Raw genomic sequence first — 144,179 nt, 5'->3', positions numbered from 1 at the left:
TTCGTCTGGTAGCAGGGATGCGTGTTCCATTATATCCCCATATCTGTATATGATAGACCCCAGTACTCCATCACTACACATTTCCATAAGTGAGAATCATGAAACAAGATCAACAACCGGTGTGAGTTAGAACAGCCACAACAACAACAACAACTTACAGCACCATGGAAAAACGCGTCACTGAGTAACCAACACACGGGTGACAAAAAGGAAACACAAAAGTCTCTTGGGAAAAATGACGCCACGGTGTAATCTGTGAGTCAGTGATGAATCCAACAAGAGAAAAGCAATTATTTGAAATAAACAAAACTGAAATACAAACATGAAAACACATGGGATACAGCCGAAAAAGCAAACAAACAAAAAAGATGATATTTCATTGTTTTAATAGGCAGAGTGATAGAGAGAGAATCTTCATGCATTGATTGACTTCCCCAATGGCTGCCAACATCTAGGGCTGAGTGAAGTTGAAGCCAGGAGCCAGGAACTCTGTGTTGGTCTCCCACATGGGTGCAGGTCCCCTTGGTAGCCATCCCCGTGCTGCTTTCTCAGGTGTAAGCTGGGCCACTGGATCAAAAGTGGAGCAGCCAAGACAAACCTACCAACACTGCAGGCAGCGGGTTGGCATGCTACTCCAGTGCTCTGACCCCATAGCTCATACTAAAAAAAATGTAGGAAACATTTTCCTGACAGCTGATGTTTATTCCAGAACTACTTTTTCATTGAAATGTCAGCTATTTCACATAATACTTTTCCAGTTATTTTTGTCATGTTTCTTTCTCAGCCAACATGCTCTTTTGCAACACTCGAGTGACATTAATGATTGTCAGAAGTAGTTTTTTCTTAATTAGATTCTCATGTGGTATGGTTTTATGATTTTGTAGCTCTCTGTGTGGCAGTCAACCTCTGCTTAATGCTGTTAGGGCAGTGGAATTGAGTCCTCACGTCCACGGGTGGACTTCCCTTGGGGTGAAACCGTTCGGAACCCTCGGAGCCTGTCCTGGGGTGTGTCCTGCGGGCGGGGAAGGCTGGTCCAGTGCCTCACCACATGCACCTGCACTTGAACGTCAGTTCTGCCTGGTTTGGACTCGGGGTGTCCTCTCTCTGGACACATGGGGCTGTGTGGAAGCTTCGCAGGAGCCGAGCCCCTGCCTTGGGACACCCGGGGTACGGGGTGTGATACTGGTTAGCATACTACCATCCCCTTTTTCCCTTCCCTCCCCCCCCCCCCCCCCGCCCAAGTTCCACCGAGGCTCCAGGGCTCTAGCCTCCTTTCCGTTCTTGCACTAGCTACCTGCACCACATGCGTCCGGCCTCCCTCCACAGGTGAGTTTACGGCCAGGGATTTGTTTTCAAAAATTCTTCTGGGGCCTAGTTCTGTAGCCTAGTGGCTAAATCCTTGCCTTGTATGTGCCAGGGTCCTGTATGGGCACCAGTTCGTGTCCCAGCTGCCCCACTTCCCATCCAGCTCCCAGCTTGTGGCCTGGGAAGGCAGTTGAAGATGGTCCAAAGCTTTAGGACCCTGCACCCGAGGGGAAGACCTGGAAGAAGCTCCTGGCTCCTGGTTTCACATCGACTTAGCTCCAGCCATTACAGCCACTTTGGGAGTCAACCAGCGTTGAAGATCTTTCTGTTTCTCCTTCTCTGTTAATCTGCCTTTCCAATAAAAATAAAATCTTTTTAAAAAGGATTAAAAATTCCTTCTGACAGCATAACCACCCTTCGTGGGTCATTGCAGCGCATGACCCAAATGTCCTGACCCTGAGGCCCCAACCAACCCGTCAGTATCCGATGAGGGTAGGAGTCTAGCAGGTGCATGACTGGGAAGCCCTTTGAGCGGTCCAGGAGGACCGATTCCTACAGGAAACGCAGGCACACCTCAGCAAATCCCTTTAGGTCAGAAACCCAGTCGGAGGGGTCCAGCTCTCAGAGTGGTCCAGCCGCCTGCTCCCCACGCCTCTCCTTCAGAAGCTGCAGCGGTGCGGTCCTGCCCTGCACTCCCCAGGGGCGTGCCCCTTGGTGCGCTGCGTTCCGCCTCCTCTTTGGTTCTGGAGGGTGGGGGTGGGTAAGCAGGGGCCTGGATCTGATTAGCTCGGAGGGGAAAGCCTTGGAGGGACAGGAGGAACAGGAGCAGAAAGGAAGGCGCGGATCCAGCTGCCGCCTCCGACTCCAGGCTTCTGCCCGGTTCCAGCCAGGCGCGTTATGGGGTCCCCTTCCAGCCCCGGCTTTTACTTGAGCCGCGTGGTGGCCCTGCTGCTGGCCGGGCTGGTCGCGGCGCTCCTTCTAGCGCTGGCCGTGCTGGCTGCCCTGTTTGGGCACTGTGCGCGCACCGCGCTGTCGGAGCCCAAAGTGTTGGGCGTCCCCGGCTCTGCGTCCTCCCCTCCTAGCCGGCAAGAGGAAACCCGACCGACTCTGAAATACGGCTCTGCCCAGGAGAGGGTGGCGATGACCCCCTCGAACGAGTGGCGCCCCCCGGGCCCCTGGGATCAGTTGCGCCTGCCGTCCTGGGTCGTACCTCTGCACTACGACCTGGAGCTGTGGCCCCGGCTGCAGCCCGACGCGCTCCCTGAGCCGGGGCTGCGATTCAGCGGCTGCGTGAACATCACCGTGCGCTGCACGGCGGCCACCACGCGGCTGCTCTTGCACAGCCTCTTCCTGGACTATGACCTCGTTGAAGTGTTCGGTCCCCTGCCTCCAGGCACCAGGGGCACCTCCGTGGGCCGTGTGCAGGTGAACCACATGTGGTTCGCGCTGGACACGCAGTATATGGTGCTGGAGCTGGGAGAGGCGCTGCAGCCTGGATCCCGCTACGAGCTGCGGCCTGACTTCTCGGGCCCTGTGTTCGTGGACGCCAGAGAAGGGCTGTTCCTTAATGTCTACACCGACCAAGGCAAGCGCAGGTAAGGGCCGGAGCCCGCCGCTCAGCGGGTTGCAGTGGCGTACCTCCTGCCTCTCCCGCCCGGCTCAGGGCAAAGGTGTGGAGCTCAGATGCTTCTTATGGCCGGTTTCCGCCACGTCCCCGCTCCTCCAGGTTTTTCTATCGCTGTCCCTATTGAAGGTCTCTGCTGCAGCGGAACTGGGGGATCCTCCAGAAAGCCCCTTACGAAGTTTCTAGCTTGCAGTTTTTCAGTTCCCCTCCGGGGACAGAGTCCTTGCTACCTGAGGTTGGCCCCTGGCACTTGGGGACGGTCAGGCTGACCAGAAGGGTGGAGCCGCGGGGGGCTCCCTGCTCTACCTTTATCTAGGCGTCCTGGAACCGCGGCCCCTGCACGAAGCGCACCCACGCCGCAGTGTGGTTCACAAGGACCCCGGGCTTCGCCATTATTCATCCCGGCTTTGCGCCCAGGATCCGCACAGCCTCCTACGCCCACCCACTGCGGGCCAGAGCGAGGGCAACGAAGGGATTCTTTTGTAGAGGAGCCGGGAGGGCGACAGCAGGAGGCCTGCCCTGGGCGGGCACGCTGCGTGATGTGCACGCTGCGTGATGTGCACGCGTTCCTTCTCCCTTTCCACACTCCCCGGCTACCGACCTCAGGGCATGAGCAAGGTAACAGAAGGTTTTCTTTTTTGAAGCCCTGGCTGCAGCATCTGCAGTTTACACAACTGCACCTACTGTGCCCTTTATTATTAGAGAAAGTGTTCTCAGATGCGCCGCGAGGGCAGGAAGCCGCAGAGTTGCTCTAAACCTTAAGCCTCTGGGGAAGTTTCTCAACAGCCTAGTGTAGCAGTTCAGGGCAGATGCGCTTTGTCCCAGTGCCCCCAGGCTGGGTGAGTCCCAAGGTGCCCAACCCTGCGAGTGCAGCCTGGACCGGCCGCAGGCAGCAAGGAAAGTGCCCCGCTGTTGTGCTGCCTTTGCAAGGGCCAGGCTGTAGGGAAGTCGGAGGATAGCCCCTTGGGCGTGTGCGGCCCTGGGTTCCAGGGACTCTGGGCAGGTTTGTGTGGTCCCACAGGCCTCAATGTGATCCTCGCTGTGTGAGGTGAGTCTTTGCCCGGGGGTGGGGGGGTGTCAGACTACGCGGGTGGAGCTGAGCAGGGTGGTACACTGGTACACAGCCGGGATGAGCGGCTGCTGTCTGAGCCCTGACTGCTGTCCCCACTTAGAACAAGGGGAAGTCGGCAAGGAGCCCACAGGCAGGAAGGAGCCCTGCTCTAGGGCGCCTGGAGCTGCTCTGGCAGCGTGGGCTTGGGTACAGTTTTAGTTTGGGGAGATGGAAAGAGTTTGAAGTTGGTCACAGCAATGTGACTTACGCTAACATTGCTGAACCACACACTTAAAAACATGCAAACAGCAGATTTCATGTTACATGAATTTCACAATTAAAAATTCAGAAAGAAGGAACTGTTCTACGTCAGTGAACTTCGAATGGGGCTCAGAAATGTACATATCGCTTCGGCTAATTTAATATCCACAGTCAGTGCCTCCTATGTCATTCCAACTTCGGTTTTTAAGAGATTACAAAATCACTGGAAGTGAGAGCTTCTTAGACCCTCCACCCAATACCCCCAAATAGTTTTTAAGAAAGATTTATTTTATTTTTATGTGAAAGACAGAGTTAGTTACAGAGAAGAGAGATAGAGAGAGAGAGAGAGAGGTCTTCCATCTGCTGGTTCATTCTCCAAGTAGCTGCAGTGGCCGGAGCTGAGCTGATCCAAAGTCAGGAGATTCTTCAGGGTCTCCCACACAGGTACAGGGTCCCAAGGACTTGAGCCCTTCTCAGCTGCTCTCCAGGTCATAAGCAGGCAGTTGGGACAGGAAGCAGCACCCACATGGGATGCCGACACTGCAGGCAAAGGTTTAGCCAGTGGCATCGCATCTCCTCAACCCCCCTAGTAGCTTTATCTTCCATAGTGTAGTGCAGTGTGGACGGACGCAGGAAAGTGACGTGATTTCTTTGTGTGCTCTCAGTCTGGCTGCTTGTCGCGTGGGTACTTTATCACACTGTCCCCTGCCTTCACACTTCCATGTGCGCATACGTCCCCCCCCAGCACCCGAACCCCTGAACCGCTAACATGGTCTCCACCTGCCTCCAAGATTGCCTCCACCATTCCATGTGCGCATACGTCCCCCCCCACCGCCGGCACCCTAACCCCTGAACCACTCTCATTTGTCCACTCTGACAACATTGTGTATGTGGAATTATGCAGTATAGAAGCTTTCAGAATTGATGTGTGTCACTAGAATCTAGTTCGTTCTGTTTTCTGAAGCACTATTGCAATGTAATTTTATGAATCACTTTCATCATATTACCCCAGTTGTTTAAATACCCAAAGCGCTTGCTGCTGAATCTGAACACTTGATCCTGCCCCTCTGCCTGTCAGCTCCCATCTGTCCCTGTACACAGAGCAAGCCTTGCCTCCGGTGGCTTGGTGTGTGTCACAGCCATTTCCTCTGCCTCAACCCCGGGTGCGTCCTCTGCCTCTTCCCATCTTGGTCCATCGCATCCTTCATTGCTGTTTGCAAGGACCCTCCTCCATGGGGCCTTCCCACACTTTTCCATCTTCCTCCTGCCTTCTCACTGTTTTCCCTGCGCATGCTTTCCTGCTTTGCTGCTGTATTATGCTCATTGCCTTTTCCTGAGACTTTTCAGTAACAACCTCTCACGCGTGAGTCTCAGTCGCAGGCCAGAGCAGTTTTGTAGTTGGTGGTTGGTGTGCCCACCTCGCACTGTCAGAACATCAGACAGAATGATTGAATCATTCTTAGGTGGAAAGTGTGTTCCCGCAGGAAAGCATAGCAAATGCGTATCTTGCCTAGTAGTTAATCCAACATTTGGCCTATATTTCTTCTGTTGCCAAGTGTGTAGGCATTTGAATGTATGGAATTGAGATGAAGATTCTAGCACCGTTGCTGGGGCTCCATCTTTCCTTCAGTGGCACCTCTGCCAGCTTCCCGAGTTACACACATACCTGATGGAAGCCACATAGAGAAAGTATGCAAACCATTTAGCAATTGAAGATTTTTTGAGTGTGTGCTTTTTAAACCAAACAGAAACAATTATATTGGCATCGAAACGGCACTTGATTTAACCAAGTACCTTGCTGAAGAAGATGAAATCATAGTATGGCGTGCAGTCTTGGTAAACTTGGTAACCAGCGATCTTGTTTCTGATGCCAGCAACTATGATATGTACCCGTTATTAAAGGTAAGGTGATCCCATGCTTTGTTTCATAGCTTTTCAATGAATCTCCTCTTGCTGTCTTCGTGTTCTAGCCAACATTTGTGACAGGTCTTCCCAAAGTGGTAGTCTGTTAGGTGAATAGCAGTGGCTGATTGTTGTGTGGCCAGAGCAGCTGATTGCTTTTATTTATTTATTTTTTTTTAAGATTTATTTCTTTTTATTGGAAAGGCAGGTTTGCAGAGAGAAGGAGAGACAGAAAGATCCCTCACCCACTGGTTCACTCCCCAAGTGGCTGCAAGGGCTGGGAATGAGCCAATCCAAAGCCAGGAGCCAGGAACCTTCTCCGGGTCTCCCATGTGGGTGTAATGCCCCAAGGCCTTGGGTCATCTCCTATTGCCCTCCTGGGCCACAAGATGGATGTAAAGTGGAGCTGCTGGAACACAAACAGGAGCCCACATGGGATCCTGGCGCATGCAAGGCGAGGACCCCAGCCACTAGGCTCCTGCACTGGGCCAAGCCCATTACTTTTAGAAGAAAATTCATCAGTCACAGAACTGGACTGGGAGATGAGTGTGAATGAAATTTGGAAGAGGGTTTCATTCCTGGTGATGTGAGATGTGTCTCAGAAACCGAAGTGGATGAAGATGGAATTAAAAAAAAAGACGCATTTACTTATTTGAATGTCAGAGTTACAAAGAGAGAAAGAGAGAGATCTTCCACCTACTGGTTAACTCCCCAGATGACCACAGTGGCCAAGGCTGGGCCACGCTAAAGCCAGGAATGATGTATTTCTTCCAGGTCTCTCACATGGGTGCAGGGGCCCATTCACTTGAGCCATCTTCTACTGCTCTCCCAGGCACGTTAGCAAGAAACTGGATCAGAAATGGAGCAAGCTAAGACCAATGGCCAGGAGAGCGTGCGGTTCCTGGGGCATCCAGAGGGTGTGATCACAACCTCTCAGGGCCGCACCTCCTTCCTGTGTCCAAGGAACTGATGGGAGCCTTGTTAACTGGGGTGACGATCAGTAGGAACCCCTTAGAGATGTGTGGGGTTGAATTTGGTCGTTTGTCATGTCTAGTGTAAAGAAATGAAAAGGACTTGATTTTTAAATTTTCAGCAAGTGGACTCGTGTGTTCCTGGAGCTGTATTACCTGCTGGGAGCTCAGTTGCAGGAACTTTGTGTCAGGCTTGGTGTCCGGAGCACACACCAGTTCTCCCTCTGGCTTTGACAGTATACATACTTAGCATGAGAGTTCTAAAGTGGAGAGGTTAATTGTTTTTTGTGTTAGATTTCTCTGTTTTTCAGACAACTGGAAATGAGTGATATTAACTGGTAATAACAGCTGAAAGTTAGCACTTAGCTCTGCCAGGCAGGGTCCTTCCATGCACTGTCCTTTGTTTAACCCTCCTGATCACATTGCTGTTATTATACATGGTATTTTATATAGAAGATAACAACCTAAATGGGTTAAAAAACAGACTAGTTATACATTTGAATTAGACATTTACTAATACAAGCCTAACAAAAATAATCTATGAAGAACTGTTTTTGCCTTTCGTACTAATGTCTTTGTAAATAAGTACAGATGCAGTGAACATTCAGTGGTGAGGGAACTAACAATGTGTTTATATTGTTGTTTATAGAAGTATCTATTAAAGAGAATCAAGTCAATATGGACTGTTTACTCAACTATAATCCGTGAAAATGTGATGGTCTTACAAGATGATTATTTAGCTCTGTAAGTAATTTTTAAGCGTGATATTTGCATGAAATGATTCTCATTCACATTCAGGCTTTTGGATTCATAAAATAAAACCTTAATACCTAGCAATTCCTGAGAGGTGTCATATAGTGTTGGGGCATAGTGACTGGAATAGGTGGGCTGTGTGTATCCACATAGAAGGTAACACCCTGGGATCCTGCTTGACCTGCACAACACCACATGTACACATAGCCGTTAGCAGCCTGGATGTTCTCGCAGCATAGGCCGTTGGTGGGAACTGCAAGTGTGTCCTCCTTGGGGTGAAGAGCTGTGCTAGCCAGAGCTACCATAGATCAATGGATTGAAAAGCCATGGGAAGGCCAGGTGGGGAGACTCTCCAGGCACATTAGTGCTAACAGAAATCCTGCTGTGATGCAAAGAGAACAAGCTGGTTGACAGGGATGTGTGTCAGTCGCCTGCGTGTGAGCAGGAGGGGAGGGAGCACTGGAACAGATTTTCACATTTTTGGTGAGAGATGTTGTGTGGGGCTGGCCTCCTTGGGCCCACGTGTGTGTGTGTGTGTGTGTGTGTGTGTGTGTGTGTGTGTGTGTGTGTGTGTGTGCGCGCGCGCGCGCTTGGCTTCTACATGCAGAAAGGGAACCTGTCACCAACAAGTGGCAGGAATGTGTATGCAACCTGTGCAGGTCAATAGACCAGGAGAGAATACAGGTGTTCTATCAGATAGTGGCCTTCTGAGAGCATGTGACCAGAAGGACAAAGCTGAGAGAAGAGTGGATGGAAGCCGGGGGCTGAGGGTGCGGGAGAGGATACTGGCACAGAAAGGGAAGCCATGCTGTGTGAGTGAACAGGAAGACAGAGGCATGCTGCATGGGCAGCACACATGTTAACCAGATGGACAGCTGACTTTCCTAAGTTGCCCTGAAGTGGCTTCTACTTTGCAGCACTTGGACCAGTTCTTCTCTTGGGAGTTGCCTTAGGGAGTCAGACGGTGCTTCCACAGGACTTCATCTTTATGTATCCAGGATCAGGGGTGGATGCATGGGGAGAGGGAGTGAGCATGTGTGGAAACATGCAGACTGTCTCAGGAGGACCTCTGTCCTGAACATCCCACGTCTACTGATCAGGTCAAGCGGGAGGGTGGAGAAACAGAGGCACAGCTCCGGCACTTTCTAGCTGATGGACAGTTTGGGCTCCTTTATTCGGAGCCCAGACATGGAAAGAATTCAAGACATGCATGGCCAGGCATCACTTGCCAAGATGTCTTTTCTTCTTTATTGTATTCTTTTGTACTGAGTTTACTTTGAGCCGTAGTGTGAGCTCCTGTCCAGTCAAAAACCAAAGCAAACAGATGCCTTCATTCTTCCCTTAACAGGCAGTAAGAGGCAGGGACAACACCCCAGCGGGCAGTAAGAGGCAGGGACAGCGCCCCAGTGGGCAGTAAGGCAGGGACAGCGCCCCAGTGGGCAGTAGGGCAGGGACAACACCCCAGCAGGCAGTAAGAGGCAGGGACAGCGCCCCAGTGGGCAGTAAGAGGCAGGGACAGCGCCCCAGTGGGCAGTAAGGCAGGGACAGCGCCCCAGTGGGCAGTAGGGCAGGGACAACACCCCAGCAGGGAGCATGACCTCGCAAGGGGAGAATGAACCACCCCCTCCCCATTTCTCAGATGAAACATATTACATCAGGCACTCTGAAGTCATTTCTTTATCCATAGGCATTATTGTAAAAGAGAGAAAAAGTAACTCGACAGCAGATGTGTAGATTGCGCCTGTGTGTGAGTGAAAGAGGTGAAAGCTGAAAGTGATTTATGTCTCACTTAAAAATATAAAATGCTACCCAGAAGGGCTTTTTGTTTTTGGTGCTGGAGAGCTTTTCAGCAAATATTTCTCTGAGTATTAAACGTATTTGTCATCTACACAAGCTGCTCCCCCTAAGAAACCTGATGTTGTTGGAAGGGTGCTATCCATCGAAAGATGAAGGTGTGGTGAAATGACTTTCTCTTTGGCCTTTCCTTGAAGAATATCCCTGGAGAAACTCTTCGGAACTGCGTGCTGGTTGGGCCTTGAAGACTGTCTTGGGCTGTCACGAGAACTCTTCCGGAAGTGGATGACGCACCCACAGGATGAGTGAGCGTCAATTGGGGATCCCTCTCGGTTGCATCCCACTTGACACAAGGAAAGCCTCTACCTCTTGGCCTTGGGGGTGCTCTCCCTGGGGGGTGGCAGTTCTGCCTCCACTGAATCAATCTTTCCTGTCCATTCTTCTCAAATACTCCCCACCTTTTCAAACAGTTGACTGTTGTAGGTCTGCGTGTAGCAACAGATTTGAGTCTGTGTTCTCCCAGCCACTCTGGCAGGGGTGGGGCGTCCCGTCTGTATCTATCAGTGCATCGGAGTGTCTGCCTTGGGCTTGTAGAGCTCATCAGAGAAGAGCCTGTGCTGGTCTTTCTGGCTTCATCAGCACTACTCAGCACCTCTGGAGGATTTGTAGGGAATAGGATCATGAGGGACCAGACTACATCATCCACCCCCACCGTACGACCCTGAGTGGCCTTTCTCTGAAGGCTAAGTTTCTGAACTAATTCAATGATCTATTCTGAGAATATTAAGGCTAGTAACAGTTCACACCATTGCTTCTCTAGATCCCTGCTTTTGACTTCTGTGACTGAGATCTCAAATGTAGATGCAAACTTCTAAATATGGAGCAACCTGGGTAAGCAGTATCTTTACTGTGAGGAATAGGATTGCACGTCATATCTTACAGAATACCATGTCCAATTAAAACTGTGACTCTGTGTTATGGCATTGCCTTGGGAAGTGATGAAGAATGGGACTTCCTGTTCAGCGCCTATGTTAATAACACAGTGGAAGAAGAAAGGCTGCAGTTTGCTTATGCCTTGAGCTGCAGTAAAGACCCTTGGATACTTAACAGGTGATTGCGCTCAGCCTGCCATGGACCTGCCTGGGGAAGGAATTATTCGGTCAGTAAAGTGCAGGGAGAACGGAAGAGTGCTAAGGGACCGGCATGTGGTGCAGCATGTTAGCCACTGCCTGCAGAAGCTAGCATCCTGTAGCAGAGCCCTGGTTCACACCTTAGCTGCTCAGCTTCCCTTCCAGCTGTCTGCTAACGTAGCTGCAGAGACAGAGGGAGATGGCCCACGTGCCTGGGCCCCTGCTGCCCGCTTGGGGGCTCAAAGGGCAGTTCCAGGCTCCTGGCTTTGGCCTGGCTCAGCATGGCGCAGCCCTGGCCACTGTGGCCATTTGATGAGTGAAATAGGTGGTGGGAAGACCTCTGTCCTATTCTCCCTCCCACCTGCTCTTCCACTCTGCCTTTCAAATAAATAACCTTAAAAAAGAAAAGTGCTTATCTGAATATGAGAATTAAACATTGTTCTTTTGTGCATCACTGAGAATTGTGGGATTTTAATTCCGTTGAAGTTAACTCTTTATGTGGAATTTTCCTTTTAGTCACTCAGTTTTTGCAGTGTACTTTTGCAGGTATTTGGAATATGCCATCACTACATCTCCACTTGCTTTCAATGAAACGAATGTGATTGAAACTGTGGCTGCCTCCGAAGTTGGCCGGTACATCGCCAAGGACTTTTTAATCAACCACTGGCAGGCTGTGAGTGAAAGGTGAGACCTGAAGCTCAGCTGTGGCCCGAGTGCCTCCCAGGGGTCGTTTGACTTGAGCAGAATGTCACGGCTGCGCTGACGGTCATCACCAGCTAGCTGACCCCAGCCCTAGCTTGGTGTCTGCACATGGAGCTCGTGGGAGACTGCGCTACCCCCGTTTCTCCACTGCACTCACTCCTGCATTTGTCCTAGGAGTCACGGATTAGAGCAAGTTGTGTTTGCTGGACAGATCCTTTGTTTGTTCTGTGGAATCTGTTGTGTAGCTCTAGGAGCGATAGTCATTACTGCCTCAGAGTGGATGTTCTTTATTTGTCAGGGTCTCCTTACAAAGCTGGAGTCTGGATTCCTATAAGTTTTGTATTTTCCACCTTTTAAGATTAAATCTGCTCACTTCCTGTTCCTTCTTTCAGATAAAATACATACTAACAGTGTGACTAACATCAGATAACCAGAGAGCATGTCCTTGCTGGCTGGTCTTTGTAGTGCGCTGCTTAACCAAGGATTCTCGAAAACCCAGAATGAATGTGTCCTGCACCGCAATACCTAGTCCTCCTCACAAACTGCAGGTGGAGCAGGTGCCAAGTAGCCCGTTTAAGGCCTGAGCACCCGAAAGGCTTGAGAATGCCTAGATTGCTGAGGGTTTCCATAGGCCGGCTCATTCCTTTGCAATAGAAGGACATAAATGCCGATGCTCAGCCTTGTTCAGCCTGATTTGCCTCCTACTCCAGCTCCCGTGTTCACCAGTGGAAGCTGCCGTCCAGCAGGGGAGTTCCCCTAGTTCCCCTACCAGGCCTGCTTCCAGCCCCAGACCTTTGCTGGTTAGTACTTTAACCCAGCCTGGCATGACCTGGCCCCAGTCCCAGATGTGGCCAGCAGGTACTGCAGCCTATCCCAGTGTGGCCTGTTCCCAGCTCTCATGTGAGCCAGCAGGTGCAGCAGCCTAGCTTGGTTCAGCCCACACCCCATCCTGGCTCCACAAGCCAGTGAATGTTACAACCTTGTCTACCTTGGCCCACCCCCAAACCCAGCCCACATACCTGCCAGTGAGTCACAGTGGGAGCTGTGGCCCAGCAGGGGAGAACCTATGTTCCCCTGCCAGGCTTGCTCCCAGCCCCAGATCTCATGCATGATGCTGGGTGCTGCAGCCCAGCCCACCCCAGCCTGCCCAGCCCAACCCTGGACCTGGCTTTTGCTTGTGCCAGAAGGTACTACAGCCTGGCCCAGCCTAGTCTGCTCCTAACCAGGGCTGGATATGTTTTCTTGTAGAGAAAAAAAATGAAGTATCTTTCTTTCATGGTTACAAATTAATTGGATCCCTTTGCACTACCAAAAAGCATGTTTTTATGTGTGGAATGAAGGTATGTAGTATTCAGTTAAAACATAGATTTTTAAGAAAGATTTTATTTATATTCTTATTGGGAAAACAGATCAGATTTATGAAGAGACAGAGAGAGATCTTCCATCCATCTGATTCACTTCCCAAATGGCTGCAATAGCTGGAGCTGAGTCAGTCTGAAGCCAGGAGCCAGGAGCTTCTTTGAGGTCTCTCATGTGGGTACAGGGCCCTAAGGCCTTGGGCCATACTCTACTGCTTTCTCAAGCCATAAGCAGGGAGCTATATGGAAAGTGGAGCAGCTGGGACATGAACCTGCACCCACATGGGATCCTGGTACTTGTAAAGTGAGGATTTAGCCATTGAGCCATTGTATCACGTCCTAAAGTGTAAATTTTAATTTAAAATGTGGAGGGATCTGGAGCAGTAGCCTAGTGGCTAAAGTCTGGGATCCCTCAGTTTCCTCGTTTATAAAAGGCTTAGCATGATCTAACCATGTAATGAGTGCAGTGCTGGGGATGTGGTAAGTGCTTAATGCCCATTATTATTAATATTATCTTACTGTATTGGTACATGTGTTTATTATTCTCTACCTTAATCTGTTTTTTTCTCTCAGTATTTTTTTCACTTTCTAGTCTGTGACACTGATAATGTCCCTAGAAGTGTAGAAATGCTATGTTTAAAGTAAAATACATATGCCTAAAGGTTGATTCTTTAAAATAACAGTTTAGGGGCGAGTGATTGGTACAAGATTTAAGCTTGGCTAGGGACACTCAAAATCCCACATCCGAGTGCTTGGTTCCAATCAAAACTCTTTTTCTTGTTGCAGCTTGCTGCTAATGTGCACCCTGGGGGGTGGCAGGTGAGGGCTCAGTTGGGTTCTGCCATCCATGTGGGTGGTACACCCAGCTAAAGTTCTAGGAACCTGGCTTCAGCCTGGCCTAGCTTCAGCTGCTGCCGGGATCTGGGGTAGAAAATCTCTTTCTCTCTCTCTCAAGTAAAATGGAACAATGTGCTTGTATATATAACAATTACAATGACATGTGAAGTGATTATCTGTTAGTAAGGGCAAAGAACTTGCCCAGAGTCTGTGCCTAGGAACCGGAGAACTCTGGCTCGCTGGCTGTGAGCTCAGCTCTCTTCCTAGTTCCTGTGCCATAGTGCAGTGTTAACGTCTTAGTCACTGATTCTTGTGAGGACACCACTGAAGCTATGGAAGCCAGGAATATGTTCTTTGTTGACACTCCAAGTGTCTGTATTTTTGATAGCTTTCTATCTCTTAAATATTTGAATTGCCAAAAGTTAGAGTTTTGCCATTTGTCTTGTTTGGAAAGCTAATCATGTGATGTGATCTATTTATCTGAATTCTAGAAAAAAAAATTTTAATGCAGTTAAGTGAGCTTGCTTTTCAGTTGATTTTAAAAAGTTAATTTTAGAACAGTTTGAAGTTTATACCAGTTCATGGGATAAAGAGTTCCTGTGTACCCTCTGTCTGCTCTGACATAGCCTCTCCTGTTGTCAACATTTTGTGCCAGGTGAACCCACTGCAGCACATCGTTGCCACCCCAGGTCTGTGGTGTGGCTAGGCTTCTCTCTTGGTGTTACCCGTTCTGGGTCTGTTGCATGCATGTGTCTACTCCACCGTGCCCTGCAGAGAATCTTTCTACTACCCTAAGAATCCTGTCTGTTCTTCCCTTTTCCCCACCAGTCTGTAGCTTTTTTCTTTCTTTTTTTTAATGAAAATACTTGAATCATCTACCTGTTTCAGAAGGTTTTGATTCATTGTTTAAATGTGTTGAGCTTTGAGCTTTGGCTGGGGCTTGACTATGGGAATGGAACCGGGGTGAGCCTGGCCAAAGAGCCTCTGAAATACCCCATCAGGTGCTGTCTTGCTGGGACCTAGTCCTTGGGAAGATAGTTCCTTGGTTGTGGGTGAGGAACAGTCTGGCAGGGACAGAGGTAGCTCACCTAAATGTGAAAAGAAAAAAAAACTTACAAAGAAAGTCCACATCCTCTCCCATTCAGGTCTGGTCCTAGGTATGGTATGAACAACACAGCAGCTCTGAAGATACCCCTTACTGTGAGATCCCTGGTGGAGTTACTTCTCACAGTGACTCACACACGGACTTGGGGATGCCGTCCCATTCCAGGGTCCTGTGTGGAGCTGAGTATTCAGCCAGTGCATCTGAGGACCACTGCTTTCTCTACCAGGCCCCAAATCCTGCCTAGGAGGCCTAATCAGGGTTATGCTCTGTGGTGTTTAGTGGAGTAAAATCACTTTTGGCCTGGCTGTGCCTCTCATTCCCATGTGCTGGGCAGTGGTTGCTGTGACTTATTCCGTGTTGGCCAGAGATGATCTTCTGAATACTGGTACCATCGATGGAGGCTCTACTGGCCTTTTAGGAAGTGGACATGCTGCTGTAGATGGAGCCTGTGAGAGTACCAACAGGGAGAAGCAAGAGTATTTCTGTGGCCTTTTATAATATGTGGTAGGAATCGCTTCTTGGCCTTTTGGCTAAGATCAAGTGTAGTATAGTATGTGGTAGGAATTGTTTGTTTGTTTTATCAGCCTTGTTAAGTGGATTCATAGACTACAGGAAAACCCTAGTTTTATTTGAATATGGAATTCTAGGCATAATCCGTGACACCTGTTAGGACCGTATGGAGAGGAGTCACTGGGGGCTGTGTGCAGGTGGAGGATTAGCTTGCTACAGCACTTTGCCAACCTCTGTAGATTTTTGCTTTTAAGAGGAGCTGAGTTGAACTCTCAGAGCTACTTGAGCAGTGCCCTTGGAGCATGCCCCACGTGGGGACCCTGGGATGGGTGGGAGGCTGGGTAGGGCTTCTCCCTTTATCCACTCTCCTTCCCACCTTCCCCCAGATACAGAAAAAAAGAGAGAGAAAGAATGTGGAAATAATGGTCTTACCCACTTTCCTGTAGCCCTTGACCCTTTGTGCCCTAAGCAACTATGTAAAGATCATCAAAATTAAAAAATAATAATTTAAAAAATCCATTTTAAAAAAAATAATAATTTAAAAAATCCATTAAAAAATCCATTTGTTGAACTCAGTCAACAAATCTATAGTTGGCTAATTCTTACTCTAGAAGTAATTTTGGCTTTACAAATAGGAAACTAAAGATCATGGATTTAAATAACCAGTTTAAGGCTCTTGAATAAGTGATGAAACAAGTTAATACTGATCTACTAATAAATTTTAAACCAGGGAGGTTTTTTTTTTTTTAATTTTTACTTAGGATTGGATCTTCACATCAGGTGATAAAGAACTTTGTGGAAATGTACTAAAAATCTTGTGCATGCCCACATTTTAGAGAAAAGACTATATTATGCCATAAACGCAAGCACTACAGTAAGATTATTTTCAGTAGCTTACACCTGATAAGGAAAAGGGAAAGGTTCAAGTTGCTAGTGTGTAGTGATCATTCAGTGTTTTGTAGAGGTCCTTGTCAGTAGGGTTGTTAGCCTTCCCCAACAAGATGTCCACCTAGGGTCCAAGAGGTACACATCTGTTTCCCACTTCTATGGGTATCTGGGTGTGCACACCTACCTGAACAATTAATTACCAGCCAGGAGGCTGGTGATGGCCAACACACAGGTCACTCAGGGGGTCAAAGTAGATACAGAATGTAGCAACAGTGTCTCTCTCTTCCATTTTGCCTTCATCCCTAGGAGCAGGCCCTGAGATTGTTTTGCAGTATTAGCACGTAGCACAATTCCTGTCACACAGTGGGTGCTTATTTGAATGGAAGTTAATATAATGATGAAATTGATAACTATTTATTATATATCCATGAAATGGTTAATAAGGTTATTACATTTCTATTATTGCCTGAAATATTCTACTGACAGGTATTTGCCAGTTGATGGTGGTTTTTAGCTTATAAAATTTGTTGCTGGTAGTGATGTTCATTGGTATTATGTTGACACAGATAACCTGGATTCTTTTTTTGTGTGTGTAGGCTTGAGAGCATCCATGGAGATTACAGAACACCTTCAGAAAATCAGAACTTAGCAAATTTTGTAGGCACATCAGGGTGGGTTGGACTGTGGTCCATGAAATAAGCCCTTGATTTAACTGGCAAGTAGTGGAAGGAAATTGTAGGCTACAACAGTGCAGGAAGAAGTCACAAAGAGATACAAGAGCAAGACTTGACCCAATTAGACCCATGTTATTCTGAATGGGTTACTGTAACTGGGAACTATAAGTTTTTTGAGTAGAGTTAATGAATGTAAAAAATTTGGAGTAGGAATTAAGTTTTTCTTCCTTTTTGCAGTTGCAGGGTGTGTATGTGTAGGATTTCAAAAACAGATTAGCCTGATAATATACACACCTGCAGAGGAACCACAGGCTAGTAGCAACGGTAGTTGTCCTAGTACAAAGTGATAAGCAGCCTCTGAGAGGTGACAGTGAAACCAGAGAGACAACATTAGGTATTTCATTGTAAAGATAATTTGGAGGTTAAATGAAAGAGGCTTGGAAAATATAGAAATCAGAGATGACTTCTCTGAAATATCTGAGACAATGATATTGTAACAGTTTGTTGTGGTAATCATTTGTTGTTTATGGTTTAGAATTTACTTTCTTAAACCCCACTGGACTTACCAGTTTTGTCTGGATTTCTCACTTCTGTGACTGTAACTTTTCTCAACTACTAACATGGAGGCCAGCAAAGGCCAAAGAACAAAAACAACTTCTAGAACTCTCCTTTAAAAGCACACAAACTTTTTTAAAGCGAATGAACAGCATCTAATGAGAAATTTGAGACCCAGAAGAGTAAATGGCTTTGCTGCGACCCACTGAACTGGTGTATGTCAAAATACAGGATGAAATTAGACTTCATGTGTTTTCCCATCGCACAGATACCAATGCAAAGCCATCAGCTACACTAGCAGGTTTTGAATAGCAAAGAAAGTCCAGGCAATTAGAGAAAAGAGACTTCTTTCCATTCAAAGGGCTCCTATGTGATGAGACACAATTCTAGAATGATTCTGGACTTTAACTTAACAATTTCAGTGTATCCAAAAGTCATCTTGTTAAGAAAAAGAGTGAAATCACAAGAGTTTCCCTCACAAAATTACTCTTTCATATTTGTTTTCATGGACGCACATCCCTCTGACCAAGCGTCCACTCTCTAGTCCACCGGGAAAAGAAGTCCCACCAGAAACAGTACCTCAGATCAGCCAGTAATGTGCTTTTCACTGGAAATTTCCAAATTCTGGCTTCAGTTCCCTTTCACAAAGCCTTAGAAACTTATGACTCACAGTGTCCTCATGGCAAGTGCCAGAGGATGATAAAGAGTGATTGGTATGAGACTTTGGAGAAAGAATGTGGCATAAAGAGAGGGAGGGTGGTCTGCATTCTGGCCAAGAATTTCATCATTAAACAGTGGCATATGGGCCCCCATTTGGATGCTCTGGACATCAAGTCCTTACACTGATGATTACCATGCTAATTCAGGGGACCAAAGCTGGAATGAAATTACTAAAATGTCATCATCTGATTTAAACCAAGTTTTTGAAAATACACATAAGGTTTGTCCTTTCATTCAAGGCTTCAGGCCAATTAAAATTACCCTTTATCCAAGATACCAAGATATTTACACATATTTTAACCTGCCTTCTAATTTCAGAAAGAGCTTCTCTTCAAAGTTTGAAATTTGATGTTATTATTTCTACCTCCCATCTTCTTAGCAGAGTATGGTGTATCAATACAGAGAAATCTATGTTTGAATCCTGGCCCTGTTCATTATTACTTGATGGTCTTAAACCAGATCTTAAACTTAGTCTTTTTGATGCTTCATTTTATCTATTCATAAAATCAGATTTTATAAAATAATAGTAAAAATTATCAATTACCTGTCTGGTAGTTCTCTAGTTGCTACAATACACATAATTTTATTTAAATTATACAATATCATATGTTATATAATGTAAACATCCCTATTCTTACCAGTGAAGAAACTGCAACTCAGAGACATTAATTAACTTGCCCAAAGACACATACTGGTAAGCTGCGAAGTGAAGGATCCAGCCAGCCATTTCTTTAAGAAATAAAAGTCTGTGATCTGTAAAGCATCTGGGTAGCACTGACGCTCTGTAGACACCCAATGAAGTGACATCCCTGCACTCCTTCAGAAGGTGAAATGTGAATGCTGTGTGTCACACACTAACTGGAGATCAACACGTAAGACGACAGTGAGTGACAACTGGACTGTGATCCCTGCTACTTCCATTAAGTAAATCTTTCTTCCCTGATTCAACAGGCAAACTCTTCCTCATGCCCATCTTCCCCTGAATAGTTCACGCAGCTGCCCCTTCCCAGATGAGGTATCTGGCAGAGATGCTCACTGCCTGCTTGCTGCTTCCATGTGCCTCTGCTCTTGCATTCCCGCCAGCCTCTCCATATGACTCTACACACATGCTGCTTCTGAATTTCAAATGTCATAAAATTCAGAGTAATAATAGTAACAGCTACATTTGAGTTAGAACATATTCTACGCCTGAGACTGTGCAGCAGGATACACCTGCTTTAACCACTGAAAACCTCACTACAATGCTCAATTACCATCCCTCTGCAAAGAAAACAGGAATTTCAAGGAACTCACAGTCACATAAGCAGTAACATGCACATCTGAGATCTCAATATACGTTTATCTAATTCCAAAGTTCAATCACTTACCAAAGGAAGCTCGGCCAATTTAAGCTGGAAAATTGTGAAGCATAAAGGAGCAAAACTATAGTCAGGCATACAGTAAGGCTGTAAGGCTGCTAAGGGGAAAGCAGACAGTTGCTGGCAGCTTTTGAACATGTTCTCTAATATCTTCAACTGAGTCATTCTCAGTGTCTATTCCACATGCATGGCCTGGCTCACCCTTAACTCACTCCAGGCTACCTCACGAAATGCCATTATCAATGAAATAATGGTCAGTGTCCTCTAAACTCATACAATGTCAAGCAACTAACATAGCTTCTGCCTGATTCACCAGTATAGTCTATAAATACATGCCTTTAAGCTTAAGGTTTTTTTTTTTTTTTCGGTAGAAAGATAGCAACCAAAACAGAAAATAAACTTGCTATTCATAAATCAGAGGAGGAATGGTGTTTGAAATCTCTAATCCTTTTACTACTCACAAGAAATATGATGAACACCTTGATTTTATTCAAAAGCTGTCACAGAAAGATTTTCCCCCTTATCAGCAGGCTGCAGCCTTCACAGGGGTGGGAGTATCAAACAGCAGAACTGCAGCAAAATTTGAGGAGGTTGAATGAAATGGGATGGTGCAGTGTGGCTGTTTGAAACAATGAATTCTTCCAAACAAATAAATGCAATGAAGTTACTGGCAAGCTCCAGTGTGCAGAAACCTATACTGAGCCATAGGAAAAGGATAAGAAGTGGCAACTGTCTTCAAGAAGTTCAGAATCAGGCAAGGAAGCTCACATAGGGCAAGATGAATCAATCCCACTGAGAAACCTATCAAAATCTCATGGCAGAACAAATGAAGTGTTCAGGGATTGGAACATGTCAAAATCCTCATTCTGTCCCAGAGGCTGAAAAAGACTTAAAGCAGAAGATGGCACTGGAGATGCTTCACTAAGAGATGCTGGATGAAGTGTGCCCAATACAAAGAAAAACAGATTTGGAAGCCTGCAAGTAGACCACCGAGAGACACTGAGTGAAACTCATATGACTGTCTACGCACAAGGGAGGAGGGATAATCTGGAGTTAACATTTGCAAACACACTTAGAAAACCCACAGAGAACTTAGAATTGCTGAGCAATGGAGTCTTAGGGACTTTAGGGAAATGGTATGATCGGTGTTGTGTTTGAGAGCCTAAGGCCCCAGTCCAGATTAAACATGCCAACTGTAGAAGGATGAGGTGAAATAAATGGGGGAAAAAATCTACTAACTATATAACCTTTCTTTATGGTAAAATGAAGAGTTTCAATAGGAAACCACTTTCTGGTTGTCAAAGAACTATTTTTTGTTCCTTCCAATTAGGTGCTTTTTGGAGTTAGATAATGTAAAATCTGTTTAGAATTACCATACAAATTCATCTTTATTCATCTACAAACAGCCAACACTTCAAGAAGAAAGAAACAAGGAAAAGGGGAAAGTGTACAAATAAAATCCATCCTTTCAAGAACTGTCCCTGCGTAAAGCAAACAGGCCTTGGGTGGATCTAGTCCCTCATGAAATGATGCTGGGGGAGAAAGGTTGGGTTTGCATTTCCAGTTTCAGGTAATCCCAGCCTTCTTGGAAAAAATTCAGATTAACTTCTCTGAGGCTGAGAAAATGATACTTACCTTATAGGATTAAAAGAGGTAACATGTAAAATGCTTCCAACTGAGCCTGACACATCGTTACATAAATGGGTGAATGTTAGCCAATGCTGCTACTGAATCAGTACCAGTCTTGCCTCACATCTGATCCCATCTCCTACGACCTCTCCCCCAGATTCACTGAGCCTCAGTCACCATGTCAGGTGCTTCCAAGATGAGATCCCGTCAAGTAAAATGCACAAACAACTCTTCTGTTTTCATAGTCCTGGACACAAAAATTACCTCCTTTAGCCATCTCCAATGAACCAGCTAGCACTAGACAGCCATTGCTTATTTCAATCTTTTATATTCTTTACAGTATGTGTCAGCACTTCCCCCCCTTTTTTTTCTGCTTCCCAGAAAAAGAGAGGGCAAGAGACCTTGTCAGTACCCACAACTGCAGACCCAGGATATAGCACAAAATTTTAAAGTATCCATTTATTGGCATGCTGATGTGCTATTGCTAAAAGGAATTATTTTTTTCCCTGACTGGGTGAGTCTGGAGATGTGAAAATAGACAATTTGGAAAGAGAAAACAGATGATTCCTCAGAGTTGGATTATTCTGGAGACTGAGTCTGCAGGGATCTGGGGTCTGCTACTCGGCCTGAACACAACACAGGGAAGGCCCTGGTATCCTTTCTAGGAAGCACATGTCAGGAGATGGGGGTCTTTTCTGCATGCATGAATTGGTTTTGTGATAAGCAGGTGGTGTGTGTCAGAGGAAAGGGCTGTTACCTGAAACAACAGGTTTCAACAATATTATGAACAGTGCTCCAGAAAGATGTGTGTGTTTCAAGGGTGGGTATAGACCTAGACTCTCCCACTGACCTTCAGAGAAGATCCCTGGTCCAGCTGTTCAGGAATTTTCCCAAGAAATTTCCTTTTAGGGCATGAATTATAGCTAGTGGAGACTTTTCCAATTGTGCATGAGGCTTTTACACACTGGGATGCTAGAGAAGTTTGTGTATGAATAAAGAATTCTCATTTTAAAAGCCAATTATTGTCTGCCCCTTGTATTTTATATTGAGACGTTGCAGGATCTATATGTTAAACAGAAGAGCTGAGATCATTATCCTGTCAACTGATGGTGGCAGGGGCTTTCCCCTGCCCATGTTCAGAGGAGATGGGACCTCACTTTAACTGACATGTCATCTGGGTGTAAGGGTGCCCTCTAGGCTCCTGAGTGAGGGCTTGTTCCTGCAAGGAAGCACATGCTTCATAGCCTCTGTGTAGCATCCCACAGCATTGGCTGGCTTCTTGTTTCTTCCCTGAGGGTGGCTGTCCTCGATCCCCGCCCTGAGGTGGGAGGTCACTGCAGCAGAGACCAAGATGGTTCATAAGGCCTTGATGAAGGTGAGAGGCAGAGATCCTGCAGTTCTGGCTTATCACTGAGGAGATGCTGATCACTGACACAGAATATCCCTCGGCTTCAAACAACCATTGTTTCTCCGTGGTGCACTGGACTCTTGGAGTTACAGAACTAAGGCATGCTCCTTGATTTTGGTATTTTCTTGTCCACTCAAAATTTAGCTACTAGTTTTGGACTTATTATTTTCCTTTAATATACAGATTACATAAATGTGTACAGAATGCATTCATATAGTCATATGGGCCATTTGCCAATAAATAGAATTTATCAATAAAAAAGAGAGAAGTCCTCATGCATGTACTACAAGGATGGACTCGCAACAAAATGCCTGATAATCTCCTACACTGTTGGGAGACACCTCAGTGGCAGTATGATGGACTTGTGAAAATTCATGAAAGACATCCATTGTAAGAGTGGAGGGGAAGACAGAAGGGAGGGGAGGGAAATTGTGGAGGGGTAGGGAAACTCCAGTGCCTACTAAACTGTACCATAAAACAATAAAAAAATCTATATAGACTCCTGTTTTCCAAAGAAAACATTTCTGGGAACTGCATCATAAAGTAGATATCATAAAGGCAAAGGTACTTTCCATGGAAACAAAATTAGAATCAGATCTGTATCTCTTCAAGGTTTTAACATCAAAAATCATAGCTATAACTAACATTCTCAAAAAATAAAAAAACGAAGATTTAATCCATCTTTTGAAATGTTTTAATCCTTTGAAATTATAAAATTAAACTCCATGTTTGACCCAAAGGGCACACATTTTATATGTTGATTACACAAGAGGACTCGGAGCTCATAATATATAAATTGCCCCATTTGTAATACTTTATTTAAAAAGTAAACAAAACCAATATATTAGTGAAAATAGCATTAAATCACAATTAGCAATAATTTACACAGACTTTCAGATAAAGCAAAATCTCAAAAGTTAATGGTTTTAGTGTCTTTGCAGTCTCTTTGTGTAACATTCTTGTCAACTGGCCATTCAAATAGTTGTGAATTTTTTTCATGGAATTTAAGTAAACAAGGTGGGAATCATTTCTATGGACCAGGTACTTTTTACTCAAATATATTCTCTCATGACACACCGTTGTATTTATTTCATAAGGATTGATCTGCAATGCAAAGTTAGGTTATTCTTATCAAGACCAGACAGTAGTCCACATCTCTCCCCAACCACCATTTTACATTGAGAACAATAGAATCCTTTTAAATGACAGCATTTGTGATGCATTAATTTGGGTACTGGGTAACTGAAAGTGACCAAATGATCAGGGATCAATTTGGAAGCGCTCCATGATATTAATGTTCATCACCGAAAGCTCATTCTCTAAATTAGCTCACGTCTTAGTGAATATATTCTTAATCCTGAGAGCTCATGCTCATTCACAGTAATCCAAAATAGTCAAAGTAATTATAAACATAGGGAATAACATTTTATCCTTTATAGAATGTCTGAAGAAAAAAAAAACACATTTATCTCCACAACAACTCAGTGCAATAGTGAGGAGGCCAGAGGTGTTCACCTATTAGTTCAAGTCACGTAGTTGGTAATTGACTCAATGCACCTGCTGCATTCATACTGCACCTTCCCCTCACAAGGAGCTGGTGGAGGTGGTGGGAAAGGTGGACAGGTAGCTGGAGAAGATTGGTTTGATCTCATCACTGTTCCAGAGCTGTGAGTCTCAGAAGCTTGCTCTTCTCTTGTTTGAATTGCAAAAGTACCATCCTCATCACGGTAATTTCGTCCTAAGGGTGGTTGCTGACGGCAGGGGAACCGTGACTTGAAAACCAAAAAGGACTGGTACAATCACAGAGCGAGTCAGAATCTCAATAAACTTTCTCCATACTGGACAAGAACACAAATCCCCAGCTGAATCTACGCCACCAATCAGGGAGAGTCCGTCTGAACCAGTAACATTTCTGCCTCCAGAAGTATTTCTCATTAGTGTGCAGGAGTTCAGAGTAGTGTTTCTCTTCCAGAGCTTGTTTCCCTGTCCTCAGGCATGACTTTCTCCTGGAAAAAAATAAGTCTTCACAGCACACAGAATTATTTTTTCTTTTTACATTTGAATGGTTTGGGCAATCTTCTCTTCCTCATTCCAAAGTCTCTTCCCTGTTATGTTGGATTACAGAATAAAAGTAAACCGAAATGGAACTGATAACACTTATTCAGAGGCAATGAGAGAAAAATTTTGCTGAACAGTCCTGAGGTGCTTTTAGACCACAGCCAAGATCAGAGCTAAGACATCACACAGCCCTGGAAGTGCATTTACCGCCCCGGCACCTTTGCACTGAGGCAACTGTCAAGAGCTATGAGCTCTGCTACAAGTAAAAGACATCCAAGTTAGTCTGAAAACTAAAGCTGACATGGTCAGGGGTTCAGAAGCCCACACAAGGCAGGCGGTTCCTTTGAAGCTAAAAGGCTTTTGAGGTAGCAGATGGCTGTAGCAGCATCCTGTTGTCCTGGAGACATTAATAACCTTAGAGTCCTCTAGTCCAAACTTCAACTGACAGTTGTAGAGTCGGGTTCAGAGATGAGGAGGCACATTTCTCAGGATCTCATAGCAGATTAAAGGCAGACCTACAGTTAGAATCCAGGTCTTTGAACTTGAAGTCAAACATGGTTTTCTTACTTCCAGCACTGCAGGAGCCTGCCCTCCTCCTGCACCTGGGAGGCAGCAGAGAGTGATGTGTTCATGCAGTATGAGCTTTCAACAATTCTGTTCTTTGGAGGGAACAGACCAGATTCAAGGTTAGTGCCATGGTTAAACTAAACTCACTGTGAGTATCCAGAAAAGGTGGAGAAGTCTTTTAATAAATATTGCAATGCTGTCAGCCCTATGCAAGGCTGTCAAGGAGGAGATGTCCCATTTGAGCAGGACAGGGACAACAAGCATCCTGGAGTGAGACCACAACTCTGGAAAGAGCTGTTGTTGGTTCCCCTTGCATGGGGTTGCTATGGAAACCATCTCTTTTCTTCTCTGCCTCTGTGATCCCAAGGTAACTAAATGGAACAGGTCCTGGAGAAAAAGACTGACTGACAGCAGACTAAGAAAGACAAAATGGAAGTCCATTATCGATTGAGGAGGACGCTCAGTTGGACTCAGACACAGGGAGAAAAGTGCCTATGTGGCCCAGAACAAAGTGAGAAAGAGACATGCAACAGTTTTAAACATGGCTGTGGTTAACACAACTCAGCAAGAAATGCAGGATTCTGGAACACGATTCTGACCAAGACAGGCACAGGGAGCGTTTTTTTGACAATGTCTATGAGTAGACACAGCAAAGAAGGCCTGTTTGAAGACATTCACAACTGAGATTAGACACAGTGAGTGACCATGTTTGGAATATGACTGAGATGGACCAGACATTGCAAGGAAACATGTCAGGGACAACAGAGAATGCCAGTCAAGAGTGGAGAACACAGAAAGAGGGAGTGCTATCAGATGAGAAGTGAACAAAGAGGCCATTCTGTCCCATTTCTTGCACTCCACCTGCAGGAATCTCAGAGGAAAAGCCGATGTGCATGGGGTGCCTGCACCAGTGGATAAAAGAACCTCAGGTAAGAATACTGGGTACAATCCTACACAAGTCACAGCATAGGACCTGGTCCTCCCTCAGAGGCATGGGTGTCTTCTAGGTCATTGTCTCAGGGGCCTAAGTATCAGTGGTTTGAGAGGTCACCAAAGGAGAAGTTGCTGGAGGGTGGCACTGATTCTCCCATGGGCCTCCACATTCCACTGCATCCCTGGAAGGGGAGAAGATCAGAGAACCTCAGCATTGGAATGCACACCAGGGACCATCTCATGAAACAGCCCTTCCTCCCCCGGTCCAGGAACACTATGACACCATGCACACAAATGACAGAGGGCCTCCACTTAGGGATTTCTAGTGCTAGGACAACCATCATTATTTTAAAGCAGCTTTAGCTATTGGAAACAACCTGATACTGTTTAACCAGACTCTGCCCACATCTAACTCCTACCTAGTGGGAACCACATGTGTCTGCTAGACCCACTCACAAAATTCTACCCTCTGCTGGTTATACCATCCAAGCATTCTCCTTTCTGGGCTACACATCTCCATTTTATTTAACAGTTCTTATGTTACAGCTTTTGAATTATATCCATAATGAGCACAATCTTCTGAATGCAATTTATTTCATGATGATCTCTCTTGAAAGAGTACCAGGAAAGAACACACATATTCACAGTCAGCCTGGCTTGTATCATGTACTTATCATCATCAGTTTTACTTATACCAATGCAATCAAATTCAATTAATTTCCAACCATGCGGTGTTAAACTAGCAGATACTAACTTTGTTGCCAATTTTTATCTTTTTGGTACAACATTTACCCATGTCTATGAATCTTTTTTCTTACACGGATGTGTTTTATTATTTGTTTATTTAAATTTTTTATTGAGCCAAATAGAGGACATTCTGCTGTAACAATTAAACTTGATTTTAGTGGTTTGATATCATTTTAATTGATTTATATTATCCTAAATGATTGTAATTTAAACATTCAAGATGTGATTATTTAGCACCTATTCAAATTGAAGCTTATTTTTTTCAGATTTATTCTATTTTCATTACAAAGTCAGATACACAGAGAGGAGGAGAGACAGAGAGGAAGATCTTCCGTCCGATGATTTACTCCCCAAGTGAATCATTGGCCAGGGCTGCACCAATCCGAAGCCAGGAGCCAGGAACTTCTTCTAGGTCTCCCACAAGGGCACAGGGTCCCAAGGCCTTGGGCCCTCCTTGACTGCTTTCCCAGGCCACAAGCAGGGAGCTGGATGGGAAGTGGAACTGCCGGGATTAGAACCGGCACCCATATGGGATGCCGGTACATTCAATGTGAGGACTTTAGCCACTAGGCCATGGCGCCGGGCCCCAAATTGAACTTTAACGATTTTATAAACACACAGGAAGATCATTGTTCTACCTAGTATCATCTGCTTTTGGGTTTTTAATCAAGGTGTAAAAGGTTGAGCACAATAAGACTAAGAGAATTATGACTCAAACTTCCTTACTATCAAACACATAATATTTGATATGCCCCAGAAGGAACACAATCTTGGTAGATTTTTTTCCCAATGTCTTGCTGAAATATCTTTGCCAAACAGAAAATTTACCTTGTAGACAATAAAATTAGTTTGTTTTATTTTAATGCTACAATACTAATTTTTAATCACAAATATTTTGTGTAGTAAAGGGGAAATTTTGGTAAGGTCTATCTCAAGCTGTGAGTCTAAAGTTTCTGGAGTCTAATTTTAGGTTTTTTTTTTTTTTTTTTTTTTTTAAGAACTGGAGCAATATTTCTCCTGGCTTCTACCATTTCCCTAGTCCAAGTAAAGGAATACTCAGAGATGTTACCCATCAGTTCCTTTAATCCCTTGGAATATCACAGCCTTGGCTTAGAGAGAGTTAAATGCTTTCCATCAACCCTGGACAGCAATTTCCTCCCTATAATATTCTCTCTCCAGTTGGAAGTCTATTCTTATTGCAGCAAAATATGCAAGATTTTTTTTTCTCTAAATGCTGAGTTCTAACTATTTCTGGGTTTGCTACTTGCTCTGAACACAGCTTTTAATTCATCCTTGGTTATACATTTCTTCTTCCAAATTTTCCATCTGCCATTTTCAAGTGTCAGTTCTCTGGATAACTCAAGATGTGCCCCCATATCTTCACATGATTTGACTCTCCTACATTTTTGTCTTCTTCATTGAGTATATGTATTAAGGGAACACAGTATAAATAGAAGGAAGAAAGGGAGGGAGGGAGAAATGGAGGGGAGCGAGGGAGGAAGAAAAGAAGAAAAGAAGAAAGGAAGGATAGACAGCACAAAGGGGTAAGTAGAAAGATACATTTCACACTCTCACTGACTAAACTCCTTTTATATCATATGTATAATTCACATTATTAGTAAGAAGAAAAAATACCACCTATTAGGGAAGCACTCATTGACAAGGCATGAGGTTAAGCGCATTATATTAACTTATACATAAGCACATTTCTGCCCATCTAACAGAGAATGAAAATGAGTTTCACATTTTTTTTTTCTCAGCATGTATCAGATTCAGACTTTTAGGTAATTTTTATGCCAAGTTTTGTGCTTTTATTGTTCTGTGCTCTTGATTAAACTTTACATCCTGAGAGTGAGCAATGCCTAGGTTGACCACTAGCAGTTTCAGTTTACATTACTGTGATGATATCATTGTTAACAGATAAAACAGTTTGGTATTGCTGGCCTCTAATGTCTTTATTTTTTTTTAATGTATGGCTTTTTATGTTCTATCTTGAAAGACTTCCTTTCTGGTATTTCAGGTCACTCTCCAAACACATGGCTGTAACGTCAGCACCTACGTTCCTCTCCCAGCAACTAGGTTACCCTTCTACTTCAGCAAAGGAAACAGCAGAGTTTGGCAATGTGGAGAGTAAACCAAATTATGGAAAGTTGTGTTCTGATGACATTTTTTGCCTTTTGGCAACTGATTCTGGGGGACAAAGTCCATTTAATTTTGCCTCGTTTTCCCATCTGTTAAAGGAGGGGGAGGATAATCTATAAGATCCTTTGCAGCTCTGACATTCTGAGTGTATGAGTAGTAGAGATGGTGGGTGACAGACACAGGCTTTCTGATCGGGCACCAGCTGTGTGTGGGAATGTTCTCTAAAGCTGTGGGTAATTGCTTCAAATTTGGCTTTTAATATTCTATTGTTAGTATTCGACACTTTATATTCCATGTGGGGGAAAGCGGTTTCACTGGAAACCAAGGTGGGTAATTTTTGGATTGGTATTGAAGAATCCGCAAGACCTCAGTTTCTGAATCTGTGAAATTACACTGCAAAGCTGTTAAATGTATCCGGGTAGATGCATAGAGTTGTGCTTAGATGCCACCACTTAAAATGCAGTGAGATCACAACTGTCTCCCTGCAAACATATGCTTTATCAGAAACATTGGCAAAGCCACTCAAAGGCCCTGATGCAAAACATCATTTAAAACACATCCTCCCAATAGTCTAACAGCTGACTGTTTTCAAATGCAGTTTCTTGTTTTAATCATTTTGGTATTTATCATCTATAATTTTGACACATTTGCATATATTTCCACAATAATATATGTGAAGAAGGAAGGTGTAGAAAATGTAACGTATGAACATAGACTGATCAGCACTTCCCAAAACTGAAATTCTATGGGAAACAAGGAATTTAATTGTGTGGTGGAAAGTTTTGTGATCTAGTTTAATACTAACAGTTAGTGAAGTAGATTTATGATGAATTATTCCTGTTCCATAAGGAGAAGGGTGGAGAAAGTGAAGTACTAGCTAAGTCATCTCTCTTAAAGGCCTGGAAACCATTTGCTTGCAAATTGGGTTAGATGCATGTAATGAATACAGATTCCCAGGATCCACACAAGCCCTTTGATGGGGGGGTGAGAGATCAGAAGTCTTGATTGCTTTAAAACTGATATCAGCTGATTCATGTGCACAAAGGAATATGATATTTCGTGAGCAAACAAATATCCATTTATTCTACTCTTTCCTCAGAGAAAGCTCAGACAGAGAAACCAGAAAGGCATTCAAGACAAAGTACAGATGAGTTAGTTGCATGGCCCAGAGCTGGAAGTATGAGGCATTCAGTAATGCCCCAAAAGTGTCAAAATGGCAGCAATGAAATGAGGCACAAACAATCCATTTCAATAAAGTGGGGGGAAGTATATAAATTGTTTTTATGACACTGGAGATGAAGAGATAAGAAAAAACCTTGTGCTACATCATGCCAAGAAAACAAGACAATGTATAGAAATATGCACACAACAATAGTTTTTCAAGTGCTTTTGTGTGATGAAAACAGAATGCACTGGTACATTTGCTGATTAAAAAAAAAGCTGATCCATTTATAAATAGCGAACCTATAGATTAGTAATGCATTACTCACAATTTCACTTATTCCAAAGGCAATGCTTGATGTCAATGTCTCCATGTGATTTTTTTTTAAATGTATGTTTTGTTATTTGAAAGGAAAGAAGAGATGGATATAAGAAAGGTGAGAGACAGAGTGAGAGTGAGAGAGGCTTTCCTCTACTGGTTCACTCCCTAAAAGCAGCAACAGCAACCTTGGGCCTGGCTGGCTGAAGTCTGGAGCCTAAAATCAGGTGGCAAGGATGTGTTATCTATTGCCCCAACAAGGTGTGCACAGGCAGGAAGCCAGATGAGTCAGGACTCTAATACAGCCACTCCAAAGATATTGGCTGTGGCCATGATCAATTCTAACCCCAATACACTCCCCCTCTCCCCATATTTCTCAATATACATGTATAATTAAGAGATCAAACCAATCTCCTTGTTAAGATCTTTTTCCAGTCCATCATTGTTCTTCAACGGCAAATAAAAATTTGTGGGGCAGTCTGTCTTTTCCATTGAATCATTTCATTATGAGAAAGAACATTAAAATATCTAGAAGAAATACCTCAAAGGTACAGAATCATTATAAAACTAATTAATAAATAAATCATAAAAATGTAACTTATTATGTTCTGATTACCATGCTAACCAAACCATGAGATATTTTGTGTAATAATCACATGTCACAACAACTCTATCACATACATTTTTATTATTTTCAGGTTCTTGCTGAGTGGAATAAGACCTAGTAATTTGTCCCAGGTCAAACATGCAGAGTGGTATAGCTAGGATCAGAATTCAGAGTGTCACTGAACCAGCACTGAATGTGCACTTTCATCCTCAATCCCCAGACACTGCTTTCAAGTGATTGCCCAGGCGAGAGATGGTGCCAGATCCCTGAAGAATACCCATGATACAAGGATGAGATGAACTTCCAAGAGGAGTGGTAACAGAGTCCACAGGAGTGAGCAGTTAATCAATGTTTAGAGTTTGAGAGGGCCGGGGTTAGGAAAATTCAGAGAGCTCATGCTGGAACTGTTGTTAGAGTACAGAGTAGACTTATGTTGGGTGGAAAAGTAAAAGAAAGCATTGAAGGCTGCAGAAACAAATGATCCAGAGGCAGGAGAATTCACTTTTTACTTGGCAAATGCAGATCAATATTATAAGCTAATTGCGTGAAGAATTAAAAGGGAGAAGCAAGGCTTCAGGTGGGAGAATTGAGGAAACTGAGCAGGAGGCAACACTGAGTCATGCCAAGAAGAGTTTTTTACGTCCTTCATTGTCTACCCACGGCAGGTTGCAAGGCTATTACTCAGGGTTATTGTGTTACACTGGCATTTGCCATCTAAATCCCACAAGTCTGAATGCCCTTTCCAACTTCCCAAATCATACGCACAAAATTTCTTTCTCCATGGTTAGAACATACACACAGTACCAGAAGAAAATAAAGGCAGAAAATATGAAACACAATTCGAACCCTGCTACTGAAAGAGCTCCTTAACATTACCCAAGTATGTGAATTAAAAGCTCCCATTTTTGAAAAGTCATGGGAAAAAATGGACCTAATGTTGAAATTGTAGAGGATGATTTCTGTGTGTTAGCAGGGCAAGTTGAGGAGCAGGGAAGCTTGGACCATGACAGGGAAGTGGAAAGATGAAAGCTCAACTCTACACTTCTAAAGAGTACGGATCTCACCTGTTTACAGTTCTTCTATTTCCTCACTGCCTGGCACAATGCACAGTCCCTGTTAGGAATGTGCTAAAAAGGAAATGGTTGGATGGGTGAAATAATGATTAATTAAGAAGCTGGCTTAGGAGTTCAGAGAACAGGGCTGTGGTCTTTGCTCATTCTGATACAGCTACCCTCCTTTGTGCAAACACTCTAACTTCTCTGGGCCTCAGTTTCCTCATCTGTACAATATGAGGTATAACCATGTATTTCAGGTTAGTCATTAAAAAGATATGACAACTAATTGCATGGAGTGGCCATAGTGGGTGCCAGAGGGGTGAGGCAGTGGCTATGATTTTCATGTCAGCTGCTGCTTTCATTAAAGATTTCTACTGTCCACACTTGCAAATTAGATCCAATCTTAAAAAAAAACATTTCTACACCTGAGAAACAAAATGTTTGAAAACCACTGGACTGATGGGTTGGACTGTTAGCATTTTCACTGATAAAATTATAAAACTTTATTTTAAACTCCTGGTAAGTAAAAGTTCACCAAACTTTGTAACAATCACAGAGGTTCAACAGCAAAAATGCCTGCCTTTGATGACAACCCCATGGAGAGGAAAGACACACAGCTACCCAGAGCCAAATTATACAAGGGATCACTGTATTTCCTAGGTATTAGACCAGATTGCTTCTGAAGCACTTTCCATGTCCAAAAATCAGAGAGTTCTGCATTCTCATAGGAGTTCTGAGTTAACTAGCAAGACACATAGCCTGGCAATTGACTGCAAGGGCTTTGATGGTAAGATGGCCATGTGTTGAGCTTCTCTATCAGTAAAATGCAATGTTTGTTCTGTAAAGGAGATAAAGAACTCAATGAGATGAAATACATGCAATGTACTTAGCATTCAGTAAATGGTAACTCCTAAAATGATAAGGATGGTAATTTCTGGCCTGGGAGACCAAATTACTCTTAAAGCAATTAGGTAATATATAAGACCTACATAAAATACTTAACATATAATATAGTTTATGTGTGCTCTTGTAAACACACACAGAAACTCAAAGCAGGCAACACCAATATATAAGGCAAAAAAAAAATATGCCAGCCAGAAAAAAAAATGTGCTCATAAAAGGAACATCAACAGATAGCACATATATTTGTTTGTGAGGTTTATGAAAATATGGATCCACTCATTTCTTAGAGAATAAAAAAAAACTCTGCAAGAGCAGTTCTAACTGTGAAATATTTCTAAGAATCCTGTTAAAAATAATCTGAAAAGGCATGAAGGAAAAAAAAGCAATCCAGAAATCATTTTGTGAAAAGTAGGCTGCTGGCTCTTTTTCTGGATGTAAATGAGTAGACACTGGTTGTTTTTATAAGCAGAGGTGCTTCTTGCTGGTGGTACTGATGTCCCCACTGCATTTACAGCAGGACAGAAGCTAAACCTTGGCACCATTTCATTCCCACAGCTCACCTTTCCCTGCAGTTGAAATATTTCCTCTCCTCCTCCTAATCCCAATGCTCAGCAACTGTCCTGTTCCTCATCAACAGGATCTTACAAAGCATTTGTCACCAAACGCTTTCTCCTCAGATGCTATGCTGATAATGAGTCATTTCTAGAAAATGAGCACTATCCAACTAACCCAGGCTCCTGATTTGCTGCCTAATGACTCTGATAAACAAAAATACGATTTAGCAAATATTGTGTTTTCAGGTACTATAATGTGCATCTCTCCAGTAAGCCTTGTCACAGTCTTACAAGATCCACTTTCACTCCTGTTTTGTGCAGGAAGAAACTAAGGCACAAAGAGGTCAGTCATGTCAATCGCCCAGGGTCACGGGGCTTCAAAGTGACAGGTCCAGAAGTAGAGGCAGAGTCCATCAACTACTAACGCCTAGGCTTTTAGCCACTTACTTTCTACCAGATTGGGATTCTGCCTTGTTCTCTATAAAGGACAAATGCCTTTGGAGACCAGTGAAGCTGCTGCCTGTAAATCAGCATTCCATATGAGTTTTGGTGCAGGTTCCAAATGTTCCATTTCCAATCTAGTCCCCTACAATGTGCCCAGGAAAGTAAGAGAAGATGGTTCAAGGGCCTGGGCCCCTGAGACCCACATGGAAGCCTCAGTTGCAATTCCTATCTCCTGTGTTTGGGCTGGCATCATCTTGGCCATTGTAACCATTTGGAGAGGAAACAAGCAGACAGATCTCTGATCTTCTCTCTCTATGTCTCTCTATGTGTCTGTCTCTCTCCTGCCTTTCAAATAAATGGCATTAAAAAAAAACCTAAACATTGAGGATAAGTCTTCTTAATCCCAGCCCAGAGTCCCTTCTCTTTCTAAACTTTTATAGAGCAATTTCTTTTATACAAAAGCATCAAGCAACAGGAATTTACCTGATCTGTGGGTATGAGCAATATTTCCCTCCAATACAATGAACACAATGTCAGGCATCTAATCAGCTGTGAATTTCTTCTTAGAAATGACTACATTTTTCACTAAACATGTTTTGCCATTAGCAGCACTGAAGGAAAACAGAATGGTCCCTGTAACTGCTCACGTTGCCTGACACACCTCTTCTCACTGGCCACATCTGCAGTTCTTTGGCTTCAACCAAAGTGTTACACTGGGAGCACAGGGTTGGCTCTCTCCTGTGTTGAACTGCATGTGAGGAGGTGTCTGTGATGTTGTAACTCACAAAATCACTAACACATGGTTAAAATACTAGTCTCCTACTGTTTCTCAGAAATACTGATAGATGATCAGTCAGTGTTTCTAAAGACAGATAATCATTCAGCATTTTTCATTGTTATCCAATTTTCTTTTTCTTTATTGGAAACTCTCTGGTAGGGCAATTCATTTATTCTGTGCTGGCAAAAACAGTCTTAGAACCACAAATTCTCCTATGCTACATCTTCCTTTTGGAATCATGCAGAACAACTGAATTCCTTTTTCCTATAACAGACCCTTATATTTGTTAACAATAAGGCTATGTCCTGACCATTTTTTACACAAAAAAGAATCTCATTCTTATTTCTTTCCGCTGTTCACATTTCATGAATTCTACAGAGAAAGTTGTGGTATTTACTCTCTCCTGAACACATTCCTGGTTTTTGTCACAAGTATGAGAGCTATACCCTACAGGATGGATTAAATATGCATTTACATGGAAGTATGGTTTTCCAGTGGGTCTCTTCATGTGCTTTGGAGGCAATTCCTTCCTGAACAGCTGCTCTGACTAAATTGAGAGGGCTGTGTCCTTGCCAAGTACATGCTGTAAGAGAACATGTGCATAGATCCTGCCTTATGGGAAAGGGCTTATCTGCAAGGCTATTGCCAGCACTCCAATTACAGAAACTTAAGACCTCTTCTCACAGAAACAGTACCAATTGCCTTCTATAGCACTGCCCCACCACCTCCTCATCCAGACCCAAGAGTGGATATGGATTCAAACGAACCAAATGCTGCTGCAGGAGCTGCACCTCCTGGTCCCAAGGAAAGATTTTTTTTTTTCTGCTGTTCACTGGAAATGGTAAGGAGGTCCTCTGTTGTAAAGTCCATAGAATTAGCTTAAAGCAGCGTTTCTTGAGATCTGGAGCCAGATCTTTGCTTATTGAGGCAGCTGTCCTGTTCTACTGGAAGTGTAGCAGCACCCTAGCCTCTACCCACTAGATACAAGTCAATAGCGTTGTCCAGTTCTGATTACCATAAAAGTCCTCCAAGTATTATCAAATGTTTCATGGTAAGCAAAATATTTCTCAGTTGAGAACTAACTACTGGCTTGAATGCAATGTAAGCAGTCTAAGATATGGAGTTGCGTCTATGCTTAAAGCATCATCTAATTCAACTTCATTTCACTGATGCTGAGTGAGATGGCAGCTTATCTGTGACCAATAAGGTGTCAGAAGACAGATCTCTTGCTTTTTCCACTATACCAGCAGTTCTCAATCCGCTGCACATCAGAGCTCCCAAAATGTATGTTTCTCGTCTTCAAATAAGACTATTTAAAATAGAATCTTTGGAAAGAGATCCCAGGCTCTGCTGTTGTTAAAAATCCACCAGGAGGCTCTTGTGGGCAGTCCCAGTTGAGGGAGGGTCAGAGCCTTTATTCTTGACCTCAGGTAAACTACTCTGACCATCCCTGCAGCTTAGAGATGCTGGCGGCTTACCCTGCAGGTGACATGCACAGTGCCTCTTTCTTGTGGTCAATGATTTCAAAGGGCTGGGAAAACAGGTCCACACAAACAATGTACCAAACTTTCCTGACACGTTGAGGATGTTTTATGCATCGTCAAACAAATGTCTACAGGTAACTTACAAGCTTGAACACATATTCAACATAACAATCCCAGCTGTTCATCTCAGGGTATGATATACCCAGGAAACAAGGCTTGTTTCCTGTTACTAAACAATTATTTATACACAATCTGATTAATTTCCTTCTGGCTTTTCTTCCAGCATAGAAAGCTTTTTATTGAAGGAGCAATGACAATAACACAGAGATTTCTGGACTGTCTGTCTCTCCCTATTCAGTTCCAACAGCCAGGGCTGAAACAGGCTAAAGCCAAGGTCCAGGAACGTCTTTCTGTTCTCCTTGGGCCATCTTCCACTATGCCAGCCCATTTCTATTTAGTGATTGTTCATTGTTTAATGAGACTGTTTAATGAGACTTCTGCTTAGCTTTTTCTCTATCTTTATATTTTTCTCTACTATGGATTCCAGACATACAACTACATTCACTATGATTAGTTTATTTTTCACTGAGCAATAACTCATAACAGGGATTGATGAATATGACAGAAAATTACAATGACTGTTCCCAGAGACTCTCTAAAGCCATTTGAAAATATTTTATAACCATACAAATATTTCATTTCATTGCTGGACCCAGCAGCTACTCCCTACTTGTGATTAATGATTCTTGGCATGTGGTTAGTGTGAATGAAGAATGAAACTTCTAGTTTTATTTCATTTTAATTAATATATAAATAGCTACTTGTGGCTATCCTATTTAGATAACACAATGGGAAACCTGTTTGTCAAGAAAACTGAGAATGAATGACAGGGCCAGGATAGACATGCAATACATGCTTTGCAGAGTGTTTTCAGAAATGATGAGCCTTCCTAGGAACTGCATGAGTGTCCTAGATTTCAGTAAAATCTAAAATTTCCCAGGGAAGAGACCAAAATCTTATGGAAGAGCTCACTTCCAAAGCTAAACTTGGCACAAAATCTCTACTTACATTCTAATAATTATCTCTCCCATGCAAACAAAGCTTTGCAGTTAGAAAAGCAATTTCATATTCAAGCTCTTGCTTGAGTTTCACAGAGGGGCAATGAAATGGAAGGCAGAGTATGGGTTGTTTACAGAAGAAGCCAAATCCAGAAACCTTAGCAGATGACACAGAGAATTCTGTTAAAAGGTTAGAGTCAGCATGCCCCATCTGTACTCTTTGCTGGACTGTAAGAGCCAACAATCACTTAGACAGTTAAGAACAGGGTGGGCCTCTGGAGAAGGTGCAGGAATATTCTTTCATCCCCAAGGCTACTCCTACAGTGTTCCTGACAATCTATTAGGTTCTGAGGACAAAGCAATGCACAAGACTGGCAAAATCCTTGGTATTTATTCAATGGACAGAGAACCTCAGGATCAAGTCAATGCAGTTTGTTCCTAACCCTATTATCAACTTCCCGTGGTCACAATATTATGTGGCCATACTATGTCTCCCCAGTGAGAAGAGTCACACGGCTTACTAAACAAGCTGATGCATATTTCCTCAAAGAATTTTCCACTATGTCACACCAATTACTATCAGATAAACTACTCCCCTTTAAGAGTTATTGTAAGAAGTTAAGAATTTTTATTCACTTTATGTGAAGCCCTGGAAAAATGAATGCCAGAATATATTGGGTGATTCTGATCCATAAAAAGCTAGGACTTTGGTTCTTAAGTAAAATAAGCATGACATTCACCTTGGTAAAAATATCAGTTTAACAGTTTGGCCCTGATTCAATGAAAATGGCCCAGAAATCCATGTTTTTATTCAGTTGCTACTGATTCTAATGCAAGTGATCCTTGATCATCTTTTTTTGATGGATTCTTCTTTTTAAAATTTTTAAGTTGGCTCTCTGATGTAACAATGATTTTATTTATTTATTTATTTATTTATTTATTTATAAATTACTCTTAGAACCACAGTAAAATGTGTGGATATGGTAACTTGGCAAAGAACATTCATGTTATGGAGATGTATGGGCAGGGAGAAGTGTAGAACTAAGAATTCTGTTTTGATCACATTGAAATTCCCAAAATATGGCTGTCAAGGCAGCAAACTGGATCCTGTGCTCTGGGGCTTACAGAGAGCTATGACCTGGAGATAATAATCAAAGAGGGTTAACAGGGTCTGGCACGGTGACCTAGTAGTTGAAGTCCTCGCCTTGCATGCACCAGGATCCCATATGGGCACCAGTTTGTTGCTCCATTTTCCATCCAGCTCCCTGCCTGTGTCTTGGGAAAGCAGTAGAGGATGGCCCAGGCATCCTGTACCCATGTGGGAGACCTGGAAGAAGTTCCTGGCTCCTGGCTTCAGATCTTGGTTTCAGCCGTTGTGGCCACTTGGAGGCATTAACCAGCAGATGGGAGATCTTTCTGTTTGTCCTTCTCTTTGTAAATCTGACTTTCCAATAAAAATTAAAAATCTTTTTTTAAAGGGAGGGAGCAGTTAACAACATGAACATAGTAATTAAAGTTAGGGATGGTTAAAATCACATAAAATGAGGCTATAGTTTGAGTACCAAAACCTAGTCCCTAAAGAACCCCGATACTTGGAAGTCACACATAGAAAGAAGCATACAAGAGATGAGGAAAGAGTTGCTAGGGAGTTAACAGAAAAGCCAGGAGAGCATTGTGTTTAGAAAAATGAATATGGGAAGAAATCTCAACTTGAGAAGTAATCAGGGCCAATTATGTAAGGAGGGCAGTGAAATATATTGCTTTCAAAGATTAAACATTTCTAAAACAAAAATTAATAAAACTTTTGAAAAGCAAGCAGAATATAAGAAACTGTATTATCAAACTATATAACAAAGCATTAATATCCAGAATAGAGGAACCCAAAAATGAGTGAGAAAAATATTAAAGTTGGCACAAGCAGGGTCAAACAAATGAAGATGTAGTTCAGAGAAGGACAAACAATATCAATAACTAGTCTAAGAGGTTAACTTAACAAATCATCTGAGAATTGCAAATTAATTCATACCATTCTAAGTGATACAATAAAAGATTGATAATACTCAGTGTTGGTGAGGGGAAGGAGGAAAGAATTCCCAAACACCACTGATGAGAAGCAGAGTTGTTGCAGTCTAGTCGGAGGTCAATTTTGTGGTAAACATAACATTTTTAATGGCTCTTTCTTTTCAATAATGCAATTTCACTTTTGATAACTTTCTGAGAGAAATGCTGATATATATACCAAAAAGTGTGTATGAGGACATGAAAAACAATGCAATTTAATAGTGGCAAAACATCAGAAATGGCTATATGCTCACTATCAAGAAATAGTTAAATAAAGCTGAATGCTTGTTTTAGGTACAAATATTTATGAAATCACTAAAAAAAGTAAGATCTATGTAACTGCAGTGGAATGATATCCAAAATGTATTAAAGGATAAAAAAACAGGATATACAAAAGTACATATAAAACGATCCCATTTGTATGAAATAGCGGGAGAAAAAGCCATGCTTTGCATGTTTTTATAAAGGTTTGTAAACACATTGTGACAATCATCACAAGTTAAAGCAATCAATGTAAGTACAAATGACTTATCAATTCTATTCATCAGTTTAAGTTTCCACTGGCCATCAGGTGAAAGTGTTGGGCTTTGGTATAACAGTGAGCAAATGAGCAAAATCACTATCCTTGTAAAACTCATCCTCTAGTGGATTTGGATTCCAAATAATCATCTGCTTTCTGCTCAGGCTGTTCTTGGAAGATGTCTTACGAGCAACTTCCTGCAAGGTTCATGAACTCATGAAGAAACGTAAGGAACAAAGTATGGCAGGAACACCCATAAACCATTTCTAAAGCCTTATAGCAGATTATCAAATACAGTAGGGAAAAAATGGTACAACATTAATAAAATAAAATTGCCTAGGCTGCCCTAGAAACCACAAAATACTTTCTATGACAACTTCTGAAGGAAAAAGTCACTAACTTTCCAACTACTGAGTTAGCAAGTGAATGACTGGAACATACTCTCTTGGTACATTGTTGACAGCCTGCACTTAGGTAACTGCTGGCTTAAACAGGTCAAAAGGATCTGGGACCCATCCAGGTAGTTCGTGTAGACACACTTCATAGCTGAGTTACTTCTTTGATGCTAAGATATATCAATTAAAAGAGGATGCCAGCCTCTAGGAGTATCCTCTGAGGTCCTGCACCAGCTGAAACTCAGCATCATGCTAAACTCTAGCTACAAGTCTGCCACATTGGTAGCAGAAAATTGAATTCATGCTTCTGAGCAGCCTCTGAAGCATAATGTTTATATTTCATAGCAATTCCTATTTTCTCTTCACACATGCAAATGAAAACTTTCAAATTTTCAGCTGCCAGAACAGCTGAATACTGTCATCATCAGAAAAATTAACTGCTTGTCTCCAAGGAGTAACTATTCTTTAGAAATCTCCATGTGCCTCAGTGGGAAAGAAAACAATGTCAATAACAGTTTGTCTTTACTACAGGATGAACATATTTATCACACATAGCTTTTCACAGCTGAACAATTCTAGCCCAGGACAGCCCGAAAGATTTTAGGATTTGGATAAACACAAACCCATTAGACCATGAATATTTAACTCCAAAGTCATTCCCACCTCCATCAGCTTTAAAAAACAAGTAAATTATTTCAATCTTTGTTATTCTGTTTCTTCATTCATGGTTGTGCATCTGCCTGGAATCATTTCTCATTTCTCCCCCATGGTGCAAATTCTCTGATTCTCTTTAATCATATCAGCTTCATTTCTATTAATTTCTCAATCTAGATTGCCCATATTTCCATTGTATCATTTATTACAGAGTATTCTATTGTATATTTATTATTCTATTTAGTTTAGTTTATCATGTCCTTTTTATGGTGATTTTAAGTTATCAAGCAGTGTGCTATTATTAGTTTGACCAATATTTATGAAATTATTAGTTTTATGAATAATTACCCATGCATTAAGCCCAATAAATTTATTACCTCCAGTTATCAGGAAACCTTATGAATGTATCAAGTTTTACAGTTGATGAAAAGTAAATTCAGCAAGATTGTGCAGGTAGTTAGTAGCAATACTAAGAATCAAGATAAAATCTAGTGGATTCTAAAGCTGATAATCATTACTCTAAAAATACTACTTTTAAATACTAGTAGATAACATTTACTAAATGCTTACTAGATTTCAGACTTTATGCTATATGATCTATATACATTAGCTAATTTGGGTCTCACAAAAATCCTGTGATGTAGGTATCATTGATTATGATCTTATTGTGAAAAATGGAATTTAAAGTTCAGAATGGTTAAATGATTTAATCAAAATCAAGATCACAGAACTCGGGAGACTGAATCTGAATGTGGGTCAGTTTATTCCATGAGGAATGGCAGACTCTTGAAAATCTTTCCAAACATTCTACAGGTTCTCAGGAGTAAAATAGCATTTCTGGAAACCTGAGTTTTATCTCTTATGAATAATGTGAATCAACCAAATTGAAAAACTTTTTAAGTACTCACCTCAGGACATGTGTTGATCCATTAATAGTTGTGGTTGAACAGGGCACTGTCTGGCCCAGAATGGAAGGTCTTCGATAGCGTTCATCATCACAGCAAAGGATAATGAGGAAGGCACGTCTAAAAGACTTATTCAAGAAGGCGTAGAGAAAGGGGTTCAATCCGGAATTAATATAGCCAAGCCAGAGGAAGGCGGTCCATACCTTCTCCGGGACAGTGTAGTCTACAAAAGGATCCACAATGTTGGTGACAAAGAATGGAGCCCAGCAGAAGCAAAAACAGCCCATGATGATGCAGAGAGTCTTGGCTGCTTTGGTCTCTGTCCTCATGCGATGAGTGCTATGCTGGTCTGCTGGCTGAGGCCTGCTCTCTGCAGGAGCTCCTGCTCGTTCTAACATCTGGATCTGGTGGGCATGCTCCTTAGCTGTGACATAGATGCGATAATAGGCCAGCACCATGAGCAGAAATGGGATGTAGAAGGCCACCACAGAGCAGGTGATAGCATAGGGCTTGTTGACCATGAAGACACAATATGTAGAGTTAGAATTCTGGCTGAATTTTCTTTTTTCTATCTAAGAGTTGGAGAGAGAAAGGAAATGAGGAAGGAAGAGACAAAGGGAAGGAAAAAGTGAACATGCAGCAGAATAAAAATGAGAAAAATATAAGAAAATAAAAGAATTAACAAGAATAAGACAAAGGGGGATTGGAAGATAGAAGGGATGGGAGAGGGAAAAAGAGAAGGAAGAATAAAATAAAAAGGGAAGAGAAATATGATTTATCAGCAAAGCTTTGATTTTTTTTAAGGTTTGTTTTTAAACACACATACAGAACCTCATTATTTTTAACATATAGTTTACCCAATACTATGTCAATTAATTCCATAATGTTGTATAATGATACTGAGGCCTTGTTGGGGCTTTTAACTGACTGGATCTTTACTCTGTTAGACCTATCTTCAGACCATAGAAGGTCTCCCCAAGAGGCCACTGAACTTATCTGGACAATAAGACGCTGAACTTTATGCTAGGCATGTGTTTGCAAGCAATGAATCTCAACTGAACTTGAACTATGGTTATGCAACAAGGTGGAGGAATCCACCATGGGGGGAGGGGTATGGGAGGGGTGGGGGGGATCCCCAGCGCCTATAAAACTGTACTACATAATATAATGTAAGCAACAATAAAAAAAAATAATAATAAAAAAAAAGAAAAGTACAGGGCCACGTGTTTTAGAGATCTTTTAAACATATAGCTTTGCTATCCAATACTAGCTTAACACTTATTGCTATTATGGTTGGAATCATCTTTCTTCTCATGAAAACTGATGGGTGCCAGTATGTCTAATACATTTCAATATTAGAAAAAAAAAAAAAGAACCTCAATGGCAGAAAAATAACTTGATTATATTCCAGGGCTCAGAGAACTTGTCTGTACAAGAAGTGCTGAAGGCCCCAGGGAAGAACAGAAACAAAATAAGGACAGGAGCATTATTCACTGGTCCATCCAAACACTACCCCTCTAGTCTTCTTTTTATTTTATTAATTATGTTGCATTGTATGACAAGGTTTCATATGCTCTGGGATGAACATAACACTCCAGGGTCTCAAACAGGGTGTCTGTTGTTCAAATCACATCAGAAGCTTCCACAGCTTTTACATGTGGATTTGCAGATTCCTTGCTTCCCCTCCCCACCAGATCTACTGGATCTAAATCTCTGCATAGTGAGGCTCAGATATTCACACTTTTAACCAAGATTTTTTGGAATAGTGCTGAAACTTATTAACATTTGAGAAGCATGATTTTACTTTGACCTAAACCTTGTTGGCTGGCAGATGCTATGGGGTGTTTTCCTAGACTTATTTCTTTTCATATTGAAAACCCTGATGAAGGATTTTTTTCATGTAGATAATACATTCAAAGTATTAACTATAGAGTAGAAGCCAAGAAGGGACTCGGGGCTTGAAAAACAGAAAAGATAAATATTTTAGAATCACAGTGAACAGAATAAAATTAAATAGGACAAAATCATGAGGGATCCTGCAACCTAATGAAAGTTGGGCATTACCAGCATGTGGGCAATACTCACTTTCTCAACTTACACTTCTCTCAGTATCTCCTGAACTCATTCCAGTAAGGTGTTCATCCCAAATCACTCCATTGAAACTGCTTTGGTCAAGATATCAATGGCTTCATCATTGCCAAGTTCAGTTCTCATTTTGAATCATCTATCTGCTCCACTGACATACCTGAGCCATCTACCTATCTTCCTTCCTTTTGGAAGAACATTTTATTGAAGTGAAATATGTATAAAGTTCATAAATATTAAACGTATATGCAAATGGATGAATTATCACAAATTAGATACATGTGTGTAATCACTGTTCAAATTATAGAATATTATCAGCATTCAACAGCCTCCCGAATGACCCTGCTAATCATTATGCCCAAAGTAGCCACTAATCAGTATCACTACAGAATAATTTGTTTTCAACTTCATATCAGAATAAAAAGCATATACTATTTGAATACTCTTTAATTTCATATTCTATTGCTCATATTATTGCATGTACCAGTAATTTTTTTTTCATTTTAGTGAAACTATAGGAATAAACCACAATTATCATTCATTCTATCACCGGTAGATGTGTAAGTCAGTTTTGATATTTTGAATGAAACTTATGAATATAATATACAAGTTCATTACCAAATCTACTGTTAAAATCTATTACTAAAAATTATTTAAATTGCTGTGCCATTCAACTTAGCAGATAGAGTCAAATGGTTCATTCCCACCACCAGGGTAGGAGAATTAGCTACTCCATATCCTCACCAACAATTGGTACTGTCAGTGTTTAGGTGTTTCTCCAGTGTTGTGGTGCAGTGGGTTCAACTGCCCGCAGTAATGCATATCCATGCATATCCAAGTGCCAGGTCAGGTCCTGACTGTGGCTGGACCCAGCCATAGCATGATGACAGCCATCTGGGAAATAGACTAGGGAATGGAAGATCTTTCTCTTAGTGTCTGTGTCTCCCCCTCTCTTTCTGGCTCTTTCTATTTAGTTTTCAAATAAATATATTTTTTTTAAAAAACCATCTTGGGAAATAATACTTTGCCTTAAATTTTCTTTTATCATTTACAATAGGAGAACTTCACCAGCTTTCCTTTGATTATTAGTACAGACATCTCTTTTTCCCATGGTTTTAAAACTTTAAGTTATTTTGTATTTAGTGGGCCTCTCTTACAAGTAGTGTATATTTGCATTTTGTTTTGATTCAATCTGACAATCTCTGTCTTTTAGCATCTTGTCTATGGAGGATTATGTCATTTAATATTTTACTAGACTACAACAGATTGACATAAATTTACATTTACTATGTTACTATTTTCTAACTTTTTTGATTCTGTTTTTCCTCTTATTGCTTTTTTTTAGAATCAATTTTTATAATACTATTTCTTCCTCCATTAGCTTATTGGTTATACATTTTTATTAAAAAGATGCATTTATTTTCATTGGAAAGGCAGATCTACAGAGAGAAGGAGAGAAAGAAAGATCTTCCACCCACTGGTTCATTCACCAAGTGGCCACAATGACCAGAGCTGAGCCAGTTTGGAGACAGGAGCCTGGAGCCTCTTCCAGGTCTCCCATATGAATGCAGGATCTCAAGGCTTTGTGCTGTCCTTGACTGTTTTTCTAGGCCACAAGCAGGGAGCTGGATGGGAATTGGAGCAGCTGGAACAAAAATCTGTGCCCACAAGAGATTCTAGCACATGTAAGGTGAGGACTTTAGTCACTAGGCTACCACGTTGGGTTCTATTGGTTAAACATTTATTTTAGATGCCAGAAGTTGTTTCAGACTGTTATATAGTTAGTCATTATTTTGTTGGCAGTGCAAATATCTTAAATACCTAATCCTCATTTAACTACCACATTTGAGCTTTTTATGATATTGTTTTCATATATTCTAAATCTACACATATTGTAAAACCCACCAAATGTAACATATTGTTGGAACAGTCAGTATTTTGTTACATTGCCCATGTATTGATCAATTCCAGGTCTTTGTACCACCCTTAACTGCTGTGTGGTGTTTCCATCTGTGTTTGTTTTTTTTTTTCTGCCTGAAAATCCTGCATAAAGTAGTATTTCCGCAGCAGCAAATTTCCATTAGTTTTTATTTGGATAAAAGTATCTTAGTTTACCTTCACTCTCGAATATTTAGATTGCTTTAATTTCTGAAGAATACATTCACTAGATATTGAATTCTAAGTTGAAATGTTTCAATATTTAAAACTATAATTCCAGAGCTAACATGATGGCAGAGCAGTCTAATCCTCCATCTGCAGCACTGGCATCCCAATATGGTTGCTGGTTTGAGTCCCAGCTGCTCTACCTCCAACCCAACTCTCTGGTTATGGCCTGGGAAAGATGCAGAGGATAATCCAAGTCCTTGGGCTACTGCATCCATATGGGAAGTCAAGAAGACCTGCATGCTGTATTTTAGGTTCAGACTTAGTAGCTCAAGTCCCAAGTATATTTATATTTTCAAACTCCAAACTATTCTAGTTCAGAGAGACAGTTACAAGTCCAAGATTTGTTTTGTATTCAATTGCTCTATCCATGAGTCAAGGAATACTTCAAAAAAAAAAAAAAAAACTTCTTTTTGTGCTTAGAATCATGGTTACTATCCTGGTTATGTTCTAATATCTAACAGAATTTTACTTTATTTTCATATTTTTGTTTTATTTATACATTTTATTCAATTTTAATTGTCATGGATATGATCATTCCAATCATACCAAGAGCATAATTCCTTCCTTCTTTATAATATGTTGCCTCCAAAGCCATATTCTGCCTATGCTAGCCAGCCCTTCCTTCCAACCCTGTATTAAGGGCTCTTCAATTCTTACACCTCTTCTCCACTCCATCTACCTTTATTCTTCAGGGCATCTCATTTAGCCATACAACTTCTAACGGCAACTAACCTCTGAGAATATCCTATGTTTTACTTATTTGCAGGAGGATCACCCGTTATAATTTGACCACAAACTACTTATTTGACATCCCCACTTGCTTATCTAGTAGGTAACTCAAATTTGCATTGCCCAAATTAATCATTTGGTTCTTCCCATACTGTAAGTCCTATTCCACACAGAATTCTCCACACAAACTGATGAAAATTCTTTCCAACTTTTGAGATGTCCTAGCCAAAATCTTCAGTGATTACAAAATTATTTATAAAAAGGAATAAATTTCATGCATTTCATATATACAGTTTTAAGAACTTTACTCTCCCTTCTGCTTTTCTTATTTTTCTTTTAATTTTTTTCTATCATGCTCCTCTTTTAAGACTTCAGTAAATCCTACTGATTGATTCTTTAAAATGCATCCAGATTTTCAACCACTGTCTCCAATGCTATCATTGAGATTGGAGCACCACTGTATCTTAGCCCTCAGTCTACTTCAAAAGACTCCCTTATTATCTCCCTTTTATTAATAAAAGAGAGTACAAAGATATTTTCAAAATATATGTCCTATCACCCATTTACTCAATATCCTGCAATCTCTCCTTATCACTTAAAGTAAAACAAAACAAAACCAACAATGTCCTCATCTTTCTCCTTAATTTTTCTTAGTTCTTCTCCTACTTTTTGGCTTCTCCATTTATTCTGCAAAGGATACACTACTCCCCTTGACCTGTAAGCATATCCTGCTTTAGGATCCTGGCACTAAGTATTCCTTCTATCTGGTATATTCTTCTCCAAAGTATCTACAAGCCTCACTCCTCATCTTCTAAAAGCCTTTCCTCAAATGTCTTATTTTCATTAAAGTCTACTTTAATACTCTATTTCATATAGAATCTTCAAGGACATCATATTATTTTTGTCACACTATTTATTATATTCCTAATATCCGAAATATCTTCTCATTTTTATCACATCATATCCTCTGCCTTTGTCTCCTAAAATAGAACTTGTTTAAGGATATGGGTCACTGTTGTCTCGGCTTAATAATACATTTCAAACACTTGGAGTAGCTCTTGGAACATAGTTTTCACTTGGTTTTAAATATAGTAAGACTTAGAATTTCTTACAACCTTGATTTCTCAATGTACCTACAGAACATTAATGGGTATTCAATTAATATGTCTTTGGAATAAGGAAATGAATGAATAGGTCAGCTACTGTGAGTTTTGATTTTGAAACAGTAAGATTTCCTTCACAAAATGAATATTAAACATAGCGATACCATGTTGATTTGACGGAATTAAAACATGCGAAGAACTAGCACAGGTTAACCCACACTTGTGACTCTGGCATCCCACTTGGAGCTCCAATTTTGAGTTCCAGCTGTTCCATGTCCACTCCAGCTGCCTGTTAATGTACCTGAGAAGGCAGCAGATCATGGTTCAAATATTTGACTGCAGTTGCCATTTTAGGCATGAACTAGCAGGAGGATGATCTCTGTCTCTTCTTTCTAGCTCACTCTACCTTTCGAATAAATTAAACATATCTTTTATTTAAAAAATTGAACAGTTTAATATATTCTTTATAAAAATGACAATGGTGATTAAAATATCATTAACTAGAATCTAATGCTAGGGACACAGTTAAAAAATAGTATGTACACTATTATAAAACATTTGAATTCAAAATTTATAGGGGTTTCTTAAACATTATATTAATAACTGAAATTTTTTGGTGTGGCTTCTGCTCTGTTAAATGTGGGATGAAGGAGAGCATTTCCAGCAAGTTCAGCTTTAAGAACACACATGAGTCCACAAGGAAAGAACTTTCTTGGGTTCCAGTCCTGGACACCGTCTCTAATTGTATAATGTGCAGGTTTACATACATACAATGTATGTATGTACAGACTACAGAGTGGATTTTCAGTTTTCATGATTCTATCATTTGTGAATTCATCACTTTGCTCAATTTTTTGTAATTTCCTTAGCCTTAAGTATCAATATTTTTAGGAATTTCTACCATTTGGAGGCATACATGTTGTACATAAAACATCTCATATATGAGTTGATGAGTATATTCCTAGTTGAATTCAATTAAAGCAATGCTCTACCTTCTCATGCATTCTATATTTTCATTGGTTCTTTCACTGTTTAAAATAATGAGCCACCTAATCAAGGTGAAGCACACGGAGGATGCTTCTATCTTGTTAGTTTAGTAAACTAAAATTTCTAGGTTATCTCCCTTGGGAATTCTACATCAGAAGATAAGAATGCCGAGTCCTCATAGAAAGTTCCCAATGCATTAAAATAAAGAAGACCCCCTCCTTTAAAGAGTAAGTTTAGTACAAAAATTAAAAGCAAAACTCCAGGGTAGAGAAAATCTGGGCTCAGATTGATTCACCATTGCTTCCTGCCAATGATATCACCTCATAACCCCACTGATTTATAAAGTGAGGACAAGAACAGGACCGACTTCACAGAGTTGTGACGAAGCCTAAGTGCTGTTCATAGGGATATAAACTGACATGGGGTTGATACATTGTAGGCATACTGCATTTTACGTAAGCATTCAACAGTAAGAACTGTGGACTATGAACAATAACAATGTAAACAAATAATAATGGCCAATGATTATGACTTGACTTCCACTAAAAATAATCAAACTAATAGTCTGAATGTGGGATATGCATCAATATCCACAGAATCTCCATGTATAAGTTCCCTTCTACTTCACTCTTCTATCTGCAGCATTCTTTTACAAGTCCATGGAATTCTTGTTCTGACATATCACAAACAAATTTTTATCCAGCCAAGTTTGAATGTCTCCTTTGCTTCACAAGGGAAGCGGGAGGACTAAGGGTGAGGAAGTGGTAGAGAGAGGCCAGGATAGTGCTCTCTCCTTCTGCTTCTATTGGTCCAGAGCTCATTCTCAATCTCTCCTCCCCAATCTCCAGATGCATGTAAAAGGATCCTGAGACTAATTTTGAAGTGACTACCTGACAACTTTCTGTGAAAATAAGGGATCCAGATTTTATATATATACATATATGTATATATATATATACATGATTATATATATACATGATTATATATATACATATATATATATGCTATTTCATAACATTGGTTCATAAGAGCTAGAGGACTGTTGAAGATTGTCTAGGCAAGGATGAGACAATTATATGTCAACTAGACTAGGGCCAAAGGGTAATCAGTCATTTGACTGAAAATTATTATGGGTATGTCAGTGATGATATTTTTTTATGAAATTAACATTTAATCAAAGTAAAGCTTATTACCCTTCACAATACTATATTTTGAATACTCTTCTCATCCAGTCCATCAAAGGCTTGAATAGAAAAAGAAGGCTGAGTAGAAGAGAAAATTTTTGTTACTTTTCTGCCAGAATTTGGGACACTGATGTTTTCCTAGTTTATTCAAAGCATTGGCATCCATCTTGCAGATGGCAGATCTTGAGAACTGTCAACCTCCTTATAAATCCATATAAAAACCTTATAAAAATGTCTCTCTATTTTGTGAGTGCACACACATATACATACATTCTACTTGTTCTTTTTCAGGAAAGTCAATACATTGGAGTTGGTAAACCCTCCCACATCCATGGGAGACACTCCTCCCTGAGGACTAATGGAACTTGCTATTGCATCCTTTTAAAAATGCGGTAGACGGTGCTGGCCTCAGGAACTGGTTCTCCTAACTCCTGGCCCAGGAATTCCATCACATCTGGAAACCTCCATTCATACTTTTTCTGGGTCAATGCAGACTTTACAGACTCTCAGAGAGAAACAGAATGAAGATCTCTTGGGTTACATGACACATTCCAGGCCACAAGCATATTACTGCTAACCTTTGAATGCCAGCCTTGCTAGCTCTGTGTCACTGGTTAAGCTATTTAAAATTAGGAGGCTGGCTTTTCTCACAGGGAACAAGAAATAATTATAGAATTTCAAAAAGGATGCCATCAAGATCATATGTAAAGCATACAGCATGCTATGCAGTATACAATAATGTTACAGAAAAAAAAATTCATGACATTTGTCAAAGCAGTAAGGCAGATTTTATTTAAAACTCACAATTAGTTAATGAAATCACTGTATGGAGCTCTGCAGTGTTGGAGAAAGATTGGGCTCAGTTCTAAACATTGCACAGGCATGTGGGAATTTATGGCCAAGGAGCATAGAGAGTGGATGGGAAATAAATTATTACGAGGAAATGTCAGGGTAAAGAAGGATTCCGACTAAACCTGACTAATAGGGTTCTTACTGTAAACAGGCTGGAGGGATCAGATATCACCTAGGGGTGGTAGAAGAAGAGGAAAGCAACTTAGAAGGACCCATGGTATAACTGGACAATGCAGAGGTGGACATGAATGCCCCAAGTCTGTCTGTGAAGACAGCAGTGAAGGGAAAGCTCCCTGTCAGTAGGCATTAAACACTGTCACTCAGACCACTGCTGAGCTACTTCTGAACATACCTTCCCAAGTTAATACTGTCTGTTTACTTAGAACCAAGCGATGTGGATCACACAACAAACAAGTAGTGTCTGCCTGGATACTCACCAAATCAATTATGCCAATGTTATTCCAGCCTTGCATAATAGGGAGAAAAGAGATAAACATGGGGATGACCCAGCAGCCTCCCAACATCAACGCAATGCGCAGAGGGGTCATCTTGTTCCTATAGACCAAAGGCTGGCAGCAGATGGCATAATACCTGGAGAGAGAAGAGAGCAGGTGGGGCCGTGGCAAGCAGGAAGGGAAGGGAGAGAGAAGGGAGAAAGCAGGTGTGAGAGAGGGAGTAAGAGAGAGGAAAAATAAAGAAGCAGCAGAGGGGAAAGAACAGAATATACATGAAGAAGGAAATGCAGAATAATGACAAATAAAAAGGGAGATCATGAAGCAGCGAAAGGAAAGGAAGAGAAAAAGAACAGAGGAAAGAAAAAAAGCAATTACACAATAATTTGTTATACTGGCTAATGAGTATCTGTTAATACAAACATATACTTTGGAGCATGCTGAAAATCACTGCCTAAAGTCAGTGAATCCCACATCCCTCTTCACCTCTCAGAGCTCAACACACCAAAGGGTGTCCAGCAGCTTCTATCCTGCTTTTGGGCCTCCATGCCCAATCTCTGTATTTCCTTCCTTACTGCTGGATATCACTCAAGCATGTGCCTATACCTGAGATCCAACAATTTTGTCTCAGACCTGCTCCCTTCTGGATCCCTACTCCAGGCCCATGTTCCTTAACTGTGATCCAGAAATTTCGCTTCTTTCTGCATCTGACATTTCAAGGGTGTCCTGAGGAGTGTCCTGTGAGGAGTGCCCTGGAGACTGCATTTTGACCAGCAAGAATTATTATTGTTGTTTGCCAAACACTTCCCGTTTCCTCACTCCAGGCTTATGTATTTTCCGACCTCCTTAAGTTAAGTGGAGCCATGGGATTTTTGTGTCTGTGTGTCCATAGTCATGAACAGAATTGACATGTACACATCTAGCACAGACTAGTTAGTTTTGTCTCTAATGTCAAGAAAGTAAAATTTTAAGTATTTCTTGTTCCATCATTCCATGTCTACACCCCGTCCTCATTTACCAGGCTCTGATCCCCCTCACCAGGTACCGATCTCTTTCATGGCCATCACTAGTTACCCCTTCCTGAGTTCACACTCTGCCTGCAGCACCAGCTTTCCTCCTAACTCCCTACTGCAGATTTTTCTAGCTTTGGGGATCATTCTTCCACTCCCAGGCATGGCATGGAAAGAAGGTCTGTGAGCTATTTATCTTCGGGAAAAGCCTTAGGGCGAAGTCTGTTCTTTAAGATTTTATACTAAATGATAAGTCATTCCCTCATAGCCCTCATTTTATTCACTTTGTTAATTTTCCTATCTCTTTTCCTAATTCAAGTCATAAGCAATATAACAGCAGTTATACTCTTTTTGTTAAAGATTTATTTATTTTTATTGGAAAGTCAGATATACATTGAGGAGGAGAGACAGAGAGGAAGATCTTCCCTCTGCTGATTAACTAACTCCCCAAGCAGCAGAAACAGTCAGAGATTAGCTGATCTGAGTCTGGAGCCTTTTCCAGGTCTCCCATGCAGATGCAGGGTCCCAAGACTTTGGGCTGTCCTTGACTGCTTGTCCAGGCTACAAGTAAGGAGTCTGATTGGAACCAAGGCCACCAGGATATGAAACAGCACCCATAAGGGATTCTGGTCCATGCAAAGTAAAGACTTTAACCACTAGGCTATTGCACCAGGCCTACAACGGTTATACTCTTTAAAGAGAAGATGGGCTGGGTTGGCAAAGGGAGTAAAATGAGAAGGAGAACCCAGTGGTGGAATTTAAGAAGTGGGTACCTCAGAAGCTGGGAGGAGGATATGCTTCTCCCAAAGCATAAAGGAACATCCAATCACACTGTGCCAGTAAGCTTGGTGTGACTGTTGAGTCTTCCTTTACTCATTTTCTTTTAGAGGGTAAATTGTCCTGACCTGGGTCAGAGCGCAAGAAACAACAGACGAAGCGGGTGGGAGAGCACTTGCTCAGGAATTCACTTTCTCCGTCTACAAAACTGACATGGTGGCAAAGTGCTGCTGAAGATGGTTCAGTAATGGAAAGAATCACGATCAGCTGATATTTTCTCTTCTTGGTTTATAAGAAAATTACATCACATTGGCAAACTTCTCAGAATACCAATCAGCATGAGAGGTTTATTAACACAATGAATGGTGAATTTGAAGTGGATGAAAAGTCAGAAAATGGTCCTGACTTTTGATGATTCCACTTAGGTCATTTTCAATTTTGATGGCACAAAAGTAATAGGTAGCACCCAGAAAAGACCACACTTTGAATTCTGCATTTGGATCTTTTCCTTGGCTCGGGTTATGTGGTAGGAGAGTCCCCTGTGATGCTGGACGGCAGCAATAAGCCCTAGCTCCCAGTCAGCTCCTCAAGCACAAGGGCAAAAGACTGGTATTGTCAGTATATTGTGATGACCAGTAAAATAAATGCGCTAAATGAATTTTGAAATGCTATTTTTAGCTTAAACCAGAGAGTCCCTGTACATTTTTTTTTTTAAAAAAAGAAATCTGATCCTTTCCTCATTTTCTACTTAAAGGGTAGATTTTTTTTAAACCAATTTTAATCTTGTCTCATTTCCCTTAGTATAGCATCCCAACTCCTTTGGAAATAATGTCTTCTCTGTTGCCACAGAATTAATGGAAAAGTAAATGACAGGATTCTGACTCTCTGCCCAAGGCAGGACTCCATCAGATCCTCTCCTGGGACTCTGAACACCTGATAATAAAGGGCAGGAGGTCAGTGAAAGTCCCTTGACTCCAGCACTAGCCCCTGGACTACTGGAGTTCAACTCTCACTCCTTCACTCTTTGGGAGAGATGTTTTTACCTTTCACATCTTATCCTTCAGCCCTTTCTTCAATTAAATAACCCACCTCATATCTCTCCCATACATTCCCTGTTGCTTAAGCTGGCATTATAGGTTGAACTGTCATCCCACTCTTCCAAAGATTTGGAAGGAAATCTATACAGAAACATTTTACAGAAAATAATCAAATTAAAATAAGGTCTCCAGAAACAGGTACACAAGTGCACAGAGGAAACACGGCTATATGAAGACAGAGAACCGGGATTAGGCATCTATATCCAAACACCAAATACTGTCATCAAATCAGCAACTCAGGAAAAGGTAACAAAGAATTCTTTCCCTGAAGTATTCTGAGGAAGGATTTCTATGCTGACACCTTGGTTTCAATCTCCTAGTTCTAGAACTGTCAAATAACACATATCTGTTAACCCAGGCCAAGCATAACTTTATTATGACAGCTCTAAAATATTAATATGGTGAGCTGAATGCAGTACACTTATGTCCTTTAAAATCAGAATATGTAAAAGAAGATGGGGCTGGCACTGTGACATGGTAGGTTAAGCCTTGGCTTATAGTGCTGGAATTCCAAATGAGTGCCTGTTTGAGTCCTGGATGCTTCACTTCCAATCCAGCTCTCCCTTACAGCCTGGGAAAGTAGCAGATGCATCCATATAGGAGACATGGAAGAAGCTCCTGCCTCCTGGCTTCAGATCAGCTCAGCTACAGCAACGGCAGCCATTTGCAGTGTTAGCCAGCAGATGGAAGACCTGTTTCTCCTCTCTGTATTTCAAATAAAAATAAACCTTAAAAATATTTAAATCAGAAAAGTATTATTTTATTTTAATTTATATTAAGTTAGCAAATGGTGGTAGTAAGGCTATGACTCAAAAACTATCCTAGCTGTGTATATGCTTTACTTAAATATTGTCTCTACATAATCTTCAGTTTGAAACTCTTTCTTGGCATAATAATAACTTGACTGATTAATATTATTAACTCAACCAGTGTCCTTTGTCTGACCGCCAAAGAACTTGCAAATTTCCTTAGCAATTTTGCCTGTTAATATTTTACAGGCACTGAAAGGGCAGTTCATAATAAAACTATTGTTTCTGTCATTGTTGCTATTTTTTTCATTAAAAAATCTAAAAATATGAGTAATTATTGAAAAAATGAGGTAATTTATGACTGCTAAGAATCATGAACACAGAAAGTCAAATTGATATTGTGAATCTTACAGTCTCTACTCCATTCTGAATTACATGCCAATATCTATAATTTGTATTATATTACATAGTATTTGCAATTAATTTTGAGAAATGAATTCTATAAAGTCATCCATTTCACAAATGAAGAGAGAACCAAGAAGAGCTGGGGATTTGGCCAAGTTCTTACAAGTGGTTAGAGATGAGCTGGCATCAGGTCCTGACAGTGTTATTCAAAGATCAGGACACTCACTTTATCACTATCACTTCACACTGCTACTGCTTCCAAATCCCAAGGGATTTATTTTAATTCTCTAGAAGCTACTTTAGAAATAGTCAAAACACAAAAATACTGAGCCTTAGGACTTGCAGGGTGCTCAGAATTATGAAATCCCCAAATCCTCTCTAAAATGAAGTGCACACTCAGGCCTGCTTCAATTTGTCCAGGACTATGGATTCACTAAGTCCGATCACAATCCTACACTCACAAATATCCTGACTTTAAGTAAGTTTCCTCTAAACTAGATTTCTTTTTATAACTAAGTTTTACCCCCTAGTTTGATACAGAATTCCTGGCTTTTTGTTTTATTTATTTATTGTTTGTTTGTTTTGGTCATAACCAGGAGGCTGATGCTACTGGCATCAAGTGGTTAAGGGTGCCACTAAACTCTACATTGAATAAGGCAGCTCCACTCACTGAGGAATTATATGGTCTCCTAGGTTAACAGTGCTGAGACTGAGAACTGCTGGTTTATTTGATCTGATTTTTACTCATAGAAGAGCTCCATTTCCTCTGTATCTGCTATGATGTGTCATCACTTCTTGAGAAAAGAGTGCCACAATGGGAACACAGCATTATACTGAATCCTTCATGGATAAGAAGAAACAATTGCATTATTTTAGACACTGCCGACCATAACATAACACAACCTAAGAAATACTGAGAAGGAGAAAACATTTGTTCCCTCTCCAAGAGCATATGATCCAGGACAAAAGATGGGGGAAATCTACCTTTGACCATAAAATCCAAAAGAACAGTTGTTTAACTTGTTCACTGCCGTATCCCCTGTCCAGTCACAGTCATTGTATCTTTCTGTCTCTCAGATAGTTTTTTTTAAAAAAGCAAAATGAAATATAAAATGTACTACCAAGTTTTGGAGATGTGAAATATCTTGTGACCCTTTAAGGATGTTAATAGGCTTTCTCTAATAAATGTTGTTTAAGTTGGATTTCAGAGACTGCTAAGGATGGTAGAGACAGAGAAAGCTGTTAGACAGCATGAAGTCCCAGAGAAGAAAATTGCATATTTGAAACACATATCCACACTATATATCCACCCAGTCATAGAAACACAAAAGGATACAAAAGGTTCCATATTGTAGGGTGTTTGTGAGAAAGTACAAGAAGTAAGCCTGGAAAGACAGGCTAGGACAAGTCTAACATCAGTTTTCTCAAATCTTATTTTGTACCAGAATCACCTGGAGAATTTATTAAAATGCACCTGTTGTTAAGCCTGGAGTGGGCCTCAAAATTTTGTAATTCTGCTATGTTCCCAAGTGATGATGTTGCACTGAGGACCATACTTGGAGAACCACTGTCTTGGAAGTTTTTTGTTTGAAAAGATTTGTTTTTCGATCCTGTTATTGATACTGTCTCAACACATGTGTTTCGAAAAATTGAACTTGCATTATTTTTAACATATTGTTTACTCAATACTATGTCAATCAATTCCATAACACTATATATTGTTGCTGGCGTTTTGTTGGGGCTTTTAACTGTTCGGGATTTTACTCTGTTAGCTTTGCCTTCAGACCAGGGAAGGCCTCCCCAAGAAGCCGTTGAATGTTATCAGGACAATAAGATGCTGGACTCAATGCTGGGTGTGTGCTTGCAATGAAGGAATCTCAACTGAACTTGAACTGTGGTTATGCCCCATGGGGGGAGGGTTGTGGGAGGAGTGGGGGAAATCCAAGCACCTATAAAACTGTATCACATAATACAATGTTATTAACAATAAAAAAAAATTAAAAAAAAAAAACGAAAAAGAAAAGATTTGTTGTTTTGAAGGGCCCAGCACGGTAGCCTAGTGACTAAAGTCCTTGCCTTGTATGCACTGAGATCCCATATGAGTGTTGGTCCATATGCCAGCAGCTTTGCTTCCCATCCAGGTCTCTGCTTGCGGCCTGGAAAAACAGTCAAGGATAGTTCAAAGCCTTGGGGCCCTGCACCTGAGCAGGAGACCAGGAAGAGGTTCCAGGCTCCTGGCTTCAGATTGCTCAGCATCAGCCATTACAGCTGCTTGGGGAGTGACTCAACAGATGGAAGATCTTCCTCTCTGTCTCTCCTCCTCTCTGTCTATTTGCCATTCCAATAAAAATAAACAAAATCTTTAAAAAATTGTTTTGAAAGACAGAATTAGTGAGAAACAGTGAAACAGAGCAAGAGAGAGAGAAAGATCAATCAATCTTGCTTCTGTAGTTATGGCTGAGTCTGAGCCAGTACAAAGCTAGGAGCCAGGAGCTTCTTCTGGATCTCCCATGTGAGTGGCAGGGGCCTAAGCATTTGGGTCACTTTCTGCTGCTTTCCCAAGCACATTAGCAGGGAATTTGATCAAAAGTTGAAAAGGCACGGCATGAACCAGTACCCATATAGGATGCCGGAAATAGACAATTAAACAACCAATTTCATCACAGTGCAGATCCCTACCTTAAGAGGTTTTAATGCTAGGTCAGGAAGACTTACACAATCTTGTTAACTGAAAAATAACTAATGCAATTAAAACCGCTGTATGTTTTTCCAAAGGAGCTAAACTACAACAAACTTAAGAGACACAGTTGTTGATTTATACCCTGGATGGACTGTGTTCCAAAGATAAGGAATGCTGCCTCATCTCAGGCACAGATTAATGTGTAAAGTCTGTTCTCTCCCTCTCTAGAAATTTCCTATCTTTTTAACTGGAAAACTTTTACAAAGAGCTTAATTGAACATTTAAATGCCAAGTAAGGTTCCCAATATTCAGGACTGACTAAAATGTAGTAGGAATATTTACATATACATAATTTCACATGTAAAAATTTCAAAGTATCGCTCATAAAAGTCCACTAAAATTCCCACTGGCAGGCCAGCCACAGATCCTCCATGTGCAAATGTGTGATCAAATTACTTTTAATGTGGGGACACATTTTACTTTGACAACTCGTAGAAGATAGCGTGCATTTTAAGCTCCATGTAAATCCCTTCCTTGCTCCTCCTGCAATTAAGGAAAATAGTACCTCCCAACACCTTCTCAACTACAGGAAAGTAAAGCAGCAAAACAACTTGGAACTTCAGACTTTCAGAACCAATGGGGACTTTAGCAATCTGCTTTATGTCTCCATAACTGTATACAAACGCCCAACTATTTAAATCCCACATTAGCTCTGGAGTCAGTTACTTAACATCTTACTGATCTAGTGTATTAATTTGTGCGATTAGGATAATTAAGGATTTCTGATTCAGTGTGAGAATTGATAAAGCTGGTTTGTTAAAATGTATCAAGATACTGGAACATAAAACTACTCAACACAATGATGAGGATACATTTTAAGCACTGTATTATTAGGTGATTTCATCATTTTGCAAACAGCAAGTGTACCAAACTAACCTACACCTATGTGATGTAAATCAACTACTCAATATAGCCTTAGAGGCAGTCAAGACACACAATAAATATGAGACTGTTGTTAGTACAACACAACATACTCTTTCAGAGTAAAATTTTGTGTTTTTATATTTCAAAATAATAATAAAAAGTAAGATTTAGTGTAAGCACAAACCAGTAACCCAGTCACTTATTATCAAGGATTATATACATAATTTTTGTGCTATGTTTTTACAGGACTGGCATTAGAGTAGGTTTGTTTACACCAGCATTAATGTTTGAGTAACGTGTTGTAGTAGAGTTTCTGAGGTTACAATGTCACTACGTGATATGAACTTTTCAGCTTCATTATGATTAAAATTATTTCCATAGTCTATCATTGAAAACATTGTTAGGTATTACATGACTCTGTATGTGCGTATGCACATCTGCATGTTTTGTGCTTAATGTATAAATGAACTCAAATTCATTTAAGTTTGAATACCAAATGATCTAAAAATACAATAATGAAATCACTTGGTTCAGCAGCTCTCCTATCATTGATTCCAAGGAACAAACAAAACAAATGAATTGCTCTCCAAAGGGAATTGAAAGCATAGAAAGCATAATGTCTATGCACAATGGAATTGATTATTTGTAAGATGTAGTGATCACACACTGTGTTTGAGCCACCAGGTTTTAGGGCAGGTGTACTTTACGGTACTAAACCACAACAGGGGGAAGCGATCATCTGTCATCCAGAGAAGTGCAATGCACCAGTTCGGTAAAAGACCTTGCTGTAAAAGGTGGTTCCTGTTCTTCCCCTTTTAGGAGTACAGAAGAGTGAAAAGCACCAGTAGCTCCAACCTCTTTCCTGCAATTACCCAGGAAAATTAAGATGACAGAGACTTGGAGGACCAGAGAGTAAGAATCTGAAGGATTACTCAGAGACAGGAAGAAGAACTGAGAATGTAGTCACAGAACAAAACAGAATCTGGGTTCCAGGAAGAAGAAAATGCAGGGGCATGAGGACAGGAAAAGACTCCTTTCTGTCAGGTCTTGGAGTCAATAGCTCAAGCCTTGGCAGGTTTAATGTTTAATGTTTCATGTCTGCAGGTTTAATGTTTGTTATATAAATATTCTTCTGTATCTTTCTGATAAGAAAATATAAAGGAATGTTAGTAACACCTGGCTAGAAGAGGTCTTTCTGAATTATTATAGACTAATGGAAAGAGATAACCCACAAAAAATGTCATTGAAAACATCTTGGCAGGGGGCATCCTAAAAATACACAGAGGTTACCAAGATACATTTCACAATATGTACGAAGTAACCACCTGATACTTGTCTCACTGGTTCTTCCAGACTCAGTGTAAGGGCCTCATCCCCTGAAAGTTATCTCTGGCTCCTCAAAGCAGATTAGCCTCCATTTCTACCTTTTTCTTTTTTTAAAAAAGCTCTTCGTATAGTTCTGTGACATAGCATTTCTCTAATTGCACTGTAATGTCCACTTTACTACTATAATTGCTACTTTTCTAACACATGCACTACCCGTTTGTTAAGGGCACTCGTTATAGCAGGAAGCGATGCTTACGCATATCTAATTCCTGTAACAACTCAGCAAGGCAATTCTCAGCATCCTCACTGGAAATACAAACAAGCAGAGGTTCGGAGAGTTTAATCCTCTTGCTGGATTACATAACAGGGACATAGTAGAACTGTATTCTATACCCACAAATGCCAAAAATCCCTGCCCTGCAAATACTGGTAAGTGGGGCAAGGCCTCACAATGGCGAAATCATTAAAGAAGAGGAAGGAGAATAGGTAGCACTCTAGAAACTTTTTGAGTTGAGAATATACAGGAAAAAAAAGACATATTTAAAGTTGAACCTGGCATAGAAGATAACATTCAATAATACTTAAGATATTGTAATAATCCAGAAATGGAATGGAAATGGAATAAAAAGGAAGAAGATGTATTTTTCAGATATTTGTAAGTGCATGGCTGCAATTTAGCATCTAGTTGACAATAGCAGGTAAGTAAAAGGTGACCTCACAGAACCGCATTTAAATGACTAAGGGATGACTAATAGATGTGCCTTTAATGTACAAAGCGGAAGACGATAGTACTTCATGCTGGAAATTTCCACTTGGAGCACAGAAAGATGCTTATCACAATACACTGAGCAGGGAGGTAGAGATAGGACTCAGAGCCCAGCGCGGGGCAAGCTGAAGAAGCAGCAGAAGCAGACATGCAGGTAAAGCCGACGACGGGATGAGAATTCCAGAGGAAACACAGGAGATGTCCAGAGCTGTAAGGCTAAGGATGTAAACTTCAAGAGCACTCAGCTATGAGCAGTGCCTGGGAAGGTACTCAGAACAACCACTAGGAATTTGCATCTGCAAAGGAAAATAACCATGGAACAATGCTTGTAACTACATTAATGCAATGCTTGGAGCATGCCATGTGCCATTCTATGTACTGTACACAGACTCTGTGAGTTATTCATTGTATATCCCAAAGGGAAGTATTTTAGAAGCAAGGTGAAACACCTAAATTTGAAGCAACTTTCCAAAGAGCACACAATTGGTAACTAGTCAAGCTCAGATTGAATCCAGGCAGTCCAGCATCTAATACCTTATTCTTAACTGCTTTACATATTGAGATTCTTAAGAGAACAGAGAACTAACATCAAGGTCATTTCAAACAATCACAAATCACATCTAATGCTCAACCATACATGCAGCAGCTACCACATGCGACTCACCAGAACATAAGAACAGACAGGATAAAGCAAATTCTCAGGACATTTATAGTCTGTATGAGATAGATTAATATACCGGTTATTAAAATGAATAATAACTGAGATGCTTATATTCAAAACTCTGAGATCAGAGGGGAAAACCACAAGTACAATCGGTCACTAAAGGAAGTGACACATCTTGTATGAGTGTCGAAGAACACTGAGTACTTACCAAGAAAACAAAAGAGGAACTCCAGGCACCAGGGGCAACATGGGGTTAGGCAAAACATATCACATTCAGGGAAGAACAGATCACACATGGGTAGGAAAAACAGACTAGGGACATGAAGGGAAAAGCAAGGAAAGGCATGGCAAGAATTAAGCCTGTATTAATAAGGTGCCTCAGAAAACTCTGTGTTGATGCATTTTGTGGCACTGCGGCCTCATACCTCATCCCCTACTCATTCTGCTACACATCCCCACACCCTCAACTGATACATTTCAGCTCTACTTCTTCAGGATTCTTCCCTTCTTTAGAAACAAAATGCTTTTTCGACTTCTCTTCCTTACATTTCAATGGCCACTAGTTTTACTGTAACTACAAATTTACTCTCTGTGTTATCCATGAGACTAAAAGCTCTAATTCAGAGCTGTTCCATTTGTTTACCAATGTATTTCCAGTGCCTAGAATGCCTGACAGCAATTACTAAGCACTCCATAAATATTTGATGAAATGAATATAAAAATAGCAGTTCATGTCTTTCGAACCGGAATTTGACTCAATAAATGTTACTATTACGTATAGCCATGAATCTGGTCCCAAAGAGAATTTGAGAAGAGAAACCTTAACGATGCTTTCCTTGATAAAATACATTTCAATTCTATTGGGAAAACAAATGTAATTGTGTGACACAAGTTCACAGTGACAGACATTTTGCATTTATACATTATAAAATTGAGTTTAACTCCAGGGAAATCATTTAAGAAATGCAGACACATTTATCTCCAGCACAGGATAAAATATGCAGGCTTGGAGTTGAAATTATACATTTTACAAGTCAACATGTTTAAAAGAAAATCTGTGGTTAAGAAACTTTTGGGGGATTTTGCAAATAAACAGGTAAGGTTTCTGATCTGTTCAGAGGAAAGATGACAGACAATTCAGTCGGACATATCAAACAGGAAAATCCTGCAGTGCTATTGAGAATTGTATCCTCAATGAAGTGAAATACACTCTAAAAGGGAATTTCCACCTGATGACAAATATAGGACAAAGGACAGTATGTTCAGAGAAAGGACATCAGAATGACTGAAGGTGAAAAGCATGGGTACAGGAGACCAATAGAAGGATTTTGGAATAGGTGGCCTAACACAGATACTTGGAAATGATACATCTCTTTTCTTATTTTGGAGATACTAAGATAAGCCTTCCCTCTTCAGTCAATTGGGAAGAAGTTGGTACCTGCTCTTATCTTTCTCACACTCCTCTGTGCAAGGCAACTGCCATTCTTCCACATCACCTGCTACTGGTGACGTTGACAGTCATGATCTCACTTCCACCCTATATCCAAGATGTGTCATGCCTAACCCACAACATTCCTGTGGGATAAAGTATCACTGTTGAGAGTGGGAATACTTGAGAGGCAACTGGCAAGTTTCCCAGGCTAGTGTAAAAACAATGAAACAGGATCATCTGATTTAATCTTATTTACAGTAATGAGGTTTTTGATGTCTCCTATCAGAGAAAGCAACAGAACTGCTGACAGCTTGAGGACATGATGATTGTCCAATAATTGATTGCCTGATATCCAAATCTTCATTAATGCAGTCAATCACTGGTTAAACATCAATCTCCCCAGGAAAATGTAAGTTCTTTGAGGGAGGAGTTTTCCCTATTCAGAACTGTGAATTTTGTCCCCTTAAGGGAATGAGAGAAGTTTAGGAAGAAATTACAGAAATGATTTTAATCACAATTGCACTGAAAAGAAGAATAATTTTGATGGAACTGGAAAGGATTTCAGCAAGGGAAAAAGAGCTGAGGAAAAATTGAAAAGGCACACAGGTGAGAGGGGCAGAGGGTGGAGATGAAATCCTGAGATGGCTGGGCACAAGTAGCTGCAGAAAGAGAAATGCGGCTAGGGCCTAGAGATGAGCCTGGCAGAAGACACGAGAGAAACGGGGGCGAGGACAGGAGGAAAACAACGAAAAGAAATTTCATCATGCTCCTCAGTGCAATGCACAGCCATAGAGTGGTTTAAAACAAAGAGCGGTAAGAGCAGAACTTTCTGCTTAAAAGACAGCTATTTGAACTTAGGAGTGACAGGTGAATTACAGCAGTACAAAATAATTTGGTGAGAGCAATTAGAAGGCTGTTGCAGTGATTTATGCAAGAGATAATATGTTTAAGGTTTGAACTGGGATGACAGAGAGGTAAAATAATACAGCAACTTTTGAAGAAAGAAAAGGTGCAGGACTTGTCATTACTTAAATGTAGAGCATATGTAAACCACATTAAGAATTACAATGTGGGCCATTCACTGAGGAGGCCCAAGTTTGGTAAGAAAGATCATGAGTCACAAAGTTAATTATAAGAAACTAAAAATAACAACAGCTTTCACTTGTGTTTAGTGCCGGGCCAATGCGATGCCTTATGCAATTTATTCCTAACTGCAGTCCTATAGAATATATGCTATCTCCTCTATTTTTTTTTTTGTTGTTGTTGTTGTTGTTGAAGAAAACCGAGATTCAGAAAGGCTTAGTATCATTGCCATTAATAGAAGTAAAAAACGTAGAGCTCTTCTTTCTTTCTTCTTTCCTTCCCTCCTTCCTTCCTTTCTTTCTTAGATTTATTTATTTTTATTGGAAAGGCAGATTTGCAGAGAGAAGGAGAGTCAGAGAGAAAGATCTTCCCTGTGCTGTTTTACTCCCCAAGTGCCTGCAATGGCTGGAGATGAGCTGATCCGAACCACAGAGTCAGGAGTGTCTTTTGGGTCTCCCAGTGCATGCAGGGTCCCAAAGCTTAGGGCTGTCCTTGACTGCTTTCTCAGGCCACAAGCAGGTATCTAGATGGAAAGTGGAGCAGCCAGGACATGAGAGCCCAGCACATGCAAGGTGAGGACTTTGGCCACTAGGCTACCATACTGGGCCCAGCTCTTCAGTTCTAAAGCAGATGGTGCTGAATGACCGACCAATCCATACTGTGTCCTGACAATGCATGCCTACTCAGGCAAAAGTTGGAAATTTGGAACTGTGAGGTTTAGGCTTCTCAAGGAAGTTCCAGGCCTTCTCTTAGCACTTCCCATGGTAAGCTTTCTACACCAGGTGGGTGGCTCGACACTTTTGCTCATTTTTTATTCCCTACCTGGGGCATTTTCTTCCCCTAGATTTTGCTCAAACCTGAAGGGCACCTCCAGCTGCTCTAGATCCTCAACAGTGTCTTTTCCACACTTCCATAGCACTTTAAGTCTAATTTCTCTTTTCTGCAATGATCACACATGTTACCCTGCAGACTTTCAATATATTTTCTACTTCAATTCACTTTGTTCTCTAAAATATGAACTTTCATGTAATATATGTTGACTGTTTTAAAATGTCTTTAATTACTGAAATCATGTTGTTGCAAATAAACTTAAAAAAACCCTCAAATTTCAAACCGTGATGGGTAACAGTTCTGGCTTTTGGCCAATAGTTCTATTTTATATCATCCTTATAATCTCTAGTGATAGGATCATTATTTATATGCATGAAGCTTAAACACATTCAACCGTATGTTCTCGGCAGAGCAGTTTAAATAGAGCAGGTCATACATCTGCCATTCCAATTAATAAGTATGTGTATCACAAGATAAGACATCAATCTGGTGTTGCCTTAGCTGGTTTCAGTCACTAAGGTCCTCACCCATGTAAGCCTCTATGGAGACCATGACTTTAGTTCATAATGGTTAAAATTACACACACACACACAAACCATGATTTCTGACTCTAATCACCTATTTGTTCTAGTCCTCAATGACAAAAACAACGATTTATTTCAAGACTTGGGGAAAATTTGGGTCTGTTGGATTACTAAAGAGGCACTAAGAGAACGTCCCTGATAATTCTGATAATGTTCACCCCACACTTTCTTTTGTGAAACCACTCTTCATATGACTGTACTGACAGAAGCGTATGTTCTTATAGTCATTTGATTTTCAAATTACATTCAGCCTTTCTGATTGAATATAAATGATCAGAAATTGGAGAATGAGAAGTGTTGGTACAAAAGAAAAATATCCACCTCATATAAAAGAAGCAAAGATGCAAATCGCTAGGTCCTGAAGTCATACATGAACAGAAAGAAAAAAAAAATATGCAACAGGAAGGAAATGACAGACCTGGGTCCAATGACAATTATGGAAGATTTTACTATTGCTTTAACTTTCTGAGAGGCAATCTTCACTTTGGAAGCATGCATGTAATCATGCATTTTTAAAACTACGTAAGTGTAGTTTTTCAGGAAAAGCATGGTCAAACATGAAGGTACTACCATTGTGAGTCACCCCTGCGACCCACTGAGCAGATGTATTAATTCCTAGCACTCAGCTCCCTCAGAATTTTGCTCATACCATCACTAAATGACTGAGAGCACTGTATAAACAGGGTCACTGATAGCTATCACTAGCTAAACTATAAACTCCTTGCAGGCAGGTTCTGGATCTGACCAGTCTCTGTATCTGCTATGCCTTAGGGAGTACCTGACTACAAAGGGTCCCTCTGTGAAAGCTGGATACTGACTGAGCAACAGAATAACCCCAAATGCACTTCTCTGAGATTCATACTAGCTAATGAATTAAGGAAGAAAGACTTAGCCCAATATCTATCAGGTCACTGTCTCCAGCATGGAGTACCACACTATGCACATTATCTGTCCTTACCTATCCAGAGAAATGCAGCACAGATGAAAAATCGAGGCTGTTGTGAGCAGGACGTCTAAGGATGTCCGGACCAGACAGAACATTTCCCCATAAATCCAGATGTCTTGAACCAGCTCAATGGCACCAAAGGGCATCACCAGCACTGAAACCAGCAGATCCGCAAAGGCAAGAGATACAATGAAATAATTGGTTTTTATCTTCCTGTAAAGAAAAAAGCAAAAGGCAGGAGTCAGGAGAAGGGACAAGGAGAAAATGTCAGGGAGAAAAGAGACAATGGAGGAAAGGGGAAGTATTGAAAGAAGGAAAAATGGGAGAAAGGGAGCAGAAAAACCACATGGTGAGACTGCCTCCCCTTCTGTAACATGGCTGAGAAGACACTATATATCCAGTTTTTTCTGGCTTCTGAGCCCCACTTTCCACCAAACAGGAAGCCCTCCCTCTGGTAACCCTGACTGGATCTGAGGACCCTGTCTGAGGTGCTCTCTCCTTCAGATCTTACACAGCTGTTCTCTCCTCAAACTATTGGCTGCCCTCTTCCCACTCAGCCTCCTCATGACTGAGTCTTCTCCAAGAATTCTCCCAGGGTGACTCCCTCACAACTCACCTCAGATGTCACTTAACACATTTACACTGACAAAGGTGCCTAGTAATTGTGACAATGTCAGAATTGTATCTTCACATTTTATTTGCCTCATCACTGCATTAACACATGTCGTGCTTAGAAACTGCATCTTTTAAGCCTTTAATAGCCCAGTGGCTTTAAATCTAGGCTGTGTGCTACATCACCCAGTAGATTCTATTAAGCGTTGATATGCAGGCACCAGTCCAAATCAACTAGCTCAGGAACCCTGAATACTGAATCCTCCTACTATCTTTAACAACTGCCAGACAAAGTACAAGATGCCCAGTTAACTTTGAACTCCAACAATGAATACTTCTTTTGGTGTAACTACATCCATAGCGCATAAGACATGCTGATATCAGACAGTAGTACTTTGAAAATGTGTTCAGGTGATTCTAACTGCAGCCATGGTTGAGACTGATAAAACAAAAAGAAAAGACCCAGATATAATTCCTAGATTGGTCATTAGTCAACCATGCTTTCCGAGAATCACCGATAAACTACAGACATGACACAGGAAAAAAAAAAAAACCCACAGTATAGAAATACACTGAAAGACTTAAACACTGGTTGCCTCACAATTATAGTATTATGTGGGATTCCTTTTTCTCTTCTCTATTTGCTTTAAAAGCTGTCCCAGCTGTTCCTTTGTAATTATTATAGAAATGCTTACATCCATGTCTCCAGGGACAGTGCAAACTCCAGTCATGTTTGCCAGGGAGGTTGCCTCTTGCTGCTCACCTGAGCTGTCTGTCCCTGCACACAGCCACCATCACCAGCAGATTTCCCAGGATGGCCATCAGGATAACAGCTGAGAGAAATGTGAGCAGCACAACCTTCTCCACTGATCCGAAACCCTCCTTGGAACTGAAAGACATGAACACACAAATGCAAAGACTTGAAAAGATGTAGGACATATAGGAAAACTAGAATTCATCCTTTCCTTGCTGACCTTAGGAAGGTAATCACAATTAGCAGGTGCAACATATATTTATTGTGTACTAATGTACGTCAGGGAATGTGCCTACCACTTGGTATGCTATAGTGGTTAGCTGCAATATGAAGAGGACACTGAGGTTCAGGTAGGTAAGTTAACTTGGCTGAAGTTGCACAACTATTCTCTGAGAACTTGCGACCTTCCTTCCAACCCTTAACTCAGCTGGTACTCAGAAACGTGGTTGGTTGATCTCTGGTTTGCACACCTAACCTATTAGATAGATTGTAAGCTCAACAAGACATTGATCCCCACTGTTTTATTCACCAGTGTGTATTCAATGTGTCATTCATATTTATTGGGTGAAGAAGAGATAATGCTAAATAAAAAAAATGTAACTTGAACCAGTGTCTACATGAAAAGAAAAAAGGTTCATCCTATTTTCCTTACCCTATTTCAGGTCATGCAGGAGCTGATGTTCATATGTAGATTGCCTCAAGAGAGAGAAGTACATGGTGTCAAGGCTGTCACCATCAGTTCACCCAAACGATTTACTTTGATTCTGTGACAGTAGCTACCAACATGTTCAAGAAATCCTTTCACTGTTCCTAGCAACCTTCTCTTGGTGCCCAAACTATGTCTTCTTTTCACAGTATAACTTATATGTTTCTGTTAGTGTTGGCATCTGATTGGACTCTACAAACATCACCTTCTCAATGAAAACATTGCCTTGTATTTCACTCAAAGTGGGTGGCTCCTATCAATGAAAGCATGATCTCTGTAGCTTATTCAGAAGCTGGTTGGAAAGGTTTTTTTGGTTTTTTTAAGGGTACCAAAAAATGTCCACATTGATGAAGTTTCAAAGGATCCTAAAACTCCATACTGAAACCTCACATTTCAAAATGGAAAAAAAAAAATGGAGACTCAAAGGGTAACTGAGTTGTTGAAACATGTTTGTGGCTGGCCTCTAGAGCTGCTGCTTTTCCTGTGAGCCCTCAGTGTTTTTTGTTTGTTTGTTTTGTTTTTTAACTCCTCTGACAGAGAAACAAGAAAATGACTTAGGGCCAGTACTGTGGTACATCACACTAAGCAGCAGCCTGCAACACTAGCATTTTGTATTGGAACATTGGCTCATGTTCCTGCTTCACTGCTTTAGATCCTGCTCCCTACTTAACATGCCTGGATAGGCAGCAGAAAACTGCTCAACTACTTGTGCCATTGACACATATGTGGGAGACTTGGATGGAGTTCTTGGCTCCTGGCATTAGCTTGACCCAGACCTAGATGTTGTAGCCATTTGGAGAGTGAACCCACAGATCAAAGGTCTCAATTTCTCTCTCTTTCTTTTTCTTCTCTGTGTGTTTCTCCCCACTTCCCATCCCCTTTTTTAAAGATAATTTTATTTTCCCTGAAAGGTAGAATTGTAGGGGGGGAGGAGAGGCAGAGAGAGAGAGGTCCACTGTCCTCTGGTTCACTCCCCAAAGACCGACAAAGACCAGGACTGGACTAGGCCAAAGCCAGGAGCCTGCTGAGCCCTCCAGGACTCCTATATGGATATAGAGGCCTAAACACTTCAGCCATCCTCTGCTGCTTTCTCAGGTTCATTAGCAGGAGGCTGGATAGGAAGTAGAGTAGCCAGGACTCCAACTGGTGCCCATAGGGGAATGCCAGTATCCCAGGCAGTGGTTATACCTGCTAAGCCTCAGCAATAGCCCCAATAAATAAATCCTTGGCGGGGGGTGGGGGAGAAGTTAATACTGGTCCCAAATAGCAAGTCCTGGCTATTCAGCAGGGGTTTTGAAAGGGAATGCAATGATAAGTCTCCATGCCTAGTTGCATATAGCAATCACTTAAGCAACCTTAAAATGTTGATGCTAAGGTTCTACACTCAGAGATGTTTACTTAATCAATCTGAGTTGTAGCCTAAATGCTCAAAGTTTTAAAAGCCCCTAAGTGATTCCCATGTGAAATCAAGGTTGAGAAGTAGTGCTAGAACAATGCAAGATTTAATACTCAATAAATGCTCATAAGATATTACTCACTTCCTTTCCAGTGTCTGTTATACAAGGCATAGCAAAACGAAAAAGAGTGTCACAAATGTTAGTGAGAATATGGGGATATTGTGAAAGCTTTATAGTGCTGGTAGGATTGTAAAATGATGCAGTGAGAATAGTTTGGTGAATTCTCAAAACATTAAAAATAGAATGATCAAATAATAAGGCAATTCAATACTAAGTAAACACCCAAAAGAACAGAAAGCAAAGCTACAGATATTTCCATGCCAATACTGTTAAAAGCATTATTCATAATAACCCAAAAGCAGAAACAATAGGAATACCTATTATCAGATAAATAAATGCACAGAAGTTAGTATATGCAAACCATAAAATGTTATTGTGTCACAAAAAGTAAATTATTTTCTGATATATGCTGCAGCATTAATTTTGAAAACATTACACTAAGTGAAATAAATAGGAGCCAAAAGCACAGAGCCCACTTATATAAGGTTCTGAGAATAGGCAACTTGACAGGAAAACAAAGAGTAACAGTTCTGAGACTGAAAGTGGAGGGTAAAGGCGAGTTATTGTTTTTAAACTACTGGAGTTTCTGGGGGTTGTGGTCGAGTTGTGACACAGCACATAAAGCTGCAGCCTGTGATGCCGACTCCTCTATGAGCACTGTTTGGAGTCTCAGTTGCTCCATCCAGCTCCTTGCTAATGTACCTGGAAAAGCAGTGGAAGATGGCCCAAGTCCTTGTGCCCCTGCATCCAAGTGGGAGACACTGAAGAAGCTCCTGGCTTCATATACACACAAAACTGTGCTTCTCAAATAAATAATAACACCTATAAAAGTACTGAGGCTTCTACTTGGGATGATGGAAAAGTTCTGGGAAAGTAGAATGGTAATGGTTGTAGTCTATTGTATATGTTCTTAACATCACTGAAGTATAATTAGAAAAAAGCTATATTAAGTATTGTTTATAATTTATTACAATAAAAAAACCCACATGGATGACCATTTATTAGGGTCTCTTGTACTGGTAGAGGCCATCCTGTCCTAGGTCCTTTTATTTTCTACAGTCTATGGTTTGAAATATACTGTTAGAACAAGGACTTTATCAACCACTCTCACCCACATAAATACCTCCTTCATACTGCCTTTAATGCTATGGGAGAATAAAACAGATTCAAAGTATCTAAATGAACATCTCAGCCTCCAGAACATGTATACTTAATGCGGGAAGTTCAGGATGAGAGAGCTCCAACTTCAATGCTATGATTCACTTGTAGCATGCCAATTAGGAGCTAGAAGTGGCTACACTTGAAATTGTGAGTGACAAAAAATATTTTACCATAGAAAGAGCTTTTAAAATTGGGCATGATTATCAATTGATTAAATCCAATAACAATTACAATAAATTAGGGACCATTTCTGTGAAATCCTTGTAAAAGCCCTTGATTTAAACACTCTCCAGGAATAGTCAACTGCTAAGAGCCAGATACTGAGGTCCTTGTTGAACTCTGGTGAGAAATTTGTGCTGTACTGGAAAATACATGAGAAAACACCGAAGAAATGTAAGTAGCACAGCGAAATGGGGAGTGGAAATATGAGAATAAATAAGTAAACTTTGAGGCCAGCACCATGGTGTAGTAGGCTCAGCATCCACCTGTGGCGACTACATTCCAAAAAGGCACTGTTTCATGTCCCAGCTGCTCCATTTCCAATCCATCTCCCTGCATATGACCTGAAAACAGTGGAAGATGGGCCAACTGCTTTTACAACCTTGGGGAGGGATGTGATCAAAGAGGTCCAGCATCTTGAATTTCAGGATGACACAAGCAGTTCAGGAGCAGGAAGAACTGGCAGAAAAACTAAGAACATATTGAACGACTGAAGGACAACTGGTGCCACATGGGATACATGCCAGCATTTATTCCTACAGGAAGATGTTGCACACTCCTTTCCACTACCCTAACGTTGCACTGATACCTTTGTTACATGTTTGTCAACTTCATGGGGATGAAGGTTCAAAGTTTTTCTTACCATGGTGAACTGTACCTAAGGAGATGCATAATGGAAGTGTATTGGAAATTAATATATTCATAGGTGGAAACAGAGAGAAGTATGTCCCATGCATTCAGTACAAGGATGGACTCACAGTGAAATGGCTGATAATCTACACTGTTGGGAAACACCTGAGTGGCAGCACAATGACTTGTAAAAATCCATGAAAGACACCCATTGTAAGACTGGAGGGGAGAACAGTGGGAAGAGGAGGGATCTTGGGGAGGGAAAAGGGAGATCCCAGTACCTATTAAGCTGTGTCATTACAAAAAAAAAATCACTTGAATTTTCTGGGGGTCTCCTCTCTTGGAGTTCCCCTTCTGACTGTTGTAGTGTGATAGCCCAGACAGGCTAGGCCTTCTGAAACATTTCTGAGATATATTCATAACATGTGCCACAATCTTGGACTCTTGGAATGTCCTGAAAGAAGAGTGGGAGTCCTGATCTCAAGATCTAGTGGGAGATCTTGCTTTTCTTTCACAATTCAGGCAGCAAGCTGACTGATCCATTGTGTTTTCTGTAAATAGAATTGGAAGGACCTGTTTGCCTGGTTCTGTGTTTGTTACTTGGTGGGATGCCGATTGGATAGTTTAAAGTGTATAGTGCTTAAACTGGGTATCTGTGTTCCATGCCACTACAGTTGATTGTATCATTTGTACTGTGCATTGGTGTAAGGTTGGTTGACTGAACACTTCGCATCATGTGCTAGTACTCTCTTAGCTGACTGGATAATCATTGCTTAAGAACATCTGAACATAGCTAATCAGGGCTGCTCCCCTCTTCCACGTGCAACGGTACAGAACAGTCCATGGGCCAGTGAATAAAGACTTCTGAGCTTCTAGGAGTCAGCCTCTGATTCATTTCTGGGATAGATTCAGTCAACTCGCAACAATAACATGCATGTATTTTCTTCATTACCTTTATCACTTGCCACAAACAAAATGCATGATAGTTGGAGAACACAGAGGAGAGTTAAACTCAGAAGTATAGGCATCAGTAACATATCTTGTAAATAATTTTTAAAATACTCTTTCAATTAACAAACTAGCAGAGTCCATGATTATGTGGTTTTCTGTATAATCATTAAATTTAGCAATATTACAACTGCTAAAATTTTAAATCTATGTCATTTTCTATGAATACATGACCTTTTTTCTGTAGATTCCTTAAGATAGGCCATATGAAGAAGCTAGGGAAAGCCTCATGGAAAAATTAATTAAATGATTCTGTGGGATTTTCCATGAACTGAAAAATTAAATTACTTTTAGATAAGATTTGTCTTTACCTACTTACTTACTTACATACATACTTATTAATTCAAGGCAGAATTAGAGAAAAGAGATATTGATCTTCCATCTGCTGGTTCATTCCACAAATGGATGCAATGGTCAGAGCTGAGCAGGTCCAAAGCTGGGAGCTAGGAGCTTTATCCAGTTTTCTATGTGGGTTCAGAGGCCTAAACACTTGGCCCATCCTTAGCAGTTTTTTTTTTTTTTCCAAATGCATTAGTGGGGAGGAGGATCAGCAGCAGTGGTAGCTGGATTCCAACTGGTACTCATATAGGATGCCAGTGTCCTAAGTATTGGCTTTACCAGCTATGCCACAGTGGCTACCTCTGACAAAGAGAAAGATTTTGCATTTGATGTTTTACACTACTCATGGTTGCAATGGCCAGGGCTGGCTAGGGAGAATCCAGGAGCCTGAAATTCCATCTGTGTTTCCCACATGGGAGACAGGCACCCAAACATGCAGGCCATCTTCCATTGCTTTCCCAGCTGCATCAGTAGAGAGCTGAAATGAAAGCCAAATACTCATATGGGATCCCAGCATAGCAGTGCCAACCCTTCTAAGAGTTTTTCCTTTAAGATTAAGATTGGGGCTGACATAGTGGCTCAGGAAACTAATCCTAAGCTTCAGGGTCAGTATCCCACCTGGGCTACAGACTAAGTTTTGGTTGTTCCACTTCTGATTCAGCTCTCTGTGTATGACTTGGAAAAACAGAGAAAGATGCCTCAACTCCTTGGGTACCTATACTCACATAGGAGACCAGGAAAAAGCTCCTAGCTTCCAGTTTTGGATCTGTCAGCTCTGGACTTTGCAGCCATTTGGGGAATTAATCAGCAGATGGAAGGTTTCTCCCTTTTGCTCTCTTCTGTGAGTGTGAATCTGCATCTCAAATAAAAATTTTTAAAAATAAATCTTTTTTAAAAAAATATTAAGATTAAGCAGGCTAATTGTTTGCCTGAAGCTTGGGCATCCTGAACGGGAACTGGTTTATGTTCTGGTTGCTCCACTTCTGATCTATTTGGCCACTTTATGGTCATGGAGAACAGTGGAGAATTGCTCAAGTCCTTGGGCCCCTGCCTTAGAAGGAGCTCCTGACTACTAGCTTTGGATTGGCTCAGCTCTGATCATTGTGGCTATTTCAGGAGTAAATCAGTGGGTAGAAGGTTGGTCGGTCTCTCTCTTTTTCTTCCCTTCTCTATAAAATCTGCCTTTCAAATAAAAAATAAATAGATCTATACAATATTTATTTATTCATTTATTAGGTTGGCAAAGTTACAGACTAGAGAGGAGAGAGAGAGCTTTTCCATTTGTTGGTTGAGACTCAAGTGCTTACAATACCTGGAGCTGGGCCAGCCAAAGCCAAGAGCCTCACTTCATCCAGGTCTCTCACACAGATGGCAAGAACTCAAGGTCTTGGGTCAATGGCTGCTGCCTTCCTAGGTGTATTAGTATGAGACTGTTTCTGAAGCAGAGTGGCCAGAATACAAACTAGTACCATAATGTGGGATGCCAGCATCCTGGGAAGCAGCTTAGCACATCTGCACCACAATGCCAGCTCCTTCATGAACATTTTGAAGCACCCTAAAACAAACAGACAATGGCTGTAACATATGTAACAATAAAATTCTCACAGTTTCCATAGCAATCACTCCAAAAGGATGGAGACTTGTTCAATGACTACCAGCTTCTCTATTTTTCCCCACCTACCTGCTTCCAACTTAAGACCAAGTACAGAAAGTCAAATATACTTGCCAAATGAATTATATAAAATGCCCACTTCTCATTTATGCACTGCCTGCTTCCTCAGGTCAAAAATTCCAATTACAGCATTCTTAAAGCCTCCTTGTTTCTATCTGTAAAACTCTTTATTCCTCTTCTTGTCTTCAAGTCTTTGATAAATGCCAGGGATAATGGCTCACTCTCTTGATATGATAAATCCAATAAACATCTTTAATCATTCTTATGTGTGCAGTCTTCATTTAGTTCCATAAAAATATTCTAGATGTTATACTTATTAGTAATCTTATATTTTCAAAGTAGGTAGAAATTTCTTCTAGAAAGAGAATATTTGTTATCATTTGACATATGCTCCTTTGGGATCTTTCAGTGAGCTTTCAGGTGCCCTAATTTTTAAATTAAATTGCTGCAAATTATTTTTGGTAGGATTAGATAAAATAACTCATATATAATTATCCTATAATAAGAAGTATCTAACAGTAGAGCTTGAGAATCATGAGCAAACATTATAATCAGCTGTGTAAAGCACAAGTTGCAGAGAAGGCATTTGATCTGGTGTTTAAGATGCCACATCCCATGGATGAGAGTCCAGACTCAGGCTGGTGGTTTTGTGCTATTATACACCTGGAAGGCAGCAGTCATGGATGGAGCTCCTGCCACCCATGTGAAAGATGTGGATTGAATTTATGGTTCTTCTCTTTGATCTGGCCCCACTCATTACAGCAATTTGAGTTATAAACTAGTGGATGACAATTATCCTATATTCATTGCCCATTTGTCTGTTTCTCTATTTTCTTCTCAAATAAATACATAAAATAACTAATAAAGCACCGGTTTCTGTGCTCCCCTTCAGATTCTAATTCAGGATCCTACTTTTGTACCTCTAACAAATTCTCAAGTGATACTGATGCTGTTGACATGGAGACTAAACAATGAAAACTACTGACCAAGAAATTTCTAAGATGTAGCCTTAATCTTAACTCTCTTTGCTCTACTTCAAATCATATTCATTTGCCTTCATTTTGGAATTTCTAGTGCAAATTCTGACATCAATTTATTAAGTAATTACTATCTAATCAACAATCCACTAGGTAGAACTTTCATGTTGGATCATTTAATCTTTATAAGGCCGTGTGATCTAACATCATTATGATCCTTTTGCAGAAGAGGAGACAAGTACTCAAGTGGGTAAGAGGCTTATACCTAGTGGGGATCAAGCAGTGGATTTGGGATTTAAATTCAAACATCTTAATAAAAGTCCAGTGCTAATTCAGAATTGAAGGATCTATATGTGTGTGTGTGTGTGTGTGTTCTTTATACATACAAAGATCTGCTAAAGTTTTGTTTTTTGTCTAGATCCAAAATGCTGATGGTGACATCCTAATATGCCTTGTGAAAACAGGTTGACTATAAAAATGATAGGGAGCAAAAGGAATGAGTCCTAGAAGATAGCAGTTTATAAAATGGAGTTTCTAGTACTTCTACTACATTTTTTTCTGGTTTATTGAGGAGACCCTATGGATAAGGGTGGGAATGTAGGGGGTTGTTGGTGTACAGCTGATGAAGGCTAGATATTTTTTAACTGCAAACATATGGAGTAAAAATTTTGTGGTAAGTTCTCAATAGAGTTTTTGAGAACTTCAGAAATCACACATACTTGGCATAGGAAAAGCTCTGAAACCCAAAGATTTGGGCAGAATATAATGGCATAATGGAGTGAAAAGCTACAAAGTCTTCAGGATTAAAGACAGTATTCTCTGAGACCATGCCTGAGTATAAAACCAAGACGGACCAGATGTGACATGGTGACATTTACATGTGGGAAGAGTTACAACCCTACACAGTGTGCTACCAGGGATTCTATTTTTCTTCGGAAGAAATGTTAAATAACAGTGCCAGTAACTTGTACTTCAGACATGGCTCTTATTTTAGGGAAAATTCGTTTTTTAAAAATGGAAACTGAGCAAACAGTTACAGATACAGGATTTTTTTTCTCTTTAGTTTACATGTGGTTATGTTATTGGGTCTCCAGCTTATTTTGCAAGCATTTCTTTGCCCCAGTGTTCAGGAACATGCCCAATGGGTACATAAACATCCTCCTTTGGAATAAAATATCTGCCATGTTTTCAATATTTGGCTGATTATTTTCTCAAAATTATTCCTGTGATTGTGAGAAATCTAGTGCAAGGGGGAAAAGATAGATTACCTGCAGTTTCTCCACCATGGTCAATCATCCACTCCAGGCATAAGCATTAAAGGGAATGTGTAATTTCCCATACTGTGCTAACAGACGACTCCCTAGCCTTTTGCAACAAGCCCCCTACACTGAACCCAACTGCTGCTTGATTCAACTCTGCATATTTTGCCAGGATCTTGGCTTTCTGTTGCAAAACATTATGGTTTCTCTTCTGACCTGTAACAGTGTGGAAAAAAATAAAATAAAACCCTATACCTAAAGAAAAGAAAAAATTGCTTCATGTTATTCTGCTACAATAGCCAGGTGATGATAACTGGGCCAAATCCAGCCCACTGTCTGATTTTGTAAGTAAAATTTCATTAAGATATAGCCACATTCAATCATTTACATATTTCTTTATGGCTACTTTCATACTACAAAGTTGAGTGATTAAGGCAGAGTCTATATGGCCTACTAAGCTGAAACTATTTACCTCTGACCCTTCATCAAAAACATCTGGTGACCACTACTCTTACGTATCTGCAGTAGATATGCTTGGTTTAATAAGAAGGTAACAGAGAAACTGAGATGTGTAAAAGGTTATATGAATAAGAGTTCATTTAACTGGGAGTAATAATCATTCACTCCTCCGAATATTCTCACTAAGTGGAAAACTATGTAATTCTGGCAGAGTTAGCCAGGAGCCAAGTGTCTCATTTAATGATTTCATCAACTTTAGCAAAACCATTATCTCTTTCTGAATTACTCCAGCAGCTAGAAGACCAATAACACTAGAATGCAGAGAATGATGGAGACACTGTGTCAGATGAGGTCAGCAAGGGTCAGATCAAGAGGAGACTAGAAGATGTGCTAGGGTTCTAGGTCTTATGCTCAATTTAGTAGTCACAAATTATTCTAAAAATGTTACCACTGGAAATTACATACCAGATTTGTCTTACGACCTGTCTGGAATAGATGGGATGAGACAACAACACTGGTTTTCTGTTTAGGACAGCATTAGTATTTTAAAAATATTTTCCTTATAAATACACAAACACACAATGTAAATACACATTATTCTTAGTGGAAGTCCCTTGAGACTATTTGAGATACTTGGGGGATATGAAGTTATGTTCGTTACGAGAAAGCACTAAATGCATTTAAGAAGTGACACAGTCTATTACGTGGGACAACTACTTTTAAGAAAAATATCATACTACAGTGTTCATGATTTTAGAATGATCTAATAGAACTGGTATAAGTAAAATGTTTAAAGTTATCTAACATAGAATTTTATTCATATCACAAATAAATATAATTAATTCCACATGGGAATTTATATATACTAAATTAAAGTAACAATATAGTTTAATTTGATCATTGTTTTTATTGCATATTGATTATATATTACATCATATTCAGAGAGGTCAGGAGTATTATTGTAACTGATATTTTTCATATAATCTCAAATTCAAAAAAGATTAATTTCATTTACTCATAACCCAAGGAGTGGGATCTCTATTGCTCTTTGAATAGGTACAACTTAAAAAAGACTTCATAATTTCCAAAGCTGACATCACAGCTTCCCCATCAGGTATAGTGATGGACTGTCAGGCTTGAGGGTCATGGTTTCTGTAATGGATGGCAATTGCACTCAGAGAAACTACTTATCCTTGACATTCTGTATTAACTCAAATTTCTTTCAACCACTGAACTCATTGTCAAAAACATGGAATAATTTTCTCTTGTTTCTGTTCCTATAATGTCCTTGTGCTAGTACCTGCTCCAACTGGAAGCAAGCATTAGATGATAATTGGGGCATCAACATGAGACTCCACACCAAGCAACCTAGGAATTGAGCTCAAGCATCTTCAGATACTGTGGCTGATTAGTTCAATCAATGGCTCTTTGGTCCTGCAGGTAAGAGCTTATGAATGCATCTTTTCTTTGCCTGATGACTTTTAATGTAGCTTCTTCCCCACCATTGTAGAATTTGGGGAATGGACCACTGGATGGAAGATCTTTTTTTTTCTTTAACTTTTGTTCTCTCTATAAATCTGCCTTTCCAGTGAAAATAAAACAACACTTGTAAAAAAAAGGGTCACCCATTTGCTACTCTCAGCTCCTAGAGGCTGCCATCTTCCTGCCCCATGGTCCCTTCTATCTTCAAAGCTAGGAGAGGATTTTTTCCTCACATACAGTCCCTCTAATGGTTTGAACCTCACTTCTGTATTTTACATCTAGATTGAGAGTTGAAAGACTCACTTGACTGGGCCAGGCCACCTGTATAATCCCTATTTCAGCTGATTTGGGACTTTAGTTATACATGCAAAATCAGCAGAACCTTAAAAAGTGTGTGATTATTCTCTGTAAAGCAGGAAATCTTGGGGTACATGTGAATTTCGCCATTCACAGCAAGACACTCTGACTTCATGAGTCTCAGTTATAAAGTGGAGTCAACAATGCTCACTACAGAGGAAAACAGGTTGGACAGAGTGAAACAATAAAAGCTCCCAAGTACCAACTATGCACAGGTACGGCTCTGTTTTCAGGATTTCATCTTCCCAGACTCTTCTCCCCACTTAATTTTATAGGTGTACATAAAAATCATACTTATAATTAATGGATTCAGTTTAGTAAATGTAGAAACATCTTGACATTTGTGTTTGTTACCTTCACTATGAACAGGCAATAAACATATCCATCTCTTCCAAAAGGCTCTTCGTTTTCTTTTCTATTGAGATCTATCCTCCTAACAAATGTATAAGTACACTGAATTCTATTGTTAATTGCAAGTTCAATTTTGTACATATCTCTATAACATTCTTGTTTTCTGATTTTGTATCATTAACTTTATGCCCACTGAAAAACTCCCACATAACCCTTCTCTATAAATCCTTAGTAATCCCCATTCTATTGCCTACTTCTATGCCACTGAATATTTTAGATGTCTCATGTAACAGAAATCATGCAATATTTTTCACTTTGTGACAGAATAATTTCATTTATTGTATTGTTACCCAGGTTAGTCCATATTGCCATTTTTAAGAAATGAGTAATCCATTACATATTTATATCATAGTTTCTTCACCTACTCATCTGTTGATAGACATTTATTTCCTCATTACAGCAAATCTGTAAAACTATTTATTTTTAAATGTGTATCCAGAAGAGTAGTTTCTGGATGATATGGTAATTCTAGGTTTTTTTCATAGTATTTTCCATAGTAGCTGCATCATTTTACATTCTTATAAGCTGTGTAAAACACCATTAATACTTGGTTATCATTATTTTAGCCATCTTACTAGCTATTATATCTGATATATTATATATATACGCACACATGTTATAATATATATTATACAGATGGTTTTCATTATGGCTTTGATTTACACGTCTTTGTTAATTAGTGATACTGAGCACTTCATCTTCAGGGAAATGGCTGTTTAATAAGGTCCTTTCCCCCTTTTTAAATAAAGCTAATTTTTATTTTTTGGTTTTGTGCTTTACCTGTTTGCTACCCAGTTGTAGGAGTTCCTTAAGTATTTTGGAAACTAACCCATTATCAGATATATGGCTTTCAAACACTGTCTCCCATTCTGTAGATTGCTTTTTCACTCTGTTGATTATTTCCTTGACTGTGCAAAAACACATAGCTTAAATGCAGCTACATTTATAAATTTTTACTTTTGTTGCTTAGTTTTTGGTGTTACATCCAAAAAAAATCAATGCTAAAGCCAATTTCAAAAGCTTTTCCCAGGGCTTGCTTTTTGACACAGCCTGTTAAGCTGCCACTTTTGACATTGGCAAACCACACCAAGTTGCTGGTTTGAGTCCTGCTTATTCTGCTTCCAATCCAATTTCTGTTAATGCATCTGTGAAAGCAGATGGTTGCCCATGTACCTGGACCTCTGCCACCAATATGGGAGACTAGGATGGAGTTCCTGGCTCCTGATTTTGGTATGGCACAGATCTAGCTGCTGTAGTCATTTGGGACATGAACCACCTATAGGAGACCTCCATTTCTCCCTTGCTCTGTAATCCTGCCTTTCAAATAAATAGATAAATACAGGCAACCAACAGAATTAGAGAAAATCTTTGTACACTATACAATAAACAGAGGATTAAGAGTTAAGATCTGCAAAGAGTTTCAGAAACTTGAGAACAGCAAAAGAAGTAACCTTGTAGAGAAACCAATGGGTAAAGGACATGAACAGATAGTTTTCAAAAGAAGAAATTTAAATGGCTAGTAGACACATGAGCAATGCTAAGGCTCCCTAACTATTAGAAAACTGCAATTAAAACCTCACTGAGGTTCCACCTAACTGCTATATAAATGGTGCACATACAGAAATCAAACAACAACTGTCAGTGAGGATATGGAGAAGAAGGTACCCTAATCCACTGTTGGTTTGAGTATAGACTGGGACATCTTCTAGTGCTTTCTCAGGCTCATTAACAGGGAGCTGGGTCAAAACTGTAGCAGCTGGTATATGGTATTCTGGTGTCTAAGGTAGCAGCTTAACCCATTATACCACAATGCCAGCCTCATCTTTGTAGCACGTTTCAAAAATCAGAAAATGTGAGGCTTCCAGGTTTATTTTATTCATCTAATGGGTAGTCTATAAACTAGGGAGAAGAGGCTATAAGGGGCCCTCTGTGGTTCCATAAGAATTCTAAGATTTTTTTTCCTGTATCTGTAAAGAGATTGTACTGAATCTGTTGGTTTATGTGCTTGAACATTTTAACAGTATTCTTTCAATACATGAGCATGGAAAATCTTCCTAGGGAAAGCAGATATAAGTAGTCATTTGTTTCTTCTTTAATTTCTCTCATGATTGCCTTATAACTTTTGGTGTGCAAATGACTTCTCCAATTCCTTGGTTAGATTTAATCTTAAATATCATATTCTTCTTAGTGTTCTTGTAAATAACATCATTTTCTTAATTTTCTCTCCAGATAACTAATTCACTGATATATAGAAATGCAATTGATTTTTGTATGTTGCTTTGTATTCTTCAACTCCACCACTTTCTATTGTGAATTGCTTGATCAATTCTAAAAGGACATTATTTTGTTTTATAAAGTATTTAGAATCTTCTACATATAAAACTTGTCATTCCAGCAGCCCTTTTGAAATGAACCTTGTTTAGAGCACCCAGTAATGATTCACTATATGAAATAGGCGATGGCTTCTTGTCTTTTGGCTAGGATCAAATGAAAGGAAGAGGCAAGGATTACTCCCACCCTATTTCACAGCTAAGGAAAAGTGTAAATCTGTTATGACAGGCTTTTTCTAAAACATACTGAACACTCGTAAACGTAAGTTTATACCATCATTGCTGTTGCTACCTGATGCTTCAAAGGAGACTCCAAAAAGTCTCTGTGAACATGTGTCAGACATCCACCTTCCCTCTGCAGAGGGGATGAGCATTCTGTAAGGCATTTCTGGGGAACTGCTCTTTCCTGGGAAGCAGTACAGTTACTTGCTGGCTTGTTTTTGTTTGTTTTTAGTATTCCAGGAAGAACTGCTATATACATTCTAATCAATGTCAGAATCCAGAAACTACCAATCACTTCACAGTAACATGACAGTGATTTTCTTTAACTAATAAAAAATGCAACTGTTTCAGCATTCACATTTGATTTTTGTTAAGCTTGTGTGGTTTAAATTTACTTGTTTCTTATTTTAAAACTTTTTACTTCATCTTATCCAGCCTTTAGTGATGACAAGTAGAATTCTAAAGTACTCTCAAATCTTCTAACAGCATATTAAAGATTTTGTGCCTGTTAAACCAAAACTCCTCATTCCTGACAAGTTCAATCCACAACCAATGATCCATACACAGGATCAAAAATGAGTGGCACTTAAAGAGGCTTCATATGTCATAGGGATAAACATTTCATTTCACTGATGTAAAAAGACAGAATTTGTTGAAAATCATAGGTAATGGCAGAGCCAATGACTTAGGGCCATATCTTGTCCAATTACACAAATTTATTTGGTGTCTAAAATCCTCAAGGTTCAGCTTAGGGATCAACTTCTTTTGTTCTGTTATGTGTTCATGTATGAACCCAAACAACTAACAATAAAGCAAAAACAATGCATCGTACCTGAAAAGTAAGCAGAGATTCTGCAACAATTCAAGGACAAACCATGCCACATTGGTACTGCAGATCAATAGCGACCTTTCTAATAGCCACTATTTTTTTCTTCCTAGATGGCAGAATCCTCATTTCTTTTTTTAAAATAATGTTTATTTATTATTTTAATTAGTCAGATTTTAGAGAGAGAAGGAGAGACAAAGATCTTCTATCTGCTGGTTCACTACCCAAGTACCCACAGTGCTAAAGCTGAGCCAATCTGAAGCCAGGAGCCAGGAGTTTCAAACTCTTACCTTTTCTAACCCTAATCCTTCTACCCCAGGCAGCAAGATAACAGTTTTGGCCAGTGAGCTCAAGTAAGAGTAACCTAATGGTTTGGGAAAGAATTTTACTCTCCTAAATAAAAGGCTGGACTTTTATCTTTGTGCTTCCTTCATCTTGAATTTGATGTCTAGAGAAACAGCAGCCAACTGAAAGTCATACATAAAGGGTAATAACATGAAAAACTAAAAGGGGCACATATCTTTGATATCACAGACCTGTTGCAGCAGCTTTAATCACAAGGACATTTTATTCCATACAAGTAGCAACAACTCAGAAAGCAACCTGCTGCTGTGCCTAAAGGTACTGGCTGAGATACACCTACTTTTGAGTTCTGGCTAGCTGCCCAACTTTGAAAAAGCTACCTAACTTCCCTGTCATTTAGAGAGCCAATTTAAACATTAAATAAAGCAGTACTTACAAAGTGTTTATATTGGTTCCAGGCATACTGCAAGCCTTTAATACATAATACTGTAGTTAAACTTAGGACTTGATCTCTGAAATTATTTTATTATTATCCAATGTATTTGCAGGAGATGTATGCAGAGTCTATCTAATTGGTCAGCAAAACAACATGTTTATACTCACAATTTTATATTTAGATTGGCCATGGAAAGCACAAATTCCCAAACAAGGCTAATGAATATTCATCAGATTGCCTTAGCAACCTAGAGTGCGAAAGCTAGAAAAATTGCTCAACATTCATCCTACAAATATTTACTGAGTGCCAAATATATGTGCATAACCATGCTGGTCATTGTAAGTATATAAATACATGACTGAAATAATATTTTTGCTCTCCTAGTGCTCATCTCCTAGTGGGAATATTCCTAGGATATAACTGACATGACCATCTCCTTGCATAGCTGAGGACACTGAAGCCCCAAAGCAGTTAAATGACTTGCAGATGTCCCTATGTACAGACCACAAAGCAGTTAGTGGGAGGAGGTGCTGGAATAACAGTCAAGCTGTGGTGGTTGCTTGTCCTCATTATAGAGTGGACTAAAATTACACATTTGCAAAAATTAAAGGAAAAAAGAAAAAAGGAGGGGTGTGCTGAGGGAGGCAGAGACAATATGGTATTGTCTTAGAATTATACCTGTGAAATCCATTCATGTTGATAAAAATTTTTAAAGAAGTTTTGTACACCATCACTAGATATTTCTTACTCTCTACCAAATATCTGAGAAACAAAGTCTGATCACTCTTTTTCTTTATTTCCTGCCACCTTGTCTCTGTTCTGCTCAATAAATGATGGTCTGGATTTTATTCTCTCAAATCTGGCCTGTTAAGGAATTTTATACCAGATACTCTTTTGTCTGGCTATTCTTCCTTCCAAGTATTATTTGGGTGGCATGTTTCCATCATATAATATATAATTCCTTATTATATATATATATTTTGTTGTTGTTGTTGTTGTTTTTTTTACCTCAGATAGCCAGCTGATATCATCTTATTAGTTTCTGTGTTCCCATGTGCTGGGTACTGCTTTGCATAAAGTCAGAAACTCTGCCTTACTCACTGCTGCATTTCAGAAACCAGAGCTGGCATCTGATAAATATCTGCCCAAATGCTGGAGCTCTCAAATTATAGACACCAGAGGCAATCTTTGCGATGAATTTTAGTGAGCCATGCATGGTCATTTATGTTGAATGGATAAGTGAAAGGATTCTGAAGCCATTTCAAATTTGCTTCATAGGATATAGGCTACAGAACTTATTTTGGAGTAAAGCTACTATAACCCTTTTATGTGAAATAAAAGCAAAATGAGGTCTGGGATTTGTCTCAAGAGTCAGCCGGTTGGATTCAAGGATGCATATGAGGGATGAGGGTTTGGTGAAATGTATCACAGCTGCCTCTCCACAAAGCTGAATGAAATAGCAGATTGTGTGACTATCCTATGCCCCTACATCTTTTGCCCTATAGTCTCATTCCCCCAAAACTCTTACACCTTCCAGAATGGATGCCCCAAATCCTAACAGTTTCCCTTGCTCAAGTCAGGGGCTGCACACTGGTAGCTCCTGGTCACACAGTATTGCTGAAGCATCTGCATGTGGGTGTTTTGGCTAAGACAGGCACTCTCCAGGTCCTCTGTACCCCACTGTGTCACACCTGGCTGCTTCAGCAACTTAACATGACCTCCCTGTTCCCTCCAGCACCATTGTATGTAGCTCAAATGTAATTTCTTCTGCTGTCACAAACAGAATACTCTTGACTTTGAGTGAAAAACCCAGCATAGAGCAAGTATCTTGAAGACTTTTAAAGTCATGTAAGATATCAAAGGGAAAGGGAATTAGAAACAATTTAGTCTGCCTCTTTCATCTAACAATAAGGAAACTGAGGCTTAGAAAAGAAAGGTGATTAAGGTCACAGAGCAAATTTATGGTGGATGCAGGGCTAGTACTTGGATTTTTTTTTTTATCATATGGTGTTGTACAGAAAAAGGACACTTTGAGGTGGTGGTAGTGGAATGAAGCTGGGGAGGTGGGTGGCAGGATTTCAGAACATCAGATTCTGCCTAGGTGAAACCCACCTTTTGCAGGCTTTTCCTCTCAGGAGAACTGAAGGTGGAATGCCTGCTCCTCCCACATAATGATACCTTGGTGCCTTCATCCTCCAGTCCTAATTTGTATCTGTATCTTTTCTGTCACTTTATATAATTACTGTTTATTCTTCCTAAGCAGGTTCTGCAAGGATCCAAACTGTGCAAGAGAATGGGATTCCTTTAAGGAAGCCTTTGAAGAAACAAAGGGAGAATTCAAGCTGCAGAGTTTTCGGCTCTTTCATTGCTGAGGCTGCACATTGGGCCAGCTGGGCTCCAGGAATGTCTGATCCAGAGCAGAGAGTCCCTGGTTCAGATGCACCATCTCTCTGGAGATATCAAAGCTGTATGCACAAGATACTCAGCTCTTTGTCTTCTGTACTGTCCCTTCACCCGCCCCCAATATTCCTCTCGTGGCCATGTTTGTTTCAGCAGGGGTTAATCACATCAGCTTTTCCAACCCCCTACTCATTTTTGAACAAATTCTTTAACTCAGTTTTAACCACATATGGAAGTTGTGTAGCCAAATGGCACATATAGGATCCCGGCATGTGCAAGGTGAGGATTTTAACCACTACACTATCTCGCTGGCCCCGGAATTCATTATTTTATGGTTAGAAAAATTCCATAATGCATGCAAGCCATATTTTATTTACCCACTGATGGAAGTTCAGGTTGATTTTTATTATCTGTGACTGTGAATAGTGTTGCAATAAACATGGAAATGCATGCAACTTATATGCTGGCTCCATTTCTATGGATATATTCTCAACGTAAAAAAACTGGGTAATAAATCTATTCTGAGCTTTTTTTTTGAGAATTGCCTACACTATTAAACATAGTGGCTGTACTAAGTTTAATTCCATTAACAGTGTTTTTGAGTTTTATTTTCTCCACATGCTCACCAGCATTTGTTATTTTCTGATTCTTTGGTAACAACCATCTCAACTTGGACAAGATCAAACTTCTTGGTGGTTTTATTAGTATTTCCCTGAAGGTTAGTGGTATTGAGCATTTTCTCATGTATGTGTTTGCCATTTGAATTTCTTGTCTTAAAAAATATGTACTCCCACCTTTATCCATTTCTTAACTGGATTATTTGTTTTGATGTTGACTTTTTAGTTCCTTATATAATCTAGATATTTCTCACACATCAAAAGTAGAGTTTGCAAAAATATTCTCTCATTCTGTTGACTGTCTTTTCACTGTTTCCTTTGCTGTGTGGAAGCTTTTCAGTTTGACATATTATTATTTGTTGATTTTCCCTTTTAGTTCCTTGTATTGGGAGTCTTATCCAAAAACGAAATGGTTGTCTATACCAAAAACTTAGTGTTTCCATTCTTTTTTCCTCTAGCAATTTCATGGCTTCAATTTTTACATTAAGATTTTTGAAACATTTTAAGTTGATTTTTTGTGTAAAATACAATTTTCTCAACACTATTAATTAAGGAAAATGTCCTTTCTCCAGAAAATGTTTTGAGCACATCTGTCAAAGCTAAAAGTTGATTGTTTATGTCTGGATCTATTTCTGAATTTTCTATTCTTTTCCCATTGATCTATACTTCTACTTTTATGACTGTTACGTTGTTTTTGCTTTTCTTGCAATGACTCAATGGCTAATCCTTCAATTTCAAGTGCTATGATCACATATGAACACAGGTTCATGTCCTGTCTGCACCACTCCCATCCAGCTCCCTGCTTGTGGCCTGGGAAAGCAACAGAGGATGGTCCAAAGGCTTGGATCCTGAAACCTCATAAGAGGCCCAGAAGAAGCTCTTGGTTCCTGGCTCCAGATTGGTTTAATTTTGGCCATGTGACCATTTGGGGAATGAACCAGAAAATGGAAGATCCTGCTCTCTCTCTCTCTCTCTGTAAATTTGCCTTTTGAATAAAAACGAATAAATCTTAAAAAATAAAAAAGAACCCCCACAGTATGTCTTGAAACCTGGCAATGTGGGTTGTGGGAATCTCAATCTCTAGGCCAAATGGGTGCCCAGGACTATATGTTTTTATAGAAGTACTGACCTGTGCATCTCACAACATCCTGTGCCTCTACTTATTTGATGCCAGTATACAATTATCACCTCCCCCTCAGTATGACAATCAGAAACATCTCTAGTCATTGTTAAATGCTCCCTTAGTGGTGATGGGAAGTGTTTTCCTACCTGAGAACCATTACTCTCGCCAAGCTGTTATTCATTCTTCTCTATATAAACTTTGATTTTTTCCTACCCCTGTCAATCATTTATCCATTCAACAAATATTTATTGAAAGGTACTCTACCAGGAGCCTGAAATTTAGTAGAGAACAAGTTGGACCGGGCTTCTTACTTCCTGGAACTAATAGTTTATACAATAAGCCAACACACATGTAATAAACAAGACTGCCAAGAGATGAGGTGGAATGGAAGTGCTCTGAAGACACAGCCTTACTCAGCTGACTAGAACATTTCGTCTAGAAAGTACTGTGTATATATTCCATATGAGGCCCATCTCAAAAGCTGCTTTGTTTTTTCAGCTATTTCCAAAAGCTTCATGTGAACACAACACTCCAACTTCTGAACCACTCAGCAACAGACACTCAGCTCACACATTCCCTATGAAACACAATGCCATTCTCTACACCAGTTATTATGGATTGCTCTAGTGTTGCATTCTCTTTTTTAATTATATGAACCTGTAGTATGGAATCCATGTCAGGTTCACTTCTGATCTACCCACATGTTCAATTCTTTGAACAACAATGACAACATAGTTAAATATACTCTAGGCCCACACTTCTCCAAAAAGCCAAGACAGTAGCCCATTCAAATGGTATATCAATTATGTCAAACACCACTTTACAACTCAGCTTGAAACAGTTTTCTATGACTCAGACAGAAGACCGAAGCTCTCAAGGTAGCTCACAAAATTTCCTAATGTCTGTCTTATTCTTCTTCAGCCTGACTTTCCACACTGCATTGCACCTTTCAGTCACTACTCTCCAAGGCTGGCTTACCTAACTCTCCAGCACATTTGCAGTTCATGTGAAACTTGTTACAGAAACATCTCTATCTGCCTAAATTGTTCAATTTGTCATTTTCTTATCTCTGACTAATTAGGGCCCATCTCTTTCACAACATGGTACACACAATGAAAACAAGACCTCCTGCATGTGCTACACTGACACAGAAGGCAGTCCACAGAGGATGTTAAATTGATGAACTAGTGGCATCTTTTTAGATTTATTTTTTACTTGAAAGGCAGATCTACACAGAGAAAGACAGCAAGCAAGACCTTCCATTCATTGATTCACTCCCTAAATGGTTACAATGTCCAAAATTAAGCCAATCTGAAACCAGGAGTCAGGTTGTGGATTCTCCTGGGTTTCTCCCATGGGTGTAGGGTTCCAAGGCTTTGGGCCATCCTCTGCTGATTCCCCAGGCTTCAAACAGAGAGCTAGATGGGAAGCGGAGCAGACAGGACATGAACCAGCACTTATATGGGATTTTGGTACTTGCAAGAGTAATATTAGCTATCTGAGTCATTGCACTGGGCTCTAATGGCTTTTTTTCAAAAGAAGTTAACATGGGGCCAGTGCTGTGGCATAATAAGTTAAGCCTCTACCTGCAGTACCAGTATCCCATAAGGGTACTGGTTTGAGTCCCCACTGCTCCACTTTCAACTCTGCTTTCTGTTAATGTGCTTAAGAAAGCAAAAGCAGATGGCACAGTTAGTACTTGGGCCTTTACACCCACAGGGGAGACCTAAAAGAAGCTCTTGTACTCTAACTTCAAACCAGCTCAACTCTGGCTGCTGCAGACACCTGGGGAATTCACTAGGGGATGGCAGATCAAGATCAAACTCTTTCTTCCTTCTTCTTCCCTTCCTTTCTTTCTCTGTCTCTCTCTCCCTCTCTCTGTAACTCAGCCTTTCAAATAAATCTTAAGGGAAAAAAAAAGAATGTAACATCTCAATGAAAATGTCTACAGTTAAGTAATTGAAATTCTGTACAAAGTTATGTCAAGAGAGATCAAGTACTTTAATTTCAGAATTTTGGAATGTTTATCTGAGATTACTTAAGTATTCATCAGGCTTGAGTTCAGTGAACTCTGAGGGAAGACAGGGAGGAAAAGGGGAAGTTTGGAGGTTTTTTTGTTTACAATTTTTCTTATTTTTCATAATATTTCTCTTCTGCGTATTTACTTATCAGATATAGATTAAAAGAGAATGAATCTTCCATCTGCTGATTTTCTCCCCAGATGACTACAAAATCCAGGGTTGAGCCAGCTGACACCAAGAGCTAAGATCTTCCAGGTCTCTCATTTGAGTGCTAGGGGTCCAAGTTCTTGAGCCATCTTCTGCTGCTTTTCTAGGAACACTTCCAAAGAGCTGGATGGGAAGTGGGGCAGCTACTACATGAACTGGAGTCCACATGACAGACAGTGGCTTTATTCATTATGCCACAATGCCAACCATTTCTTTTTCTTTAATAAAAAATAAATAATAAAAGGACACGACTATATGTTGATTATGAGGCACACACATTAATTCCTCTGATGTTGCTAGGGAACAAGGGCCATGAATGAATTAATGAATGGATTTTGGACATTGGCAGGAAGAATAAACATAAGGGAATAGCCAGGAAGCCAACTTGATAACCCACAAAAGTTGGTGCTTTTGGACACTTACACACTTGGGTTTGCCTAGAAAGGGAAAAAGCCATAAGTTTTAAAACTTTCTGGTAGTTTGTTTTTCCAAGATATGAGTTGGTGCTTTTGGACACTTACACACTTGGGTTTGCCTAGAAAGGGGAAAAGCCGTAAGTTTTAAAACTTTCTGGTAGTTTGTTTTTCCAAGATATGTTTAGAAGTCTCAATACCCTCCAACCTGAGAGCAGCAGGAATGGTCCCTCCACACATATTTCTACCTCCTAGTCAGAACACCTATTCCCTGTCATCAGCACTCCTCTTCATCAGTTCATTTTGTCTTATTACAAAGCAATACATAATCATTGACAAAAAAGGCAAAAAACCAGACACATGAATGAAAATTAACATTCTATATCCAATTTCTCAGGGACAAGCAAGATCAATACCTTGGTGTCTACTATTCTAGATTCTTTTCAGTATGTATAGGGTTTTTTTCCTGCAAACTTTTTTAGTAATATCTGCATACATAAAATTGGAAATTGCTTGATAAATTTAGCAATAACTAATGTATTTTTGGACTTCTGTACTATATCAGAATAGAATTCTTAATTCCATAAATCCTGGAAAATCAGGATAAATGATTATTACAAGATAATTGAACTGCATCTTCCTGTTCACCTCTGACTCTAACCATATCTTTATTAACTTTAGTAATTCCTCAGTCTGACATAATTATTTCTTTTTCATTTCTGTAAGTACTCCTTCAGTTTAATCCTCTTACCTGGTTTCACTCCAACAATGAATTAAGAGGACTTCAGTTTTAAATGATGGGAGCCCAAACTCAAACTGTTTCTACTAAAAACAAGTGAATAGCTACCTTGCTAAAAGCCCCTTTCACTGCCATTAGCCTGTGTGCAACATCTGCTCCTCTAACCCACTCTCCACCATCCTCCTGGGCAGTTGAATTCTCCTTCCTCTGGAGGAATGACAAATCTGGTTAACATTGAACTTTTCATTCAAGACATGTATATGAATATTGAAAGTTAAAAGTAACGGGCCATTGTCAATTGAATTCAGATAACTAGGTCTATTATCTAGGCTTTTGGTGATGTCAAATATACATTGAGAAATAAATATTACTGGTGATTCCAACTGTTTCATTTTTGCTTCACTTAACAGAGTGCATAGCTTGTGAAGGTTAAGTGTTAATGGAACTGATCCAGATTCCCTGGTAGAACTAATAAGGGAATGAGGAATAAAGGAAAAAAGGAAGGAACAAAAAAGAAGGAAAGGAAGAAAGAAGAGAAAGAAAAAAGAAAAGAAAAGCACATAAAGATAAAATTCTGTTGAGCTTGAAATCAGCAGCCCTGGAACCCTAGATTTGTCTATTAACCAGTGTAAGGGGCAAGCAATACCTCACTCTTTTATTGGATCTAATTTCCCTGATTCATAAAACACTGGAGATTGAATGAGATAATCTTTAACTCTCTTCCAATTGTACTAATCTAGTAAGATCTAATCTAGTAAAATGAGTAACATTTGCAAAAAATACAATTAAAAATACTGTCAATTCAGAGAAAATAGATATTTTACTAAATCAAATATGAATGGATCATCTAAGAAAGCAAATTCCTTTCAGAAACTAGGCAATTGTTTAAGTTAATAGTGGAAAGGAAACGTAAGCCGCCTTAATTCAAAACAAAATTGTTTTTGTTCTGATTCTTGCCTCAGGCCAAATTTTATGTACAGATCACATGGAACTATCAACAGAGATCCTCAGTGAAGCCCAAAAAAGCATTAAAGATGCCAGCTGGAGCTCACACCACTTGGCCACTGCTGTAATGCAAGAATGGAAATACGGAGTCTAAGATTCTTCAAAAGGGGAGTCCCCACACCTCTCCATGTGGTTTCCTTGAGCCAACCAAGATTGTGGAACTATAGGGAGGAAGATCAAAAAAGGCCTAAGTGGGAAATGTGTTGTTAACTTAACAAACTCACCAAAAACAGCAGAAAAATGTGACACATATCCAAAAACCTTGAAAATGCAACCATATATCCTGAGGCAAATCATGATATTAAAAAGGATCCCAAGAAAGAAAAGCAACAAAAAGCTCTGTATTTCATGCTTTAAAAAATACCCCTTATAAACAGCTAGATTATATGAACAGGCAATAGGCAAAGAGAACTAGAGAAATTAAAGTTGCTTTTTTATTGAGCAAAGAAGAGAGGCAATGTAGGGACAGATTCTGTACCTAAGGGAGCAAGGGCAGAATCTCTGTCCTAGAACCAAGTAAGGGGTCAACAGCCTCAATGAAAGATGGTGATGAAGCTGATGTTGTGTTATAGCTGGAAAAGCTGGTACCTGCGACAGTGGCATCCCATATGGGTGTCAGTTTATGTCCTGTCTCCATTTTCAATCCAGTAGAAGATGGTTCGAGTGATTGGGTCCCTGTAATCCATGTGGGAGATCTTGAAGAAGCTCCTGGCTTTTGTTTGGCCCAGCCCTGGATGTTTCAACCATCTGGGGAATGAACCAGCAAATGGAAGATCTCTGTCTCTGTAATTCTAACTTTCAAGAATAAAATAAATATTTAGAAACACAGAGAGATGGCAGAAAAGTTGGAAGGAAAATTCAGAAGTTGAACTATCTGTGTTGAAAAAAAAAATATTCTGAAGATGTCTGCTACGAAACTGACCTGTTGATAGTGGTGTTGGGGAGAAAGGTGAAGTCACAAGAAAATCAGAGCATAAGAAGAAAAAGCAATAAATACACTGACAGTCTTTACAGTGTGTGGGAGGTGTGAAAGTAGAAGTTGGCGGGGGGGTGATGCTCATGCACTCTCCAACTATGGCAAAGATTGGCAACACGTAGTTACTGAACATTTCAAAGTGGTTAATCTAAATTCATCTGTACTATATATGTAAAACACCAGATTTTTTAAATTTAGTAATATATTTCTAAATTAGTATATATGTATATATATTAGTTATATCTATCTATCTATCTATCTATCTATCTATCTATCTATCTATCTATCTGTCTATCTATATAAAACTAGCTCATTATCTTGATCAAAGGGCCATGGGGCTCGGGTATCAGGGTCTTATCTGACCTCCTTTTTGAGAAAGAGTTTGAGGGTATGGTAAAATTTTTTCTTGTGGCTTTTGACAGCAGTGAGTACAGGACACTGTAACACTTGTGGGAAATCATGTCACAGTTGAGATATCTTGGATATACAGAGCTGACTAGGTAATTTCACCTTATCTGTGTTTATTTTTAACATAGTTACTGGAAACTTTAAGACAGCATATGTGGTTCAAGTCTGTGGTTCATGTTCTATTTTTATCAGAGTTGTTTGTAAAGTCCCTTCCTTCTCTCACCAGGCTTCTATAATTATGGTATTGGGACACACTTGACTTGGCCCTTCTCAGGTAAACTCTGGTTTCAGACTAACTGAAAGATAAATACATCGAGAACCAATACCTGTTGTATCCACACAACTCTAATCAACTTGGGATTAAACACTCAGAAGACCCATCACCATTGCCTTCTCACAGGCATACTCAGTTACTGCATACAGACACAACCATACCTCTTTGTGTCAGAATAGAGAACGTTAGCAGGCTTCTTTGTTACACTGAATTTTATACTTCACTGTTAAGTGTAGTTGTTTGCTTATTAATAAGAAGAGGTTCTTTGAAGTTCAATCAGATTTGAACTTCCTGTCTTCCATTTTCTAGCGAGAATCTGTTCATTTACAGGTGATTCCAGCAGAAGGTGTGTATCTATAATCAAGATTCTGGGGCTACCCAAGAACAGCAAAAAGCAAGTTTTTGTCACGGAATGAAGATCTAGTGAGATCTTCCAAGCAGCACAATTAGACCTACTATCTTATAGTCCTTTCTCAATGTCTGTTTTTTCAAAACCCTATGAGCTACCTGACATTATCAGCCTTACCAACCCACTACACCTACTATACCTCTGTATCAGTGTCTGCTAATTGCAACAAGCCACTGACTAAAATATGGAGTACTCGGATTTTTGGATTAGTCTCCTCTATATAAGCATTTTGGCCTGCGCACTGAATGTCTGCACTTTAGACTGCCCAGCACTCTCCCCCTCCCCCATCTCCATTTGGTGAAATAACTCCATTTGCCTTTGGGGAATCTTATGTCCCTACTTTCAATATATGTAGTTAGTGCATATATGTGGTCAGTGTGTGGATCACTAGATTCTCCCTATCTCATCTGGTGATACCACACAGTTCAATTTTACCATATTTAATTATATAAATTCTAGTAGCAACAGCTTAGAGATGGTTGCAACAATGCAAATGGGTATTATGGACATAACTCTACGATTCTGTTGAAGCTATTAGGAAGTAAGGTCTTTGCTTTGTCTAAATCAGAAGTTGATAGAATTAAGACTGGCGCCTGGCATAGTAGCTTAAGCTTCTGCCTGTGATTCTGGCACCACATATGGATGCTGTTTCAAGTCTTCAATGCTCCACTTCCAACCTAGCTCTCTGCTAATATGCCTGGGAAAGCAACAGAGGACAGCCAAAGTCCCTGGGCCCCTTCATTCACATAAGAGATCCAGGAAAAGCTCTTGCTTCCAGTTTCAGATAGCTCACCTCTGGCTGTTACAGCCATTTGGGGAGTGAGAAAGGGCATGAAAGCTCTTTGCCTCTCTTTGTCTCTCTCTTTTTTTTTTTAATAGATAGGATAAAAACCGAAAACTTCAACGCATCATCACATGGAAGAGAGTGGGAAAAGACAGTAATTCTCACTACCCCATCTGAGGATCTAACCTAGAAAGCTGAATCTCAGAGTTTTTCATTTAAGCTAGTAAATTCACATTATCATTTAAGCCACTTCAAATTTAATTTTTTCTGTTTAAAATAGGAAGATTCTTGACTAAGGTCATTCTTCAAATATTTAGCTACTCTATTTTTCTTTACTTCAAGGGACAGGCTCTCATGAAGTTTCTGAACAATGTGAGTTCATGTAAAAACTTCCCTTTGTTCTTTTCAAAACATGGTCTGCAGGGTGTGATTATCATGATTAAAAGTTGCTTTGAAGATTGGAGCCACCCATAATCTAGGAAATTCAAAGGTCACTCTAATACCTCATGTTGAGTTACTGACAATATTCAACATCAGGGAATACTTGCTGTTCCTTTGGATCATGGCCCAGCTGTGGGTTCTTGGCTTCCATGTGGATCCTGAGATGCAAATGCCAATTTGTATTCAAGCTCTGACTGGAATCCAAGTGCATCTCTATGCTTCTGATTCTCTCTCAAAATAATTGCTCCAAACCTCAGTCAGATCAGGATCAGTGACTGACCATTATGTTCCAGCTAGTGACTGAAGATGAGATCCCATTTTATACTGAGAAGATATTCTATGGAAACTAGCTGTCAGCTTTCAGGGTAACCACCGCTATAGTGTGAAGATTACCATTTCTGGACTTACTGATACCAATCACTTGCTAGAATATTATGTTGCAGACTTCTTTCGTTATGTTCATTAGGATTCCCCAAACCAACCCTACTGTAATGGATAAATTTGCCCTCAGATGCCAGCCACATATTACCAAACTTCAGTTTACCTTTGCATGTAGTCAAACCTAAAACAAATGCCAGGAAACTAATACGCCTCTCTGCATCACTGTTGTACAACTATGATACTCCTGTACTCACTACTGACACATGTACAGAAAAACTCAGTGGGCCAAGAGTTAAAATACCTGATTCTAATTCTGATTCCGTTATTTACTGATGTTTTGGCCTTAAGTGCAAAATGTCTTTGCCATGACCTCTTATCTTTTAAAATCTTATTTTGCCAGATTTGTAATGATTGGGTAACAATCCACACTGCAAATGTTGAAACACTATATAAATAAATTACTCATGTGAGACTTTAATGTTATCCAGAACTATCTCCTATTTCTTCATCACCACAAATGACTATATATATTGGTGAATACTTGTTTATCCATAAATGCATATGCAAATATTTCTAAACATCTACTTGTAGAATGGACATTGTTACACATGGGATTGAGCTACTGCTTGTACTTAGATCCCATATCAAAACAATTGTTTGAGTGTTTCTCATCTGACTCCCTGCTAAAGAAGTTGTAAAGTAATGGATGATAGTTCAAGTGCTTGACTTCTTGCCACCCACACAGGAGAAACAGTTTCTTGGCCCTGGCTTCAGCCTACACAACTCCAGCTGTTTTAGCCAGTGAGGCAGTGAATCAGCAGATGTAAGACCTCTCTCTCTCTCTCATGTTCAAATAAATAAATAAATCTTTTTTTTTTTTTTATCAATTTGTAACACAAAAGGAAAATGCTTGCCAGAAAATCAAGTCAGGAGTAAGGGGAACAAAGTCACTGAGAGAAAAGAGGAGACAGAAAACCATGGGTTGTAAACATAAACAAATGGAGTCTTGGGGGCCCACATGGTAGCCTACTGGCTAAAATCCTCACCTTGCACATGCTGGGATCCCATGTGGGTGCCAGTTCTAATCCTGGTGGCCCTCTTCCTATCCAGCTCCCTGCTGGTGGCCTGGGAAGGCAGTGGAAGATGGCCCAAAGCCTTGGGATCCTGCACCTGCGTGGGAGACCTGGAGGGGGCTCCTGACTTCTGGATTCAAATCATCACTGTTCCAGCCATTGTGGCCACCTGGGGAGTGAATCAACTGATGGAAGAACTTCCTCTCTGTCTCTCCTCTTCTCTGTATATCTGACTTTTCAATAAAAATTTAAAAAAAGAATAATAAAGCTTTAAAATAAGAGTGTTGGGCTACAAAAGCAAGAGAGAGGGCCTGCCAAAATGGCTTAATTGGTTAATCCTCCACCTTTCAAGTGCCAAGATCCCATAAAACAGGTGCAAGTGCACATCATGGCTGCCTCGCTCCCCTTAGAGTTCTCGGCTTGTGGCCTGGACAATCAATGAAAAATGGCCAAAGCCTTGAGACCCTATGCCCATATGGGAGACCTGGAAGAGGTTTCTGGTTCCTGGCTTCAGGTTGGTTCAGCTTCAGTCGTTGCAGTCACTTGAGGAGTGAACCAGCAGACAGATCTTTCTGCAAATCTGCCTTTCTGGTAAAAAATAACAATGATAATAATTAAATATTTTAAAACAAGAGAAGAGGATAAGGGAAGACCAGAAAAATAGAATACCAGATGACTAGAACACAGTGCAGAAGAGGAAAAAGAGAAGGCCAGAGGAAAAGGAATGAACAAAAGAGTACAACAGACATCATTCCTTTCAGAGTTAAGAGTTTGGGATACATTAGAATTTTGACATGGAAACAAGTTCTTGGTTCTTTGATGGCTTCAGACAGACAAGAAAGGTCTGGCCACTTGAACTTAAAGAAGATCCACCCATCCCAGTGTAGAAATTGCTGAAAAAACCTAGTTCTCAGAGGCAGACAATGCTTGCTCTGTGGGTGAAGGATGGGACAACTGGACAATAAGGATGATTAACAACACAGAAAATAACAGAATAAAGGGTCCAAGGAGCAAAATAACAGGCTGTAAAACACAACTTTCTACCAAACCTGACTGCTAAACATTGCAAGGTTTGACATAATCTCACCACTGTCGCTTCTCTTCAATAAAATATCCAATAATCCGAGATTAGTCAATTGTCAAGTCCCAATCCAACTAACAACTTGGACACACTTAAAAACAAGAACTAGACTTTTCTAAGTGAGGTTCAGTGCTGCTTCCTAGGCCATCGCACTGGAATATGCTACATGAGAGAGGTTTCAACCCTCTTAAACTTGGTTCCTCTCCTGAATATACTCAATCTGCAATGAATCTCAGGATGGTAAAAGAAGACAGTACAATAGCTGAAGAACTTCTGGTTGGAGATGAGAAACAATTCTTGAAGAACGAGTCACAGGAACAAAAGCAGACAGATTGTAGAGAAGAGCCTCACTGAGGGTGTCCTAAACTGCAGAACACACAATCTCTTCTACCTGAGATGTTACAACCATTCTTTTTCTTGTAGCAGACCCAGTGACATGGCATTAGGTCTATAAAGCCCTTAGCATGGTACCTGAAACAAAGAATACTTTAGGAACTTATCATTGTGGTAGTAGAGACAGGAGACACAAAAGAACTAAAAGTAACAACAGCAGTAATAACAATTGCAGAATATTACGTATAGCAGTCTTAGAGCTTGCTGCAATAATACAAGCATGTGTAATGTGTCATAGTAGTATAGCAATATAGAGGGAGTTGTGGCATAGAAGGGCCAGAGCTCTGAAATCAGACATTCTAGGTATGCAGCCTAGTCTCTACCAGTCATTATTTGCATAAATCGGGCAAAGCTAATCAACCTCTTCAAGTAATATAAAGTGAACAGAATAAGCACATGCCCTTCACAGAATAGTCACATGGATAAAATGAGAAATCACTTACATACAAGTTTGGCCAGTACCTATACTGACTGAAAGCTCATAGTCCGATCAGTATGGGCACCAAGGACTACTACATCCCAACTGCCAAGGAGACTATGGGGAATTGGAGTGCCTTCGGAGGCCAAGAACTCTGAGGTCACCCACCCCCATTTGGATCTACCACATGGGATGCAAGAAGCCCAAATCCCTCCTCACAGGATCCAAGGTCATCGGAACAACAGCCAGGAGCCCAGAATGGTCAGCAGAAACAGAAAACAGTAAACTTCTTTCGGGACTAGAGAGAGGAGCTTTCTCTGGTCCTTATTTAGTTCCAACTTTGGATCCCCACCCTCTCTTGCAATGACCATCAAGGTTGCTCCAGAGCCTTCCTCCCCAAAAAAAAGCAAACAAAAAAAAATTAGAATAGAGAACAAGGAAATCTTAGAACCAGACAGGAAACAGTCAGCGTGGATTCATATATACCTTAATAGGTAGAATACAAAGATTAATTACTTCTCACTAGAGTATTGAAGATTTCTCTACACACCCCTCCTAAAACTGTTCTGCACTTCAACTGTTGACATATGCCTTGTTAGAGTTATAAGCCAGTATAGACTATCCTAAAATCTGCCAAGTTTAGCAAAATTATGCTTCTACATTATAAGCTGCTAAATACTAAAATGAAAATAGACACGAGACAACTGAATAGTACCCTATAGCCATTTTAAGGTGTAGAGCAGCTGGTTCTGTATATAGACTAAAACTGAAATGTCAATGAGGTAGTCACAGGATGTGGTTAAGAACTTGCATTTTTTTTTAACATATCTGTTACTCAATAACATGTCGCTTAATTCCATAATGTTGTAAATTGTTGTTGATGTTGTGTTGGGGCTTTTAATTAATCGAGATGATATTCTGCCAGCTCTACCTTCAGACTAGAGATGGTTTCCCCAAGAAACCGTTGAATTTATCTGGACAATAAGATGCTGGACTCTATGCTTGGTATATGTTTGCAAAGAAAGAATCTTGACTGAATTTGAACTATAATACTGCAACAAGGTGGAGGGATCCACCATGTGGGGAGGGCACAGAGAGGGGTTGGGCAAATCCCAGAGCCTATGAAACTGTGTCACATAATGCAATGTAATTAATAATAATAATAAAAAAAAAGAAAGCTCATAGTTGGAATGGTGGTGGGAGGAAAGGCAGTGCTAGAGAAGGAATCAATCTCATGAGGGACTATAAAACAAAGAGCACAGTGACCTTGTCACTAGCAACTCCAAGCCATAAAATCTGCAAAGAGCCCCACAGGGGAGGCCTTGTTAACTTCAGATAGAACTTGTTTATTTTTATTCTCTAGCTCTTCTCTAAATTCACAGCCTGAGAATCCATGGCTGACAGTGAAATTTAGTGTTCGTATGGGGGTAGGAGATCATTAATATCCAGTGGACACAAACCTTCCTAAAATGGACACTGAATGGTGGGAAATGGGCTATATCTTAGTTCAGTTTCCCCAATACTATGTCAGGAGTGTGTGCTAAATTCTGAACACTTGAGATTTAGCAGAGGAAGTACACATATTAAATGAATAACTGGGCCTGGCACGATAGCCTAGCAGCTAAAGCCCTCACCTTGAATGCGCCAGGATCCCATATGGGCACTGGTTCTAATTCTGGCAGCCCTGCTTCCCATCCAGCTCACTGCCTGTGGCCTGGGAAAGCAGTGGAGGATGGCCCAAAGCCTTGAGACCCCGCACCTGCATGGGAGACCTGGAAGAGCTCCTGGTTCTTGGCTTTGGATTGGCTCAGCTCCAGCCATTGCAGCCACTTGGGGAATGAACCATTGGACGGAAGATCTTCCTCTCTGTCTCTCCTCCTCTCTGTATATCTGACATTCCACTAAAAATAAATAAATGTTTAAAAGAAAAGAAAAGAGGTGGTGATACCTTAAGACAGCAATGATAGAAAGGGTAGTGAGAGGGTGACAGTTAGGGTTACATAATTCTAATAAAACCCTGCTAAAAGTATGCTGCTGTAGAAAGGTTATCAGCTATTTTTTTCTTGCAGAGTAAAATCTCATCATTTCAATATAATTAGATTGAAGCATGTCAAAATTAATCAAATATGAATTACAGACTTTTTAAAAGGTGTGAGTAATACAAAGATTTTTTTTTGACTACATGGAATATTTTAAACACCTTTCAACTCCCCTGCTCTTAATTAACCACATCAATGTTCCTGCAAACAGTAAAAGTAAAGTTTTTTTTGCTGAAATGGACTGAATCTCTCTTTTCTGAATTTTTTCATACAAATGTGCCTCCTGGATTCTGGATTTGTCTCTACTTACAGCCGATTCTTCCACTAGAGCAGAAAGTCACAATCCTGATCTCAACCTGACTGTTCAAGTATGAGAGCTTATAACAATCTCTCCATTATGGGAGGTGGGATGGCCTCTTAGCCAAACTTGGCAGTGAATGTTATTACATGAAAGATGCCAAAAGAGGAAGTAACCTATTTGAAGTTACAGATTTGTCACCTTTTCCCAATTTTCAGAATTTCTTGAGTGAATCAGTTTGTTTTGCAAGACTTCTGTCAGCGGTACAACGATACAATTCAATCCCAGGACAAGCCACCAAAACATTTCAGGAAGAGGATTTTTATCATATCCTCCACTAAATTAATTATTAAATTAGTATTAAATTAGTTGGAATCCTCAATTAACATAGCTTGTCTAAAACTCAATGCACTGGTTCCCAAATATTTTTACATTTCTCGTATCATAAACTTCATGAGTCATAAAGAATTAATTTACTATGAAAAGCATTAGACTTAATTCTTACAATCACATTAATTAGAAATAAAAATACAAAGGAAATCATTCAATAATCTGCAGATTAATTGCGAGTGCACATCAGGTGCTTTCTCCCATCCATTTTCTTAGTTCAGAAAATCAGGAGGGTCATGATTTGATTTTCATAAAATTTCCTTAGTTCTTGCAAGTTAGAGCATAAAACTATCCTTGACTCCTCAAGAGGAGGAGCTTTCATATAAGGATAGTCACCTTGACACTACCCTTTGGAAAATTTGGTTCATCTTTCAGTGGACATGTGGTCCATTTCTATTTTCTTCTATCCATCATTTAGCAGATGTAGACAGAATTCTCCACCAAAACATTTCCCCCACTAAGATTCACACCAATGAGCCAACTTTCTATTAGATTTTTAAAATCAGAATACTGGTTTTTTCCATCTCAATCAGCTCCACACTAAGGCTTATTTCCCTATGCACAGAACTCCTTCTCTATGCTCACCTTCAGAATGCCCTCCTTTTCCTTTTCAGGGAATTTGGTCATCTTCTATCAGGAGTTCTATTTAATAAATTCTTTAGAATACCTGTGCCTTACACCAACCCCTCAATCTGTCCTCTGCTCCTTATCTACCACCAATTGTCTAATGTTGTGGCCTTCTGAGTCTCTTCATCTCTATTTCCCATCACTCATCGTAATTCCTCCTGTAGTCATCCACAGTTTTCTTTCCAACAGGTCTGTCAAGAATTTGTCCTCTTTCATGCAAAATTATCACATTTCTAGAAATTTCCTTATCTAGTTTTCTCCAATACCTCAGAATTCAGTATTATCAACATTTTAGAATGCCAAGAAGTCAAGGAGTTTTTAAAAATGAACCTTTAGTTTTATGTTTCTATTCATATACTTTCTCTAGAATTTAACTTTTGAGAATGTGACTGCAATAATTATATATAATGAATAATAGCAATTGAGATAAAGTGTGGCTAGAAATGTCAGTTATAGCATTAATAGATCAAGCTTATGATAAATATGTATCTGTATCTAATTTTCACAAAGCCATGATAGTATTGAACATTTAAAAATGAGCACTTTATACAAAGAATTGAAATTAATAAAACCATTATAAGTTAAGGAGCAAGTGAGTGGGCAGAAGAAGGAAGAAAAAAACATTATTCTTATAGTTCTTTAGAAATGCAAATAAGAACACTGCCTGAACATCATTATCTGACTGATAAAAATGGTATTCACTTAACAGGTATTTATTTAAAAACCTGTTCCAATTCCTTAATAGAAAAAAAAGGTCTTCAGTTCAACACAGACCTATTTTTTAAAAGATACATTTATTAATTTGAAAGGCAGAATCTTAGAGAAGAGGGAAGCAACCAGAGGGAGAGACAGAGAAAGATCTTTCATCCTTTGTTTCACTCCCCCAAAAAAGCCGTAATGGCTGGAGCTGAGCCAGGCTGAAGCTAGGAGCTCAGGTCTTTGATGCAGGTTCAGGGGTCCAAGCACTTTGGTCATCTTCTGCTAATTCCCCAGGTGCATTATCAGGGAGCCATTTCGGAAGTGGGGAAGCCTGGACTTGAATTTGAGCCACCCTATTAACCTGGAGAGTACCCAGCCTCCCTAAAGAATTCTAAGGAATTTTAAAAGCCCCAGACAGGCAAATGAACATATCTGCGAGACCAACAGTTTGGGAATCCAAGTCGAATCTGGCAAATGGCACGCCCCTCTATAATATAGACCTACTTAGCTCAAAGGATAGACGGGCATCAGGCAAACTGAGTGAAAATACTGACTCCCACTTTCCTTAGAAATTTGACTTTGAGCAGGATAACAACACCCCCCCCCCACACACACACACCTGTTACTGCATAGGAAAGAACAATGTTGGCAGAACTGAAAAAGTTCATGCAGGTGTCCTGTTTGAAGTCTCTGAGCCACAGCAAGCCATTCTCATCTAATGTTCAACGTAGTGAACAACAAGTGATTGGATATTTCCTATTAATGGCCAAGTTAATTTTATCCAGATGTAACCATGCATAAGTAACATTTTAATCATAATTATATACATTTCAAAAGTGCATTTGAATAATTGGAAGATAATTTGACGGAAGCAGTGATTTTGGAAACAAAGTTTTAGAATTAACTTTCAGGGTAATCACTAGTTAGTTGTGTGGATTTAGGAAACATTACTTTCCATCTCTGAAAGTTTTACTTTCATCTATTGTGTTTTATGAGGTTGCAAGAAGCCAAAAAGCCCTAGAAAAGGCTCCACATTATGGAAAGGGGCACAAAAGGAAACGTAATTCACAGCACTGAATCTCGTAACATTCCATTCTTGGGAAGAGGAACAAAAACACAGTTTTTCCTGAATTCTGGCAACTCTTCAGTACAATGTTGCAACCCTACTGAGTAGGACATCCTGACTGGGATGCAGCTGGGACTCACATAGATCTTGTAAAACAGTTGTGTAAAATTACACAATATCTGTATCCCCACCAAGCTATTTTCATTCATTGAATTACGCAGGTCCTGACAAACCATCTAGAAAAATTTTATTGAAATTTGGCATTTAGAAAAAAGATTACTGCTGGTTGGCTGGGATACAAAATAAGCAAACTGCAAGGAGGGTTGACAAGGCATCTTAAGAAGAGGAGGAAGATACGCAAAGGTTGACAGACCCAGAATGATGTGCATGACAGTTAGCTCAGAGGACACGAAGAGCATTTATGCAAAAATTCATCACAGTCCTAAGATTACAAGCAAGAATAGAAAATACTGTGATGCTTGTTTCTGAAACACTTTTATCTCAAGGAAATTTACTACTGGACCCTCTTTGGTCAAGTGTTACACAGAAGACTTACTCTTTCCCTTTCACACATGAGGAGAATTTTTATTACCAAGAAATTTCTACTTCATTTGAATAAAGGCAAAGCATGCTTCAATGAGACTGACACACCATAAGCTACAAATTCAGCTTGGCAAGCAGATAAAATTTAAGGATACTTACAAGTCCTCTTTTATTAGTAAAAGCATTCCCAGGGGGAAAAAAAATCCTAGAAGTATGAGGAAAGCTGAACTGGGAAAAAATACTGAATTTCCTTCAATTAAGCAGATGGAGTTTCACAGGTTTATGTTAACATGAGCTGTTGGGCTTGTAAAGTCCCATACATCAGGCTCCAAAGCTGTAAGTTTCAGAAGAAATCAGTTACATAGTGGGAGACTCGATCTGCCACTCTTAATAAGGGCAACAAGCCTGAAAATCAAATCTTACAGATTTCTGTGCACAGTGGTTTCTTGCTACATTTTCTAAATAACAGACTCAGAATGAGAAACTGGGTGGCAAAGGGGGAAAGGAGCTTTGTCTTCCCGTATGCAGAGGTGCCTTCAACGATGACACTAGTATGGCAGCACCTCTAGCAGACCCCGTGGCAGTCAGCCATGGGATACATAATGCTCCCTGACCTGTGGTTTAAAATTCCTGTCCTTATACTCCTCCAGAGGGCTTTGTGACAAAACCCTGAATTAAATCTCCCTTTTCTTGAACCAGGTACAACAGTTTCCACTTTCCTGACTGGATATTGACAGATGCAGGATCAGCAAGAAGCAAGTCAGTGGTATTTTTCTCTAAATAGAGACTGTCAACCAGAAGACTAATTGCACACAAAGGAAGGGTGACAGTATTGGACACAGCACAGCATTAGGAGTCAAAAAGACACAGCAAAGTCAGGTGTTGTGGCTCAGTCAGTCAAGCAGCTACTTGTAATGCTGACATACCATATTACAGTCCAGGCTGCTCAGCTTCTGATTTAGTTTTCAGCTTCATGCTAATGCTTCTGGGAAGTAAATAGAGGAAAGCTCCGGCAATTGAGTCCCTGTCACCTGAGAACAGGCTGGAGTTCCTGGTTCCTGTTTTCAACTTTGCTACAGAGCTGAATTTTGCAGACTTTTTAAGAGTGAACTAACCAATGGATGGAAGACCGATATCTATCTATTTCCCTCTCTCCATCTTTCAAACACACACATAAATCAAAAAAAAAAAAAAAGAAGAACAAAAGAGAAAAGACAGATGCTACCTGCTACCTGCATTTAAACCGTGGGTCTTCTAAAACAGAACTTCGTTCGTTTTGATTGTGCCTAATTTCACAGAAACAGTAAAGAGAAAATGATGTTTAATAGGGGTATATAAGACTAGTGTTCTCATCCTAACTAAGCCTCATATTAGCCCCCAAACTGAGGATCTTCTAACACCTTTGGAAGCTTCAGTTTCCTCACCAGAAAATGTGTACAACCTGAGGCAAATATTTAAAAAAAACAAAAGATTAGTAAGATCAGCCAGTTAAAGTGATACTAAATTTATAATATTAGGAAACTTACCAAGTGTATGAATTAAATAATCATTTCTAGGTGCAAAAAATTGCTCACATCTCATGATTCTTTTTTTTTAACAGCTCATGATTTTTGTGACAACTCAAGACAACATTCTATTCTACGTATTCTATATGTGAGATAATATGCTAGGGGTTTTACCTACTTTACTTATGATCTTTACAAAAACCACATGTCCAGATGCCAGCATTAATCTGAGAGATTTGAGGTCAAAGGTCATCCAACCAATAAACAGGAAAATCAGGATTTGAAAACATTGTGCTTTCCCAGCCCATGCTCCTCCAGCATTCTGTGGCAGTGATACTTGAAAAACTGTGTGGTAGCTGCACCCTGGAACCTGTAGAGTTTCATATGTACAAAGATTGTTCCTAGGTTAACTTCACAACCACCAAATTTTACCTACTATAGGATATCACTGAGTTAGAAATAAAAATGTGTTACCACCCCACTGGTAGTTCACAAGTTGAGTTCTAGCACACACACATTAGGTTCTTCATCTAAGTGAAAAATCACAATTTTGTCAGTGAAGTAATAAAGTGGGTATTATTCTCATTTACATTTCTAAAGCAATATAAAAATAACACCATTTGAAATTGTACCCACTCACTTTCTCGTCATATGCTAATCATGCCATAGTTTGAGAGCCTGCAGAGATCTCCTGCAAAATATTTCATTGCCTAAGTTGCACCTGCTCACAATTTCTATTTTCAGGTTACAAACATGACAAGTCAATTCCATGTTGGTAAGTCTTTAGTGCAGACAACTTAACATGCATTGATGCAGAAATCTGTGAAATCATAACAAAGTTTTTAACATTTAGCACTTAAAATTCTAACTGCATCAAAGACTTTGGCAACAGTATCAATAATCTACTAGTTTAAAAATGCTATCTCTATCTCTTTCCAACATTGGATAATATTAAAAATTCTTAGTCACATGACAAAATTAACTATCATGGCAATCATTAATACATATCAATGTTAATAAATATTAATATTAAATGCTAATATTAATAAATTCTCATAGTCATGACAAAATTAAATGAACTGAGTGATTAAAGCAGATCCCCATTCACCTTTATTATTGTTTTTCATTAATTTCACATTTGTACAACAGATGATAGATTTTATATGAAGACTATGCTTGATGGGGTGGGCACTGTAGTGCAGCACATTAAGCCAAGGCTTGGAATATCCACATTCCATACCACAATGCCAGGGTTCAAGTCTCAGCTACTCTGCTTCCAATCTAGCTCCCTAACATACCGGCAAAACAGCAAAAGATGACTCAAGCATCTGAGTCTCTGTCACCCACAAAGGAGACCTGGGTGGAATTCCTGGCCTCTGGCATCAGCCTAGCACTTCTGGACAGTCTCTCTCTCCTCTCTTTGTCTTTCTCTACCATTCTGCCTTTAAAAATAAGTACAATTTTTAATTGTACAGTTTATACTTATTCAGTTTTAAGTATTTATTTATATTTTTGGTGTGACACACAAAACTTGCCATTTTGATCTTCTGTTCAAAAATCTTTAGTGACTCTTCAATGCATGTCATCAAGCTCAACCAAAGCAAGAAGAAAGATTCTCTTTTTGGAAAAAAGAATTCCTTCCTGGATTCCTTTCTGTTTTCTCACCCTTCCTGAAAACAGCGCACAAAAATGAGCAATGCAAGAGTACTTAATAAGGCAAAGGAAAGTAGATGGAAAAATGATGAGAGTTAGAAATCTAAAATAAAGGCATGTTCAAGCAAGAGCACCTTATTAAAGAGCTTCTACACTTGCTAATGATTGTTAAAATGTGGCTCTCAGTTTCCTAGAAACCCTAGCAAAGACAGAAAAATGCTACCATTTGTATGATTCATAATTCCTATAAGATGCTTTTTTGTTTGCTAATGAGAAGCGTTATAAGAACGCCTGAAATTTATTTTGTAGAAGAGAAACAGAATCTTAAGTGGTGGTATTTTATTTGGAGACCCCACAAGCAGGGAAGCAGGGAGGTACATGGAGTCCATGGACAAGGAAATCAAACAGGGTGGGAGGAAGCTACAGTGAAAGAGGATCCAAACATAAAACAGACCTTGTCTCCACTCAGTCTGGGATCATTATCCTGATGGAGTTCCCTCTGCCTATTTTTCTGCCCAAACCCTGTGCTTTCTGGAACTGAAATTAATGGGGAAAAAGGCTTAGGAAAGAAAAAAGGCTTGACTTTTAATTTAAAGAGGATTGAGACCTGAGCTGTTTTTAAGGTTCACACTTGAAGAAGGAAAATCACAACTGTCAGGAGAAGAATCCATTAAAGCAAAAGTTTGGGCCACTTATCAAGTCAGGCAGTAAATGTTTTTGGGCCCCAGAAGTGGCTTCATAAGATTAAAGATGGCCCTGGGGTTAGGCACCAGCAGGCTCAGTTCCCTAGTGCCAGCTGATAACTTCTACAAAAAGTTACAAACAAAAAGCTAATATTACCAAACATTACCAAAGCCATTCTTCCTTTTTTTCAACCACCTAAGAAGAAGATAGCTTCTTCTCCTTAGTCTAAGGAAGTATCAAACAGAACAAGAAAACAAATTTGGTAGGTATCTGATTGCCTGGAAAGAACTGGCTGCTGTCTACTAAACTGTGAGCCACTATTTCCCAAAGAACAAGCTAGGGAACCTGCCTCTCCACTGAGGACCTGGTTCACTGTTTCTCATCTTGAGTTAACCCATCCCACACTGACAGCCCTTTCTGCAAGGAAGGCCTGTAAGAGGTGGTTACATTTCTACCATTTCTAAAATCAAGACTAAGGTTTTTTTTTTTTTTTCAGCCTACCTCACAGTTCACAAAGAACTATATGTATCTCCATGAGGGCTGTATCATCCTTGCATTAAACCCTCTGTGTGACTGTCTTCTAGCTGGACTGTGAGATCCTTAAAACAGAAACTTGTCTTACTCTTCCTGGCACAAAGCTTAGGTACATAATTAACATAAATTAAATAAATGAGAGAACCTAGAAAAATGTACTGAGCATTTCTCTCTGTGGTTTACCATTTCTCTACCACTCTTGCTCTCCTGGACTTTCAAAATCCTGAATTATTCCTCAGCCTGGGCCGGTAGAATTTCATATCTCAATTCTCTGGATCTTGACATTGCACCTGCCTCCAAATTGCCTTTGATTATGTTAGCCAAAGTTAGTACCTTAAGTTTCCAGCCAAGATTAGTGGTAGATTCATACAATAGCAAAGATCAAGCTGAATTAGCAAACTCCACTTAAATAAAGCTAAATAAACAAAAATGAAATGATCAGTATAGTCTGACAAAAGTCTTAAAGTGTAAGATATTTTATTTTGCCATAAACATTACTGAGGAACTCTTTTTCCTCTTAATATGCTGTGGAAATTAACCAAAGTCCACCAATTCTACAGCCTATGGGAGTCTAAAGCCCTCTGGTTTCTAAAATTTCCCCATGGCATTTGTAGTCTCCTGCCATCCTATTCTTTTGGGGTGCTCATTCTTGCAATAGTCACTCTTTCCCTCAAGCCACAGTTACCCAGGCAGCTATGACAGTCACCTTCTAATCTGAACACACACATGCACAGGTGCATACTAACATAAAATATTTATGAGAGAAACATTTAACTTTTTTATTTCTTAGTTGCCAAGCACTGCAAAATGAGGATAATGGTATGACTTCAGAGGATTGTTTTTAAAACCAAATTGGATAATACAGGCCAAATTTATGGCCCATAATGATCACATACCCTCAATACAGATTCAACAGCAAATTAAAAGCCAATCTGGAACTCTTACTAAAGGACTGGGTCCCAAGAGAGGGCGACACACAAATCATTTTAAACACATATACAATGATTAGTATTTAGCCTAACAGTTGAGATGTTTGCTAAGATACCTGTGTTCTACACTGGAGTGCCTCCATTCCTGATTCCAGCTTCCTGTTAAATACAGACTGCAGATGGTGGCAGGGTACAGTGATGGCCTGAGTAGCTGGGTTTCTGCCATCTACATGGGAAGCCTGCCTCCCTAGCCACTGTAGGCATTTGTGGAGTAAACCAGTAGATGAGAGCAGTATATCTCCTCTCTTGCTTTCTTTCTCTCAGAAACACACTCATATAAATACAAAGTTTTAATTAAATAAATCTATATAAATCATGGAAAAAAGACATAAGAAAACTATTCAACCTAGCTTCTCTTAGAGCCCTGCAGATGACCAATCTCTGGATGCTTTGTCCTTTCTCAAGCAGAGCAAGGCAGTATGTCTGTGTCTGCTCCCTTCTCTAAACTTCTCCCTCTCCCGTTCGTTTAGATTCTCATGTTCAGAGCAAGTGCCATGAAAGAATTTCTCTCCTGTGTCAGGGAACCAGGCATTTGATTCTCAACTTACATAGGTGTTTTCCCATGAGAAAACATCCTCTTCCTGAAAAATTTCAGATTCCTGTTCTACAAAAGGTAAAATGTCATCTATTTGCTCACCCTAGAACTTTGGTTTCTGAACCCTGGTCATCTACATAGTATACCTGATTGTTTTTGCACTCATTCATCAATGAGCATTTTTAAATTACAAACATTTTATATTATTGGATTTTTACATTGTAAGTCAACTTTCTTTGAAAGAAAATTTTTATTTCGCTATTACAAGTAGCAAAACAGTATTGCTGTGATAAGAAGAAAACCTTAAATCTAAGACTTTGTAACAAAAGAAAGTCAGTGGGATCAACTAAATTCATGACATTTTGCTAATGATAAATCATAACTTGATAAATCATAAATCATAACTTGTATCCTTTATTATGGATACAGGGAAGCTAAAAAGAAATGAGTGAAAAGTCAGTGACATTTGCCTATTACTAATATCATGGATAGAGTGGGGGAGTAAGTGGGAATGAACATATGCTGATGGGATTTGATGAGAAAACTGACAGAGGGGATGGTCCAGAGACAGAATTCTGGGGCATGTTATCATCCTGTATCCCGCACTTCTGTTCCACAGCACCCAAGAGAATCACTAATGCTCATTTAATTGAATTGTATTCTGTCATTAGGATGTAACACTGCTATAAACAAATGCTTAAAAGCTATAAATGTTATGTATCATAATATCTAAATTACCCACAAAAAGAACATTTTAGCCAACCCATCCAGTGTGAAACAGTGTTTGGAACTTAAAACAATTTCATAATGTATTGCAATTGATACTATTCACCCTGGCCTTTTAATCAACAACAACAAAAAATAAAGTTGAGTTTCTCTGGATTTCAGCAGGCTTTCTCTGTGCAAATAGTTTCACAACCCTTTAAAGGAAAATTAAATATATGCCTCTAGACTAAAAACCTATGTTAAAGTTCTGGTCTAGGCAGCAAGCCAGTACATTTGGTAAATAGCAAAAACCATAACACATTCTATTATGGTATAAATTTTTTGTTAAATATACAATGTCTGTATACCTAGGTGTGGCAATGTATAGATATATGAAACACAGCCATGACTACTAATTATAGTAAGTAACCACCATGTAGAATGGATGATTCAAAGCCTCATGAGACAAATTCTACCTTCAATGAGCTCTTTAGGTGGAGTGATAGTACATCATTGCAACTCAAGTCACATTGCACTCAAATTCTGTCAAGTTTTTTGGCAGCTCCCTTTTGTCATATGTTCTTACTATACAAAGCAAAGAGGCACAGAGCGGCTGATCTATATCTGAAACATACTTCTTTACAGGTCTCAGGGGAAAGGAAAGTAGCTCCCTGTGATCCTGTGATTGTACCAGGAATGCCTTTTTTTCTTTATAGAATGTCCTCCAATTCCTGGTATCTGTGGATAATTGTCAGAATCAAATGTCCATTCACACCATTTAACATAACTGAATATGCTCATCTTTGTACCATTTGCCAAGTAAAATGAATCAAGCCTTTAAGAAAAAAAAAAAAGAGAGAGAGAGAGAGAAAAAAAAAAAACTTCCCTAGGAATCATGCTATTGTTTCACTTTAAAGGTTTTCAGGAAGTTACAGGGAAAAAAGAATGAATGCCTACAAATGTCACAGAATCCTATGACCTGGTTGAAAAAAAAAGTGGACAAAGTGGAATCTATCCTGCAGTTTCTTGAGCTGATATCTGGAGTTGAGATGTGTAGACACAGATTCTAAGGCCAGTTTACATCAATGCATCTTCCTTCCCATTAACATTTATGTCCATTTATTTTCAAAAGGCATCTCAATAATGCAGATTTTTAGTATAGATAGTTGGAAACATTTATATCATAGTTAGTACTTAAAAAGAAATGACAAAGCACTGACAGTTACATACCAGACACATGATTATATATGAAACATCAAATAAAAGCCCATCCACTAACTTTGTAATTTTGCTATAACAGGTTTTCCAGAGGCTGCGTAATACAAATGTTTATAATTTAGAGTACAATATATTAAAAAATGTACCATACCTCACATTAGCATCAAGTTTGTCCATTACAGGAAATAGGCATGGGTGAATTGTATGTCAATACCCACAGGGTCCTACAGTAGAAGAATAAAAAGAAGTCAAACAGTAAAATAACACATGAAATTAATTCTGTATTAAAGGAAAATATTCCAAATAATCAATACCATCTTTTTATTAACACATTTATAGAAATATTTAACATTTTAATAAAGTGGCATATTAAAGTATGATATAGCTAAGTGTTGTTAAAATTTCTTTACATTCTATTATCATCTGACCATTAAAATATCTGCATAATTCTTTTACTTTATATGAATCCATTTAAATGCATAAACACAATTTACTTCAGTGATCTACTTTAGAACATTAGCTAATGAAAATAGGTATCTACATTCTTATTAAATTTGTACAGTGTCTAAAATGATCATGTTTTGTTTGCTTGAATTTTTTCCTAAGTCATTTTGAAGGTGAGTTATCAAGGATCCCTTTGAAAATCTACAAGCTCTTGAGAACTTTTCGTTCTCCTCCCCCAACAAAATAGATATGCATGCACAAACATACACACACGTGTGTGGGTGCACATACACACACACACACACACACTTTTTCTAGGGAGCCCATGGTTCCCTAGAAACACAGAATAAGAAATCCTGATCAAAGGAATTGGGGGTTGGGGATAGGAAAGGTGGGAAGGAGGGTTAAGTGAGAGGAAATAGGAGAAGAAAAAGGAGAGAAGAAAGGGAGGAAGGAAAGAAAAACAAAAGAAAGGAAAGCAGGAAACAAGAAAAAGAAAATGAGCAAGGGGAAAGAAGGGAAGGAAACTCAACTACTAAAAGTTCCTTTATTACAGACCCCCCCAAAGTCTTTACAGCTTTTATTGCAAAGGAAATTTGTTTTTCATCACACTGTTCTACAACATGGCAAATTAGAAAACATAGGGGCAGAGCCTGGCTGTCCCTTGCAGAACTACCCTGAGCAAATCCTTTATTATTCTGAGTATCTGAGTAAATGGTGGGGCTCAAAAATGAAAATAAATGGGAAAGATTGGGAGGGATCATCTGTCGTTTTATTCGGCTCTGACAGTGTTATTTCATATACTGCCTTTCTAATTGAATCTTATAACAAAAAGAAACTCTAAATCTGTTTATCTATATAACAGAGCCACGAAATTCAGCCTGGGCCCTTGGATACCACAGCTAGGGGCAGAAGCTGGCAGCCAGGAAAAGAGTGGCAGACCACCACAGCTGGAAAGGGCATAATAGACACTCTGTGCTTTTCAATGTTTGTATTTTAAAGCCTTCCAAGCATTTCTAGGAAGGGGGAAAGTGTAATTTCAAGCAAAATAGTTTTGTTTATTTTTATCTAACTTATTATTTGAATTTAGAATGCTATTCTAAGTATCAAAGTGAGAGGGCTAGATTCTGTTTCGTTCTCCATCTAAAATTCATTTCTTGTTTCCAACGCAAAACCTGCTCCTCTCCCAGGGTTCACTACCTCAGGAGATGGTTCCACCATTTTTGGTTATTCAAACAAACCAAAAAAACACATCTTTTTTTTCTCATTATATACAACCAAACCTTCAGAAATTCCATTCTATTTTAAAAATTATTCCTTAATTTAGCCTTTCCCATTTCTCCCAGAATCATTCCAAATCAACTCTTTCCCTGAAATATTACCAGAAATCCCTAACTGGTATTCTTGCTCCTACTATCACTTCTTTCTCTCACAGAAACCAGAATGACATTTTTTAACTGTTATCAAATAACATCTTTCATAGATCAAATCTAGGGGCTTCCTGATATACTTAGAATAAAATTCAGACTCTTTATCATGGCTAATCAGATCAGAGAGGTGAACGGACTTAATAGTCTCACAGCTAGCACCTGACCAACCTGAGAATAGAAACCTGGGCTGTCAATTCAAAGCTTAAGATTTATGTTGCACACTTCTTGTCTTAATACCCACTTTCTCCCACTGGAACAAGCAAATCTCCAGATGAAAGTGGACCTTTACCGTATTTTCTTTGACCATCTATTCCATCTTTCTCTGAGAATAGTGTTTTGATTTCCTTTGATGAGCCAGCCCCACGTAATCTGGCTCCAACTCCTCTTCAAACTCCACTTAGTTATATCCCACCTCACCACTGCCCCTCTCACTGGTAATGTTGCTTCCCTTTTATCCTTAAAGTATACTGTCATCTTAAGGTCTCTTCCTTTCTCTTTTCTCCCTAGATATTATCATGTACGTTGCTCCCTGACTACTATGTGTACCCTTAAAAAAAAAACAGAAACATTTTTTTTCTTACTTTTATTTAAAAGGCAGAGTGCCAGGACAGAAGGGGAGAAAGAGGAAAGGTGGTAGGGAGGGAGAAAGGGGAAGAGAGGAAGAGATCTTCATCTGCTGGTTGACTCCTCGACTGGCCACAATGGTTGGAGCTAGGTGGGTCTGGAGTCAAGAGACAGCAGCTTCTTCTGGGTCTCTCATGTGGGAGCAGAGGCCCAAAGCCATTTGCCACTGCTTTCCTGATACATTAGCAGGGAGTTGGATCAGAAATGGAACAGCCAGGACTTGAACTGACACCCATATTGGATGCCAGTGCCACAGGCAATGGATTTACATGCAACAAGGCACAAGCCTCTCTCTCACTTCATTAAGGATGCTGTTCAGATACCACTTGTATGGTGAAATCTTCTCTCACCCACGAAATTTTAGAAATGTCTATTCTCTTTATCTGCTGTTTGATCATAATGCATACCTTTTATCTAGTCAATTGTTTATTATGATCTATCTCCCTCACTAAAATATGTGCTTCTAAAAGAAATTGGACACTCTTAATCACTGTCATATCCTCAGAGTCAAGAACAATGTCTTTATATATATTTTTCCATCAACTAAATAGTTAATGTTTTTGTAAATGAGGAAACTGTGGCTTAGGAGTTTATGTTTCAACCACTGCAGAGAACAGTATAAAAACAATAAAACAGAGGAACCCAAATCATTTCACTCTAACTACCCTTTACTAAGCAGGAGAAAAAGGCAGACATTGTGCTTGGATTTCCTCCTCCAAATTCTGAGTCATTAATTCTTTTCTCTAGATGAAGAAGTTTCATTCAGAAGGGTTAACTGGCTTGCCAAAGTCACATGTTAGCATTTGACTAATCTAGGAATAGAATCCAGGCTATGATTGGTTCCAGTGTCATCTTGCATAGTTCTTATTTTATCACAGTTTCACTCACCGTATCAGGGGAGTCCATTTGTTATGTTTTTTCTAATGACTATCAATTCTATTTTTTCTATCACAGCACTGCTTTTTTTTCCCACTTTGGAACCACTCCTTTCTTGTCCTAATCTCTACCACCAGTACTAACCACATGAGCAGCACTAGACACTCAAAACAATCCATTCGTAACCACAGCATATCACTGACTCATTGCTTAGACCAGCCAAAGAGTCCAGGAATTCTTAATGGAAAAACAATCTCATTCCTCTGGTTTTACTTAAATAGTTTAATGCTGTTGGTGGTCATCATTGCCACTTCACAGAAAAAGCCTGAGAATTAAACTAATCCAAAGAAAAACAGACTTGGAATAAAAAGAATGCCAATGTCTTGATTATGTAATTTAAGGGTAAAAATCCAAAAGCATCTAAAGACAATTTTACACTTGATTTTCCCAATTACATGAACCAACAAATTCCAGTTTTTCCTCCTGAAGCCAGCATGAACTAAGTTTAGCCATTATTTGCAACCAAAAGAATCCTGGGTAATACATAAGAAAAATCCATATTCTGTTGGTATACAGATCAGAAGAAAAAGATGGAACTAGGAAAATCCATTAAAAATTAAATAAAACTGGTCTTGTTAAAATTGTATCGGAAAACAAGACAATCCAAGGGAGAATGTTAACCCTAACCCACTCACAGCAACATATACTACTTTATGCTGTTCATTGAAACCCAATATACAACATTTTTTTAAGATTTATTTATTTATTGGAAAGTCAGATATACAGAGAGGAGGAGAGACAGAGGGGAAGATCTTCCATCCGATGATTCACTCCCCAAGTGAGTGCTAGGACCGATGCTATGCCCATCTGAAGCCAGGATCCAGAAACTTCTTCCAGGTCTCCCACAAGGGTGCAGGGTCCCAAAGCTTTGGGCCGTCCTCGACTGCCTTCCCAGGCCACAAGCAGGGAGCTGGATGGGAAGTGGAGCTGCTGGGATTAGAACCAGCGCTGATATGGGATCCTGGCGCATTCAAGGCGAGGACTTTAGCCACTAGGCCACGCCGCCAGGCCCCAATATACAACATTTTTAAAAACACTAGTGAGACAGTATGCATTTTGTTGGAGAGGAATGAAAAATAACAAAAGAAGAGTAAGTAATTTGAATCTATCTAAAATTGGTTAATCAATTATAGTCCACCCTTCTCTGTCATTGGTGCTCAACAGGGCTAACCTACCAGAGTCATGACCACAGAGATGTCTACTGTTTGGAAGACTGCAGAAGGTAAGATGCATATGAAAGCATTCAGTGCTCGTACACTGCAAATTTATGCATCTGGTCCTTAAAAACCACTACCTACTCAATGAAAACCACAATCAACCCAGCATCTCCTATGCTTACATACAGCTATGTAATTTCTAGAAACTTTGCCAATTCAAGATAAAATCTTGAATACACATGTGTGCTTTAAAGATGGACATACTGAATTCTATTTATCTGTTGTAGAAGTAAAACAATAGTCACATCTAACTCATATTTATTTGATTTCTCCTTTTTAGATACATATAGGAGGATCTTTCCTTAGACAGTATGAGGAGATTTTTTTTAATGTCACACAATACTGATTCAAATTCTCAGTTCTCTGATAAATAAATTCTAAAAAAATAAAGAGTAAATTCCAAACTGTGAGGCACACTCCAAACTTAAATTGATTCTTAACCAGAATGCTTTGAAATATTGCTGGGGAACAGTCATTAATGGCTAACAAAAGCTGTGTGGTTGCATCTTTATTATAAGAAATGTGTGCATAGGGCCTACCTGTAAATAGCCCCCACCTATCGGAATGAAATATTGTTGTAGTTTAGTAAAGAGCCAGCCTCTGCCAACTTAGATCAACCTAAGACTGCTTGGCTATACTTTGTTTTCTTGTCTTTGGTTGTTGTTGCACAACTATGCATAACTATGCCTGGATTGACCACATTTCTTTGTAAAGTATGCTTCCATCAGGTAAAATTCTACATTAAAGGTCATATCCCAAAATCTTTATTTTGGACAAATGTCAGGAATAAGTAAAATACTATTTGTCTTAATAGTCAAATTGAGGGTGGGAGTCTAACATGACAGAAGGAATACTGGATGAGAAATCACTGGAGCTGGGTTCTCAGTTTGACTGTGTTTCTGACTTACTGTTCCTATGTTAAGTAAATGATCTCACCAACCACAGTCTGAGACTGTTGGGCAAGATGAACAAAGGAGAGATTCCAAGGAATTAAAGCTTCTCAATAGCTCAAAGAAACTCATATGGCATCTCAAACAGGCTCCATTTATTGAGCAAGTAAAAAATATAAGTTCAATGTGCAAGGCCAAACATTTGAAAAGAATTAACTCTTCAAATGCTGCTGTTGGGCCACATTGCCTCACTGCCTAAACAGACTACCAACAGGATGCAGCAAAACATAAATACTGCCAAAAATCAAGTAAGAACTGTAAAGGAGTCATACAATCCATTATGATTTTGATTTCCTAGCAGACCAAAGTCTCTTAAATATCACTGTTTAAAAAATATACATATTGAATCATCTAAAAAATGCAGCTGTGTAAATTCTCACTAAAAATCCTTTCATTGACTACTTACTTTGTTTTCTGGAAAACATCTCAAATTTAGAGGACATGGTTTTGCATTTTCTTTTTATCTTTTTAAAAAAAAGTTTCTCCTTTACTATTATTATTATTATCATTTTATGATACAGTTCCATAGGCCCTGAGACTTGCCCCATCCCCTGCCCATTTCCCTGCCCCTCATCGAGTTCCCCCACATTATCACTACAGCACAGTTCTTCATAAACAGTCACATGTCCATCACCATGGGCATGGACAATGGCAGAGTTCAACATACCACCGTAGTATTTTATCTTTAATCAGCTGGCAATGCTCTTGAAGATAATTCTTCCTCTATTTAGCCCAGAACAAATTTATGCTATTTATTGTCTACACAGCTAACATGTATTTTACAAACAGAAAAAAGCAGGCAGTGTGCCCCACACAGTAGGCTACCAGCTGAAGTCCTTGCTTGCCTTGCACATGCTTGGTTCCCATATGGGTGCCAGTTCTGGTCCCAGTGGCTCCGCTTTCCATTGAGCTCCCTGCCTGTGCCCTGGGAAAGCAGTTGAGGACGGCCCAAAGCCTTGGGACCCAGCACCCACGTGGGAGACTCCAAAAGAGGCTCCTAGCTCCTGGCTTTAGATCAGCTCAGTTCTGGCCATTGTGGCTGTGTGGGGCGTAAATCAACAGAGGGAAGATCTTCCTCTCTATCTCTCCTCTCTGTATAGCTGACTTTCCAACAAAAATAAAATAAATCTTGACAAATAAAGGAAGTATTTTTTTAAGGAGTCTGGGTTTCACAAACTGGGCATTTTATTTATTCATTTATTTGTTTTTATTGGAAAGGCAGATTCACAGAAATAGGAAACAGAGAGAAAGATCCTCCATTCACTGGTTCACTCCCCAAGTGGCTATAATGGCCAGAGCCGAGCCATTTCGAAGCCAGGACACAGAAGCTACTTCTGGGCCATCCACTTGGGCACAGGGTCCCAAGGCTTTGGCCCATCCTCAGCTGCTTTCCCAGGCCACAAGCAGGGAGCTGGATAAAACGTGGAGCAGCAAGGACTATGAAACTGTGCCCACAGGGAATCCCTGTGCCCCAAAGGGGAGGATTAACCAACTGAGCCACTGCATTGGGCCCACAAGCTCAATATTTTAATGGCTAGTCGTCCAAATATCATTTGAACTAAATCACACAGAAAATTTAGTTTTAAATAAAAAAAGCTTCTGGCCATTTCATTCCCCTAACAGTAAATCCATTCAGAAGCCCATTCAGTTATAATTAAGGTACCACTCTGTGGATAGACAAAGCACAATTAGGATGCCAAACAGTTTTGAAGATTTTTTTCAAAACAATAAGAAAAATGTTTTTCCTGGGTAAATAAACAATTCTCAGCTGGGGAATTTAGTCTCTTTTCCAAAAATACCAATATTTAACATAGGCCATAATTAATGAAAGAATACCTCAGAGGCATACTCATGGTACCCTGGGATGGGAGAGAATATATTACAGGAAAAATAAAGTGGGGATAGGATACATATCACAGTGAAGACAGTGTTTCTAGATACCTAATTCTTGTAACGGCAAATACTTTCCCCCCGAGAGAACTTAACGAAACAGTGAAGTTACAAAAAATTCGACCCAGATATAGGAATGTCATGAAGAAAAATGGACAATCCCAAGGCATTTATTTACATAGTGATATGATACTCAATTAATTTGTTTAACACTTCTATATAACACTCATTATTTAACCACAGATTCCACGAGGAAAGATCCCAGTACATGATCAGCAAGCAGTTGCTGAATGGAAAGCATGATACAATATGAACATCATGTTCAATAATTAGAGAAGGGATTAACCATATTCTTTGTAGCTCCAAAGGAAAGATGAGTGAGCTTGTTAGAGGGGTCTGAGACTCACCAGGAAGCAGATCACTCCAATCATTCGGGGTGTCCAATGATTGACCTGTGTGCCTTGGCAAGCTTCAGGATCCACCTCAGTGGGAAGCTCAGAGGCCAGAAAACATAGGCCAGTCACGTTCGAGGAGGAGGAAGCAAGTGATGGGTGATTCTGAATTCCAACGATCAAGGAATGCAATGAGAGCTGAACTAAACAAGAGGCTGTTTATTGAAGAGCAGTGTTTCTCAAGTTTAAGCATGCATAAGAAGTACCTTGAAGGCTTGTTAAGAAAACACACTGGGTCCCACCCTCAAACTTGATTTAGTAGATCTGGAGTGGAGAATCTGCCTTTCTGACAAGTTCACATACATGACTGATGCTACTTGCTGGATCCAGGGATGAATTTTCAAGAATCAATGTAGTAAAATACGGATTTCCTAAATGTGATCGTCGTTTCACTGGAGCAGGAATGCACTGTTAAGCAGTAAATGGCTATAACTTGAAGTACTATCAGAGCTTTCCATGCAAATGTGCTCTCTCTTCATTTTCTATTTGAATCATTTTTACTTATGTTGATTAAAGAGACTCAAATACGTACTGGCTTATCTGGTAAAAATCTTCTTGCTTTTTGCTAACCTTTCTTTGCTACTAAAGTGGAAAAGATCTCAGGTTCACAATCTTTTGCAAGTAGTACTACTGTCTTAGTTGGGTTCTCCCCTAAGCCCCAGGAAGCAGATCTTAAGGAGAGGACTAAATCCAGAGACTTCACTTAGCAAATGCAAGTGCACTGGCAGGGAAATGACAACACAAGAAAAGGAGTAAGAGACAGTCAATGGAGCTGTGTTACTCTGTCCCTGAATGTATTCGACAAGGAAGTTCTGGGAGACGACGCAAAAATATACACTTCAAAATTATTCCAGCTAAGTGAGGAGGAAACTGGGGTACAGGTTATGGGTTAGGGCCATTCATGGGCAGACATGGATTCCTAGGTACCTGTACCCCACTGTGCTTGTGCAAAAAGGGGACTCCACCAGACTGACAGAAGCCATCCAAAATTCATTCAAGTGTATCATCAAAAGTTAGAATGTGTAATAGAGAAAGGCAAGGGATCTCCAGGAAAATGGGAGTAACACCAACATGACTTCACTTCTCTGACATAATACACTCTCTTGTGTGCACTGACTTTGTTTTTATAGTTGTTTCTTCTTTCACTTACATTTTTGTTTATAAAATAAATCTGTTTCAGAAAATCAATCAATCTAAAGGAAATTCAATGCAGAGAATGCTCTAGATGGCATGAGAAGGTGGCAAAAATCACTAAAAAGTAGTACTCATATGACTGAACAAGATCATTGGAACAGTAGTATAAAGTAAGGAGTATCTTTTTTTCTGTAAAGAGTCATTTGGTTTTTACAGCACAAGTTCACTGTTTCAGATACTCACCTCTGCTATTATAGTGTGAAAAGATCCCAGACAATTCATAAATGAATGAGTATCGCTGTGTTCTGAAAAACGCTATTTATGGACATTGACATTTGAGTATCATGCAATTTTCATCTGTCATGAAATATTCTCCTTTTGATTTTTTCCCAGTAATTGCAAATATGACAGCTATTTCTGGCTCATAGGCCATACAGAAACAGGCACTGGGCCAGAGAGTTTGCTAGCCCCTGATTCAAAACACAGCCTCGAAATTTGTTCTGGTGCTATCAATTACCAGTATGATCTTGGGAAAATTAACTTTTCTTAGCCTCAGAAGCCTCATCTGCATAAGGAGATGGTTAATGCAAAAAGACACATGAAAATAAAATGAATAATTACAAAGCAGGTTCCAGTGAGCCTTCGCTAAGCAATTAACCTGCTGGTTTTTTTTTTTTAAAGATTTATTTTTTATTAATTTTTTATTGGAAAGGCGGATAGACAGAGAGGAGAGACAGAGAGGAAGATCTTCCGTCTGATGATTCACTCCCCAAGTGAGCGCAACGGGCCGATACTATGCCGATCCGAAGCCAGGAGCCTCTTCCGGGTCTCCCACGTGGGTGCAGGTTCCCAAAGCTTTGGGCCGTCCTCGACTGCTTTCCCAGGCCACAGGCAGGGAGCTGGAAGGGAAGCGGGGCTGCCGGGATTAGAACCGGCGCCCATATGGGATCCCGGGGCGTGCAAGGCGAGGACCTTTAACTACTTGCGCCACCACGCCGGGCCCAACCTGCTGTTTTAATAAGGTAGTCAGTCTTTAGCTTGTCAGGAACTAGCTGTTGACCACTATAAACTTCCTACTCTACATTTCTAAAAAGGTAGCCTCCTATCTGAGAGTCCATATCCCCTACTTCGCAATATGGTGAAGAAACCACTCCTCTTTCCCATAAGTTATACCCCTAGAAGTTAAACCTGAGAATATCTTAAAGATCTTCTTGTTACTGATTTCAGAGACTGAAGTTGGTTATTGGTCAACTCAAGCTTTTTTGATGCCTCTAAAGTAAGTCTTTAAAATTAGCATTTCAAAACTTCTAGAATTGTGCTAGTGACTGGTAGTTCTCCAACTTCAGTATGCCTAAAAATTATTTGCAAACCTGCAGCAGATTCAAGGATCTCACTCAAATAATTTCTTAGTTAATAGGTCCACAAATATTCAGTGATTCTAATACAGATAATTCATGGAGAGCAGTTAAGGAACTACTTCAAGGATAGAGTGCAATCCTCCCAAGCAAACACAATCTTGTGAAATTTTCTGTAATAGTTTTCTCTCGTTTGTTTAAAATGCCTCATTGGCTGAGAGGACTTGATTACAGTATTTCTTGTGCATATCTGAACAATGATCTCTGCAGGCATATCTACCTCTTCCATCCTTATTTCTATTCATTTTGAATTTCCTGAATTAGAAACAGTTTTTACAGAATTTTCCACTTCAGGTATCAACTGCTAATTAGCATATACAATTAAACTTGTCAATGTGATCTCAGCCTGTAGACACAAGTACTTGAGTCAAATTCTCAACTCTCCTAGACTAAAATATTGCCTCCCAAAAGGATACTTCCATTATTTCTTATCAATAGTTCCTAAAGTAACCTCAAAGGAATAAGATTATACTAACCCACAGATTTTTAGCTGGACCCATTTAATTCAGAAGAGAATACTCCCAAGAAAAAAGTGAAATGGTATTAAATATCACACGCTTCACAAGCATTGCCTCATTTCACCATCACGCTACACCACAAAGGAGTACTACAACTATCCCATGTCACAAACAAAGGAAACTGAAGCACACAAAGCAAGAGTTATCCACGGTAGCTCTGAGAATCACACTTTTAACTTCTAAACTACTTCATAAAGATCAAGAGCTTCAGTATTTCAATTCCAGATAAATTTATTTACTAATTCTTACCTCCTCAAAACCTCCAGAGGGACCTGGCATGGTAGCCTAGTGGCAAGCACAGGAATCCTGTGTGGGAACCGGTTCTCATCCTGACTGCCCCACTTTCCATCCAGCTCCCTCTTGTGGCCTGGGAAAGCAGTTGAGGATGGCCCAAAGCCTTGGGACCCTGCACCCACGTGGGAGACTCAGTAGAGATTCCTGGCTTCAGATAGGCTCAACTCTGGCAGTTGCGGCACTTGGGGAGTGAATCATCAGACGGAAGATCTTCCTCTCTGTCTCTCCTCCTCTCTGTATATCTGACTTTGCAATAAAGATACATAAATCCAAAAAAAAACCTCCAGAATATCTGCTGGCACATGAACAAACAGGTAAGTTGTTAACAAAGGCCCAATTTTGCTCTCGGCATGACTTAACTGCAGTCCCTCAATTACCAGCTGTCCAATGTGCATAGCATTCCAGCCCACTTGTCTTACAAATCTGCTGCTACTCAAGAAGTCTGAATAAGATAAAATATGTGAAAGTTCTCTTACACTGTAAAAGTTATCTGAAATTTTAACTCCCCAGGCTGTCATTACTACACATTATTTTAAAATTTTGAGATGGAAGAGAAAGAGTTTTATTTTTATGGAGTTAGGTGCGTCAAAATCAAGTCTTCCAGAGATCTGGGATAGGCTGAAAAGGAAACAAATCCTTTACAACTCTGGAGAGACATAAATATTACTTATAGTTGGAAGATGGACTATTTTGGGGAACTTGCTGTATAGGCAGCTTGAGGATCAGATGATCTGAACTCTGGTCACTGCCCTGAATTCACCAGAATTTCAATGAGTCTTTTGGTTCCCCCCCCCCCCCCCGCAAAAAAACACTAGGTTGTGTGATGGTTAACAAAGAGATTTGGGGACTGGCTCTGTGGCCTAGTAGATTAAGTTGCCAGTGCCAGCAGCTTCTATGGGCACTTATTCAAATCCCAATTGTTCCACTTCCCATTTAGCTCTCTGCTAATTTCATCCTCTGCACCCACATGGTAGACCTAGTTGAAATTGCTGGCTCCTGGCTTCAGCCAGTCCAACTCCTGTGAACCAGGAAATGAGAGATTTCCTTCTCTCTTTCTCTCTCAATCTCTGCCTCTGTCCCTTATTCTCTGCAACTCTGCCTTTCAGATAAATAAATACGGAAACAGTATGAAGGAAGGAAAGAAAGGAGAGAGCGAAGAAGGGAGGGAGGAAGGGAGAGAAGGAGGGAAGGAAAGAAGGAAGGATGGATGGAGAGAAAGAAAGGCAGAAAGAGAAAGGGGCGAAGGGAGGGAGAGAAGAAGTAGCAGAGTCAGATTTGTGGAGTTAGATCTCACTCCACCCCCACTTCAATGAGCTGGGACAAGCCACGTCACTCGTCTGGGTTTCAGTTATCCCATTATAAAAATGAGAATAAGAAATACAACTTCTTTTGCAATTATCCAAAAATGCACTGGTGAATAAATAAGTATAAATATTATAACTATAATAAAATGTTAGTTTTAGAAAAGATTTGGTGAACACATAGGTTGTAACTTTCTCTTAAATAAGCAATTCCCTAACAAAAAAAAAGTTGGAAATAAAGCAGAAAAACCAATGGCAGTGATGAGATAGAGAGCTTTAAGCAGAATTCAAAACAAGTATTCATCATGCATTAGCAATGACTGCTTACTGCACAGGTAGGAGATTGGACAAGATGATGATGGGCCCCTCCAATTCATAACAATTCGTGAATCACAGCTGTACTAGGTGAGCCAGAGTCACAACAACCATGAGCATAATGAAAATCCACATGACACAGAAGCCAGAGTACAGAAATCAGCCAGAATGTTCCTTGCAGAGATGTCAGAATCCTGGCGCTATGCACACATGGAAGGACTAGGATTCTGTGCTGGAAATTCATAATTTGGGGGGTGGGGGTGGGGAGTGAGGTTAGGCAGGTCAACCTTACTGCATGCCACATTAATGTATTTCTCCACCAAACATCACTTTATGATAAGAAAAAGAATGCCCTTGGACTCAAACCTCAGTTCAAATCCTATCTTCACTGCACTTGTTGGGCAATACTAGCAAGCATCTATTCAAGTATCCATTAGACCCTCTGCCACTGGGAATAGCTACCACAACCACAAGGTAAGTCCATGGCAACTGTTTTTATGTTATGTTCTTTTGGCCACAAAGGATTGCACCAAGCAGATTCTTTTTCTCAAAAACTCCAAGTGAGAGACACATTCTCTCAGAAATATGTCGCATTAATGGCTCAGCAAAGGGGAAATAGTATTGATCCCCTGAAACTGACTTCTGTGGATATCATCTATTCACATCTGTAAGAAAAACCCCATTATTATCCTAAAAGACTCTAAGATGTTTGTAAAGAAGCATTCACTTGCTCTTTTTATAACCCCCCAAAAATATTAATACAATCAATTTTTTAACTAGCAAAAAAAAAAATGTTCTTTAAAACATTTCTATACTTAGGTTTCCTCTTCTGTAATAAAATGAAAATTAATCTCCAGCAAACATTTTAAAAAGATCAGGCACAGAAAATGACACAGCATACAATAAACACTCAATGGTGTTGTTTAAACAGAAACTGAGTTGCAGAATAATGAAATTTCACTGAACTAGTATTTGGTAGCACTATGCTTAAATTAAGGATGCTGATAGTCAAGAAAACAGAAGGAGTCGACTGAACTTGAATTTTTGTTTTAAAAGGTGGTTTCTTATTGAGATTTCAAAAGTTAATCAGTTGAAGATCCATATGTAGATGGATTATTATTGGATTTCTCCCATTGTGGTAATATGAATCTCTGTAAGAAAGAAGTACAAAGCAACATCATGGAAACAAAAGCTGGATAAACAGATAATTTATCTTTCTAATATCAGAAATAACTAAGAATTTATCTGTCAGTAATAAGATATTAAATGACATTTGATTAGGATTATACTGTGAGTAATGAGGAACTGTGTGATCCAAGTTAAGGTAGGAGTGGGAAAGGGTGGAGAGAACACAAAAAAACACAAGATCAGGAGAATCTGACCTAGAAGTATAAATTTTGGAGGTGGAAGTCTTTCTGAAATTTAAAATGACACAGCAAGTGTAGATGCTTAGTGACAGGTGTCAATTTATCCCTAGAAGTTACTATTCTTCCATTTTGCTCTATTTTTTGACCCTCATCAATCCAAATGTTTATCTTAGAAATAAGATTTTTAAAAGGTGCATTCAAAATTAAAGCTATCATATTTCTATCAATTTTCTCTTCCCTTTGATTGCTTCATGTTGTTTGCTATTATCCTTTTATGCTCTCTATACAGTAAAAAGTGGTAAACATTTGAACAGAGGAAAATGAAGACAATGTACATGGCTACCATACAGGCCTATCAATAGTGCTAGCCTTAAGCACATGTAAATCAGAATAGAAATGTCTACTATCACAACTACTAATAAACTCAAATATCCAAGCATTAAAAATATCGTTAAAATTTTTCAAGTGGCTGTTTTAAGCTTTATTTCAGCTGTGTAGATCTTTTAGTTCAGTGGTTTTGAAAATATTGGCACTTAGACCAATAACGTCAGCAATCACATGACTTACTAAAAATGAAAGATCTTATTCCCCAACCCAAATGCAATGAGTCAGAAAATGTGAGAACAGGAATCACTGATCTGTATTTTGATATGCCCTATAGAATAGTGTGGATTGCTCAAATTTGTCATTCGACTGATAAGGCTTGCAAAGCTTTGCTCTACCATTAATTCACTGACAACTAGCAAACCTATAATTTGTTGTCACAAAGTATTAAGTAAAATAGCCAACCTTTCTAGACTTTCTTGGGATTTTCAAATTTAAAAAAAGATTAAAATGCTATATTTTTCCACTGAAAAAATATTATTTTTCATATTATTTCCACTGAACTCAATTTACAATGCCACACTCTCTAGTTCCTCTCTTCAAGGAAGACTTGGTTCTACAATTTGGCAGGAGGATGCTGGTGTCTTTTCCACCTTGCAACACCAAGCTCTCACTCATTAAAAGTCTGTCTATGGGTTCAAGGCATGGATTCCGGAGTCACGCAACCCACAATCGTACCCTCTCTCCACCATTCAACACCTGAGAGAACAAGCACATTATTTTACCTCTGTATCTCATTTCTAAAATGAGAGTAATAGAAATAGCTATCTGCTGGGATTTTTAATGAAGATTAAACGAGATCATCCATATAAAGCATTTAGGAGTGGATCTGGCACATATCAAGGGCTGGATGAATGTGCTCCATTAAGATTATGATTATATTGCCTCTGAAATGCTTCTTAGGCTTCAGCAGCAACCTGAGTCTTTCCAGGCACAGCAATAGGCAGTGACAAGCCACAGGGTATAAAGGCAAGTGTGTGTGAGTGGTCAAGTTGGAAGGGGGTAAAAATGCAGCTAGCAAGGCAACAGTTCAGATATTTATTAAGAATGTTTGCTGTAAGATGTTTCTGTACAAGGCTCCAAGACCTGTGTTTGAAATATAATAATGATTTTCAATGGGACATTTAGTAATGTCTGGAGATATTTTGGTCATCACAGGCAGGAGTCGTTATTGCCGTCTAATCAGTGCTCAGGATGCGTCTAAGCATCCTATGATGCACAGGACAGCTCCCATGACAGGATTGTCTACTGTAAAATATCCAGAGTGCCAATGGTGGAACAATCCTAATTTAAAGTGTGAATTATCTTAATAAGATTTGACACACTTTTCAATTTTCCAAGGAGTACTGGTATGAAGATGCTAACACTTGATAGAAGGAAACTACAAGGATTCTAAAAATCTTCCAAAACCGAGGCTTGACCTTGCAGTTGACCCTCATGCTCAAACCTTTCAGCCTTTTCCCCTTTAGCCTATTTACTTTTGTGAAAAATAAATCATAAATTTTAAAAAAAAAGATTAGATACCAAAAGGCAATTATAGGTATCAATAAAAATATTTCTTGAAATCAGGGAAATATTTCAATGCAATCAGAATTTTAGCACTCAGAGAATCCTTAGAAATGATCTAGCAACTGGGTTCTGGTAAAACAGTTTCTCACATGGTATAGGCAAAGAAACAGAAAGGCAAAAAGAGGATCTAGGATACATACAGCTACAACTATCAAAAGGTTGGGTCAAATTCTCCCTATTATTCAACTTTCGAATCAGTGATAATGCGAAAGGACTCCTCTTCATGTGCGTCCTTGGTATTTTTTTCAGTGATGGAAGCCTATATGTGTCACTACCTCTTGAGATCTCCAGTGTTGGGTCTTACTTGATAAATTAACAGCAGTGGAAAAATAAAAATGAAAAAAGATTCAAGAACTAGTGAAAAAAACAAACGGATAAAAAAGGCAGGAAAAAAAACCCACCGCACCTTTTTAATATCTAGTGGCCACTAGTCATTAAGAAGGAGAAAAAATAAAAATTAACTACAGTTCCTAGTGTGGGTGATTTGGAGGATGGTGGTGTTTGGTAGCAGATGGAAAACTCAGGGACATTTTGGACTAGCAGGCTGCTTAGCGTGGACTTTGGGAGCTATTTATCAGCTCATAATGTTGAAGAAAATGATAAGATGAATAGAATCAGGGTACTTTCAAAAATAAGGAAGAAAACACAGTCAGTGTGTTGGGTACACGGCCACTGTGGTCCCTAGAAGGAATGGCAATGGGACTGAAATCCAAAGAACTCAGAAAAACCATTTTCCTCCCAGCCCTGGGACCTCCTTCTGTTGAACAAGAACCAAACTAAATACTCCCCAAAGCTCTCGCCAGCTGCGATATGCTAGGATTCTAGAGTGTAAATGATGATGGCCCTCACACTGTGTGTACAACGATTATAATAAAGATCTTTCTCATATGTAAACAGAAGAGAGGATTTAGAGCAAGAATACCTGGGAAAAATAAATACAGGATTTAAAAACGATCCAAGAATGCTATAAAGCTCATTACTCTTTACCTTTTCTCCCCACATTCAACTATTTCCTAGATAAGAGCTGCTCTTCAGAATTCTACCCACCTTTTTTCCCCTCTGCCTTTTCCCTTGTTTCCAGGTCACCCCATCCATCACCGTCTTCCTTCACTACCTGTGCTTATCTCCCCTGGTCAATGAGACTGAAGTTTCATTCTTGAATCAAGGCAATTACCAACTACTGCATTTCAGGGTCACCCACAGCTTTACGTCCCAGCAGATTCATGTCAGAAACACGAAGACAGGAAAGGAAGGGTTCTATCAGCATCCTGCAGTCAGAACACACCTTCGATTCACGCTAAATGTGTACCCTAACACTTTTTGTTCAATTTACTGAACCAGTCTGGAAATTGAGATTTTTGTGCTATTACTGAATTCTAGGAAGAGGCACTCACATCCCTGACTTCATTTCTAAAGGCTAGCATGTCTATGTATCAACAATCACTTATTCTGAAGGCAGCTAACAGTGTAGAGCCACACACAGAGCAGCAAGTAGAGAGGGGATAAAAATACATCGTAAATTGGGACTGGATTCTGTCAAAGGCAACAGCAGGACGTAGCTAGTTCTGGTAGTGCCTGTGAAAGGTTTATGCAGCACAGCATACCTACACATTTACGGGCAGTTTCACACACAGCCAGTGCTACACTCAAAATACGCATACCTTGTCCCACACACTGGCATGCTCCATGCTTGGTTACACATTCAGAGTAACACACACATACCCAGGCATTCACTGGTTCTCTCTCTCTCTCTCTCTCTCTCTCTCTCTCTCTCTCACACACACACACACACACACACACACACACCCTTGACACACAATCTCTTACAGTCAGTGAAAAGCATGCAGTGGCATGAATACTTTCATACACAAGTGCAAAGTACCACCAGCCTCAAAGCTGCTGGAGTCCCACACAGCCAGCCAACCCACCTACCCACACCCTGAGCTTCCCCATGCAGCACATCCCTGCAGCATATCAGAATTCTGAGCTCCCAAGCCCCCAGCCCATCATGCTGCCCTACTCCCCCTCCCCAATCCCTCCCCACTCCCCAACCAGCACACGTGGGCTGCTGGGGTTCTGACCCTCTTGCGCACTTGCTGCACCTACCAGGAGCAGCAGGAAAGGGAGCGAGGCGACCTGACAGATTGTAGCCGCCACCCCTAGCCGCGGAGCTGAGCTTCTGCTGCCGCGCTGCCGCTGTGCTCCGAGCTGCTGCTTGCGCCCTCCCCGCCGCCCCCTCGGGAGCGGCTCCAGCCCCCGCGTTGCAGGGCTTGAAGCGCGGGACCCCGCTGCGGGTGCAGGGCCCCATCTCTGGCTCACCTGGGCATCCAGTGCATTGTCCTCGTCCCTGGTGGAGCTCAGCCCCGCAGTCTCAACAGCCCCCAACCCGCAAGGTACACTGTCCTGTCCGCGGCCACCCCCACAGGGTACAGCAAACGACCAGGACACAGCCTGGGCAGCTTGGAGCACAGAAGTGGGAAAAGCGGGGCTGAAGACTTACTTCCTCCAGGCTCGCCAGAATGTGCCCTTCCCAGCCATTCAAAGAAGACAAGAGCAAAACCTGGGTCAGCTTCTGGGTGACCTTGGGCAAGTTGGTCAACCTCTCTGAGTGCTGTGGTGTCTGTGCCAGGGAAAATCTATCCTTGTACTTCCTTCTCATGCCTCTGCTTCTGCTAGGGCAGGGCTAGAATGGAAGCAGGGTCCAGAGTCTATTCCCAGCCCCGTGGCTTCCTAGCACTCAGGTTCTACAGAGGCAATGTTCTCCATTGCCTTCGGTTTTCCTAGAGATCTTGCCCACACCTTTCAGTCCACTTTTTGCTTCCCTGGTCAGGCATTCACCTGTTCTCCCAACTCTGACCACCTGTGCCCTTGAGCGCCCAGGTTAGACTAGAGCAGAAACTCAGAGCTCCCATCTGTAATAGCAGAGCAGACATGGTTCTGCTGAGCCTTTCCAGAGCCTTGTGTCACTATGTTGGAGCACTGAGGAGGAACCCTCCAATTCTAAGGATAAAGAGATTCCTGCGTTAAACCGGACATACTGGGAAAGACAGGAGCAAACACTCTTCCTTCTTTACTCAGACATGAAAGGGGGCCAAAGGATGTCCTAGGTGAATAATTCACCCCTCAAGGACCACTGAGGCTTTATGAAAGCCAGATGAAACAGAGACTCTGTCGACTGTGAGCAACATATAGAAGCAAACAGATCTGCCAGGACAAACTTAAAATTAATAACTTAAAATTATGAGCACCACTCAAGTGAACCAGATAATCCAAATTTACCAATCCATGGTAATTCAGATAAGTAAATGTTCCAAACAATCTGTTCTTGGAACACCTTTACTCCTCTCCTCTGTGTCAGTGTTTACAATACCCCCTAGTCCAGAGTACTTCTCCAGTTGATGTCACCTCTGCCATCATCAGTGTCCATTATCTTCTTGGAGCTTTTCATGATCTCTTGCTACTTTGTATTTCACAAAGTGCATCTCATATTCCTAATTTAAATGGTGCTATATAATGACAGGGAAAGGTGCAGAGGATATTAAATCCACAGGTTGAAGCTGCATCTGTCTCTTTGCTCTAAAAACACTGTGCTCACACCTCAAGTCTCACGTGGACACGCTTGCGGTACTGCCTGTGAGTTATTTAAAGGTCTGCATGGTCCATTAGATTGGGAGTGTCTCAGCAATAAAGTCTAGGTAATATTTCCCTTTTTAGACCACAAGCCACTAGACCATGCCAAACACACAGCTTTTTGAATAAATTAATGAAAAGAGCAGGTGCAATGTCTGGTTCCAATGAAGAGACAGAGCTGTTATTAATTTTTCTTGAACCATCTGTTTCTATTTGTTTGGGCAGGTTGTTAAAGCACCTCAGTCAATGCAATGTGGTTTTAAGTGGGACTGCTTTAATACATACCTATTTTTGTCTGTTTAGTTTTGCTTTTACTGAAAATAGCCAAAATTAAAGGATTATCCTATAACTCAATTTTTACAACTGCTTTCTTTGTCTACTTTTTAGAAATGTTTTGTTGAGTCAAAGCATTATAAACATGCAAATTCTTTGACCCAATAATTCTAGTTTTTGAAAGGTATGGGCAATAAGCCTGCATATACAGGGATTTACTGAGAAATTGTTCATGCAAGACATGAGTGAATAAATTATTAGCATGCAAATATCAATAAAGGATTAGTCAAATCAGTGGTATTCTGTCCCCCATGCCACACTGCTCAGATATTAAACACAATTTTGTCAACTAATATTTAGTATCTAAAATGTTTATAGATGTTTACATTCATTTTAATAACTATCTGAACTTTCCAAATAACAAACACATAAATTAAAGTTAGCTTCAATGATTTTTTAAAGACTTGTTTACTTTTACTGGAAAGTCAGATTTTACAGAAACAAGGAGAGACAGAGAAAGATCTTCCATTTTCTGGTTTACTTCCCAAGGGGCCTCAATGGCAGAAACTGAGCTGAACCAAAGCCAAGAACCAGGAGCTTCTTCCAGGTCTCCCATGTGAGTACAGGGTCCCAAGGTTTTGGGCCATCCTCCACTGCTTTCCCAGGCCACAAACAGGGAGCTGAATAGGAAGTAAAACAGCCAGGGTCTGAACTGGCAACCATATGGGATCTTGGCACATGCAAAGTGAGGTCTTTAGCTGCTAGGCTTCCGTGCCAGGCCCAGTTTTAATGATTTTTTAAAGAAAAGCTTTGTCTCCAAAAAATACTGTTTCAAGAAAACCATTTTAGATGAACTTTAGTTTTCTGATTAAGACAAAGGAAAGGAAAAGTCCCAGATAATATAATCAAGGCCTAACTTCTTCCTGTTAATTCATCCATTCTAAAAATATTTATTATACTGTCTCAATTAGGTCTTTGATAGCAAACAGAAACACTCCACTAGCTAAGAAAAGGAAATGACTGGAATGATTTAGTAGAGCTTACAGAATCCCTGAGATGCTTGGGATCTGGCTTGGAGAAGCACCCGGAGAGCTCCAGGAATCAAAAACCAAAAAATGCCACAACTGGGTCACAAACTCAGCTAGGCTGCCACACCCTCATTACTCAATTGGCAAATAGCATCCAGCAATTCTCCATTTCTGTTTGGGTCACTTACCTGAGTTCAAAGTCCTTGGGGAACACATCAAATGGACAAGGTAAACCGTGTCTTACTCTTCTCTCATTCTGAATTACAGGGTGAGGAGTGAAAGAACTTTGTCCTACCAACAAGACTACACACTGGTGGGGGATATTTTATCACCCCAGTATATCCACGGTGCCCTTGGGAAGTTAAAATGGAAGCTGGCAGCGTGAGAATCCTCATTTCCCACTTTAGGTAGGTCCTGTCATGTGTCAAAGAGCTTGCTACTCAGGCCTCCAGATGCAGCTTCTCAGCCAATCTTCTAGGACGATTAGCTGAAACTTCAGGCCACAAAAACCTCTCAAAACACAACAGCATTCTCTGAATTCTAGGATTTCCTTTTTCAGTTTGAACATGTTCATGTTTCCTATTGCTAGTTTCTTCCATCCTACTGAAACAACCCTAACCCTAACTCTAATACTATTTTCCTGCTCTGGTTCTCTACACTTTGCTCATCTGATACAAATACCCCTTTGTGTTCTTACCACACAGCAGCCTGGCAAACAGACTGAAACATGTTATCTGCATCACACTACAGGGGTTATCTAGAAGTCACAAAATTTGTTTGAAGTTAATTTTATTTTGGGTGCCTTAGTTACAGAATATGGAGGAGGGAGAGGGAGAGACAGAGGGGAGTAGAGAGGAGGAAGGAAAAAAGAAAATGGAAATTAAGTCCAAATCTAAATTATTGAAACAAATCAATGCTTCTCTTGAACTCACAAACTTCAAGTCTGCATACCATCCAACCACTTAAGAGCTGCTAAAAATTGAAACAGTTGGACAAAGAATTTTAATGCAGCTGCACAGGAATGGAAGTAAAACTGTGAACACCTTTCCAGTTACAAAGCCAAGGAAGCTGGCTGTATCTTGATCAACCACACAGAATAAACAAGATCCCAGAGCCAGGCGCTGTATCACATGTGGACACATAAAGCATTTCAGTTTACAGATAACCATTCCATGTCAGGAGACAAATTCTAGCAGTGCCTCCTCCAAATGATTGTAGATGCAGAAACTTCTGCATTAGGAATTTTTTACCAGAGTCAAATCTACTACAGTGGGCCAAGTTTATCCTTATTTTGCTGCATGTTCTCAAGTGTAAGGTTAACTCGTACTTCCCCAAACGCAGAACAGACTAAAAGGAGCATCTTATTGTTCAGACTTCAACTCAGCTTTCAGGAGCTCAAATTCTGCACTCTCCTTTCTTTCCTACCCTCACAGTACTCTTCTCTCCTTTGCTGCTTAACATATGGTAGACTTTAGGTTCCTGGCTTCACACATCTGTTTCTGACCTCAACACTTTTGCATGTACTGTTTTTCAACCTGAAATGCCTTCTCCTCTGACTCAGCTTAACTATTCCCCTTTTTTCCCAGGGAGCTTTCTCAACGACCAGTGATCCCCTGCCTGCCGTGTTTTGGCTGTTCCAGCACACACTTTGTGTCACTTATAGTCCTTTCACTTGGTAACTAATTTATTAATTTATTTTTCACTGATTCTCTGCCTCCCTTCCTAAAAACAAGCTGCTAGTGGTTTGAGATGATTCTTGGCTTGGAGAAGACATTCAGTAAGAGTCAAATGGATAGAAAAACAAATGAACACATGAATAGAATTTTTTTCTCTCAGAATATCTGATCTCTCCAGAGGATCAGAGTTGCTCAAGATTCAAGGACACTTGCATGCCAAAGGAAACAGCATTCATGTGTATAAAAAGATAAAATCTCATTGCTGAGAGACAATGTAACTTGGGGAGAAATATCCATAGGGCAGGAGGGGCTATAAAACTGAAGTGGTGGTCCAGACTCGGTGATGTCACATTTCTGTAAATGAAGAATGGATGAGAAACCAGATCATAAGAGAGATTTGGAGCTACCTCTAACTCTGAAACAGCTACCCAGAAGCCAGTCTACTCCATAAGGAATTAGAAGGCTTGAGCAGGAGAGTATGAAACCACATTCAAGATAGAGTACACTTAATAATTCACCATCCATCAATGTCTGTATTAACCTGTTTGAACACAGAAGAGCCTACTGCCTGAAGCAGCAAATACAGGCAGATAAAGGGCGGCAAGGCAGTTATCACAGACCAGATAAGAGCCGCCTGGCCCCTTTTTGTGATGGTTGTGCTTTGTCCTCTAGTCTTCCTGATATTGCTTGGTTTAATCTATTTATGTTTGAAAAGGCAATTAACTAATTCATGTTTTATTGTCAATAAAATCAAATAAATGAATATTTAGTCTATCAGGAAAGAGGGACAGAAAATAAAGGTTTCCAAGGGAGTGCTTCCAGGCAAGAACAGCCACATTAGTGAGATGGATGCCCTGAGTCTGATCTGCTGGGAAAAGTGCTGACATCACTGAAGTGTTACTACTGGTTTTTAATTCACATATTAAAACTCCCTGCTTTCCCATAAACAGTTCTGTGAGTATTGATGAATCTGTAATATTGTATACTCACTTTTGTATTCTATATGTAGTAAAACTGGATTTTCAAAGGACACAAATTTGAGGGTAAATTTTAAATAGTAAATTTAACATGGTACTTTTTACTAGTTTTGGTAAATATGAATAAGGTCCTTCTCTACACTGCCCATCAGCCATTCCCTAACAGTGGCTAGTTCCCATTCAAAATTCTGGAGCTTTCCTCCTGAAAGTAGGAAATGAAACTGTGAGGAGGAAGGGAGGGAGGGACTCCAGTGACAACAAAACAAAACAAAAAACAAAACACTGAGCAGGCAGGGAATGGCCTACACCCCCAGAAGATGCCTTGGACTGGCCAAGTAGTAGAAAAAAGAAAGAAGTACAGGAGTGTCAAGTGGGCTCTGGGCACAAGCAAGATCTCTGTTCAGGACCCAAGTAACAGCAGTTAATCTGAGCTGTTATTTCATGTTTCAAGATGGGAAACCTGGATACCTGCAAAGTTGACACATTTTGTTAATTTTCTGAGTAGCAGCCCCTTTCCTCAATTCTCAGGATCTGACAAATAAAAAGATGGGACCTCAACTCTTGGAGACGGAAATGGACAGATACAATTACCACAGACCGGGAAGATTAACAAGGCAAGTTCAGATGACAAATGGAGCACACTATTATTATTGTTATTATTGCCATCTTGTTATTATATAACAAATACTTGTCAAGCATATTCTACTTGCTAGTCTTCATGGTAAGCATTCTATATGTACTATTTTCAGTTGAGTTTCATGGCTATTCCACAAAGGATATATTATTACTATGACAATTCTACAGAGGAAAAAGGCAAAGCACAGAAAGGTTGAGGAAGCTGGTTTTGAGATGGCCAGACTAGAAAGGAACATTGCCAATATTCAAATTCAGGCTGTCCAATCTTAAAGCTCTTGCTATGAGAAACCATGAAATAAAAGCTATAATAATAACAATGCCAAAACAACATTATGGTTCATTATATTAAATACACTGGGCACTCAACTGTCTCAGACTGTTTGGAGTACTGTTATGCAGAAGGAAACAATAGAATCAGACTGGAATTCTGGCGCTTAAGTAGGAAGAACAGAAGCTAGGATATTTAGAGACTAGAGTTCTATTTTACACATGGCTCTTTCAAAATTTAAAGCCACGTAGCACTATAGGCATTAAAGCACAGGATGGGTGCCACCTGCCAGACTCTCTGAAGAAAGGATCCCTGTTTTAGGTATGAAATTCAACATCACCTCTGTTGTTCCTTCAACTCACTGAATCTCTAATGTTAAGACTGGAAAACCTCAAGCTCTTTTGCAAGCTTCCTTTCCAACTAACACTTAAATGTCAAGGCCCTCCCTCTTCTTTTTCACTCTCCACAGTCCCCCATATGATTTCATCCACAATGTTTGCTTTAATTACCATTTGTATGCTAACAAGTCCCACATTTTGCACTCCAGCCCAGAAATTTTTTCTGAGCCCCAGATCCACCTCCTGGATATAAGAGATCTTGCTGTTGCCCTCTGGAGTACCTATTTTAATTCTAATTGATTGACCACAGAAGAGAGATCTTCCAGGGAAGGGAGGAAGAAACAGAAGAAATCAGCTCAACTAACATTTTGAGAAACTTATGGAAGTGGTAAAAGTATTTGTTAGTAGTTAAAAGCAGGAAAGCTATTTGAGCTTGAAAAGCACAAGCTGTGTCTGATCACCCTGGAAAGGAAGTACCAGCCTTGTAAGCCTCCATCCAGTAATGTTTATAATGTCATGATTTAAAGGTGTTATCATTTTGACCACAGAATATTTAAAAAGATTTAACTAATGTGGTAGGATAATTTCTTACATTACAAAAATAATGCTATAACTGCCAAAGTTGGATATCAAGTTTGGAAGCTGTAAAGAATGCATGAAGGAACTTCATGTTCCCATCAGGCAGAATAGAAGTCAATAGATGTCAATTCCTGTGATCAAATGAAATGGACAGTAAAGTCAAGATCTAATTCTACTTTTTAGAACTGAAGAGGTGATAATTAAAGACAATAACAAGGTATTGGAAGGTCACTAAGCACGTACGAAAGCACAGACACAGAAAGATAATATCCCAAAGTGACACTGGTTTGTCTATGTAACTTTGCAGGTTTTCACATGCAATAATCACATCATCCCCATCTGGTTATTCTGTGTTTCAGGGAAGCTAAAACCATCATCAGTCCTAGCAATCACTTTGATTAGTTTAATCCTTCCTATTAGTACATTCCACTCATTTAGTCATAAAGATGTTTTCAGGTATAAAATCTGGTCAATTTTAGACAAATGATAAACAAACTGCTCAGGATTTGGGGAAGAAAATATTCTTGCAGCCTTGTGGGATGTCTCAGAAAGAATTCCCTTCCTTCTCTGGACAGTGACATATATAATTAGGTATCATAAAATAATATGGTTACCTTTACCATCCTAGAAAGAAACACTTTGGGAATGAAGGCAAAATATGAGGAAAACTCCCCCAAGAAACTGAAAAATGGAAGCAAAGTTCTGATGATGTTGACATAAGCAGTCTACCTGTACCTAAAGATATGGATGACCCTTGAACTGTTCCCCTTGAACTGTTCAATTAAGGGAATTAATACATTTTTTCCAACTGACTTACTCACTGTTCTCCAACTTCCATGGGATAGTAAACTTCAATTTTATTTAATTCTCAATGATTACATTCCCAGCACTTGGCTGAGCTCTGGCCAACAAACATAACCAAGATGCACCACACAGAACCTCCAGGAAAACAGGCCTTATTTCTTTTGCTCCCTGGCTCCTTCCCACTCTGTGCAACAAAGAGCTCAGCAGCAGACATTTTGAAACCTTAAAAGTCTAAGTCATGCAGATGGAGAAAAATATCAGAACATTTGTCCATGGAACTTTGGTTGCCACAGACAAGGACAGTCAGTGAAAAAGAACCAGGGAGACACATACATGGCATCTGTATCTAGGAAGCACCTGAATGTTCCACCAGCCACAGAAGCTAAAATAGTGTGGAGCATTTAAACTACTAGATATGGAAAACAGAACAAAATAGGCCTCTAGACCTTATTTCTAATATGGGCATGATCATGGTACCTGGTTCATAGGACTGGAGTAAGGTGAAATAAAATGATACATGTGAAGTACTAGGGTCCATTACCAAGCATGCAAAGCTCATTTAATAAACATGAATCACTATCATAACTCTTTCATTTAAAAAAATTAAACGTGAGATTAGATAGTTCTTCCCAGTTTTGATATTCTAGCACTATTCTGTCAGAAAAGTAATTTTAAATTCCCTTAATTCTATAAAATAAAAAGATATCAGTTATATTTATTTAAAACTTTAAATCTATACAAACATTACATTTTAATAAATAAAAAGCTTCAGTGAAATATTTTGTTCACTTTTTCTTGTAGTAAACCTTCAAAGTCAAGTGTGTATAACACATACAGTGCATCTCGTTTGGACTAGGTATGTCCCTTGTGCCCAGTTGCTCTTGGTTGCCACATTGAACAGCAAAGCTCCTTAATGACAAATTCAGATTTAGAGATGCAATTTTATTTATCAGAAAGACATCTAAAACTAAGGCTTCAAAAGTACTTGAAATGTAGGCATTTGGCCTCGCAGTCAAGACACTGCTTAATGCCAGTATCCCACACTACAGTGCCTGGATTCAAGTCTCAGCTCTAGCTTCTCATTCAAGTTTCCTGCCAATACAGGCCCTGGGAATCAACAGATGATATTTCAACTAGTGTGATCCCTGCCACCTCCTACATGCAAGACCTAGAATGTATTACTGGCTCCTGGCTTCAGGCGGTTCTTGGTCAAACTACATCAGTTATGCTCCCTATCCAGCTTCCTTACACTCATAAGGAATCCACTGATTGGAAATTCTTTTCAGAATTGCAAACAAGAGTCATAACTGCTCCTTTTCATTGTATCCATCAGTGATGACACGTAGGCTGTGGAAATGATGTAAAAATTAGTACACCTTTGAATTCATCTGTTTTGTCTCTTGTTGAGTATAAAAGAGAGATTAAGATCTCTGACCCTAATTCTGCCATATCTGGATTTACATACTGGCTCTGCCAGTATCATAGGACCTATAATCTAACCTCTCCAAGTCTCTGCTTACCAGTAAAGTGGAAACAGTAATTTCATTCACAGGAGTATTACAAGGTTTATGTGAGATAATGTATGCAAACCATGTGGTTCAGTGCCATAATCATTTGCTCCAAATTCTTTCCTTGCAGATTTAGCTCTGCATAAAAGCACGTTTTACTTTGGCAGCTCATAACCAAGAATAAGCATTTGGATGATTCCCTATATTTTTTGTTCCATCTTATGCATTTCATTATTTTGAGCAGTTGGGGGGAAAATTCAATAAACTGCCATTAAGAAAGGCATTTTTTTTTAAATAGTGTTATTACATTTCAAACAGATAAATAAAAGAGAAAAGCTGTATTCTGGATTCATGAAGAGAATCTTAAGGGGATCCTAGAATTACACAATTGAAATTTCTGAAGATGGGTATCTAAGGAAGGAAATTCAGTTTTGAATTGTATTCAAAAGAATTTAACTATTAAAAATGTGAGAATTCTATTTTATTTATTAGACAGTTCACGTCACAGTTTGTGCTGGGCCCTTTTCCCTGATCATAAGCTCTTTGATTTGTAAAGTGAGAACACTGAATTAAGATACTGGATTTCCTGACTTCTCACATTCTAGGATACTGTGTCAGTAGCAGAAGTAGGTCCTGTGATTGTCTTGATAAACATGTGATAAAATTAAAATAATCAGTTCCTGGGAGTCCTGCCCAACCTAAACAGAGGTCTTCCCTATCATTCTTCAAATTTCAGAATTTGGCTGAGAGTGATGAAAAGCACATGCGGATTGCTGCAGAGATTTGGAGGGAAGAAAACTGTAAGGAGCATTTGCAGGCTGAGAGGCAGAGAAGAAAGGCAAAGAGAGAGAGGAACCTGAACACTCCTGGAAAGTGCTTTCCATTCATAGTGTTGAACATGCTTAGCAAGAATCAGGGTTTATTCTGAAATGGTTATGCAGCAGAGCAGTTTGTTCTTCTAATGAAAATATCGCTGCTAGACCAACCAAGTGGACTGTGATATCACCCAGGCCTCTGTTGGTTGCAAGATGCAAGCTGCATGGTTAATTCACTGCCTTTCAGATTGCTACACCACTTCCTCTATCCATTCCACATCGGGGCTAAGGAAATCTCTTACATGGGACCATTGAATGTGTTCAAAAATGGAAAGTTGACCTCCTTTGCTTGGGAAGAATTTACTTGTTCATACATCCAAGTACCACATGGACAAGAAATTCTTTTCCTTCTACTTTCAACAGTTTTCTTTATCTAGACTCACATCCATCCTTTGTATACAGACATAAGCAAGAAGACAGTATGTTTCACTTTCCTGAGCTTTATCCCCTTTTTTCTTTGTGATTCAATTCTTCCTTGTGCATCTGAATTGAAATAGCAAGATAATTGGCCACAGATTTCCTCCCACTCTCTCTACCCACTCTCATTTGGATAACCCCAGGATGATTTTAAAATGTAATTTGTGATTATCCCTACAGAAAATTTTCTTGACCTCTGTAACACCTCGCGAAGTCATCACGTCACCTAGTCACACTGCACTGCGGGTTCACTTGTGTGCCTCCCCGCCCGCCACAGCAAAGCACTAGCTCACATTTATCTCCTTACTCACCATGCTGAGCACAGACCTGACACAGTGTAAGCTTCCAGTCAATGCTGGGTGTGCTGAATTACCTGAAGAAGGGAAGATTTTGCAGCAGCTCCTGGTCCATTTTCCTTTGCTGAAGCCCATGGGGTGGGAGAAGCAGAAGTCCTTCTCTAGGTTCCCATGGGAACTGAAATAAATGCAGCAACAATTAGAAGAGAAATGAATACACTAAAAATATCATTTTACAAGGCAAAAGAATGTCATCACTTTGAGTTTTCACATTATACCTGCTGTCCTTTCTGTTAAAGGAATGTTTAAAACAGCTCATAAAATTATGTGGGTTTTTTTTGTTTTTTGTTTTTTTTTTTATTACAAAGCTTTCTTACCAACCCTGATACACAGTTCTCTCTCACACACACACTCAAGTCGGATATTTTACTTTGGAGTATCTATGGTCCTCATTCATCCTTCTGTGCATTCTTTCAATTTTTGCTCCACACCAATAATCATGTAATAAGCATATTAGGCTCTAGGGATACAGACAAAGCCAGGGGAATCTTACTCTCATGGAATGAGGTCTAGACTCACAAAAGCAAGCAAACAAATACAGTGTTATAAATTGTTTAAGTGATGTACAAGACATAGCAAGTTGCTAATGGAAACTCAAAGAGGGGCAATTGACAGGGCAGCTGTCAAGAAGAGGCACCTGGGATGAGAGATTCAGAGCAGGAGAAAGGACTAAAAAAATTGCAGTTGCCTGGAGCCTAAGGCGGAGAGAATCACTGTTTGACAAAAGGAGAGGAGCTGCAGCTGAGTGAACATGAAATTGACTGCACGTGGGGAAGGGAATTTAAGCTTTGCTTACAGTACAATGGGGAATATCTTAAGCAGAGATGACTATTACTCTACAAGGCTTTAAGGGGTTAAAATTTAAAATGTACAAACCCAACTGTGAGATTTTCTAAAAGTTAACTGATGAGGGTGGTTTAGACAAGGACAGTGGTAGTAGAGATGGAAAGACATGAATGTGCTTCAGAAATATTTTGACAGCTGATATGTTGTGATTTGAGTCATTTCTCAGATCAAAACCTTCCCATGTCTCCTCTTGTCACTGAGATTATAAGCCAGAAACTCCACAGAATCCATCCCTCACTACTCTATCTCCCACCTTCTACTGCTCTACTATACAACTGTTCTTTTCCCAATTTCATTGGCCTGCCTTTTCCAGGAGTACAGTAGTCTTCATGGTTCAAACCCTTACTGTTCTAAAATGTCAGCAACCATGTTATTTGAACTTGCATGCCCACAGTGATCTTGATTAATCCTTCTTGCCCTACAGTGTTTTTCTTAACATAACTTCTCACAAGCTGAGTTACTGATTTTTTATTTTGTTCAGTCTGGTGTGCTACACTAGCATGGGACTGTCTTCCATGAGGACTATGGAACATTTGGCTGAGCCTGTATGTGATTGGAGTCGGTGGGTTTTAGTTTTATTTCATGATAGACTAAGTGTTTAGACTAAAAATGAGGTTGAAACAGTTAATTGAAGAAGGTAAGGAACAGGAGCCAACACTGTGGTACAGCACGTTAGGCTGCCACTTGG

At 39.9% G+C, this 144,179-nt stretch overlaps 1 protein-coding gene and 1 pseudogene across 1 annotated transcript; one reads left to right on the top strand and one right to left on the bottom strand.

Annotated features, from left to right (window-relative positions):
• The first annotated feature begins 15,303 nt into the window (after nucleotides 1–15,303).
• Nucleotides 15,304–15,451, top strand: LOC121154442 (annotated as a pseudogene).
• Nucleotides 15,452–26,028: 10,577 nt separating this feature from the next.
• Nucleotides 26,029–131,477, bottom strand: HTR4 (5-hydroxytryptamine receptor 4). The gene is made up of 8 exons (XM_040977063.1): nucleotides 131,387–131,477; nucleotides 126,400–126,408; nucleotides 113,192–113,264; nucleotides 68,088–68,213; nucleotides 66,725–66,925; nucleotides 51,424–51,577; nucleotides 41,884–42,452; nucleotides 26,029–26,275 (listed from the first exon to the last, which is right to left on the bottom strand). The coding sequence occupies exons 3-8, from the start codon at nucleotides 113,215–113,217 to the stop codon at nucleotides 26,185–26,187; spliced, it is 1,167 nt and encodes a 388-aa protein (XP_040832997.1). The 5' UTR covers nucleotides 113,218–113,264; nucleotides 126,400–126,408; nucleotides 131,387–131,477; the 3' UTR covers nucleotides 26,029–26,184.
• Between the last annotated feature and the right edge of the window lie 12,702 nt (nucleotides 131,478–144,179).

This window comes from Ochotona curzoniae, unplaced genomic scaffold (assembly GCF_017591425.1).
Source record: "Ochotona curzoniae isolate NIBS_2020 unplaced genomic scaffold, NIBS_Ocur_1.0 contig_1, whole genome shotgun sequence".
Classification (NCBI taxonomy): Eukaryota; Metazoa; Chordata; class Mammalia; order Lagomorpha; family Ochotonidae; genus Ochotona; species Ochotona curzoniae.
Note: the sequence above shows the minus strand (reverse complement) of the source record. Positions and strands in the feature narration are given on the sequence as shown.

Coding starts and splice junctions, on each gene's coding strand:
- HTR4 (XM_040977063.1), bottom strand. CDS start 113,217: ATGGACAAACTTGATGCTAATGTGAG. Junction 66,926..68,087: donor TGCAGGGACAGACAGCTCAG/GTGAGCAGCAAG, acceptor TTTTCTTTACAG/GAAGATAAAAACCAATTATT. Junction 42,453..51,423: donor ACATTGGCATAATTGATTTG/GTGAGTATCCAG, acceptor TCCAACTCTTAG/ATAGAAAAAAGAAAATTCAG.